Source organism: Phalangium opilio, unplaced genomic scaffold (assembly GCF_054372755.1).
Source record: "Phalangium opilio isolate 3A_F unplaced genomic scaffold, DU_Popi_V2 ptg000329l_1, whole genome shotgun sequence".
NCBI classification, from domain to species: Eukaryota; Metazoa; Arthropoda; class Arachnida; order Opiliones; family Phalangiidae; genus Phalangium; species Phalangium opilio.
The window spans coordinates 9,360,180-9,482,075 of NW_028324226.1; the positions used below are offsets into that span (position 1 = coordinate 9,360,180).

Genomic DNA, 121,896 nt, shown 5'->3' on the forward strand with positions numbered 1-121,896 from the left:
TTAAAAATAAAGATTCGGACAGCAAGGAGGCTAAGCCTTTGAAGAAAATGACATTGTAATGCATAGCTTAATCATGACTACTGTTTTGAGTAATGAAATTAGACCTTAGATTTTTCGCCTCATTGAAGTATTGTACAGTTAATTCTGCCATTGGACGATACGTTCTAATTTTAGCTTTGGTTTCATAACATTTTGGTATGGGTTGACTAGGCATATCCTCATCAGGATTAGGCATATTAAAGGGACTGCTAAGAAGGCATCAGCGGGTGGGTAAAATTTATTTGAAATACGTCACAGACATCACGTGATACCAAGATACAAAGGCTCCTCATGGAGTGAAAATGGACATCTAGTCCTTGTTTTTCTTGAGATAGCAGCGCCAATTCCATGAAGTGGTAGTTTTCGAAATAAAACGAACTAAGCTCCTTTGAACCACGACTCTCCTTGGTCACGTGTCTCTGACATATTTCAAATAATTTTTACCCACCCGCCGATGCCTTCTTTACAGTCCCTTTAACTTCAGAATTGTCATCCAAAGTGGCAAACTGTCGTTCAACAGGTCTTTTTGGGTCTTCCTTTTTTTAGGCGTTTGAGGCTTACATTGGATTTTAAGCTTGTTGTGCAAAGCGACCAAATTTTCCACATACCCTTTTGCAGTATCAGAATCTATATTTTAGGTACAAGTCAAGTCTCGAAAGCACGAAAGGCCGCTTAACATTCGCAACGTATGCTAAAATATCTTTCGGCAAATTTCCTTCCATTTAAAAATGAATACAGTTCATCTACAGCCACAGACTAAATCGAAAACTGCCTAAAGAGCTAAGCCTAGGAATAGCAGACGCCAAATTTTTGTAATTCCGATCTCGAAAGGTCGTTCTCAGATAGTATCCCATCAATCATTGCACGACCTTTCTCAGTAGAAAATGGGGAACAAATGCGTCAATGTTTCAACGCCCCTCGACGGGACCAATTATCCATTCTTTGATAACTTTGGTTCATTTACTACTGCCAGAACTGATATCTAATTACGGAAGTGAGTTGTCTATCTTCTTTGCTCAAATCGCATACCTAAGAGAAAAGTTTAGGTATAACATAACATTACACCTTAAAAGAACGGCCTTTTCCTAAATATAAAAGAAAAATATTATTACTAAAATAAATAGCATTTTATTAGTCTTATAAAGAGGACTACTGTGCTGACATTGGTTAAGTGGCGTCTGCTAAATCGAACCCCTTACTCCTACGGGATTGGATGAATTGTCACAGGCTGAGACAGGTAAGGGTAAGGTAGGGGTAAGAGGTTTAGTTCAGCAGACGCCACTAAATCAATCACGGCGCAGTTGTCCTCGTTTGTAAAACTATAATAAAAAGCAAATTATATTGTAATAAGAGATGATTTATTTAAAAAAAAAATTCCTTTTATATTTACAAAAAGGCCGTTCTTTTAAGTTATAATGTTATGTTACCTGAACTTTTAATTTAAAGAAAAATTTGTTTCGTATGCCGGAAGCTATTATTTACCTTTCCCTTTAAGTGTGGCGTGAAACGCGTCTAAATACACTAAAGCTTAATAACTAAGACGTGGAAGACGTTATGAATTATATTCATTGTAGTTGGCTTGATATGAAACTAATTCACGCATCCTTTTTCCACCTTTCAAAACCCACGAAACAGCGAGAGCATTGAACTAAAACGAAGACAGCCTTGCACCGCCTCAATTGGATTTCCTAGTGAATCATGCAAAATGGAAATTCCGGTGACGAAAAAATCAGTTCCCTCCTGCTTAAAATTTTGGTATTAAACTCTCACTCTAGTCTTGCTACGTGAATAATGATCACTTCAGTCACGTGTATAGTTATGAAATGAATTTAGCTAAAATAATATATTAAAATTAATTAAATATTGTTTCGAATAAAAAGCTAAATCGATTAAAAAAATTAATAATTTCGCGTACGAATTAATTTTTTTTTCAATAATTTTCTCGTAAAATATTGATACCTTTAGCACACGAAAGGATTGAGTGCCAAGATAAAACTGGTTGCAGAAGCTCTACAAAGAAAACTTGGAAATTAGATTTGTCGAAAGTGGAAAACTTTGCCAGCACCATCAAAATTTAAAATGGTATCAAGTAAAACCAAGAAAAAATGCTTTTCGTAGAATCTATAGCGTGACAAAATTTCTACCAAATTTGACGTAAATTCTTGTAAAGGAATATCGTGAAAAAAACCGCCTTTTGAGACCCATCATCAATTACCACCAACCTCCATTGTATAACTATAAACACTCTCTTAACACACTATGTTGATTACACGGAAGAAATTTCTTTCGGACACACAACAAAAGCATACCATACATGTACGGTTTGATACACTCACCCTAAAAACAAACCTTTGTTATGTAGTATAATTATGTCAACCATAGCGCGACGCCAGTATATTGTATTGAGTTTATCAACAAACCTTCATTTGAAACGAAAGAAAAAATTCTTCCTGATAACGTTATTAAACCTTTAAGAAAGTAACCGAAAAACTTGTAACACTGGACGTTTCATGCTCGTTTTTGCGTAAATTCTATTGATAAAATTATTTGCTTTACAGTGGCACCGATGGAAACTACTTAGTAGAGCTAAACACTCAGATTTCTAGTGCACATTTTACGCCTTAGGTATAATAAGCTTACAGTTTCTTGAAGAAAAAAAACATACTTCGAATATTTATTTCTGCTTTTTCGACTCCGACATTGTACTACAAATAATGGTACTATTTTTTTCAAACACCTTGACCATAAGTGTTAAAAAGGTTTTATTTCATAAATTTGTGCGTGAATGAAACTGAATTGATCCTACTTTCTTCTTCAGGATGGAAATAAGGAAGCTGGATTATAAATACTTTCACTATCGACCACTCCCGCTTCCATTATTTCTACACAAACAAGTAATTTCAATCTTTATTTTAGTTTGCAAATTTATACAATTTTTTTTTGCAAAAAAAAACAAGTACACCGACGTAACATTGACGTTTTCATAATGAAAATAGGCACAAATAAGAAATACCCAGGAAGAGAAACGTCAATGTTTCGAAATGTAAAATCCCACTGGAAAATACAACGTTAAAACCTTCTCTTAAGCCGGATCTTTTTTTTTAATTTTATCCCTTAACGGTTTTTTTTACGAAATTCCATAAAATTTTTGGGTCGACTCACAAATACACATAGAGAATAAAAAATCAAAACAAAAAATATGAATATGATATAGTTTAGCTTGAAGTTCATATATAATGAAACAAATAACACCCAACATATATACGTTAATTTTACATTTTATGCTAAATTTTGTTTATGAGTAGAGAACTAAAAATAAGGCGACGGGATTCTCAACATCATTTTATCAAAGCTGTTGTGTCTAGTTGTGGATGATCTTCTAAGAAGGTGAAATGCACTGTACATGGTGCTTCAAAATGGGTGGTTGGACCGAAACACAGTGGGTTCTCTGGGCAATTTTACGTCGAAACTCAAAGACAACGCTTATTTAATTTTAATTGTCAAAATAAAAAATAAATATAAAATCCGACTAAAAATCTAACATTTTTCAACCCATAATTTTGCCTCCAAACTGGAAATATATTGAGGAACATAAATGCACTTTCTCTAAACATGGTTTTAGAGAAAAGTTTACTTTTGGTGAATTTGAAGATATTCTTGAAAATGGTTTCGCTCTTAGAGTCCTACTAGTGTCTCTGAATTTTTTCATGGAAACATTTTATCTCCTAAAGTCTATGAGTTAGGCCCTATGTGTATAACGTAGAAACGGCAGCGATCGTCATCATTTATAAAATCGAGGCAGAGTAGCGAGAACAGAAACGCTAGCGTCGTGTAGTGAGGAAAATCCGCGTAAAACTCATGTTTCGGGGTAGGGAGAGAAGATTTGGTTTTCTTTGATGATTATTAGTTGAATTTCTTTTCTTAGGAAATTAATGAAACTGTCTTTCGGGAAAAATCATAAAAATATAGGGGTTAATATGGATTTCCTGAATTAAAATTTTTAGTTTAAAAGGCATAATTATAAAACACTATCTGTTAAACGCGTCTTCGCTTGAATTTACATATGGTATATTTATCTATTGATGACTAATATTTTTGAAGTATATTATTTTCACATATATTCAGCCATTTTGTGTGCTCACGTCCATAAAGCAGTTTTTAACGTATAACCAACCATTCGGTGAGCACTCATCCATAAAGCAGTTTTTTATTATAAACAAGACGACCCAAGGGCTGAGCTCGTAATAGTAGCCACAACGTACCGTACTTAACAGGCGTGCATAAAATTTAACTGTGCTTAAATGATTACCCGTAATCCTTACTTCAATTAATTAATTATTATTATTATTATTATAATTGTAATAGTGCGACACAAAGAGAAATTTTGAGTGAGTAGCCCCTCGATACGCTACCCTTAAAATGATTACTCGTAAGACCATTCTAAAAACAAGGTGTTAGCTTTAACAATGCTAAAATGATTACACACAATTAACCCTTAATAGATGAACAGAAAGTTTTAGTGATTACCCCCTCGGTGATCGAGTTTCCTTTAACAGTGTTAAAATGATTTCGTACTTAACGCTCAATTAATACATGTACAGAAAGTTTTCAATTACAACATAGACTTATGCCGACGCATACTCATCGCATTATATAAATATCTAACATGAACTTATGGCCAGAAACGTTTTAAAGATAAATAATTCGGTAGAACACCCAACAGTTGTAATATCCCGGTGTCTTAAGACCATTCTAAAAATAACATCAGTATATACATGTTTTGGCTTATAAATTCCCCTCGATTTCTTTGAATAATAGGGGTGCAGTGTTGAAAGCGTGAAATCTTATTGTCAACGGGTGAGAGGAATTTTCAAGGGAGTGTATATAGATTAAGCTTAGTATCATAATTCCCTTACTTTTAAGTAGACGAACGAAAAATACCACTTTCACAACAATTCTCTCCCTTTCTCTATTCCTTCAGTGACGAACGAAAACTTTTATACAGCCAAAGGCGCTACTGTGTCACCAATACTACTACAACAACAGGCAGGTCAAACTAAGAGAATCATCGTAGATGTACATCATACGATGTGGCTAAAAACATTTGGGTAGAGCGCGTCCATAAAGTGTGTCTCACGTGTATCCAACCATTTGGTTAGTGTTGGAACTCTTAAGCACTGCAACTTGATTATTTTATGTTTATATGCTTTTGCATAGAATTTACTTTATACAGACCAACATATTCCTTTGTCGACAGCCACTGATACTGCCAACGGATGACTATACTAAGTTATAGGTTTCAAATACAGAATGTAAATAAATACGTTTTGAACTTCTGCTTTTATGGTATGCAAATGAGAAGGTACAAAAGGAATATTCGGCAATATCCCTGGATGAAACAAAATGTTTCATAGAACAGTCCTGCGATTAATCTTAGAACTTAGACCTCGAATTACAACCTCTATCTGTTTGGTAAACACCTCAACGAAAATGTTCGATGTGTCTAACATCGTGGTGGAGGCACTCTTCAAGACCACTGTCCATGTCTAGCAACACATTTGCAAGCACTAAACTGATGACGAAAGTTCAAGTAAATGCCTCCAGCGAGGTTTTTATCGCAGAAGAAGGGACCGATAATTCGGTTTCCAAGAATGACCGCCCAAACATTTACCTTCCATCTCCTTTTGCTATGTTCACACTTGCACGGGTGTCGGCTGACAACTCGTTTGCCCAATTAGTTGTGAAACATTATTTATTGCTAGTTCGAAGCGATTTCAAGAGCCTCGGTTCACACCTTAAGACGCTCATGTTAGTGCTGTCTGCTTACCTTTTCGTTGGTGTTGTCTGCTAAGGCCGGTGAAAATACACTTATTACTAGTCTCATCCCAGGTGAACTATCCCTGAACACTAGAAACTACCTTCCAAAGCCGCTTTAAGTTGGTTCGCGAAGCAACTTCAAGAAATCGCGTTTGTAATTAGCTTCTCGAGTATCAGTTTTGTTCACACTAAACTTTGGAAGCGTTTTGAATCGCTTCGAACCGGTTTCCCGTGTAAGTGTGAACGTGGCTTTAGTGTCTTAACAGCTGGAATAGGCTGGCATTTCTATGAGACACGAGATGAACTACTGTAATACGAACTTAGGCACTAAACTGCAGATTTTACATCTCTGAAGGGGCCGGCAATACCTCAACTTAGAGTGTAAACAGATTGCCGGTTTGAGTAGGTCATAATGCTTATTGTGGTGAAGGCCGCTTTAACATTCGACAAGCGACAGTTTTTTATGCCGAACGCTTTCCACATCGACAAAGACCGGTGCGAAGTACCTTTGCCGACATTAGCGACAACCTTCGTGATTTCGGTAGTTTCGTCGTGCAAGACCATGAGAGTGCAGCGTAGAAGGGACCGTATAGTTGATAATGATGACGGAGAAGTGGACAACCTAGCACGTTTTGAAGCCAAACCCCTTAATAGTAGTAGAGCGGTTGGACGAGAGGTTTGACCACAAAGGCATCACTACCGGTTGTGTCATATCCGCCTCCATCAAGACTTAACGGAAGAGGATTACCTAAGACGGCAATATCTTTGTCTTACCATGCGTAAACAAATTCAAGCCGATCCATTATTATTGAGAAAGGTACTACTTTCTGACGAGGCTATTTCACATGGATGGTACGGCACAACGTACATTACTGGACCCAAAAAAAATCCTTACTGGTTACGACACAATTACCATCAAATACGATGGAAGGTAAATTTTTGGAAAAACGAATTAACGTGCCCTTTTTTTCGATGAGAACATCTCTTTAGACACTTATTTGGACTTTCTGCGTCATGAGTTCAGGAAAAGCGATGGACGAATTGCAGTTAACAGTGATTCGAGACCTGTGGTTCCAGCAGGATGGAGCCCCACCACATTGGACGGTCAAAGTTCGTCAATGATGAACGACCACTTTCCAAACCATAGAGGTGGACCAATTCCGTGGGCAGTAAGAACTCCTGACCTTACCCTACTTGATTTCTTCCTAAAGTGTTATGTTAAGGGCCAAGTTTATAAAACACAGCCAATGACTAGAGAAGACTTGAAGAACTGAATTCGAGCCGCAATAAAGAGAATTACTCCTCAAATGCTTGCAAAATGTATTGCAAGACCTGGAAAGTTGTCTTGAAGAGTTCCGCCACCACGATGGTAGACACATCGAACATTATCGTTGAGGTGTTTACTAAACAGAGTGGAGGTTGTAATTTGAGGCCGAAGTTTTAAGGCTAATCGTAAAACCGTGCTTTAAAAATTATGTTCCATTCAGGCATGTTCCTCAACATTCCTTTTTGTACATACCCGTTACAATCTTAGACAATAATGCCATTTTGCCGGAACGATGTTGGCAAAAATCTCAATTCCAAAATATACAGTTAATAGGATTGTCAAACCTGTCAATAATTTTTCTTGAAATACAATTTAAAGCAGTTTTTGATACTCGAAGTCAACTGTGAGATAAAAATTCATCTTTAAATATGTAGAACATACTTATTTTTTCTGAAAGACTAGAAATTTACACTGTGATTAACAAGTTTCAAAAGAACTATGGGAAAAAAGTCAAGCAAAATAAAAGTTTGAAACCAACTTAAAACATACGAAGTTATAGCAGTTATAACGTAAAATTTCGACATGGCTAGCAAACGTTTTCAGAATTTCTAAATTTTTCTTATGTTGTTGTAAAATTTCCATTAAACCCAATAACTTTGAAAGTTAAAATGTATACAACGCTTTAAAAGACAACCTACAGAGTCTGACTTTATTAAATGAGAGCAAGACAAAATTTAATGCTGAAAGAAAGTCGAACGACACTTTTAGTTTCTAAAAATGGATCTTTACAAAAATAGAAAGTAAGATCATGCCGAGTTGTCTTTATGAATCATTCATGGAATTTATTCCATCACATTATGGTGGGTTATTTTCGCAATGGGGTACTTTCTAGAATTAATAATCATTGATCGTCTAAGTGTTTGCTTTTCACTCGTTTGCATACTTTATCCGACACCAAATCTGCCTTTTAACTTGAATATTCCAAAGGAATATATTGAGGGAAATTTTAAAGATTTTCAATGAACTTAATTTTGATTAAATTAATATTTTTGTAATGCAGAGGACAATCAACTTTTAACCAACTTCGTTTAGCGAAAACACAACACTAATCAAAGGCATCGCTTTGTAAGAATCTATGACGTTTCATCAACGACTACTACGTCACTTCATGACTACCTCACAGTAACCAGTGACTAACTTATGGCACATATTTTATGAACTTATGTTGTCATTAAATTAAATGTTTTTGACTACAAATTGACTTCAAAATTATCAAGTTAAACGAGAAATACAGAGGTCTACAAAGTTGCAGTTTTCGTTGTGATGACAGATATGATTTCATAGTCTTTTAGTTTGCATAAATTTCGCCAGCATTGAATCTCAAGATTGATGCAAAGTAGGGGATTTTCATCGCAAAACTAATCACAAATAAAAACATCCATTCCTAAAGAAGGTGCTATAACATAATTTCAGAGCTGCCAAGATATTAAAAGGAATAATATAGGTTATATTATGATAACCATATTTTGAACTCTTTGGCTTGAAAATGAACATTTAATCCGCCCTCTATTAAAGGCATTTCCTAATTATTTGACTTGAACCTTGAAGATTCGCCGAAATAAAACGTTAGAGGCCGTAATTAACTGATTTTCTTAACTGTTTAATGAAAGTGTCAGTAATAACGAAATAGTTCCTAAATTAATTAGTACGAAGAATTGCTATTGTCGTTACCATTGCGTTCGAAATTTAAATTTCACAATAATTGTAAGGTGTATTTAATGAAAATCACAGTTTGAAGTACACTTTTACATTCCTTTAAATGAAATCAAAAGTTTAATAACCTGAGTAAATAAGGGTAATTCCCAAAACAACATAAATTTTCATTTCATTCTTTAATGTAGGGCGACGTTAAATTTAAAATGTTATTCATAAATTAACCAGGATATGAGTTCATACGCGTTGATGGTAAATAATTCCAACTTCTTAACTTTATACATAAAAAAATTTGAAGGCGGAGTAATTATCAAACATGCCAACATTTTAGTTAGCTATACTACTTGATATCTTTAACAAATTTGGTTTGAGGTAGATGTAGCTGAAGTTCATAAAACTATGTAAAAAAGTCAGTTATTCTAACATAGTTTTCATTGTCAATTCTTGGTCAGACGACTGAAAACGACTTGATTACCTAGATTTGGTTTGTTAAACGGTTTTCTCTACCAATCGTCATGCTTGAAAATGACTACTGTCAGAAGTTTTTCCCTTCGTGAGACTGCCTTCATTTCCGAAAGATTTCGATTAGCACATAAGACGCTTAACGAATATTTGAAATTACTAGCCTAATATATTTTTATACGTTTCGGGTAAAATGTTCCCAGATGTTAAACATTTATTAAACCTTGGCACAAAATGATTTTAGTTTTTATTCATTTCAATGCTTGAATTTTATTGCCTACCAAACATTGTTTTACGTTCACGTCCATAAACGGTTTTAGACATAATTATAGAAAATAGGAGATAATTTGTAATTTAATATTTATTAAATGTACCGCGATAAATATCTTTAACTCTGTCTCATTTTTTGCCTAGTTTCTTGGTTTGGTAGTTACGGAACGTTTTAAACCAATATATTGGTTTGAAATTAGGTATAAATTCCTGGTTGTTTTCATCTCATGGGCCATTATCATTTGTACAATAGCAACGAATTTTGTAGGAGAAACGAGTAGAGAAATAGGACCATTAATATTCTTCTAATATAATATAAATATTTTCTTTTATTATATAATACCCCATATATTCAAACTAAAGAATTTGTATTAGTACTGCTTCAGAAAAACTTTACGTACAATAAACAATCGCTATACGGTACAATGAGAAACAAATTTAAAACAAAGAAATTATTTAAGCATTGCCAAGTGAAAAGAAGTGATGCCTTTATACCAGAAATGAATTTCCACGCTATCCTAGCTACAAATAGATGGACTGTATCCAGTGAGAGGAGTGAAGTCACGGGATATATTTATATTTAGGGTAACAGGTACTCTACCATATTCACCGACATGAATTAAAAAAGAGGGTAACCTACTGCCGGTTTTTTTTCCTGAAGATTTAGTTACAGACTTCCTTCAAAACCAGTTACAAAGGTTGTGATTTTTAGAATGAAAAATGACTAACAGACTCTAGACTATAAAACCCAAAGAAAACCTAGTTTTATTAAATGAATAATATTTAAGCTTACCACACTTTTATTAATAACGTATTGTCTTCATTGATGACAAAAATAGCTATCTAGAATTACTACAAATTTTTAAATGTTTCAGCATCTTACTATAAAAGCAACCACGCATGGATTGTGCCAAACGATTGGGTGACTTTATATCGGTAACCTTTTCAACACGAAACAAAAAACTTATCGATAACAAGAATTTTCCATAAATATGCAATTGCACAATCGGTTCTTTATTATACTGGAGTTATTAAGAGCAATTCTTAGTATTAGATTAGGTGATTTAAGGGTATTTTAGGCTAGGGTTGGTTATGATAGGTTAGGATAGGATGCGTGAGATTTGGTTTGGTTAGGTTACGTTAGGATAGGTATTTATTGTAACAGTTACTTAGAATCTCTCAATTCAGTGAAGATTTTCGATTTATGGTGCAATATTTTGAATGTGTGCTTTCTAGTTTTCATAATAAAGTGTAAAGTTATTTAGGCCTACTTATATTTTTTATGAGAAAGCTTTTCCACTTCAACTTTCAGGCTTGGAAAAACACTTTGAACGAAAGTATAATTCGATTAGAATAATTTCAATGTTCAATCGATCAAATTAGATTCGATCAGTTAGCACTGCGTTCCTTCACAGAAAATTTGATCAATTCAAAACAAAGGGATTAAAGGATATTCTTATTTTTAGTCAAAAAGTAGCGGTGATATAAAAATCATCATTTGCTTCATTTGATTGTAAACTAATCCATGAACTTTGAAGGTGTACATAATAATACCGAAAACGTCGAAATTTTACAAATTATATACATTTTTCGTTTTAGAATTGAAAATGGAAGGCACAAGTAACACAGTATATCCAAATTATTGTTTAATAATAAATGATTTATGGCAGGATAGAAAGATTTTACTTAAACCTACTCTTTTCTATACTAGGTGATAACATAGATAAGATATGTTCCATAAGTATGACACTATCTATACTTCGTAAAGCTAGATTTACTGAGAGCTAGTTCGAGAACGACGCGAGAATTGACTACACTCGGTTAGTTTTGCAGGACTTCCATCTTCCAGTTTATTTTTTACTAAACCTTTGACAGTGCTCACCAGGCGTCGTTTTACGAGAATCTATGACGTTTCATCTACGTCATTTCATGAAAAGCTCTCAGTAACCAGTGACAAACTTATGGAACATATCATATGACCTTATGGTGATAAAAACAGAAATAACTGAGCCAAGATTGCAGTTGTTTCAGTCTTCATTGAAGGAATGTTAGACCTATTTGCCTTACTAGAAAATATCAAATAGTTAGAAAAATAATCCAGAAACCGTATTTTTCATTCAAACTAAGAAGGTTAATGAAATTTTCGATTTCGAAACACTCCCGTGTACAACGAACGTCCCACAACCTAGGGGGAAATAATTTGGCTTATTTTAAAAGCGAGAAGAACAGGTTCCTAGTCCGCCGCCGCGGTCGCTTACCTCTAACCTTGATCCAAAATATAGGCTTCGCATATATATATATATATATAAAAGATTTTCACGAAGAAACAATACCACGGATTCAAGACTTATGCTGATGCTTTTAATAACCATTTATTTGCATTAAGATTGTCTCTAGGTCAGATTTTGTTAGAGTCTAACCTAGGAAAAAGTTCAGTCACAAAAGCAAATGTAAAAAGAACACGACTTTAATACTATATATTCAATATAAGATTAATTACGTATGAAATTCACAAGGGGCTAGTCATTCGCCATAATTTTGTACACCTGATTACTGATTTCTGAATTTTTAAGTGAATTCCGATGATTACTGGACGAGTTCCTTGATTTACGTGATTACGATTGTTTTCGGTGATTTCCATAATCTTTACACTGATTTCCCGTTATAGCCGCAGATTACTTGTGATTCCTGTTTGAATTCCAATGAATTCCGGTGATTTTTTGATGAATACCGTGATTACCACTGAATTCTTCGTGAATTGCGATGAATGCAGTGATTATTTCTATTTCAACTGATTATGATTTTTATTTTGGATTTTCAAATTCTTCGATTGATTACGTGTAATTATTTCACGAAAGGCGTGATTGCCGAGGTGATTACAAAAGATTACTAGTAAATTATGATTATGTCTGATTTTCTCAAGATTTCACATGATTTCCAGTGATTATCGGCGGTTTCTGATTACATTTGATTATCCACAAGAATGATTTTGATTACTGATGATTTTCAAAGAATTCTAGAAATCAAGTAATCGATTTCTGCGGTTTTGTGTACACACCTGATTATTCAATTGACTAACCCCTCGGATATTCACCACAAAACAATAATACCAGAAGTCTATAATAATCTCCCTTCGGGAGGAAGTTCCCATCAAGCTATAGAAATCATGATAAAGTCGTAAAACATCTTGTATTCGGCATGAAGTAAATAGAAAACTCGACGGCCGATGGATTAACAATGCTAATGACTGTTATATAGTCTTTGTGAAGAAAACTACTATTATTTTGTGAACAGTTTTTTGGGTACATGAGAAAGTGCTCCTTTCTAGGTGCAGGAGCTAAGACCACCTTTATCGCGGTACACAGTTTTCACAAAAATGATAATGAAATTATTTTTCAAGCCTTGGCATTAATCTCTTTCTGTTATGGAGACTTACAAGGACTAAAGCTTATAATTATAATTCCACGAAGCTTTGTCTGTGCAATGTGCGGTTTTATTTGAATAATGCTAAATGTAGGACTCGAGTTGTATTAAGGGCAGTGAAAATATTTTGCCGAAAACTAGGTAAAAACCGAAAAAAAAATGTTACGATGTATATAATTTAACATCAATTCTAGTTCCCCTACACGTTTTATCGCAGTTTAGGTTCCACTATTAAAACGGACTTGTTACCCTCCCGGATAGACGGTTTACCCTACAGAGTACAAATTTTATTAATTTCATTTTCTTACGTACAAAACGTAAAACCCCGAGTCTTCACTTCAAACAGAACTCAAAATGACCCATTTGGAACTCTAATGCATTCTTAAGATGAAATAAACCAAACCAAAACCAGCTTTCTATCCCCTTCATCCCTCCAGCATGCTTAACACCGTGGCTGATTACGTCGGCGACGTTATGCTGGGTTTTCACCATTAAATTTTACGCGCTTTTCTCCGCGGAAAAAATATGGCCAAAGAAAATCCCTTGAAATATTATCACCGGTAAAATTAATACAATGAAATTGATTTTGATGAAACTTAAATAAACTGCTGATTTAATAATGATAAAATTTTTGTAATGGCAGAAAAAGGACCCAACGTTGCCCGTCAGAACATTTTTATTACTTTTGGAGGCAATTTTAACCCCAAATGCCAAAACTCTGTCTATAGGACACAGCGTATCAGTATACTAAATTTTTAAGAAATCGGTTGAAACACTCGTTACTTTTTCCATAAAGGTTTCTTACATTTCTGGCCACACTTTTTCAAAATGGCCGTGCATTGAAAAATATTTAATTGTCACGTTTCTGGTAATTTCGGCTTTCTAGGTAGAGAGGTTTGGGCTGGATGATTATTACATAGATATAGATTACGTTAAATTCATGTATTCATATTTATATAAGATGAAGGGAGAATTTTTAAATTATGTGCTGGCTCAATATAACGTGTCTATAAGATTAGATAAACTTAAAATAGCTACCTGAATGGGGGAAACCTTGCGCCAAAAAAGGTTGTGTTGCCAAAATGGAAATGCATTGAAAGCCACAAAAAACCATTAAGCATTTTTCGCACCGTGAAAACCGAGAATTAAGCATAACGTTGAGGTTTGGGTATTAACATCAGTCTATGAAAGAATCAAAGCCAAAAAACCTCCTTACGAAAGATCCGCAACGAGGCCAAAGACGAGGATTCCCCCGTCCTTCGCTTTTCGAGGCCAACCTATTTAAAGAGGGTAACACCATTTCTTATAATGTCATTTGCGAGTTTGTAAGCAAACGTGTAGTGCCGGTCACTACGTTTTCATTTTAACGGGATATTTCTAATAGTAGCAGACGTTGAACGTTGCACGAAAATTCAGTGATCAACTTGGAATTAAAAGCAATTGTGTTAATTATCGAAAAGCGAAAAAAAAACTGAACTAAATATCGAGAACTTTTCTAATTACCCTGTGGAATTGTTTGCATCTAATTTGAATCACGTTAAAAGGTTGGTGTTTGTTTCCGTTATAGTTTATTCAAATTCAAACTAAATTCCGAACTTTAGTCGATATATGCGGTATTCAATATTATATGAAATGCATGTTACTTTAGCTTAAAATTTTTATCAGAGGTGAAATACTCAATTATCTTTATTAACCAAAATACATACATTTTGTTTACTTTCAAGTGTATGTATAATTTTGGAACGTTAAAGTTTGCGGTATTGAAATGTGTTTAACAATAATCAACACGAAACTAAAATTATCGCGTGTAGTCAAGTTCACGAGTAGAACAAATAATGAGATGGAACGCTATGGTATCCCCTTTTTGTATATCCTGCCTCAAGCAAAATGCCGATAATTTAAAGCAAAAACGATATAAGTGGTTGTTTTAACTTTAATAAAACCAAAATTTGGATACCCCTATAGAAATTCGCAGTAACTTAAGAACTAGTCTTAACGCAGTTTTCGTATTCAGTTTGGGCCCTTTACAAACTGATTTGGTCATAATCCTCAGTGTGCTAGGTTATTACCAACTTTAAGATATGTGCAATTAAGGGGAGTGGGCGCTGCTGTTAATAAAAGTGCTGTTTATTAGGCAAAGACAATGTTTTATGCTAATGAAGAGAAATATTCTATGGTTTTAATAAGAGCGAGCTAGAATTTGGGATTAAAATTTGCATGTAAGATTAGCCACCCATGACAATTTTCAGAGGGAGGGAGATTGCTAAGATAATTTTCCCCTGGAATTTTAACAAGGCATGCAATCTAGGACTCGTGCCAAACATTAGATGTAAAGAATGATATTTTCCAGCTTATTTTCCTTTAGTAGATAAAAAATGTTCAAAACCTCATAAGAAAACGCGGAAAATATCAATTTTCAAATAAATGTGTAGATGAGTTAATATAAGAATAACGTGCATATACTTAAAAAAAGCTGTATCATTTCATTTATCATCTAGCAGTGAACTGATTAAACAAGCATTTTACCTAAGACCCTTAAAAACAGATGGACTGGAATGGTAAGCTAAAGCCCCCGTTCTTCTAAAGGTATCGCCTGTCGTCGCTCCTAGCGAGAGAATCCCGAAACTTTTCGACTCATGGTTTGAGTCGGAAAATTTTCAATATTGGTCGCGGCATGACGCTAGAGAGTTGCTGCCTTAAAAGAACCACGTTCCGTATCTTAATTCCTGTTCATCTGTGTTTAATGGTCTTAGATTCTACTAGAGTTGGTATTTCTTCTAATACTAAGATAGCTCTTTATCACCAAAGCAATGTTTCCCAAATTGTTTGATGTTGCGACACATCTTTTGAACACTTAAATGTATATATGACACGTCTTTCCAAGTGATTTTTTTTGATATTTAAGAGAACTTTGAACAATTTCAAATTTGGTTTCGCCCTGTACGAGAAAAATGTTTGTTAAAGATAGTCAAGTGTCGTGACAATGCGTTTCGGAAACACTACTTAGAGTTTCAAAAAACGGCACAACGTGTCCACTCCTGCTGTGCATAAAATTTATAAAAATCTTATTTAGAAATAATTTGTAGCTGTGTTAAGAAGTACAAAGATTGAAAGTTGTAGAAAAATAATGCAAATAATCGTAATTTTCCAATGATGAGAAAGATATTTTAACGTGAAAATTAATGAAGTAATGTGTAAGCGATATGGCGTGAATGGACATACGAGGTCTGATTTTTGTTACAGCTTACTGCACTACAAATGCCTTTTGGTATAGTAATAAATCCATAAGTAGTCGTTACTTTAATTAATTTCTTCGCTTAACATAATTTATCTAAATGAGAGAAAGTTTATACTATTATAAAGAAAAAAGTCATGACACTACCCATTGTAATCAGAAACAGATTAATGTAAGATGAACGTTGAATATGGAATTTTCAATTTCTCGACTACTTTGTAGGTTTTGAAGTAATTGGCCACGAACACTTGATCTCTAAAGGGACCGGAAAACGACCACCTTGCACTGTACGAACCGAGTCCTCTCTAGCATAGCATTAGGGGAAGGTAAGGGGGCTGTGAATTTGGGAACAGTCAAGACCATTCGATCTTTAGTGATTCTCCATACACCTATTGAAAAAAAAAGGATTAAACACCCCGTTTATTTTTCCTTTTTTCCTTATAAAGCAAACGTGCTTAGTTTTCTGGTCCGTTTAGAGATGCAGCGTTCATGGATTGGCTCATAATTTCAAAACTCGCGCTCGAAATCTGTCGTACTTATCCCCTTACAATTAGAGCTTTAACGATCGATACTACTGAAAGAAACATCACTAACTTAAATTACAGCCAGTTAAATTTATTTAAAAAAAAATGATTCTAGAATTGACAGTTTAAAAATAATTCCATATTTCCAATGAGTCATTTTAACCAGGAAGATAGAGATAAGAGTGGGTGAAGTCAAAACATAAACAGAGGAAGTTTCTCTATAAAGTATGTTAGGATGGTAAGCCTAGAAGAGGCAAAAGCTATGCTCCGACGTTCTTATTACATTAATCCGTTTTTCTGTAATATAGAGACTATCACTTCGAAACACCGTTCACGACCATAGAAAATATCGATCGATTATGATATTTTTTTAAAACGTAAAAAATTTTGTTATACGCAAATATTTCTTTCGTTATAATCAAGATTGAATTGTTGCTGAGTTTACTAAATCGCGGTACTCCACAAATTTGACTCTGGACTGTATGTACTTACTGCTGTCCAAAGTTGAGCAAAACGTTTGAGTAATAATAAAGTAAAATGATGAAGGCGCTACAAAGTCTCGCTGAGCGTATTATTACTAACATAAGAAAATCTTAAGGCATGATAACTATTTTTTAATTTTCTCATCTTAAACGGGAAGATAATTTGATTATTTTTAAGTATAGTGCATTTCTTCAATTTAATGGCCTAACGTACATATCCTAACTTTTACATTTTTTTCTTTCGAAAGGTTAAAAAGACCAAAGAAAAATGTTAAAAATTTGGACGGCCTTGACTTTGGCCATCACTTTCCTGGTTCAGAGTGTAACGTCGGATAACTATGGACACGGATTCGGAGGAGGTTACGGACATGGAGGATGGCATCACAAACCTCCACCAGTCAAATTCATCATTAAGCATGTGCCCAAGCATTTCCACATCCCGAAACCCGTCCCATTCCCGGCTCCCTTCCCAGTCCCCAAGTACATTCCGTTTCTCAAACCATTAGCAATTGCCAAGCCTTATCCCGTTCCACACATTATCCCAGTCATCAAACACTACAAAAAGCAAGTGCCCTACTTGAAGGCCGTTCCAGTGCACCATCCGGTGCCAGTTCCCAAGTTGGTGGGCATTCCGATATCCATTAAGGTGCCCCATCCCGTCATAGTTAAAGTACCCAAGCCGTACACCGTTCATAAGCACTTTCCAGTACACGTGCCATACAACGTACCTAAGCCATACATCGTGCCCATCTACAAAGCGGTACCGTATCCAGTAATTCACAAAATACCGAAGTTCCACAAGGTGGTCAAGACGGTCCCCTACTATATTAAGAAGCCTGTGCCAGTTTTGTAAGTATATTGCCAAGATTAACCATTTCTTATAAACATTGGAACCAATTCGCATTCCACAATTCAAAAAGAGAGGATGTAGAGAAAATAGAGTGATTTAAGCGATTTAAATAAGTAACATCTCTCAAAAATTTTAAAATCGAAATAGATTTACATTTCATCGATTAATTAAAAGTTATACCGAAAACCAATAGCGTAACGCGAGGCATTTTGCAAAACAAAAATCCCAACAAAATTTACACGCAGATGTGATGAACATTGCGCGCGTTATGTTAATCGTGGCTCGGGAAATAGAGCGTGCCAAAGATATTTTAATACTTGGATGAATGGATTTCTCAATTAAATCTAAATCTATTTTGGGTTTTAAAATCACTGAAAGATATTTCCTGTTTGATTTAAAATCAGCAGAAGAAAAAAAATCAATTGGTTTTATTTAAAATCGGAATAGACCCTTTCAAAAGTGGACCACTTGATCATGAGTTGAGACGGAACTTTCGGTATGTGGATCGCAAAACGTTAGACAGTCTTAAAAGCTAATAGTTAACCAGTCTTTTTGTTTGAAGTCATATCTAACGTCATTGAATCCACATACCGTATGACAACGATGTGGTCAAAATCTAGGCACTTACTACTTATCTCCGACTTCTGAAAAGAGTTTATTATTATTCGAAGCTAGGATAAATATCAGCCCGGTAGAATAGAAGGATAGCACATCCTTCTAATCTGTTCTTAGTTTGGTCACAGCATCAAAAATGTTGCTCAAATCTATAGAAAATGATGTCTCGCGAAAGTATCACTAAAAATGAAATTTAGAAAATAATCCTATGGAAGCCACTAATATTGATTAAAGTTCTGAGAAAGGTGGATTGTTAGGTGACTAAAAACTATTTATGTAGGATCGTTTCCATTTAAGTGACATTGTCACTTTCACACTGTTAACCTAGGAAGTTCTAATTTTTCCTCGCATATGAAAATGTAGAGAAGGTCAATTTTTCTTTTTTTGTCAACGAGTTCTCTAGTTTGTTATAAGAGTAGCTTATCTAGGGCCTCCGTTAACTCTATAGTTTTTGGGAGATATTCATTGATAAGAACTTATCCGCGCTGGAAAGGCACGATTCGTTTCTTGGTCGAGAAGTTAACGAAATTTTACCTTGTGCTTATCTCGAATTATCATTTTCTGCTTAAAGTTTCTCACCAAGTCCACTAATTTTGTATCAACTGTTAAATTTAATAAGTTTGGACAAAATTTAATATAATTATTGAATTTTTCTCTATTATTCTCAATAGCCTCGACGGCGGAAAGTCATGGAAGTCTGGAAAATCCGGATACAATGGATAGTAAAACCAACATAATTTAGTTTATAAATTGGTAAGATACTTAAATTTATCATCATTCGATTTAAATTTTAAAATATTTAAAAACTAAATTGCATGTCACGTTCACAGCCTCGTCTAGCGGTTGCAAAATATTTTTGTGTTACGTTAAAACAGTTCTATACGTCCACGTATATATTTGTTTTATATTTGTTCGTTAAGTTATGCACGTTTGTTAAATTTATGTTATGTTTCCTCGTTCGTCCCGTTTTTGTTTGTTCTAATTTAAATATGTTTTTATATTTTGGATTGTTGCGGTTGAATCGCGATGTTAAAAACTAACGTGTAAACAATTTCCCCTATAGAACTTAAACTAAATCATCACCTTATTTTAAATGTACTTTGCACTAGAAAAATAATTTCTGCAAAAAAACACTTTAAACTCTGCATCTCGCTATTTTACGTAACTGTTTTATTTTAAACGTCAGGCAAATTTGCAGATTTAATTTGGAAAAACATATTTAGTTGAAATATTAACTTTCGAAAGTAACCTTTATGTCACGTTTGTCTTTATGTGAGCGTCTCTAAATTTTCAGATGAAAATTCAGTTTGCGTAAAAAAACTTCGTATTTTGACTTCGTATTTTTTAAATGTTTTAATGTCTTACGTTTGTGTCCGTTTTGTTGTACTTTCTCTTTACAAATAACAATGCTTTCTATGTATAATAACCATTATATTACAAAACCAAGCGTGAAAACTTAAAAATATGAGAGGGTTCGTCTCAGGTAAATTTATTTATCTGTTATTTTGCATGTCCTAGATGTTACGTTGAGCGTCTTTTTTGTGTTGTTTTCCCCAGTTCCAATTTGTTACGTTTGTCAGTCTAAAATGTCAGGTTTTAAAGCCATTAAGCATTGCAAAACAAAACTGAAATTTAGTCCATGTATGTTTTCTTTTGTGTATTAATATTATGTCTCGTTCCGGCATTACCGTACCTCGTATTTTGTGTTTAAACTCATATCTTTGTTTGTAGTCCTCATATTAATTATATAATATCAATGAAGGCTGGACCCTCATAATTGCATGATTTATAAACGATAAGTCTGTTACTAATGTGAAAGACTGTCTAATGATTATAAAGAAAAGAAAACATTACGCTCTGTTTTGATTTCGGACCAAATTCTTGACAATATTTTAAAAATATAAATTATTTACTAGAAAACAAATACGAAAAACAAATTATCAATGTTTGTATTTAGTTGTCTCACGCTGGCGATAAAATTGAAAAATAAAAAAAAAAGTATGATTATTTTTGCTCATAGTGTCTTGTCATAATTGTTCTTGATGTATGTTTCTAGAAAAATATATTCAAAGGTTAATAATAAAGAAATCATCGTATTTATGTGAAAAATATTGTTACCACATTTTTTATAGAAAAAATAAATTAAGTCATATGCGCATGTAATAGACACAAAAACTGAAACTCTCACTACAATTATCTACTTTTACGCGAAAGGTAGCTTAGTTTAATGTTACCAGAATGCCCAAAACGGACTTAAGGTGGAATTCATAAACGTCGGACGCAACGCAATTTAGTACAGGCAAAGGCAGGGCGTCGTGCGCAAAAGACAGGACTTTGCGCACGACGCCCTGCCTTTGCCTGTACGCAATTGCATTGCGTCCGACGTTTATGAATTCCACCTTTAATTCTCATTTTAAATAATTTTAGTATTGAAGCAATATTATTAGACAAATTCACTTGCATTGTAAATAAAATTATGTTAATTAGAAACCCTTCACGATAACTTTCCACGTTTTGTGAGCCATTTTTATCAACAGTTTTACCAATGCTAATTTAAGTGTAATTACATATTTAACGTTTGTGAATGCTTCAAGACTTTTTCGATGCTAGAAACACATAAAGTCAGCGAACCTTGTAAAAAGATTGTATACAGAAAAATATGATCTATTTTTAGAGGTAATAAGTTTCGTTGATTCAGTGGCTTCTTCACTTAATTTAAGCAGGATATCCTGCCAATGGTTTTTTTAGAGGAACGGTGGCGTTAGCAGCATTGCTCATCGAGTTTAACCATCAATCAGGAATAGGGAAGTTCCAGATATTCGCTGACCTTCATCGACGGCGATATTTTCGGGTTTGGGGGGAAAAGAATGGAATTTTTTTTAAGTACGTTTAATTCTTTAAATGTAACGAATTCTTCAAAACTAGGTTTGCTTTGCAGCTCTATAAAACTGAATTTATATTTAACTGGGTCAAAGCCGTGAACTAGAAATTAAGAACTTATGGATATATTTATATATAGAAACATAAGCGTATAATAAAACACATGGAAAGTGATAATTATAATTTCGTTATAAAATAATTCTTAGAAATTACTTTTTCTAAATAATGGTTTGTAAATACTCTGAACTAGTTTATTAGTTAAACATCAAACTTAGGAAAGTGGTCAACGAAAAACAGTCTACTAACAGAAACGTCAGTAGGAGCAGTTGGTAAAAGCGAAAATTACAAAATTGAACTTTTTTCGCATTAGCGGAAATAAACCTAATATTATTATTCTCTGAAAGACAATTTGATTAGTTTTGCCCCTTTTCCAAAATATTGTTGCTTACAGTTGGTTATTACTCCCTCAATAATTTCGCTTGTTACACATAGTGGACGGGTTTTTTCATTAAAGGCATGTCCTGGATTGTTCACTATTTCGTTCATGGTTCAAGTTTGAATACCCATTGAACGCTTTTTAGCCACATCGCATATACAATAGGCTATTAGTTTGACCTAGTGCGTAGAAGATGTTTCGTTCGTTATTTTTAAATAGTACTTCGTAAAACCACTTCTAGGTGGCGCTGGCTCCATAATATTTTTGTCAACGAAAGTATATAGGAGCGATCCGAACTGTGGTTAGAGACTCGTGAGCTCCAAGAGAGAGAGGAATGGGAGGGATATAGAACCGGTCCGAGCGGGCGAGGATTCTATAGAAGCGCGCTTTGGCAATATTTTGGTTTCTTCTTAGCTACAAGGTATCGATGGAACTAATAGTTTTACCTGAGTAGTAGTAGTGGTAGTAGAAGTAGTATTAGTAATTAAATTAGGAACGGGCATTGGCGACATGTGATGCACGTTGCCAGGCAGCCAATGAAAAATTATTCCCCCCCCCCGGTATATTAGGGGATATTTCACTTGAAATATATTTATTGTAGTAGCGATAGCGAGAGTTCGTAAACGATGTGGCTTAATTATAGGTTAGACCATATTGTTTTTTAGAGTGTATAAATGCGGTCCTTCGGTAGTTTAATAGAATACGTGCAAGGTGTATCTACAAACTCTCAGACTGGAATTGATCTAGGCATTTACGATTTGAATTTCGTTTGTGATATATCCATCAAGTTTCTTCAGTCCTGTTTTGATTAATAAAAACTGTCCTTGTAGACAAAGACGGAAAAAGTAAGAGATAAGTGTAGAGAGATAAGTAACAGATAATCAATTTTCACTTTTGAACACATGATTATAAAACATCAATTATTTGAAAAAATTCTTATCTTAGTTTATTAACATCAAAATTACTTAAAAGAAAAATAAATAAAATATTTTAACATGACACATACATCATTTTAAAAATCATACGCGTTTTCCATTTATTTTCTCTCAAATATTTACAATTTGGTTGAGCCCTATAAGGGGAATAAAATGAACAGAAAAATGTTAATAGCTGATAAATAAAAAACCGTATCAAAACAAAAAGTGTTCGTTAATTTGAAAGTTTTCAAAGTTTCAAAAATTGACGTAATGTATAGATCTCAAAAGATCACGATCAATCCACAGACCTTTTCGACACTAATATCAACATCACAATCAAACTGCCTATGTTACTTTCCGCTTTGCAATATTTCCCATTTAAAAATATAAAAATTAAGGTCATTAATCTCATTTTTTGTTTCAGATATGCAAGTATTTGAACCTTCTTAAAGACCATGTCAGTCGAAAGTAAACGTAGTATCAAGCTAGTATCCCTTAAAAAATTCTTGAAGAAGCCATTTTCTAGAGCTAATACATAGATCAAAATACTAGGGTAAATAATGTTGAAAAATATTTTTCGCAAATGAAATTTTGGTGAAAAAAACTAAGATAAGAATTTTTTCAAATAATTGATGTTTTATAATCATGTGTTCAAAACTGAAAATTGAATATCTGTACTTCCGGCAATTAATTTTCTACACTTATCTCTTACTTTTTCCGTATTTGTCTACAAGGACAGTTTTTATTAATATCTGTTACTTCAGTCTTAATATTAATTAAAATAGTTTAGAAACCTTAGGAGAGAAAAGCTTTTAGGGCGTTGCACTTTTATTAGTTAAAGCGGAGCCTCCGAGATATCTCGGAGGATCCGGTTAAAGCTTTTCAACTAACCAACCATCTATTACATAACTTCAATTCAGCTTAATTACGTGCTATCGGTAACCTAGCTTAATTACGTGCTATCGGTAATCTAGCTTAATTACGTGCTATGGGTAATCTAACTTAATTACGTGCTATGGGTAATCTAGCTTAATTACCTGTAATCATTTATCTAGCTCAATTACCTGAAATCGTTTACCTAGCTCAATTACCTGCCATCGGTAATCTACCTTAATTACTGCCATCGGTAATCTAGCTTAATTACCTGCCATAGGTAGTCTAGCTTAATTACCTGCAATCGTTTATCTAGCTTAATTACCTGAAATCGTTTATCTAGCTTAATACCTGCAATCGTTTATCTAGCTTAATTACCTGAAATCGTTTATCTAGCTTAATTACCTGCAATCGTTAATCTAGCTTAATTACCTGTAGATGTTACTATCCCTTCGTATTGAGGACGGCATGAGTTTCGAAATTATCAGCTAAATCGATTAATTATCACAAAAGTTATTTGTTAATTCTAATTCCTTCCTTAAAATTGTTTTAGGCCCCTATATATCAATATCATTCAGTTTTTGCAACGAAAGAGAGTAAAATCAGATAAACGTCCGCGGTAAAACAGCGTAAGTGCAAGAGTGGCTTTCTCCTCGGCTTTATCCACGGTAAAACGCCGTAAGTCGAACAGTATGACATATAGGGTGCAACAACGTAAGTCAAAGCATGATTAAAAAACATGAAATTTAGCACTTAAACTTAATTTTTCTCAAAAACCTTAAATACGTTCCTAGAAAAAGGTTTATATATTGATATAAAACCGTTCCCAAACGTAACAAACGAATATTTCATTTCAAAAGGGTGGCGACAAAATGGCTAAATTTGAGAAAAACTCCATGTTATTTCTATGGGAAAATTTAACTTTTTCGCCAAAAAACACTGATTAATTTTATGGAAATGAAAACCACCCTTAGCAACTTTATTTTTTATAATATAAACTAATTGGTAGATCCTTTTGAAATTTTAACCACATATTGTGGGCCCGAATTGTAGTTCTGTGGAATTTTTTCAAAACAATTAATACAATACAAAAAAAAACTACATCCAAACAAAAACCCTCCTTATACATTAAGAGCAGTCTTATCTAAGAGAGCAACCGCTCTCCTAGAATAATAATTCTGACACTCCTTTCAGCTTTTCCGTTTGATTGGAGTGGTATGGAGCCAGGGCCGGATTAAGCAATTTTGCACCCGGGGGCCGAGATAATGCGGGCCCCCTTAAGTTAAAAAAAAAAAGGAACAGCAAATGTTGCTAAGGGGGAATAGCTTAACTCAATGTGCCCCCACAAGCGTTGCGCCCGTGGGCCAGTACCCCTTCGCCCCCTCTAAAACATACTCATAGGGCATCTCTTATCTCTAGTAGAATCAGAGTTATGAATCTCCAAAGTTGGGAGTAATGCTATTCCTATCGAGGGGGGTATGTTTATAAATGCTTTCCTCAATTACTCGGCCCCTGTTTTACCGATCACCAAGTTTTTAGTATGGTTGGATGCGGGGGGGGGGGGGGTAAATAGGATTATAACATACTCAAGGAGCATCTTCCTATCTCTAGTAGAACGAGAGTTAGAGCCTCCAAAGTTGGGTGTAATGCTATTCCTATGGAGGAGGGTATGTTTGTGAACGTTTTGCTTAATTACTCGTCCACTGTTTGTCTTAATCGCAAATCCTAAGTATGGTTGGATGGGGGGGCAAATAGGACTATAACATACTCAAAGGGCATTTTCCCTTAGAACCAGAATTATGAGCCTCCAAAGTTGGGTGTAATGCTACTCCTATAGAGGGTCTGTTTATGAACATTTTGCTTCATTACTCGGCCCCTTTTTACTCGATCCCCAAGTTTTTACTATGGTTGGATGGGGGGAAAATGGGACTATGAAATGCTCAAAGGGAATCTCCCAATATCTAGTAGAACCAGAGTTATGAGCCTCCAAAGTTGGGTGTAATGCTATTCTTATGGAGGATCTGTTTATGAACATTTTTCTCAAATACTTGGCCCCTTTTTACTCGATCCCCAAGTTTTTACTATGGTTGGATGTGGGGCAAATAGGACTATAACGTACTCAAAGGACACCCCCGTATCTCTAGTAGAACCACAGTTATGAGCCTCCAAAGTTGGGTGAAATGCTACTCCTATGAAGGGTCTGTTTATAAACATTTTGCTTAATTACTCGGCCCCGTTTTACTCGATCCCCAAGTTTTTAATATGGTTGGATAGGGGCAAATAGGACTATAACATACTCAAAGGAAATCTCCCAATCTCTAGTAGAACCAGAGTTATGAGCCTCCAAAGTTGGGTGTAATGTTCCTATGGATGGTCTGTTTATGAACATTTTTCTTAATTACTTGGCCCCTTTTTACCCTATCTCCAGTTTTTACTATGGTTGGATGGGAACTCAATGCGCCCCCAACAAGCCTTGCGCCCGAGGGCCAGTGCCTCCTCAGCCCCATTTAATCCGGCCCTGCAGAGGTTAGATGAGCAATTCTGTGTGACAAAAAACTGTAATTTACGCGGTATTGGGTAAATTACCGATAATTTACGGACGGTTTTCTATCAAATTACCGTAATACTCCACATAGTACGACTGGAGTACCACCAGCCGACCTTTTGTTCGGTCGTCGGCTGAAGTACCGTTCCTTCACCACCAGTGAACGCGGTCAAAGAAACTGATCGTAGGGTCAAAGCGAAAATGAAGATTCGTCACGATAACCAGAAACATGTGCGAACCCATTCATTCAAAGTAGATGATCTAGTTTTGTTAAAATCTAGTCGCACCCACAAAATGGCACCTTACTTTGATCCCGTACCGTATGCAATAACCGCCCAGAATGGATCAATGATCACGGCCGAAAGAAATGGCCTGTCAGTTACAAGGCACGCATCTTTCTATAATCACCTACCGCTTCACGGACTTATTCTGGCCGACGATGATCCTGAGATCACCCAACAATCACACACTCCAATCGTCGACAACATACCCCCTACACCACGATACAACCTTCGCCAACATCACACCGCGCCGAAACGCCTTATCGACGAAATGTAACTAACTCTAGAAATAAGTTTCGAACCTTTTCCAAAGATAAGGGAGATGTTGTGTTTACCTATATGTCATTTTCTTTCATTCAACTTTCCCGCCAAAAACCATATCATTTTGTAACGCCACCTATTAAAACTACCAAGCAGAATAATACAGGCTAGAACTGGTAGTGACCAACTGCAAATCACCCCATTCCCTCAATTGCACATTAAAGTTATTGTTTTGTTAATTAATCACCATGTGTTTTAACTTAGTATAGTTAGAAACATAACAAACTGGACGAGAACTCAAAGAGGTTAGCCGTGATAAACACCCAAGTTTATTTCAAGTCAACCGAATTCCTATTGGTACCGCATCGTCTCCCGCAATATTCCAACGCAAGCACTAATTTAAAGCATATTTGGAGCTACTAATTTCGAAGGTGATCTTACTATCACTGGAGTCACATATCGTCTTCATCTTAGCTCCGTGGATGAAGTTCTTAGACGAATGCTTGACTCTGGATTGAAACAACGGCTGAAAAATGTCATTTCTTTGAAAAGTCCGTGGAACTATTGGGACATCGTATAGACAAGGAGGCAATAAGGCAGGCTCCAGCCCCAACAAATGCAGAGCAATTTACCTTGTTCATCGGTCTCTTCTCGTACCTCAACAATCAAACTTACTAGCTTGGATTATATGCTTTACTACACAAAGATATTCCATGGCAATGAACCAAAGACTTCGATGTCGCGAAAGAAACCATGCGCGACTCAAACATTCTCGTTCATTTCGACCAAACCCAATAGTTAAACTTGGCTTTCGACGCTTTCACACATGGGTGCCGTTCTCTTTCATCTGGACCCGACCGATCGTTCTGGCCCTGAACGACCAATCGCGTTTACGTCAAGAACGCTAACTGCCGCTGAGAAGAATTACTCACGGCTTTACCAAGTAGAGAGACTAGTTGTCGGAAGGAAGTTCACTTTACTCACTGAAGCCTCTGGTTTCCCTCTTGACGGAAAAGAAATAAATACCACGTAGAGCGGAAACACAGCATTCATCAAGGCATGACTAGGACGGAAGGTCTAGAGCGTAGCAAAATTTGGTGGCCAATGATTGATAAAGATTTTAGAAAATCTCCTACGAGCTTGTTATAAAGCGTCCATGCCTCCAGCCAATATCTATGAAAACTGCCAAGAAGCTACTGCACCCTAGGAAAGAATACGCATGGACTATGCAGGACCCATTAATGACAAGATGGCCTTAATCGTCGTAGATGCTTAGAGTAATTGGATAGAGACACAAGTCGTCCAGGCAGCAACCGCTTTGGCTACGAAAGCGCAGTTTAGACACCTCCTTGCATGCTTTGCTCTTTCGGTAACGGTCGTGTCCGACAACAGTACACCTCTCACCCTAAAACGAAATCGTACAGTTCCTTAAGATTAGTGGTGAAATTAAAGTCTTCAGTCCACCTTATCAGCCAGTTTCCAATGGTCTGGCTGAAAGAGGAGTCAGGACCAAAAAACGATTACCAGTAACGGAAACTGGATTATCGCCAGCAGACATAATGTTAAGTTACGCCATGAAGACGCGATTGGATGTGATATCCCAACGTCACCACATCAATCATCACAAGGAGCCACTAAAGAAATCGAGGGTTCAAGGTGGAGACTTGGTTTACGCGAAGAATTATCTCGACGGTTTGTAAGCGAAATAGCTGGCTTTTCGAAATTGAACAAACCGCGGTACAATCAGGCGTCATATAAGCCAACTGCGACCACGCGTCAGAGAACCGTGCGTGTCGCCAGAAACCGCAATGCCAGGATTTACAAAACACGCTGTCACTCCGCATGACATATCAGCGCCTGCGCGTGAAGTGGTAAACGACATTATCACCGGTATAGCAGTTACCTTGTCACCTGTTAGGTCAGAACCTGCACAACAGCACCAGGAACTCCTCACCTTGGAATTTCCACTAGGTCGTTATGGACCTATAACTTAATTGGCCATATGTCTAATCAGCGCCACTAGCGGATGGTCTGAAAACTACTCCCATAGAGTCTAGGTATATTTAAGCGGGTTTGCCGAATTTCCGTCAGATGGCGCGGCGTTCGAACCACCTGGCGGAAATTCTGCAAACCCGCTTAAATATACCTAGACTCTATGGGAGTAGTTTTCAGACCATCCGCTAGTGGCGCTGATTAGACATATGGCCAATTGTATAAGTGTTCTTTTGAAGGTAAAGGTGTTGTAATAGAACTACGTATAGATGGCGCGAGCTTATTGTCTTCACTATAAACATATCTCGGGAAAAAAGTTTCTCCTTTTTATTAGTAAATAGTACGTAATCACTGGTGATGAGACTGTCCGCTAAGTTTTAAGTAATTTACACTTTTAAATGCTGTTTTCCAGGTCAATTCGGTTTAAATTAAATAGCATCATGTAGTACGCGATGTACTACAACTCAGCAGCGTTATGTTATTAAAATTTATGCATCTTTTGGTAAATATAACTTTTTAGATAATTTTAAAATATTTTTAAATGAGGTTTGACTAATTAATAGCGGATCTAGTGCATAAACCTAGCGTTCACCTTTTATTCTTAGACTTTTGTCACAATATTTATTTAATCTCTTTTGTACATTTAAGTTTGTAATATTTCCTCTAGTATGTAACAGTCTGTTTGTTGTTGCTAGTAAGTAATAACAGACGGACAGACAAACACGTCCAATGTAGTGACCTCTCCGTGAATAATATTCATTCGGAAGAGTTAAAAGTTATTTTAAATTAAATTATTTAAGATTAATCGCAATAACAAACCGATAATTCGAAGTCCCTTTCTTAAGATTAAGTTTCTACTCCTCTTGCTGTTTTCTCTATGATGAACACCAAAGGGGCACGTGCTCAGTAGGAAAACTACTGAATATTTGGTCTTGGTATGGTAGGGCAGAAGGGTCTAGAGCTCTAGGCCTGGAAAAGCCACCATAAATACCCCGTTTGCAGCCGGATTGGGCAGACCATTATTGGTAACTCCAGTAGCAGTTCACGGTAGGCAGGCTCTCGCTCTAGCGGCTCTAGTATCAACGAGGAGCGGTCGCGATTCTCTCTCTCCAGTCTCCTCTCGGTCTCTCGGATTCTTGTAGTAACGCGTTCGTTGGGTATAGAGCGGCAGTCTTGATTTTTCCCGCTGAAATTAATATCGGGAACAAAGAAAATATACTCGGCGTCCGCGCATTTTTGAGGATTTCATCAGCCAGTGTTGTTGGAAATTGGACATAATATCCCAAGATTCTAAAACATCATATCTTTAGACGATAATTTTTCAACGACTAGAAACGGACACCTGGAACAAAGTGGTAGGGTTCACCAAAGTTTACTTTTAGTTTTAGTTTTATCGAAGCTATTTTCAACGCTGGAGTCGCGTGAATTTATAATTCTTATTTCGTTTTTCGTTGGTTTGTGTGGTGCTTCTCCTTATAGACTGATTAGTTCCGGAACTAGTTTTTAACGTAATATAGATAATGAGTAGCCTTAGTTTTTGTGTGAAATGGCCAGACAAACACTTTTTAATCCAATCAGACTAGTAAATCAAATCAAAATCAGTAGATACACTTAACCTTAAACTATCAGTTAGTTTAAATTTTCAAGGTTTCGAAAGTGGACTGGAAGTGATTTGGTTTTTTTCTTTTTGCATAGTAACAATTCGTTACCAATTTGCCCGATTTATATCATTAACACTAGTTGAATGTTTTAAAAGTGGTTTGGTTCATTCACTCGAAGCGAACATCAAGCCATAATGCAGTTAAGATTAACGTCCAAATCTAGAAGTTTATATCGTTTCCAAGAGTAGAATCAACATTATTTAGCCTAGGTCCATTTACGTTTTTACTTTGTTTTATTAGCGACATGTGCCACATCTCTTTCGTTTAATGTGGTACCGCTAAATATTTTAGCCTTAACCCCCTTCCTTAAAAATGGTGTGGTCTAAGTTAAATCCTTGCTTGTTTTTAGTATAAATGCAGCTCATTTCTTTGTTCAAGAAGAAGTAGCGTTATAAGCAAACTTATGGACCACAATTAAAAAGTTCAAAGTGTACATTAGTGACACCAAACGCATTAGAGAGCGTCAGTGTCGACTTCGATTGTTTGTGGGAGATATGGGAAACTTGGGAAATTACTTTCTCATAGTCGTGAACAACGGGATAAAACTGAGATTGTGGAAAGGGAAATTTTTGAAGGGAAATGTTAAATTGTGGAATAAATTTGTGTGATGTGTTTCAATTAGTATTCATGAGTACCTTATATCTTGTCAAGATTTTCTTAGGTTTCTTAGACTTCAGGTTTTGTTTCGATTAGGCTTACAGGTTTGTTTAGGCTCATTGTCAGCTTACTAATTAAAAACAATAGATTAGTTTCTTCCTCAATAATTTGGCGCCTTTTTGAAAAGCATTTTCTCGCATATTGTTACTTCACAAAACATTTAGTCCCTTTTCCAAAATAATATTGCTTAAATTTAGTTACTTCCCCTAAAGTTTGATGCCTTTTCAAAATATTGTTGCTTGCATTCGTTATCTCCTCAAAATTTGATCGTCTTTTTCAACAGGGTTCATACAAACCTGGAAAACGGAAAAACTGGAAAAATCAGGGAGTTAAATAGTTGACAAAAACCTCATGGAAAACTCAGGGAAATTTAGAATTTTTAGTAAGATTCAGGGAAATTTGCGTCAGAGGCCGAATAATTAAGCAGAATGTTAGTGAACATTTCCTCCATAGGATTAACATTTCGCTATACTTTGGAAGCTCATAACTCTGGTTCTACTAGAGATACGGGGATGTACTTTTAGTATGTTATTGTCCTATTTGCTTCCTATCAAACTTTACTTAAAACTTGGGATTTCGTCAAACAGGGGCCAAGTAATTGAGGAAAATGTTCACTAACATACCCGCCTCCATAGGAATAGAAGTCATTAACTTCTGCTTACAATTAGTTACTTCCTCAATTATTTGACGCCTTTTTCAAAATATTTTTATATGCATATTGTTACTTTCCAAAGCACTGAGGTGTAATCGGTGTACACGCGGCTGCACTTCTAAAGTGGTTACAATTAATCTTTAAAAGCCTTGCCCTTGACAATGCTAAAATGATTTCAGTTAATCCGTAATCGGTGCACAGGGAGTCTGACAGTTATTAGCCTCTCGCGTTTTGCGAGAACGAATAACGCTACTCAGGAATACATAGATTTCCCCTACTTGGAATCTTTAAGGTTTGGTTATACCAAGCTAGAATAATCTGGATTAGGTTTGGCTAGTCTAGGCTAGAGTAACCTTAGTTAGGTTTGGTTATGTCAAGCTAGAATAATCTGGTTTAGGTTTGGCTAGTCTAGGATAGAAAAACCTAAGTTAGGTTTGGTTATGCCAAGCTAGAATAATCTGGATTAGGTTTGGCTTGTCTAGGATAGAATCAAGGTCTGTAAATGCGCAAAAAATTGCACTATTTCGGGTAATCAAGAATTGCTTGCTGGGTATGTGGGCGGGAACCCGAATATTTTTCAGGTATCCAGCAAATTAAGTTTACCTGAAAATGGTTGTCAGGTTTTAAAAGTTACAAGAATAACTATCGGGTAAAATGATTACAATTGGCGTAAATCAAGCAGAGAAAATTATGTGAAAAATCCTTGTTTAAACCTAGAATTTTGGTTTTATAATGAAATAAGGGCGCACACGCTGCCCGGTAAAACTTTGAAATTCCAATATTTATCTGGATGATACTGCCACCCAGCGCTTAGTTTAGGTGAAATAAATTTAACCTCTACACATGGTTTCACACACTGAATAAAAAATTTTATGTTGTCCTTATGGAATTTTAACTGGGGGAAGGAGGATGTCCCACTTCGTTTTTCCTCCCTCCTTTCTTGTTTACAACCTGCGAATAACAAGAAAACCAGTTTGATACGGGTAGTAGGACCAAACATTTTCTCTACCTGAAAAGCTTCGGGTAGTTTAAAAAGTCTACTTCGCGTGCCCTACCCGCTCACCGAAAGGATATTTGACGGGTTTCAACTACCCGCACACCCCTAAGGTCGAACCCGACGGTCTGAACCTGAAAATTCTTTTTAAATTAATATTTGTGGGTCAAAAAGCTTGCCAGTATAATTTCAACCCATTTTTTGCAGACCACGTCGTAAAAATAAAGATGTCACTTAAAGTAAATAGTCGTTTGGCTTTCGGACGGGATGCAAAAATTGGACAACTATTCAATGCGAGATCCGAAAGTCTTCTTGAAACCTGTATCTACGACGAAGAAAGTTGGCCTGGTGTCACTGTCACCGATTTTGAAAGTTCCAAGAAATGCCACTTGCTCTACTCTCGTGATCATCCACAGTTTAACATCTACGAATTTGTCAACTTGAAAGCGGATCAGCAAGCAAGTATCATGGCTGGTTTGCAAGTTGCAACAGGATCTGGAGCTGTACTTCGTGATGATGCGAAACCCAACACGTTCAACGCTTACGTGAAATACAGCGTCCGTACTCAGGGTCACCACTTGAAGTTATCAGACACCAAAATGAAAGGTAGGCTTCGAACTACTTAAAGAAGCAGTTGCCAATTTGCGTTACTTCCCTTTAAAGACCATAAAGGACACTAATTTTTGCCCTGTAGTAAAAAAACTGCAGGGTGAGATATATTATATAACGACGGCGGTTGGTAACCTGGGGAATCTTGCTAGTTTCTTATCAGACGTTTTTCACAAACGTGCCAAATATGAAGTTTGCTCTTTGCTTCCCTTCTCACTGAAAGCGCACAAACAGATAACATAATAACCCAAAAAGGCCTTCAAAGCCATACCTGCTGTGGCGTATGCCCTTTTGAGCAATTTTTAAGTGTAATAGAGACAAAGTACTCGATTACCGTACCTTAGACTTGGCATGCACTTTTAAAAACAGGATCTGTGTTAGAAAATATTTCACGCAAAGGCTCACAGTTTTACACCCTCTAATCTTTTTGCCCTTTGTGTACGAAATTCTGGATTTAGCTGCAGACAGTTCAAACTAGGGTTGTAAATTTTCCGGAAAAATAAAACGCGGAAAATTTTTCGCTAATCGGAACAATATAAAACTAGCAATTATGTGAGCTTTGAGTCAATTTATCTAACTTTTAAAGATTTAAAACATTCTCCAGTTATTTTGCCATCTTTAGTACCGCCAAATATTAGTGGTTGATTTTACCATAATTTGTGACTTCAAACAGGGTTAACAAACTTAATAACATTAACAACATAACACCTCGTTTCCCTTACAATGACGCAGACGATCACTATCCTTTATGCCTGATAATTTTAGTTTCACTTGGGTCTCTTAACGGTTAGGTCTCGACCCTCTAACGCCTTATACCGTCATAAGAGCAAACAGTAACCCTATGCATGCAAGCGATAGCCAATAAGTGAGCTTTTCCTATAGAGAATAGGGGTCACTAGACTCCGTGCCCTTGGACAAAATAATGAATGTTTTGAAAAGAAAGGCAATTGAAAAATTTTAAAGTTTTAACTTTTTAATTGAGAAACCAGTAGCGGAAAAATACGGAAAATTTTCCGGAAAAATATAGCTCGGTCATTTTCCGGAAAATTTTCCGACTTACAATCCTAGTTCAAACTATGTTCTGTTCTGATTATTGAAAACCTCCTTAAGTGGTGCGACTCTCTTTTAGAAGCATTTATAGAGTGTGACACCTGGAATACTTATCAAGGGGAAAATGTTAAATTTTTTTACAGATAAAATCCATGACAATTCCGCCACCATTTTGGCAAGCGGTGCCACCCATATGATCTGCGGTATTATCTATGGAGCTGATGTTGTGGCCTCTTACAATGGCGTTTGGTCTTTGCGAAATTATGATAGCCACGCGCTAATACTTGAAAACGTCATTGACCAATTCAAAGAAGCAGTTGAAAAGGACGATGCCGCCAATTTTATTGATAACGACTTGACTGATATCGAACACTTAAAAGCCACAATATACAGCGACGTAAAACTGGAAAAAGAAATTTCAAACATCACTTTAAAAGAATCCCTGTTGTATTTTCAAGAAACCTTCGATTACGTAAAGCTTGGAAATGGGCGGGGTAGACCGATTATCTTATTGCTTTTACCACTTCAAAAATTACTTGGCATCGAAGGAGCGCAATTGCATTTTCACCCAGTTACCAAGATGGCCTTGTTTAAACTTTTCGGATTCCTTAACAATTTGCGGATTTTCGATGATTTCTACAACCTTGTCAGCAAGCACGGATCGCTTGTCATGTCCGACAGTGTTCTCAGGGAGATAACTACTTTCAAGAAAGGTCTTACAATTGATATGCGCCACAAGCTAGATCACTTCAAGAAGTGGTTGTTGGAGTACCGTGAAAAGGAATCTAAAATGGAGTTTTCATTTGTTGATTCCAAGTTTGATGTTAGTAGAATTATAGAATTACTACATCGATTCGCTGCCAAAGCGAATGATCTTAAATGGCATAATGAGTTATCTATCCATGGAATTGCCTACGTGAAGAAAGAGCATAAACTTTGGGAAAATATCCAAGACTTTGACGAAGTCTACGTTTTCAAATTTGACAGCATGTTCAGAAAGGAGCGTAAACGAGAATTTGACGTAAAGTACTGGTATTTTTTGACCCTAATGAAGGAAGTGAAAGAAAGGATGCAGGCGCCTTTGTTGAAAATTAGGGATGATGATTTTCCCTCGTTCGTTGCCTTGTCTAATGAAGTTACCGTTTACTTCATCGTCTTTGAGAAAATAGAGGAACAAGCCAACAATTTGAAATCCATATTTGAAATTGATGATGATGTTGATGATAAAGCAAGTTCATCAAACACTGGCGTCATTGAAAGATATCAAAACGGCGAGTTGGTTTCATTTTATAAGCCGTATCAATCAACGGTTAATGATGAATTCGGAAGCTTAGCCACGACCGTTCCGTACGATGACGTTGATAGTTCTTCAAGCTCATCAAGTTCTTCTTCGGAATCGGAACATGCACCACCATCGTCATGTCGATGGGTCATTGAGTTTGACAACGATTATAAAAACATCAAGCCAACAACAAATGCTGTGGCTAAAATAATCTGCCCTGGTGCCCTACAAGGTAAATGCAAGACGACAGAAGTTCAGATCTGGACTTGCGAAAATTGCGTCAAAGTTCTGGAATTTGATTTCGACGAAAGCTTTTATTGCGGATGCGGCGTGGGTCCAGTCACCAGTTGCACATTTAAATGCGACAGCAAATCTCACGAAGGAGATTACTACACATTCAACCGCAAAGAATGCCTTAAACGCCTGAATCAACTTAAACCAAGGGAGGAATTGAACATCTTAGTACTAGGTGAAACTGGAGTTGGCAAATCAACATTCATCAACGCTATGGCGAATTATCTCACCTTCGAAACTATGGCCGACGCCGAGGCCTCTGATTTGATCAGTTTAATTGCCTCGTCTTTTACGGTGACTGATAAATACTGTGAAGAAAAGACCATTCAAGTGGGACATGATGACAACGAGGCCGAAGAAACTGGAGCTAGTAAGACGCAATCTTGCAAATGCTACAGCTTTCAGTCGATAAACCGAGTCGTCAGAATTGTCGATACACCCGGAATCGGAGATACCAGGGGTATCAAGCAAGATGCCAAGAACTTCGAAAACATTTTGCAATTCATCTCCCATTACTCCAGTATTCACGGAGTCCTTATGTTGCTGAAGCCTACTACTACTACTAAGTCTTTCAATCTTCTTTCGGTTCTGCATTCAAGAACTTACCTCTCATTTGCACAAAAGCGCGAGCGAAAATATAGTCTTCGTTTTCACCAACGCTAGAAGTACTTTCTACCGTCCAGGAAACTCAATACCTCCGCTGAAGCAGCTGTTACAAGAAATCAAAGACAAAGAACCTTTCGTAGAAATTCCTTTGAGCCACGAGAGAATTTACTGTCTCGATAACGAAGCTTATCAATTCTTGGTAGCCATGAAAAATGATGTCGAATTTGACGATGATTATAGAGAGAATTTTTCATTAAGCTGGGAAAGGTCTGTATCTGAATGCGAAAGATTGATGAAACACATCGTCGGACTGGAACCACACTCTGTTCGAGATACAATATCCCTTAATGAAGCTAGAAGATTAATTAAGGCTTTGTCTAAACCACTGGGGGATATAACTCAAAATATTCAGTTAAACATTTCAATGGTACAAGATCAGAAGGACAAAATCCAGAGGGCTGGTGACGACATCGTACAGTTAAAGAAGCAACTTTACGTACCGGTCGTGGATTTAGAGCCAGTGGCATTTAATTACCCGAGAACCGTATGCGCTGCCCCAGAGTGCTACGAACTTCACACAATTGACGGTATTCAGAAAATTAACTACAAGCAAGTTTGCCACGCTCATTGCTACCTTACGAATGTCACATCCGAACTGGTAAACAACCCTGCACTAAGAAGCTGTAAAGCCATTATTGATGACTACTGTCACCATTGTGGCTGCCATTTTGAGAAACACATGCACATCTACTATGAGAACAAGCAGGTCTACACTGAAATATTAGACTCGACTGTTCAAGAGGAAATTGACAACAAGGAGGATCGTCAAGAAAGTGTTCAAAAGGTTATCGATGATTTGGAAAATAGAAGCTTGAAATTAGAAGAAGAGCAGAAGATAATCATGAGAATCAGTGCCAAGTTTTCCAGTTTCCTGAAAAATAATGCTATAACACCTTATAATGATGCTCTCAAAGATTACCTGGAGTATTTGATAACCGTCGAAGGGCAAAAGAGCATCCAAGATACTGAAAGAAAGGTAATATCGATGTGTTGAGCTTTTATTGGTATTCATAACTGTTGAGTGTGTTATTCATAATTTTCATTAAATCGGTTTTCCTTGTTTAAATGTTTCACTGGCTAGAAAAATGATGTTCAACAATTATTATAGAGTGACACTAGATTTTCTATATATTCATGGTACTAGAAGCATATTAGACTTAAGATGATGTACAATCCGTTATGTAAGGGCGTTGCTTATATAAGGCTTTCCTTCATCAAACAGAGCGCTACTGGGCATGCGTGAATTTCGTAGCATTATGAATGCGTTGGAATTCCCCTTGAATCTATCCGCCAAGGCTTTCCACGCTTACAGTCTCTTGACATTTCCAAATCACTACTCCAAGAAATAGAAGTACCACTACTTCAAAATATATTTATTGACACGCCCCTAAATAGTGGAATTTACATCGCTTTAAGAGAATGATTGGCTTATGATGGTACTCGTCACACGTCGTCACCCCATGAAATCTAAATCTAGCAAATGAGAAAACGGGATATTTTTATAACCCTGGATTCGCTGACTACACTAGTGTCCTTTAAATATAAAAGGGAAAATATAGAAAAAATAAGTTGTACCTTATTTCAAAATAATTAGCATTTAATTAGTCTTTAAAACACGAAGCATTGTGCCGCCATTACTTTAGTTTCGTCTGCTAAACCGAATCTCTTACATTACTTCTCTTACCCCGTGAGAATTCAACAAATCCCTTAGGAGTAAGAGTTACTATTTAGCAGACACCACCCATTAAACCAATAGCGGCGCAGTAGTCCTCATTTTTAACACTAAATAAATGCTATGTATTTTCCATATTTAAGGCGTTGGTCGATGAACTGACGAAAATGAAGCAATCCTACGAAGCCGAAATTACAGTTCTAGAGGACAGTATCAAATTAGCGTCCACCGATGGCACCATCGAACAACTTCACTCTGTTACCAAATATGATATCGATCAAAGCGTTAAGGAGCTATACACTTTAGAAATCAATGGAGCTGCTATCAAGAAAATGGTTGATGTGTTTGAGCAAGTCCGTGCCATAGAACACACCAATTATTCTGAGAGTGTCTATCAACCGCCTCTTTATTTTGAGACTGGTTCCAGGAGACAAAGTGGGGAAGCGTCATTTATTGGAAAGGCCTTCAACGCTCTTCAGAAGTTGTGGTTTTAGGCTCTGTTAAATAATCCCAAATTCATTTTTCGCCTTACATTCGAATATTTTTTTTTTTTTCAAGTATTTAGATTTGACAAATCAATTTTGATATTTTTTACAATCTTTGTAAAATTGCGTGTTTCTTTGTAGAACAATATTAAAGCAAAATATGTTCTAATTTCTATTGCAAGCTTTTTATCTATAAGTATCACAAGTGACTATGTACGATTTTTCCGCTTTGATTCCTAGTTCTTTGGCTATACCAAATAGGCCACGACAGCTTGATTGTTTCAGAAGTCCATTAAACTAGCCTAGGAAGTAAGCAAAAGCGGGGTTTGGGACTCCCTTATCTTGTGTAGCAATACTGAAGAAGGGCGACACATTCGCCACCTCGCGAGATCTCCGGTTAATGTGCGACTCGTACGCCAAAATTTGTCCTGTTGTTAGAGAAACAGCTATTGGCTGAAAATGAACACTGTATCTATAAAGGGACCGGAAAACGCCCCCTTCGACTGCAAAACTGAGCCCTCTTTAGCAAAGAATCACAAGAAGGGATGGGGTTGTGAATTTTGGAACAGTCAAGGTCATTCAGTTTTTTATGACTCTTCATAAACCTATTGAAAAAAAGCTATTTAACGACCGTGGCCGTTCCTTTTTAATTTTTTTTAAAACAAACAATCTACCCTTTGGAGATCCAGCGTTCATGGGCTGAAGAAGTCATGCCCCCCTCACGTCAAGAAAGACTTCCTAGAGAGGAGCTCGAGATTTCTAACAGTAACCCCCTATCCATGGAGTCAAAAACGGATTTATGTACTAAGAACGTCGGATCGTATTCTTAGCCTCTGGTACCATCCTCGCATACTTTATTGAGAAACATCGTCTGCTTATATTTTGACTCCACCCACAAATTCTGTATATAGTGACTTCTAGAGATCAATGATGTCATTCTTATCTCTTTTTCGTGGAAAGGGGGAAAAATTTAACCATGGAGTTAGAAGGAGTTCTTACCCCAGCAGAGACGTACGCTATATCAGCTATTGTAATTGTTTACTTCCTAGGCTAATTTAATGGACTTCTGATAGTATATAAAAAAGGGCTTGACCTAGAACATTTGAACGTAACGTTGAAAATTGGTACATAGGTTGTTTTTGACCGAACAAAATATACTTAAAGTCCCCTATTGTACAATGCGAGCTTTCGCCGCCATCTTGGAAAATTACCGTCGGGAATAGAGCTCGGCATTATCTATCCATTATCCACGTCATTTTATCTTTATCCATAGTTCCATACTCGCAAATTATCCACAGAACTTGCTTATTAAATCGTATTATATCCTCAACTTTGTTTATAAATAATAAGTTATCCACTAATTTGAGGATAATTTATTCCGAGCTCAAGCCGGGAATGCCAGCTACAATGTATTCTACACTCTTCTTCAAAAATTATGAAAATTGGTGAAAAATATGATTGGAACCACATGAACATCACAATAAAATTTTAGGGCTCTGTGTTCGATAGCTTGGTCGCCATATTGGAAAATGGCCGCTGTGTATGCTAGGTACAGTATATTTCACCATGTCGTTGGAAAATTATGAAAATTGGTAGATGTTATAATGGGAGAAAATTGGTAGATGTTATAATGGGAGAAAATTGGTAGATGTTATAATGGGAGAAAATTGATAGATGTTATAATGGGAGCTGTGTGGACAGTGAACCTCATAGTAAAATTTTGAAGCCTCTCATCAGATATTTTGGAAAATGGCAGCCGGGAATGTCATTTAGCTACAGTATATTCTTCATAAATTATGAAAATTGGTAAATATTATGATTAAGACCAAATGAACATCATACTAAATATTGAAGACGTGGTACTTATAGTTTGGGTGCCATCTTGGAAAGTGATTGCGGGAAATGCCGAATATATTACCGATATATAAATCTTTTCAATATATCTTTATTGAGTAGATGATTGTCATGAACGCATTAAACACCATAAAAATAACTATTTCCAAGTCTAAATTATCGACCGCATCTTTTAAAATGGTCACTGAAAAATTACCATCCTAAAATCAGAAAGAAAGAAAGTTATTCAAAGATATATTAATCAACATGTTGTTTATATTGGATTTATAAATTCTAGTGTCGTAAAGGATTGGATTTAATAGAAATTTGATTCATATTTATCGTAATCCGGAAGATCTTTTATTACAGCTAATACAGTGAAAATGTCCGGTCATTACTGAGAAAACTAATCCCGATCGTCTACATTCACAGTTATTTACACAAGATGTTCTGCAGGAACATTTATTGAAAGTTAAAAGTTGATCTGATGCAGGAAGGAGAGTGAAGTGAATGGGTCATCGACTTTCGCGATCGCGAACCCATCCCCATTGTTCGCGGATTTAATCGTTTCCGAGCCATAGTTGGACTTGAAGATACTCTCGGAAAGAATGTAGTTATGCGGCGTTGGTTGTTTTAGGAAACGAAGACTTGATAGTGTGGCAACGGTTCTAATACGCGTGTAATATCTACATAGTTCAAGAGTGATGCATGAATTACACCCTAAAAAGCGACAAGAAATCTCTCTCTCTCCGGTAGCAGCAATGGCTTCTTTAGATGCAATATGGTCATTAAGATGTTGATTATCTTTTAATGGTTTAAACCCCGCCTTATCATAACCACATCCTGCAGTTACGCATGAGCATATAGATGAAAGAAGTGTTCTCTTAACCTTTTTTTCTCAAATGTCTCGATTTGAGATTATCTGCTTTGGTTTCAGGTTTAAGAATGAAGACGTTCCTATTTGGATGTGATGAGTCTCAAACCCATCCCCATATTTCTGGGCTTTAATCGTTTCAATGCCATTGTAGTCGCGGAATATCTTGGTTCTTTTGCTAAACAATCACATCCAAATAGGAACGTCTTCATTCTTAAACCTGAAACCAAAACGACACCAAGCAGATAATCTCAAATCGAGACATTTGAGAAAAAAGGGTTAAGAGAACACTTCTTTCATCATCTCAAACTTTGAGATGGCGAAAGTCTAAGACCCATTCACACCACTCTCTCTCCTGCACCAGACCAACTTTTATACTCATTACCTGTAACTGCGGAACCACTTATGTAAAGAACTGTGAATGTAGACGATTCGAATTAGTTTGGTCAACAATGCGTGGACATTGTCGGCTGTACTAGCAAAGAGGAGAGAAAGACGGAGAGAGAATCAGTATAGTCACTAAACGTACCGAAAATTGTTTATACTACCCCGTATTTCCCATTTTTCGGCGGATTTTATAACGCGCGTTTCTATCTCCCTCTCTCTCTCCTCTTTGGTACTAGCTGCAATTATTGTAAAAGTATCTTCAGGCTGACCACGGAGCTTCTAATTAGAATAGAAGCTCCGTGGGCTGACGATGAATATGATCGAAATGTTAGAGATTTGTCTTAAATCTAATCTTTAACAACACTGGAATGTATAAACCCTATAATTGCATGTTGATAATTACCGGTTTTAATAACTTCTTTCAGAATTTAGGGTAATCAATTTCGAGTGGACATTTTAAAGATGGCGTTGATAATTTAAACTTGGAAATAGGTATTTTTTGTTGTTTATTGCTTTAATGAAAAAAATATACTCAATATAGGAATATTGTGGAAATATATTTGGCATTTCCGCAGTGATGCATTTTCCGAGATGGCACCCAAACTATCAGTGGTACGTCTTCAATGTATCAGTATGAAATTAAGACAGTCTTAAACATCATATTTACCAATTTTCATAATTTATGAAGAATATATTCTCTTCTGACTGCATCTTAATGAAATCCCAGCGACCATTTTCCAACATGACGGCCAAACTATCTGATGAATGGCTTCAATATTTTACTGTGAGGTTAACACAGCTCTCATTGTAATGTCTGTCAATTTTAATAATTTTACAACAACATGATGAAATATACTGTACCTAGCATATACAGCAGCCATGTTCGAATATGGCAACTAAACTATCGAACACAGAGCTGTAAAATTTTACTATGATGTTCATGTGGTTCCAATCATAATGTCCACCAATTTTCTTAATTTTTGAAGAAGAGTGAGGCATTCATTGTAGCTGGAATTCCCGGCGGCCATTTTCCAAGATGGCGGCGAAAGCTCGCGCTGTACAGCACGGGACTTTTAGTATATTTCTGTTGGGTAAAAACAACGCTTGTACCAATTTTCGTTTTTATATTCAAATGTTGTAGTTCAAACCCTAGAAGGTTTTGGGCTAAAACCAAGGGCGAATCAGGCGGCAAAAAGGTGCATCACGCATCCACACTGTCAAATTGACGAGTCGAATCATGGACGGTGAATCTAGAGGACCAGCAAACCCCCTCGTTTTCCAACCCCGTATACCCATCAAACTAGAGGGAGTCCTTCAAGGCCATTTAAGAAAATCAAAATGGCGCGTGTGTTTAGGTCGCTTAGGTTTGAGGGCGATAAATAAAGACCAAGAAACGTTCCACATGAGGATCACCTATATTCTAAAAGGTAATTAATATTAATGGCTTGCAATTTTACAAAGTGCTAGACTAAATACATTAGTTTTAAATAACATAATAGCCTAGATCTGTTAGTTATCATCTACATTTCATTAAGCCTTGGTTCATATTTTATACAAGAACTCCAAACTCAGGCAGACATTCAGATTGTTTTTAATCTTGTTTCATTGAAACTTAAAATTTAAGCATATAATTATATTTAAAGGCCAGAAAACAAGCTAGAGGAGCTGGAAATAAATGAAAATATAGATTTAGTTTTAAATCTTCCTCAACCTGACGAACATTCTGCAGTATTGTGGACTAATAACGAACTTAGCTTGAAATTCAAAAAACAATATGTTCTTGTCCGGAAAACATAGCAGTGCAAAAATCTCCTCCCAAGAAAAGAGTAAAGGGAACCCCTAAGTCAAGTAATGCTTTATTAAACATTTTGTTCCAAACTTTAGGTATATAATTGACAATGTTATAATACCTAGGAATTTCACAAAAAGAGTTCCAAGACCATTTGGTGACGAGCGTGGGGAAGTTGTCTCTATTAGGAAAATATAATGAACCACGAACGGTGATTGAACTAAGATTAGTACTAGAAGATTTTAGTTGTGCGGTTAGAGACAAGAAAATCTCTCCTTGGAATAGAGGTTTTGAAGCTTTAAGTGATTTAACGTTACGAGAAGCTAAAGGATTTTGGACAGATGCTCAACTACTACAGTCAAATGAGAAGATACTAGAGGATGCAATGTCATATTTATCTTCATTTGCCCCTCCTGTGAGGTGTTTAAGCTAATTGTTCTTATTCAAAAATTAATATTATTTCCTATAAATAACTGCAGATTTTTGCTTGCGTTGACTATCACTTAAGAAAATACTGTGCTGCAGAGCTACTTAGACACCTTTTAAATTTGTTAGAAATACATGTAGAAAGAGTAGGAGTGGAATTTCAAAAGGAATCCGACAGTCTTAAAAGCATAAATGTTCCTGTCAAGTTTGACACTAAAGAAGTTCTCAGAAAGCTTCAGATATTGAACTTTGTTGCTGGCTCGACAGTTAATTCTATTTGCAAAAGCAAAGCGATAGCGCGGGATTTTAATCTTAGAGATAGCCTTGCTATTAAAGGTGCAGGAAATGACATTAAACAGTATCTATCCGAGGAATTACCTAACTTGGAAATAACTAGCTGGGTTATGTTGAATGATAGAGGGGGCCTGCTCTATGTCAAAAAGGGCACGTTTATTTTTTTCCAAACAATTGACAAAATAATAAACCAATTTTACAATGGAAAGACCCTCGCCGATAATAATCCAAGACGAAGGGAGGAGGCAAGAGATGCTGTTATTAAAAATGACACTGTGAAGGATAGTTGGAAGACTTTTTTACAGTGTTCTGAAGTTCCTAATGGGAAAGAAGATTTCGTTCTAAGGAAACTGACTGAAAGTTATCTAAAATTGAGGGGCAATGGATTGCAACTATATTTACGAGCCAAATATTTTGGGAAGAAGAATGAAAATTTAAGATCGCAGGCAAGTTTGCGGAAAGGGTTGAAACAGTTCAAGGAAAACAAGAAAGCTTCAGGAAACGCCAAAGATAAAAATCTAACTGTGATTAGGAAAGATTTTACGCTACCCCTTAAAGTAAAGGGTATAGTCCAGGACCGTAATGGTTGTGATATTTTTTTAGTTTAGAAAAACAATTTTGTGATATAGCGCATTAATGCGTTAGTAAATTTTGAAACAAATTTCAAGAAAAATAATTTTGTAAAAATTTTATTTTTCAACTGCTTGTGATAAAGCACATTAATGAGTTAATAAATTTAAAAAAAAAAATGCTTAAAAAATTAAGCCTTTCCATTAATTTTCGATAAAAGTGTTTCCAGTTTGAGGAGCTTTAATAATTTCATCCAAATCTTTGAATCGGTCAATGTTTTGCGCATAATGTAAAATATCAGGATTGTTATTGCCTCCACATGAACCTCTCTGTTTGCCAAATTCTTGTTCTAAACAATCTTGATTGAAACGGTTTGTTAGCACAAACCTATCGTTTTTTCTTAGTAGAAATCGAATTATAGCAGGAATTGATTTGGCTGAAAATTTCACGTGAAGATTTATTATTATTATTAATATAGTTTTACCCATAAACATAATTATATTACCTGTCATCTGTAAACCCAGAACAGTTTCTCTACTTAGAGACATCTTGTTCCTTTCAGCTGCTTTAACGGTTTTAGGCAATCTGTCAACTTCCATTTGCCATTCTTCAAAATACTGTAAGAAGGGCCCTTCCAGCCACTAAATAAGATTCTGTTTTTGCCTATCTAACTTGTGTGAAAAAAACCATTAACCTACCTTTAATCTTTCATCATTTTCATTAGAAAAGGGGGCCAAGTTGGGATTACGCTTCAAAATTCCTTCTTTGAAATTTCTTGAATTCATACAGTCAAAAAATTTGTTCATTAATCTAATTAGTTTCACAGTTTCACGGCACACATCTCCAAACTCAAATTCTAGCGCATTTGCCACTGCTTCGCTGAAAACTTGGGCTGCAAGGCCAACTCTCATTCTGGAGTGTGAATCCAAAAATACATGGTCCCTTGTTAGTTTCGGCACAGGTTTAACAGTTCTTTGGTAATCTAAATCGTATAAATTTAAAAGATGCGTCCACAAAATTGGTTGCCCGTTCTTGATTAGATGTTTTGTTTTGGTATGAAAGTTGCTATTGCTAAATCCATTTCTAGCTGTCTTCAAAAGATGAGGGGGATTACATATAAAATATATATACCGATCTTCATCGCAGGCATATATATTTTTCCACCGAAAACCATCCTGAACGAAGTTTTGAAACATTTTACGGTTTGTGCTTGCTCCATCACCAATAACGCTTAACACTTTGATGCCATTAAATTCTAATTTTGATATTGCTTCTGAAATGATTCGATGAAGGCTATCCGAGTTCATGTCCTTGCAAGGGAAATATGCAAGCGGATACTTAAAATTACCAGTAATGCTTCTAACCGAAAACCATCCTGAACGAAGTTTTGAAAGATTTTACGGTTTGTGCTTGCTCCATGACAAATAACGCTTAAGACTTTGATGCCATTAAATTCTAATTTTGATATTGCTTCTGAAATGATTCGATGAAGGCTATCCGAGTTCATGTCCTTGCAAGGGAAATATGCAAGCGGATACCTAAAATTACCAGTAATGCTTCTAATCATTACTTGTAAGACGTGCGTTGCTACTTCTGGTAAATCATCACCTTGATTTCTTATTTTTAAAATTTCATTCCCAGTGTCGTCCAAATTACTAAAGCCAACTAGCTCGCCTGTACTAGCTCGATAAATGATGTCGTCCTTGATCTTCATTTCATCTAAAATAACTGAAACGAATTTTCAAGCTTTGTTAAACATTTCCGTTGCCTGAATTAAACTTTCTTCTCTGAATCCCGAGTTAAGTCCAACATGTGAACTGTGATTGTATAAGGTTCGTTTGGATGGCAATTCAAAAATTCCACTCGTAAGCATAGCATTGCAAGCGGAGGAGGATTTTTTGTGCAGATGAATAGCCCACTTGATGATTATAAAAAAACGTCTTGGTTTGGACCAAGGCCAAAAAAACAAACGATATGTGTGAGGTTTATCATTTGACTGAAGTTTCAGATATTGCAATTGTTTTAGTTATTTTTATCCATTTAATCATTAATCAATATTAAATTCAATCAACTGATTTTACTGTTAATCGATCCATTCCCTCTAAATTAATTGAAAAAATTACATATCTACGCTTTTTCAAGAACAATTACATTTTCCGAAAACATTTTACCATGAAATTAATTATTTTGAAGAGAGTACGTGTTGAGGTACCAACATAGAATATTTGAAATATTCTATTGACTTTCTAAAAAGAACAAGCCAACTTTGACATAATTCGAAAGGAAAATGTAAATATTTAATCGAAATGCTACATTTCTATTGTCGCCTCTATGAAGAAAAGATTGCACTGCAATTTCCCTCTCCGTGCTTTAGAATTTCTTGGTCATAACTCAGTCTTCATTTGAAACGTCACCACCCCTTTCTACATTGTTGGCGCTACTTGTACACCGGTTACGTATTACGCGTAATCATTTTAGCACGCATAAAGACCATTTCGGAAAACACACAGGGGCGAGGCCACCATTGGGGTATTCTCCCTCGTATCAAGGGTCACCGCCAGACGGTGCCAAAGTTCACTAGAAGCAGGAGGCTAGTCAACTCGCTCTGCCTATAGCGGTGCTTCTATGCGAGAGAATGAAGACCCCAATGACGTCATCACCCTTGTGATTTAGTTTCTCTGTATGTAATTTCTAAAATGGTCTACTCACTTACAAATGTACACAAATTACACTGAGTGATCGGTCCTTCAGGCGCTAGCGAGTGACAAGCTACAACCATAATCATTCATGTAAATGAATGTTTTATAGTTTTAGGTTATTAAGGTTGGCGGGCAATTCCGGAGAGTCACTAATGTGAAAAGGTTTCGAACTATATGGTATTATTGGCTGAGTGTGTTGCGACGGCTCAGATGACCCATCCATACACTTGAACCACTGGGGCTTTTAAAATTTTTTATATTGGGAATATAGAGGAAGGGGGGTCGGAGTAAAGTGTGACCTTCTTCGCATAACTTGTAATGAATAATGTGTATACCCATATTATTTCCGCATGAAATGAATATAACAAGTCATTGGTACTGAGAAGTATTTCTTTTTATGTAATCTTTACCCTTACCTTTGGTTATATCAGAAGTAAGATAAGGGACTAGAAGTAACGAGGTAACCAAACTCTTCACTTGGCGATGGAAGCGGCATAAAATCGTCAAATTTGTTCACTAGTGCTAGGCTCTATTACCAATGCTAGGGCACTTTAATTCTAGTCCCTTATCTTACTGCTGGTTATATTTATACCGATATCATATTTTTCCTGTGCTACAGAGAGCCACCTACTTAATGAAACCACACAGGATAAACATTGTTGCTGTTAGGCTTAAACTTAGGCATATAGATGACATCCCGTGTTTATTATAATTTACTTTTTTCAGTCAATATCTGATCTGTCGTCAAATACAGTCGTCGTCCTCGCGTGTTCCACTCTACCAAGAGTGTCGTCCCCAACTCCTTATTTATACAGTCTCTTACCTCGGCTTATCTTTTTACATGTTTGTTTGTCTATTATTGACCTATTATTGCTTTGCCTATTCTACGTCTATTTACAACCCTACATTACTTTCCCCCTTTTTTTTGTTACAATCCTAATCTGTCTGGTGGTTGGCGTTGTCTGTTGCTCCTGCGCGGGAATTGATGATGACGTGCGGTTGCTGGTAGATCTGGACGTTCTTCGGATGTACTGCTTGCATGCGGCTCCGTTGGTGAAATAGGTATTCGAGGCAAAGTGACCGTGGGTGGACTCTGTTTGTGTGGGTGACAACTTGTTGGCGTGTCTTCTTGCCACCTACCAAAGGTGAAAATTGGGTAGTTTTCCTGGTCTAGATCCTTGCCAGGCACTGATTCGGGATTTTTTTTCCTTGGAACGCTTGATCGGTTTTCCGGTGACGACGCCAAGTCTGCTGCTGCGTTCCTCTTTGTTCAAACGCTTCGAGTCTGGTTGCGATGTCTTCGTATGACTCCATCGGAAGTCTCGATTTCCATCATCATTTTGCCCATACGTCTCACAACGGTTCCTTCGATCCACTTTGGACCCCGCCCGAAATTCCTTGCTAAGATACGTTGCCTATTTTCGCCCGGTTCGCGTATTAATGTTCCTGACGTTGTCGCGTTGCTAGGATGACATAAGTCTAAAGCCGTTACTATTGTTCTGTTGAACATCACTTCTGCCGGTGATTTCCCCCATTTACCGGTGTTCTACGATAGTTGAGTAGAAAGCGCGATAGTTTCAATTTGAGGGAACCTTCGTTGCAGTTGGCCAGAGCGTTGGCAATCAGTTCTGTTTCATCGGACGTTCCTCCCGTAATTTTTCTCAGTGCCGTTTATACTGTCCTAACTAGGGTTCGAAAATTACCGTAATTTTGGAAAATGGTAAATTACGCCGTAATTTACCGCGTAAATTACCGTTCATGGTAATTTACGAAAATTAAAAAATTAAATTATATTGATCGTTTTTAAGCTAAATAATGAAAATATCACTTGAACACAGCTATTCTTTTTATAGCATAGTGTTTTACAATATTTAAACACCGAGTTTTGATGTTTGCAGCTCAAAATACTTTTGAACAGCAACATCCACTTTCTTCTTCTTACCAATTTTGCGAATTTTTGCTATTTCACGTTTTAAAAACAAAATTCTAGAGAAGGGCCGATAACAGTTTAGTCAAATTTCGGTGCCGATATATCGGTTTAGTCAAATTTCGGTGCCGATATTGGTATCGGTATGGGCCCATCTCTAGAAAATTCTAACAACTACAGCTTTCCAGCTAAAGCAAACGAACTCGACAACAAGAATAGACGAGAAAATCAAATTTCATTTCCTTAATCAAATTTTTCCCACGCTTGCCGTTCAACCTTTTATGACTTACTCATATATCATGGGAAGAAATAAGTGTGTATGCACGGGTAGAGCAAAATATGGAGCTTTTAGACCATTTTCCAAGTGTTAGAAATGAAAATTCGGTGGTAATTTACCAGCGTAAATTACCACGGTAATTACCAGGGTAATTACCGTTTTCGTAATTTACCCGAGAAAATCGTAAATTACAGTTACCCTGGTAAATTACCATGGTAATTTACCGATTTAGAACCCTAGTCCTAACTGATCTCTCCGCTTGACCATTTGACGCTGGATGGTATGGTGCCGTTGTGGTGTGATTAATCCCCATCTCCTCCATGAACTGTTTGAACTATCCGCTTGTAAAGCACGGGCCGTTGTAGCTAACCAACTGAATCATGATTCCGAAGCGCGCTATGTGCCCTCTGAGGCAATCTATTACCGTCGCTGACGTAGTATTTTTTGTGATGTCTACTTCCAACCATTTGGAAAACGAGTCCACGGTAATCAGCAAATAATGTCCTTCTATAGGACCTGCGAAGTCTATGTGTACTCTGTGCCAAGGTTTATCTGCTGTCGGCCACGGCGAATACTTTTGCTTGGGCAATGGTGCAAGCAATCGGCAGGTTTTACATGAATTCGACACGTTTTCTATATCCTGATCCAAGCCTGGCCACCATACTTTCGAGCGTGCCAGCTCTTTCATTGACCGGACACCTTGGTGGCTACTGTGTAATTCCGCCAGTATCTTCGATCTCTCGTCCCTCGGTATGATTACTCTATTTCCCATCAATAGTACGTCGTCGGCTATTGATATTTCGTAGCGTCTATGATGGTATCTCTGGAAAGGCTTTGCAATCCCTGGATGTGTTGAGTGGCCAGCCCTCTCTGGTATACTTCATAATCTGTGATAGGATGGGGTCCTTTTGCGTCGCTCGGCGTACCCCCACGACATCCAGCAAGCCATTTGTTCTCGTGCGTAGTAATAAGACCAATTCAGAGGGTAGAGGTGGTTCTCCTTCCGGTTGTTCTGACGGAAGTCGGCTAAGTGCGTCGGCGTTGTTATGAGTAGAACCCTTCTTGTACTCAATCTTGTATTCGTATGCAGACAACAACAACGCCCATCTCTGAATTCTGGCGGCCGCCATCGCTGGAATCTGTCTGTTTTCGTTGAAGATTGAGACCAAGGGTTTATGGTCGGTCACCAAGATAAATTTTCGTCCCAGTAGATAGTCCCGAAAGCGCGTCACTCCAAATACCAACGCCTGCGGATACTTGCGTTCTGCTTATTGAAGGGACCTTGAGGCAAAGGCAATTGGTCGTTCGTCATTTCCAATCCTGTGTGATATAACCGCACCCACTCCTACTGGTGAAGCGTCGCATGCCCGTATGATTTCCTGAGTGGGGTCAAAGTGAATGAGCAAGTCCGATGCTTGAATGGCTTCTTTGGCCTTGTCGAAGGTCTCCTGGTGCTTTTTGTCTCACTCCCATTTGGTAGACTTGCTGAGTAGCGTGTACAATGGTTCCAACATTGTGGCTAAATTTGGCAAGAATCCCGAATAATAGTTTATTAGCCCTAAGAACGACCTGAGCTCTTCTACGGACTGCGGTTGTGGTGCGTTTTTTATTGCGTCTAACTTGCCTTCCTGCGGGTGAAGTCCCTGGGCGTCCAGACGGTATCCGAGGAAATCTATGGACGACTGTAGAAACCGACATTTGTCTCTGTTGAGCTTGAGACCGGCATCTTCAAGCGTTGTCAGAATGTCGTCCAACTTCCGGTTGTGATCTTCTACATCTTTTCCTCCGACTATGTTGTCATCTTGGAACGGGAGGCAGGAGGGGTGTATGTGTAGTAACGATTCCATATGCCTTTGGAATATGGCCGACGCTGATGATATTCCAAATGGTAACTAGTTGTATTGAAATAATCCTTTCGTTGTGTTTATCACTACGTATTTTCGTGATTCTTCGGCCAATTCGAGTTGATTATAAGCGTTGCGCATATCGAGTCGCGAAAATACCGTACATCCCGCCAATTTTGCAAATATGTCTTCCACTCGGGGCAACGGGTATTTCTCTGTGTCGATCATTTTGTTAGTTGTGATCTTGAAGTCCCCGCAGATTTGCACGTCCTTGATGGCCTTAAGTAAGTTTACGATCGGTGCAGCTGACTCGGCATGCGGTATTGATGTTATGATACCTTCCTCGCGTAATCGAGATAACTCCTTTTCCACCTTTTCCTTGAAATGGTATGGTAATGAACGTGCCTTGAAGAAGCGTGGCACCGCATTTTGTTTGATATGTAATTTAACTTTCACTCCTTTAAGGCAGCCTGTACCCGGAGAAAACAAGTTTTCTTAAGCAAGGTCTGGGCCGCGGTTGAATTGTAGTTGTCCTTGATGAGCGTGGGTATGAACTGGTCGCTGAATACCCTTGTCTGCGCTCCCGTGGCCAAGTCGTGCTCTCAATGCTAGGGATCACCTGGCGTCGTTGAATACTGTGAATGTTGTCTGAGTCGTGACGGCTGTGGGTGTTTATTGATTTAGATTCTCGTTCTATCGTCTCTATTGATAAGGCTTTGTTCACCGCGGTGTCGAAAGTTACGTTAGGAATGTTGAGTAGCTCGCGTAGCACTGGGTCGTTATTGATACCGGCAATGAATTTATCACGTAACATGTCATTTAGGGTTGTACCGAAGTTACAGAATTCAGTCATTTTACGTATAGCTGCTACGAAGGATGATACCGACTCACCATCCGCCCGATCGCGTCTATAAAACTTCACGCGTTCCACTATCTCCAGCGGCGCAGGGTTGTAGTGCTTGGTTAGTATTGAAACCAATTGTTCATACGTCTTATCGGCTAATTTGTCCGGCGCTATTAAATTTCTCAAGAGCGTGTACGTGGTTGTCCCGACCACCGTGAGTAAAGTTGCCCGTTTCAATTCATGGACCTCGGTGTTATCAGCCCCCACCGCAGTGGACTCCTTTATCTTGTTGGCTAAAAAGTACTGGTCTAAGCGTTCAGCATATATATTCCATTGATCGGTCGTAGAATCGAAGGGAGGGAATTGTCCCGCACCTGGGGCCATTCTTTGAGCGGTCACGTTGCGCGTTGACTAAGGTTAACAGATTGTTCGATACTTCGCGATGTTGATCCTCCCGTACTTTAACTATACTATTGCGCGTAAATCCCGGTATTTAATCTTGATTCGCGTAAACGTCCGTAGCGGTCGCGTTAGCCTCCGTCGCCATTGTCAGGCTTAAACTTAGGCATATAGAAGACATCCCGTGTTTATTATAATTTACTTTATTCAGTCAATATCTGATCTGTCGTCAAATACAGTCGTCGTCGTCCTCGCGTGTTCCACTCTACCAAGAGTGTCATCCCCAACTCCTTATTTATTAATAAAAACTGTCTTTGTAGACAAAGACGGAAAAAGTAAGAGATAAGTGTAGAAAATTAATTGCCTGAAGTAACAGATATTCAATTTTCACTTTTGAACACATGATTATAAAACATCAATTATTTGAAAAAATTCTTATCTTAGTTTTTTTCACCAAAATACTTTAGTAAAAATATTTTAATATGACACTTATATATCATTTTAAAAATAATACGCGTTTTCCATTTTTTCTCTCAAATATTTACAATTAGGTTGAGCCCTACAAGGGGAATAAAATGGACAGAAAAACGTTAATAGCTGATAAAGTATAAACCGTATCAAAACAAGAAGTGTTCGTTAATTCGAAGTTTCAAAAATTGACCTAATGTATAGCCCTCTAAAGATCACGATCAATCTATAGATCTTTTCGACACTAATGTATAGCTCTCTAAAGATCACGATCAATCTACAGATCTTTTCAACACTAATATCAACATCAAAATCAAACTGCCTATGTTACTTTTCGCTTCGCAATATTTCTCATTTAAAAATATAAAAAGTAAACTCATAAATCTCAATTTTTTCAGATATGCAAGTATTTGAACCTTCTTTTAAGACCATGTCAGTCGAAAGTAAAACCAGGGAGGAGAGACTTCAGTCTCAAGTCTCTCCTCCCTGGTAAAACGTAGTGTCAAGCTAGTATCCCTTAAAAAATTCTTGAAGAAGCCTTTTTCTAGAGCTAATATTGTAAGCAAATACAAGGGGAAATAATGTTGAAAAATATTTTTCCCATATGAAATTTTGGTGAAAAAAACTAAGATAAGAATTTTTTCAAATAATTGATGTTTTATAATCATGTGTTCAAAAGTGAAAATTGAATATCTGTTACTTCAGGCAATTAATTTTCTACACTTATCTCTTACTTTTTTCCGTCTTTGTCTACAAAGACAGTTTTTATTAATATCTGTTACTTCAGTCTTAATATTAATTAAATTAGTTTAGAAACCTTAGGAGAGAAAACGTTTTAGGGCGTTGCACTTTTATTAGTTAAAGCTTTTGATCTGACCAAGCATCTATTACATAACTTCAATCCTCACTGCTTGACTTGACAATCAACATCCAGTCAAACTCAAATTGCTTTCCCGTCATTTTCACAAGCAAATTACAGAGCAAGCGGTTGTTATACCACAAAAAGATTAAGTAGGCCTGAGCATAAAAAGATTCCATAGATCTGAGCACCAACAGATGTCATAGAATTGTGCACCAACACAAGGCATAGAAATGTGGACCAAGTCGTATGCTTATCGGCAATCTAGCTTAGTTACTTGCCATCGGTAATGTAGCTTAATTACCTGCCACCGGTAATGTAGCTTAATTACCTGCCACCGGTAATCTAACTTAATTACCTGCCACCGGTAATCTAGTTTAAATACCTGCCACCGGTAATGTAGCTTAATTACCTGCCACCGGTAATCTAACTTAATTACCTGCCACCGGTAATCTAGCTTAATTACCTGACACCGTAATCTAGCTTAATTACCCGCCAACGGTAATCTAGCTTAATTACCCGCCATCGGTAATCTAGCCTAATTACCAGACATCGGTAATCTAGCCTAATTACCAGACATCGGTAATCTCGCTTAATTACCCGCCATCGGTAATCTAGCTTAATTACCCGCCATCGGTAATCTAGCTTAATTACCCGCCATCGGTAATCTAGCTTAATTACCCGCCATCGGTAATCTAGCTTAATTACCCGCCATCGGTAATCTAGCTTAATTACCCGCCATCGGTAATCTAGCTTAATTACCGGACTCCGGTAATCTAGCTTAATTACCGGACATCGGTAATATAGCTTTATTACCCGCCATCGGTAATATAGCTTAATTACCCGCCATCGTAAATATAGCTTAATTACCCGCCATCGTAAATATAGCTTAATTACCCGCCATCGTTAATATAGCTTAATTACCCGCCATCGTTAATATAGCTTAATTACCCGCCATCGTTAATATAGCTTAATTAGCTGTAATCTAGCTTAATTAGCTGTAATCTAGCTTAATTAGCTGTAATCGCTAATCTAGCTTAATCTAGCTTAATTAGCTGTAATCGCTAATCTAGCTTAATTAACTGTAATCGCTAATCTAGCTTAATTAACTGTAATCGCTAATCTAGCTTAATTAGCTGTAATCGCTAATCTAGCTTAATTAGCTGTAATCGCTAATCTAGCTTAATTAGCTGTAATCGCTAATCTAGCTTAATTAGCTGTAATCGCTAATCTAGCTTAATTAGCTGTAATCGCTAATCTAGCTTAACTAGCTGTAATCGCTTATCTAGCTTAATTAGCTGTAATCGCTAATCTAGCTTAATTAGCTGTAATCGCTAATCTAGCTTAATTAGCTGTAATCGCTAATCTAGCTTAACGAGCTGTAATCGCTAATCTAGCTTAACTAGCTGTAATCGCTAATCTAGCTTAATTAGCTGTAATCGCTAATCTAGCTTAATTAGCTGTAATCGCTAATCTAGCTTAATTAGCTGTAATCGCTAATCTAGCTTAATTAGCTGTAATCGCTAATCTAGCTTAACTAGCTGTAATCGCTAATCTAGCTTAACTAGCTGTAATCGCTAATCTAGCTTCATTAGCTGTAATCGCTAATCTAGCTTAATTAGCTGTAACCGCTAATCTAGCTTAATTAGCTGTAATCGCTAATCTAGCTTAATTAGCTGTAATCGCTAATCTAGCTTAATTAGCTGTAATCGCTAATCTAGCTTAATTAGCTGTAATCGCTAATCTAGCTTAATTAGCTGTAATCGCTAATCTAGCTTAATTAGCTGTAATCGCTAATCTAGCTTAATTAGTTGTAATCGCTAATCTAGCTTAATTAGCTGTAATCGCTAATCTAGCTTAATTAGCTGTAATCGCTAATCTAGCTTAATTAGCTGTAATCGCTAATCTAGCTTAATTAGCTGTAATCGCTAATCTAGCTTAATTAGCTGTAATCGCTAATCTAGCTTAATTAGCTGTAATCGCTAATCTAGCTTAATTAGCTGTAATCGCTAATCTAGCTTAACTAGCTGTAATCGCTAATCTAGCTTCATTAGCTGTAATCGCTAATCTAGCTTCATTAGCTGTAATCGCTAATCTAGCTTAATTAGCTGTAATCGCTAATCTAGCTTAATTAGCTGTAATCGCTAATCTAGCTTAACTAGCTGTAATCGCTAATCTAGCTTCATTAGCTGTAATCGCTAATCTAGCTTCATTAGCTGTAATCGCTAATCTAGCTTAATTAGCTGTAATCGCTAATCTAGCTTAATTAGCTGTAATCGCTAATCTAGCTTAATTAGCTGTAATCGCTAATCTAGCTTAATTAGCTGTAATCGCTAATCTAGCTTAATTAGCTGTAATCGCTAATCTAGCTTAACTAGCTGTAATCGCTAATCTAGCTTAACTAGCTGTAATCGCTAATCTAGCTTCATTAGCTGTAATCGCTAATCTAGCTTAATTAGCTGTAACCGCTAATCTAGCTTAATTAGCTGTAATCGCTAATCTAGCTTAATTAGCTGTAATCGCTAATCTAGCTTAATTAGCTGTAATCGCTAATCTAGCTTAATTAGCTGTAATCGCTAATCTAGCTTAATTAGCTGTAATCGCTAATCTAGCTTAATTAGCTGTAATCGCTAATCTAGCTTAATTAGCTGTAATCGCTAATCTAGCTTAATTAGCTGTAATCGCTAATCTAGCTTAATTAGCTGTAATCGCTAATCTAGCTTAATTAGCTGTAATCGCTAATCTAGCTTAACTAGCTGTAATCGCTAATCTAGCTTCATTAGCTGTAATCGCTAATCTAGCTTCATTAGCTGTAATCGCTAATCTAGCTTAATTAGCTGTAATCGCTAATCTAGCTTAATTAGCTGTAATCGCTAATCTAGCTTAACTAGCTGTAATCGCTAATCTAGCTTCATTAGCTGTAATCGCTAATCTAGCTTCATTAGCTGTAATCGCTAATCTAGCTTAATTAGCTGTAATCGCTAATCTAGCTTAATTAGCTGTAATCGCTAATCTAGCTTAATTAGCTGTAATCGCTAATCTAGCTTAATTAGCTGTAATCGCTAATCTAGCTTAATTAGCTGTAATCGCTAATCTAGCTTAACTAGCTGTAATCGCTAATCTAGCTTAACTAGCTGTAATCGCTAATCTAGCTTCATTAGCTGTAATCGCTAATCTAGCTTAATTAGCTGTAACCGCTAATCTAGCTTAATTAGCTGTAATCGCTAATCTAGCTTAATTAGCTGTAATCGCTAATCTAGCTTAATTAGCTGTAATCGCTAATCTAGCTTAATTAGCTGTAATCGCTAATCTAGCTTAATTAGCTGTAATCGCTAATCTAGCTTAATTAGCTGTAATCGCTAATCTAGCTTAATTAGTTGTAATCGCTAATCTAGCTTAATTAGCTGTAATCGCTAATCTAGCTTAATTAGCTGTAATCGCTAATCTAGCTTAATTAGCTGTAATCGCTAATCTAGCTTAATTAGCTGTAATCGCTAATCTAGCTTAATTAGCTGTAATCGCTAATCTAGCTTAATTAGCTGTAATCGCTAATCTAGCTTAATTAGCTGTAATCGCTAATCTAGCTTAACTAGCTGTAATCGCTAATCTAGCTTCATTAGCTGTAATCGCTAATCTAGCTTCATTAGCTGTAATCGCTAATCTAGCTTAATTAGCTGTAATCGCTAATCTAGCTTAATTAGCTGTAATCGCTAATCTAGCTTAACTAGCTGTAATCGCTAATCTAGCTTCATTAGCTGTAATCGCTAATCTAGCTTCATTAGCTGTAATCGCTAATCTAGCTTAATTAGCTGTAATCGCTAATCTAGCTTAATTAGCTGTAATCGCTAATCTAGCTTAATTAGCTGTAATCGCTAATCTAGCTTAATTAGCTGTAATCGCTAATCTAGCTTAATATAGCTTAATTAGCTGTAATCGCTAATCTAGCTTAATTAACTGTAATCGCTAATCTAGCTTAATTAACTGTAATCGCTAATCTAGCTTAATTAGCTGTAATCGCTAATCTAGCTTAATTAGCTGTAATCGCTAATCTAGCTTAATTAACTGTAATCGCTAATCTAGCTTAATTAACTGTAATCGCTAATCTAGCTTAATTAGCTGTAATCGCTAATCTAGCTTAATTAGCTGTAATCGCTAATCTAGCTTAATTAGCTGTAATCGCTAATCTAGTTTAACTAGCTGTAATCGCTAATCTAGCTTAATTAGCTGTAATCGCTAATCTAGCTTAACTAGCTGTAATCGCTAATCTAGCTTAACTAGCTGTAATCGCTAATCTAGCTTCATTAGCTGTAATCGCTAATCTAGCTTAATTAGCTGTAATCGCTAATCTAGCTTAATTAGCTGTAATCGCTAATCTAGCTTAATTAGCTGTAATCGCTAATCTAGCTTAATTAGCTGTAATCGCTAATCTAGCTTAATTAGCTGTAATCGCTAATCTAGCTTAATTAGCTGTAATCGCTAATCTAGCTTAATTAGCTGTAATCGCTAATCTAGCTTAATTAGCTGTAATCGCTAATCTAGCTTAATTAGCTGTAATCGCTAATCTAGCTTAATTAGCTGTAATCGCTAATCTAGCTTAATTAGCTGTAATCGCTAATCTAGCTTAATTAGCTGTAATCGCTAATCTAGCTTAATTAGCTGTAATCGCTAATCTAGCTAATTAGCTGTAATCGCTAATCTAGCTTAATTAGCTGTAATCGCTAATCTAGCTTAACGAGCTGTAATCGCTAATCTAGCTTAACTAGCTGTAATCGCTAATCTAGCTTAATTAGCTGTAATCGCTAATCTAGCTTAATTAGCTGTAATCGCTAATCTAGCTTAATTAGCTATAATCGCTAATCTAGCTTAATTAGCTGTAATCGTTAATCTAGCTTAATTAGCTGTAATCGCTAATCTAGCTTAATTAGCTGTAATCGCTAATCTAGCTTAATTAGCTGTAATCGCTAATCTAGCTTTATTAGCTGTAATCGCTAATCTAGCTTAACTAGCTGTAATCGCTAATCTAGCTTAACTAGCTGTAATCGCTAATCTAGCTTCATTAGCTGTAATCGCTAATCTAGCTTAATTAGCTGTAATCGCTAATCTAGCTTAATTAGCTGTAATCGCTAATCTAGCTTAATTAGCTGTAATCGCTAATCTAGCTTAATTAGCTGTAATCGCTAATCTAGCTTAATTAGCTGTAATCGCTAATCTAGCTTAATTAGCTGTAATCGCTAATCTAGCTTAATTAGCTGTAATCGCTAATCTAGCTTAATTAGCTGTAATCGCTAATCTAGCTTAATTAGCTGTAATCGCTAATCTAGCTTAACTAGCGGTAATCGCTAATCTAGCTTAACTAGCTGTAATCGCTAATCTAGCTTAATTAGCTGTAATCGCTAATCTAGCTTAATTAGCTGTAATCGCTAATCTAGCTTAATTAGCTATAATCGCTAATCTAGCTTAATTTGCTGTAATCGTTAATCTAGCTTAATTAGCTGTAATCGCTAATCTAGCCTAATTTGCTGTTATCGCTGATCTAGCTTAATTTGCTGATATCGCTGATCTAGCTTAATTAGCTGTAATCGTTGATCTAGCTTAATTATCTGTAATCGTTAATCTAGCTTAATTACCTGTAATCGTTAATCTAGCTAAATTACCTAAAATCATTCAGTTTTTGCAACGAAAGAGAGTAAAATCAAATAAAAGTCCGCGGTAAAAAAGCGTATGTGCAAGAGTGGCTTTCTCCTAGGCTTTATTCACGGTAAAACGCCGTAAGTCCAACTGTATGACATATATGGTGCAACAACTTAATTTTTCTCAAAAACCTTAAAAACGGTCCTAGAAAAAGGTTTATATTTTGATATAAAACCGTTCCCAAATGTAACAAACGAATATTTCATATCAAAAGGGTGGCCACAAAATGGCTAAATTTGAGAAAAACTCCATGTTATTTCTATGGGAAAATTTAACTTTTTCACAAAAAGGTGTGATTAATTTTATGGAAATGAAAACCACCCTTAGAAACTTTATTTTTTATAAAATTAACTAATGGGTGGATCTTTTTGAAAGTTTAACCACATATTGAGGGCCCGAATTGTAGTTCTGTGGAATATTTTCAAAATAGTTGGAACAATACAAAAAAAGTTACATCCAAACAAAAAACCCTCCTTATACATTAAGAGCAGTATGAAGTCTTATCTAAGAGAGCTATCGCTCTCCTAGAATACAGTCTCTTATCTCGGCTTATCTTTTTACATGTTTGTTTGTCTATTATTGACCTATTATTGCTTTGCCTATTCTACGTCTATTTACAACCCTACAGTTGCTTTGTCTTAAGAAGACGACATTAGTTTATAAATTAATTTGAGAAAAAAAAGTTCTTTATCATATTTTCTCTAACATCAGTCTTCTCAGAAACTTACTACAGATTTAAACTTTTTTGGTGCAAACTTGAAAATTTGTTAAGCCAGCAACAATTAAAACTATGTCCGTCAAGGTGCTTACAAGTTAGAGTGAAACGACACGAAATCCCTTCAAAATAATTAATTTCATGATGAAATGTTTTCGGAAAATGTAATTGTTCTTGAAAAAGCGTAGATATGTAAATTTTTCATTTAATTTAGAGGGAATGGATCGATTAACAGTAAAATCAGTTGATTGAATTTAATATTGATTAAAGGCCAACTTTCCTCGTTGTAGATACAGGTTTCCAGAAGACTTTCAGATCTCGCATTGAATAGTTGTTCAATTTTGGCATCCCGTCCGAAAGCCAAACGACTATTCACTTTAAGTGGCATACTTATTTTTACGACTTGGTCTACAAAAAATGGGTTGAAATTATACTTGCAAGCTTTTTGACCCACAAATATTAATTTAAAAGTAATTTTCAGGTTCAGACCGTTGGGCTCGACCTTAGGGGTGTGCGGGTACTTGAGACCCGTCAAATATCCTTTTGGTGAGCGGGTAGGGCACGCGAAGTAGACTTTTTAAACTACCCGAAGCTTTTCAGGTAGAGAAAGTGATTGGTCTTACTACCCGTGTCATGTTCAAACTGGTTTTCTTGTTATTCGCAGGTTTTAAACAAGAAAGGAGGGAGGAAAAAGTAGGTGCGACACCCTCCTTCCCCCAGTTAAAATTCCATAAGGACAACATCAATAAGGACTACCATCAGTTGCTCCTCGATGAATCGTCACACGACATTACCACCTTCAGTACTCATCTTGGACTTTATCGTTATAAACGTCTCAGTTTTGGCATCAGCTCTGCAGCAGAAATTTTCCATCACACTATCTACAACATAGTCCACAACATTGCGGGAGCTCTCAATGTCTCGGATGACATTTTAGTGTTCGGACAACGACCCCAGGACCATGATACCGCTCTTGAACAGGTTCTACAGAGGTTATCTGACCACGGAATCACCCTAAATAGGGCAAAATGCGCTTTTGGTAAGTTCGAAATTGACTTCTATGGCCATGTATTCAGCTCTTCAGGAGTCTCTGTCCATCAATCGAAAATACGGTCGTTACACATCTTGGCTACACCCAATACACCGGACGAAATACGAAGTCTTCTTGGATTAGCCACCTACTGCTCTCGTTATATCCCATATTTTTCGAACGTTACTCTTTCATTGCGACAACTCACAAAGAAAGACGTCCCATGGGTTTGGAGAGAAACACATGATCATGCCTTGGGCGTATTGCGTTGACACCTTACCGATGACCTAATCTTGTCATATTTTGACCCTTCGCACCACACCACCAGTTACGTCGATGCCAGCCCAACAGGTCTTGGAGCTATTTTGACTCAACAAGATTCAAGATCCCGAATAACCGTCATCGCTTTTGCAAGCAGAGCTCTCACGGACGTTGAAACACGATACTCCCAAACCGAACGCGAAGCACTAGCCGTCGTATGGATCAGTTGCGAGCACTTCCATCTATACATATATGGATCGTCATTCACCGTAATCACCGACCATTTGCCATTATTAACTCTCCTTGGCAATCCCAAGGCAAGAACCTCCGCACGAGTCGAGCGGTGGAATCTTCGCCTCGCACCTTATGACCTTCACCTCGCTTACCAACCTGGAAAATTCAACCCCGCTGATTATCTCTCGAGAAATCCAGTGCGAAACCATTTGCAAACAAATGCTTGTCTCTCGACAGCCACCGAAGCCCACCTGTCATACATGGTTCAACAGGCAATACCGAAAGCCGTCACCTATGACGACATTAAAACAGCTTCCCATGAGGATAAATTGGTTCAAGTTGTCAGTTAATGTCTTAGAACGAATAAAGGGCGAAACGCGCTTACAGATGTAGATCCGATTGCCTTTAAGATTATCGAAGCGAGTAAATCTGAACTGTCTATTATCGACGGTATTATAGTGAAACATCACCGCAACTACATTCCACAAGCGCTGCAAAACCGCGTCATTGCCATTGCCCACGAAGGACACTTGAGTCTGGTGAAAACAAAGAAACTACTTCGAACCAAGGTCTGGTTTCCTGTGATGGATGAACAAGTAGAACAAGTCATTCGCTCGTGCGCACCGTGTTTATCTTCCATGCCACATCACGTCAAGCAACCATTACTCCCATCAAACCTCCCAGACAAACCATGGTCCCACATCGCGCTCGATCATCTTGGTCGTTTCAAAGGAACGTACTTACTAGTCTTTATGGATGAACAGTCGCATTACCCCTTAGCCGAAATCGTAGCGCCAACATCAAGATAATGACTCAAGTCTTCTCAATCTTTTGAATACCCGATGTTATCAAAACCGATAACGGACCTCCTTCCAATTCTCATCAGTTTGCAGACTACCTGTCAACTATCGGATCCCGCCATCGTAAAATCACGCCATATTGGCCGCAAGCCAATGGTACCGCTGAACGATTTATGGCGTCGCTTAATAAAACCATTCGTGCTGCGGATGTCGCAGGAACAGATTGGCAAGACGAACTCCACCGTTTTCTATCAAATTACCGTAATACTCCACATAGTACGACTGGAGTACAACCAGCCGACCTTTTGTTCGGTCGTCGGCTGAAAACCAAACTACCGTCTCTCAGTACCGTTCCTTCACCACCAGTGAACGCGGTCAAAGAAACTGATCGTAGGGTCAAAGCGAAATTGAAGATTCGTCACGATAACCAGAAACATGTGCGAACCCATTCATTCAAAGTAGATGATCTAGTTTTGTTAAAATCTAGTCGCACCCATAAAATGGCACCTTACTTTGATCCCGTAACGTATGCAATAACCGCCCAGAATGGATCAATGATCACGGCCGAAAGAATTGGCCTGTCAGTTACAAGGCACGCATCTTTCTATAAACACCTTCCGCTTCACGGACTTATTCTGGCCGACGATGATCCTGAGATCACCCAACAACCACACACTCCAATCGTCGACAACATACCCCCTACACCTCGATACAACCTTCGCCAACATCACACCGCGCCGAAACGCCTTATCGACGAAATGTAACTAACTCTAGAAATAAGTTTCGAACCTTTTCCAAAGAAAAGGGAGACGTTGTGTTTTACCTATATGTCATTTTCTTTCATTCAACTTTCCCGCCGAAAACCATATCATTTTGTAACGCCACCTATTAAAACTACCAAGCAGAATAATACAGGCTAGAATTGGTAGTAACCAACTGCAAATCACCCCATTCCCTCAATTGTACATTAAAGTTATTGTTTTGTTAATTAATCACCATGTGTTTAACTTAGTATAGTTAGAAATATAACAAACTGGACGAGAACTCAAAGAGGTTAGCCGTGATAAACACCCAAGTTTATTTCAAGTCAACCGAATTCCTATTGGAACCGCATCGTCTCCCGCAATATTCCAACGCAAGAGCTAATTTAAAGCATATTTGGAGCTACTAATTTCGAAGGTGATCTTACTATCACTGGAGTCACATATCGTCTTCATCTTAGCTCCGTGGATGAAGTTCTTAGACGAATGCGTGACTCTGGATTGAAACAACGGCTAGAAAAATGTCATTTCTTTGAAAAGTCCGTGGAACTATTGGGACATCGTATAGACAACGAGGCAATAAGGCAGGCTCCAGCCCCAACAAATGCAGAGCAATTTACCTTGTTCATTGGTCTCTTCTCGTACCTCAACAATCAAACTTACTAGCTTGGATTATATGCTCTACTACACAAAGATATTCCATGGCAATGAACCAGACTTCGATGTCGCGAATGAAACCATGCGCGACTCAAACATTCTCGTTCATTTCGACCAAACCCAATAGTTAATCTTGGCTTCCGACGCTTTCACACATGATTTGGGTGCCGTTCTCTTTCATCTAGACCCGACCGATCGTTCTGGCCCTGAACGACCAGTCGAGTTTACGTCAAGAACGCTAACTGCCGCTGAGAAGAATTACTCACGGCTTTACCAAGAAGAGAGACTAGTTGTCGGAAGGAAGTTCACTTTACTCACTGAAGCCTCTGGTTTCCCTCTTGAAGGAAAAGAAATAAATACCACGTAGTATTTTTTACCAATGGTCTGGCTGAAAGAGGATTCAGGACCATAAAAACCGGCATTTCGAAGCGATTACCAATAACGGAAACTGGATTATCGCCAGCAGACATAATGTTATGTTACGCCATGAAGACGCGATTGGATGTGATATCCCCACGGCACGACATCAATCGTCACAAGGAGTCACTAAAGAAATCGAGGGTTGGTTTACGCGAAGAATTATCTCGACGGTTTGTAAGCGAAATAGCTGGCTTTTCGAAATTGAACAAATCGCGGTACAATCAGGCGTCATAGAAGCCAACTGCGACCACGCGTCAGAGAATCGTGCGTGTCGCCAGAAACCGCAACGCCAGGATTTACAAAACACGCTGTCACTCCGCATGACATATCAGCGCCTGCGCGAGAAGTGGTAAACGACATTATCACCGGTATACGGGTTACCGCCACCTTTTCGGAGAGTTGTTCTGCCAAGGCTACGGATCGCGTTCGACGACAGGGAATATCAGCCACTAACTAAAGGCCGCCGACAGGTTATGGCAGCGCCCACAGAAATACCTCTCGTAAATCCCGTATAGCAGTTGCCTTGTCACCTGTTAGGTCAGAACCTGCACAACAGCACCAGCAACTCCTCACCTTGGAATTACCACTATGTCGTTATGGACCTATAACTTAATTGTATAAGTGTTCTTTTGAAGGTAAAGGTGTTGTAATAGAATTACGTATAGATGGCGCGAGATTATTGTCTTCACTATATATATCTCGGGAAAAAGTTTCTCCTTTTTATTAGTACGTAATCACCGGTGATAAGACTGTCCGCTAAGTTTTAAGTAATTTACACTTTAAAATGCTGTTTTCCAGGTCAATTCGGTTTAAATTAAATAGCATCATGTAGTACGCGATGTAGCATAAGTCAGCAGCGTTATGTTATTAAAATTTATACATCTTTTGGTAAATATGTTTTAGATAATTTTTAAATGAGGTTTGACTAATTAATAGCGGATCTAGTGCATGAACCTAGCGTTTACCTTTTATTCATAGACTTTTGTCCCAATTTTTATTTAATCTCTTTTGTATATTTAAGTTTGTAATATTTCCTCTAGTTTTTAACAGTCTGTTTGTAGTTATAACAGATGGACAGACAAACACGTCCAATGTAGTGACCTCTCCGTGAATAATATTCATTCAGAGTAGTTAAAAGTTATTTTAATCAAAATTATTTAAGATTAATCGCAAAAACAACCCGATAATTCGAAGGTCCCTTCTTAAGATTAAGTTTCTACTCCTCTTTCTGTTTTCTCTATGATCAACACCAAAGGGGCACGTGCTCAGTAGGAAAACTACTGAATATTTGGTCTTGGTATGGTGGGGCAGAAGGGTCTAGAGCTCTAGGCCTGGAAAAGCCACCATAAATACCCCGTTTCCAGCCGGATTGGGCAGACCTTTATGGTAACTCGAGTATAGCAGTTGACGGTAGGCAGGCTCTCGCTCTAGTATCAACGAGGAGCGGTTGTAAGGTTGTAGCATAAGTTTATAAGATATGTTCCATAAGTATGTCATTACCCATACTTCGTAATGTTAGAGGCTTAATGAGAGCTAGTCCAAGAACGACGTGAGAATTGACTACACTCGGTTTTGCAGTCCATCCTCCTCTTTAGTCTGTACTAAGCCTTTGACAAGGCCTCACTACGCGTCGCTTTACAAGAATCTATGACGTTTCACCTACGTCACTTCATGACAAGCTCTCATTAACGAGTGACACACTTATGGAACATATCTTATAAACTTATGGTTGTAGTGTAAGTGTGATCGTGATTCTCTCTCTCCAGTCTCCTCTCGGTCTCTCCGATTCTTTTAGAAACGCGTTCGTAGGGTATAGAGTTAGAGACGAGCGGATAAATATCCGACCAGTACCAAAGTTGTGTAGCCAATAAGAAGGCCCGTAAGTGTCACGAGTCAGGTCTTTCCTTCTCGCCCAATTACTGTTTCCCTCATATTAGTCGTCTGCTTATGTCGTATTGTCCCGCACTTTTTGGAAAATTGGTTGAAAGGTACTTTCGTTATTGCGTGTGTGAACAGTCAATTCTTGGTCTTTTAACGTACGATATTGTAATTAATTAATAAAATGGATCCAGAAAAGGCAAAATTTGAAAAACCTTGTGATTGCGGCAAAATATTTGCGTCGAAAAATGCGTATTTTACCCATAGACGGAAATGCGAACATGTTAAAAAAGAATGTCAGCCTGGAAATTTAAAATGTAAAGAACAGGATTGTTCCTCAACTTTCAAGTATAGTGCAGATTTTATTTTAATGTTAATTATTGTTTGCGCTCACTATAATTGTGTGCAATGAATAGAGGAAGGCGTAAGCTTTCATTTGGTATATGATTTATTAAGTTTGGAAGAGCAGGGGCTATTCTTCAATTTTGCCCAGATTTTATCACTCACTTACAGTCATCCCACGATTTAAAGATTGAGAATGAAACCAAAGAATTTGAGATCTATACAGGTATCTTTCGTAAAACTATATAGTTAGCTTTCGAGAGGGTAGTAGTTTTTTTAATTTGCCATCAGTTTTCGATCTTTTCCAAGCTAATTTGAATCAAATACAGAAAAAAATTACATTTTGAAATTATTAAATCTAAGTTTCACGCTTTTAAATCAATACAACGTAATTTTTAAAACTATTTGAACATATTGGCAAGTTTGTTTTGTAGTCTTCCACTTGTGGTTATCAAATTTTTAAGTCGTAATTCTGAAGGCGTATAAAACTCACTCCCCTTCCCAAGCTGACTTTGTGTTTAAGACGTAAAGTCAACACGCGCGCACGTTTTGTTCTCGTGTTTACATGTATTTATAACTTTGTTAAATTTTCATTGTCTTAACTTCAAAAGGGCTTCATTGTTTGCTTCATTAAGTGTAAGTCCAGGCTTTTTGTAACCTTCCACCTCTTCTTACCTCGGCATCAGTGCGCGAGGAGAGTTCGTTGTTTCGCGCTCTACTAATTCATCTTTAACGGTGTAAATAAATCGGGATTCTTTCTATATGTATTATCATAAGTTTATAAAATTAATATGGTCCGTTAGTTTGATAGTGGTTAATGCCGAGAGTACGTCTTATCATAATAAGACTTATTATTCGCTACAACTTGTCGAGGTCATACTTAAACTTATGATATCCCGTCATGTCGTCGATTATTAAAGTTGTGAACATTGTGCCTGTATTATCAGTTAATTACCGTGCTGAAGGTTAATCCGTTTTCTGCGCATAGAGTTTGAAGATTGGAAGGATCTTTACGAAAAACGAACAACTTCATCTTTTGTTTTGGATAAAGTCAAAAAGAATTCAATTGGGACTGTGGAATACTTCTATTGTAATCGATCAGGCTGTTACGCGTCTCAATCATCGGGAAAACGTTTGCAAAAATCACAGGGCCTGTCGAAAATTGGTTCAAACTGCACCGCCAGTATTAAGGTTGAAAGGAAAGATTCTTCCGAGAAGGTTGCTGCCACTATAACGCATACTCATTACGGGCATGACCAAAAACTGGCTCATATACCCATTTCAAAAAACGATAGAAAGTCTATAGCCAGCCAATTAAACCAAGGAATTGAAAGCCATAGAGTTTTGAAAAACATTTTCTCTGGAACAGAGAGCCAGCTTGAAAGGCAACATTTGTGCACAAAGAGAGATATCTTAAATATAGCAAATGCATATGGAATTGAAAAAATAGAAAAACACGCCAAAGACCACCTGAGCGTAGACGCGTAATTCTTGGAGGATTTAAAAAAAGATAAGAGCATAATTCTCTATAAAAGACAAGAAGAAGAAACGCTGGTACATCCTGCTGAAGAAACATGCACTTTAAACTCTAATGACTTTGCCTTGGGTATTATGACCGACTTCCAAAGAAACATGTTCCTAAAGTTCGGCAAAGATATAATTTGCTTAGATGCCACTCACGGAACCAACCAGTATGACTGTAATCTCATTACGGTTTTAGTCATTGATGAGTTCAGAGAAGGGGTGCCGGTAGCTTGGCTAATTAGCAATAGGGAAACTTCGGTAGCCTTGACTCTTTTCTTCAAAGCAATAAATAACCAAATTGGTAACATCAATCCAAGAATTATTATGACCGACAAAGCGCCGCAGTATTTTAGTAGTTTTGTCGACGTATTTGATTGCGAGCCAAAAAAGTTATTATGTCACTGGCATGTGCATCACGATTGGCGTAAACAATTAATCAAAATAAGGGGAAAGGATACAGCTTCGGTGTTGTATAAAGGATTGTGTCTTCTGCTTGAAGAACCCGATACTTCAAAATTCGAAACTCTTTTGGAGAAAAGCCTGGAAAAAATGGATGACAATGAAGACACTCGAGATTTTGGGCAATATTTGAGAAAAGAATGGGTTCCCGTTAAAACTGAATGGGCCAAGTGCTATCGTGTACGATCGGGAGTGAACACTAACATGTATGTGGAATCCTTTCACAAGACATTGAAGTACGGCGAAAGCTATCTCAGAGGAAAGCAAGGCAAGAGGCTTGATAAATGTATCGTGATCTTTCAAGAATTTGTAAAAAACTGGCCATCAACAGATTGATAAAACTTGAGAAAGGAAAACATACGTGGAAGTCCTCCGAAATTGCGAAAAGACAACTGCTCTCGAGCTTCCGACGTCATTGGTGTCACAAACATCGGGTTGCACTTGGAAGGTTGCCACCCAGCGTTCGATCAACGCCGACACTACGTGTTTAGATCGCCTCTTTTATAAAGTTAAAAAACACCCGGAATGCTTCGAAAATTGTCAAATTAGGTGCCGTGAGTGCAACATTTGTCTCCATTCATATTCCTGCAACTGTCCAGACGCCCTTGTGGGTACAAACATTTGTAAACACATTCACCTTGTAGTTCGCAATAACGTGATTGAACAAACGCCTTTAACAGATGTGGTGGATAAAGCGGAAAGACAGGAGAAAAGTGGAAACAAAATATCCAAATGCAACAATATGGATGCCTTGCAAACAGCGAAAAATCATATAAATAGTGCTGACGCCATTCTGGAATTGGAAATCCTTGGCACACAGGAGAGAGATTCTTCGGAAGGCCAGTTGAAAAGTAAATCTACAACTCCTCATAATAAAAACGTCGATACCCAGAAGAGATCGTTCTTTTCAACGAAAAATAACAGGAATAAAACCAACGTCAAGTATGCCAAGCCCTCTTGGGAAGACAAAATTGACTTGGAGAATGAACTGTTGAATGACGTGATTAGAAACGAAGTTCACAATGACCACACGTATTTTTCCACAATCACATTACAAAACACCCTTGACGTGGTACACGAAAAGTTTGATAATAACACGATAGAGGCAGTTGCTCTACCATCAACTTCAAAAACATATGAGAATCTTCATATCAACTCCGCTTTATCATCAAAAGACAATGCCACTTCAACTAATACATCCAACGATGCAAATAAAAAGTACCTCAACCAATGTGCTCCTTAAAATTCACGCTTATCAAGAAAAAAGCTACAAACACAGCCTTTCCCTCCCATAATTCGTCGGTTTCTTCTGTGTTTCATATCGCTTGAAAAAGTAAATGGCTTGCTAAAAGAAAATGGTAAAGTCAAAGCAATGGAACAGGACGTTGAAACCCAGCCGGAAAATGTCCCCGATCAAGTGGTAGACCTCACTTTAACGCAAGACAGTATACAAAAAATTCGAACCTTCGTAACTGATGACGCTTGGCTATTAGTTAACCAAGTCCTGGAGATGAAGAGGAAATCGTGGTTATGTGATTTGTGCCTCAAAGTTTCATCAAAATTAAATATGGTGCAATGTGACACATGCCAGAAGTGGATACACTGGAAGTGTGCAAATCTTAACCAGGAACCAGAAAGTGAAGCGTGGCATTGCAAAAAATGCACGAGAAACAACTTAACAATTAAGCCTCTTTGAACGTGTATTTTAAGCTATTTTAAAAACTATAGAAACAAGCCAAGGTAATTCGACAATTTCTGAAATTTTAAAAATAAAACCCTTATAAAGTTATTACTAAGCCTAAATCATTTACAATTTTCTTTTCACAGTAAAGGAATAGATAACCTTCTAAATTATAAAAGAGCTTTTCCTTTTCATACCCACATCGTATGATGCACATCTACGATGAGGGTCTTTGACCTACCCTGTTGTTTTTGGCGTAGTGTAAGACTACCGGCTTTGGCAGTATAAAATATTTGGTTTGCGCATTTAAGGCGAGAGAGAGGATTTTTGCATAGGCTTAATTTAAATGGGAGCTTGCAATCCCGCTCCCCTATTTCAACATTCAAAGAAATCGAGTGGAATTTTAAAAGCAAAATAAGTATATACTGAGGTTTTTTTAGAATGGCCTTAAGGCTGTAATTATTACGATCCCAGAAAGTACGTGTATTTCTCAGATATCAAGAAGAATTTTGAAAGCAAAAGAAACTATATACTAGCCTGTGTCCCGGGATATTACAATTAAAACAAAGTTATTGAAGTAAGGATTACGGGTAATAATTTCATCGATTGGCTATTCACTCAGATTTTCTGTACTGGTAAACATTTTAGCACAGTTAAAGATAGCGCATAGTGGGGCTAATCACTCAGATTTTCTGTACGTTACGGGTAATCGTTTTAGCACAGTTAAAGTCTGCGCATCGTGGGGCTACTCACCCACGTTTTCAGTTTGTGTCGCTCTATTACAATTACAACAGAAGTTAGGATTGCGGGTAATCATATTAGCACAGTTAAAGGTAGTGGATCGAGGGGCTATTCACACAAATGTTTTGTACACCTGTTAAGTACTATACGATGTGGGTACTATTATGAGCCCAGCCCTTGGGCTATCTTGTTCTCTCATTATTTGTTGTTTCGTCATGCATCGCCGACATGGAACGACTATGAGCTTACGGAAACCTACTATTGCTATTATGAGCGGCTAAATGTGCGCCTGTTTTTTTATAATCAAGGTTCATCAACTGAATAAATTTACCCCTTTTCCAAAATATTACTGAAATGGATATGCTTTTACCTCAAAATATTGCTACTTTCCCAAATTATTGCTAATTAGCTTGTTTATTGCCACCTTTTTACGTCATTATAGCCTAAAAAGAGGCGCACTTTTAGCCACTCGTTTGCTATTCATCAATTAGCTGACATCTACATAAACTACAACTTTAGTTCGCGCATTTTAAATACAGTTTATAACATGAAATCGTTTATTTAGATTTAATTATATGCCAGGTTATTATAATCATGGCGCAGAAACTACTTGAAGTCCAACCGAACCTAACCTAGACTAATTTCCGCGAATTGATTTTAATAAATTTTCGTATAATTATCTCTATAAATTTATTTCCATCTGAAAACAGTATATATGTCAGAGCCATAGATTTGACAAGCACCCATCCATATTGTTAACGAGAACGGTAATTATACTTAATTTTTATACTCGAAAACTAATAATGATTTACTTATATACTCGACAACTAATTATAATTTAATTATATACTTGACGACTAATAATGATTTACTTCTATACTCAACAACTATATAAAATTTACTTATAACGAAAGTACCTTTCAACCAATTTTCCAAAAAGCGCGGGACAATACGACATAAGCAGACGACTAATATGAGGGAAACAGTAATTGGGCGAGAAGGAAAGACCTGACTCCTGACACTTACGGGCCTTCTTATTGGCTACACAACTTTGGTACTGGTCGGATATTTATCCGCTCGTGTATAGAGCGGCAGTCGTGATTTTTCCCGCTCAAATTAATATCAGGATTCGCGAACAAAGAAAATATACTCGGCGTCCGCGCATTTTGAGGATTTCATCAGCAAGTGTTGTTTGAAATTGGACATAATATCCCAAGATTCTAAAACATCATACCTTTAGACGATAATTTTTCAACGACTAGAAACGGACACCTGGAACAAAGCGGTAGGGTTCACCAAAGTTTACTTTTAGTTTTAGTTTTATCGAAGCTATTTTCAACGCTAGAGTCGCGTGAATTTATAATAGAGCTATCTCAGAATCCTTATTGTGACGTCACCCATGCTATTTGCCCATAGAACCAAAGCGGTACCAAACATGGCCGCCTATTGACAAAGCCAAGACTATGACGTTTTACCTAGGCACTGACGTCACAGCTGAGATAGCTCTATTCTTATTTGGTTTTTCGTTGGTTTGTGTGGTGTGTTAGTTCCGGAACTAGTTTTTAACGTAATATAGATAATGAGTAGCCTTAGTTTTTGTGTGAAATGGCCAGACAAACACTTTTTAATCCAATCAGACTAGTAAATCAAATCAAAATCAGTAGATACACTTAACCTTAACTATCAGTTAGTTTAAATTTTCAAGGTTTCGAAAGTGGACTGGAAGTGATTTGGTTTTTTTCTTTTTGCACAGTAACAATTCGTTACCAATTTGCCCGATTTATATCATTAACACTAGTTGAATGTTTTGAAAGTGGTTTGGTTCATTAACTCGAAGGGAACATCAAGCCATAATGCAGTTAAGATTAACGTCCAAATCTAGAAGTTTATATCGTTTCCAAGAGTAGAATCAACATTATTTAGCCTAGGTCCATTTACGTTTTTACTTTGTTTTATTAGCGACATGTACCACATCTCTTTCGTTTAATGTGGTACCGCTATATATTTTAGCCTTAACCCCCTTCCTTAAAAAAGGTGTGGTCTAAGTTAAATCCTTGCTTGTTTTTAGTATAAATGCAGCTCATTTCTTTGTTAAACAAGAAGTAGCGTTATAAGCAAACTTATGGACCACAATTAAAAAGTTCAAAGTGTACATTAGTGACACCAAACGCATTAGAGAGCGTCAGTGTCGACTTCGATTGTTTGTGGGAGATATGGGAAACTTGGGAAATTACTTTCTCATAGTCGTGAACAACGGGATAAAACTGAGATTGTGGAAAGGGAAATTTTTGAAGGGAAATGTTAAATTGTGGAATAAATTTGTGTGATGTGTTTCAATTAGTATTCATGAGTACCTTATATCTTGTCAAGATTTTCTTAGGTTTCTTAGACTTCAGGTTTTGTTTCGATTAGGCTTACAGGTTTGTTTAGGCTCATTGTCAGCTTACTAATTAAAAACAATAGATTAGTTACTTCCCCAATAATTTGGCGCCTTTTTGAAAAACATTTTCTCGCATATTGTTACTTCACAAAACATTTAGTCCCTTTTCCAAAATAATATTGCTTAAATTTAGTTACTTCCCCTAAAGTTTGATGCCTTTTCAAAATATTGTTGCTTGCATTCGGTATCTCCTCAAAATTTGATCGTCTTTTTCAACAGGGTTCATACAAACCTGGAAAACAGGGAAAACCTGGAAAAATCAGGGAGTTAAATAGTTGACAAAAACCTCATGGAAAACTCAGTGAAATTTAGAATTTTTAGTAAGATTCAGGGAAATTTGCGTCAGAGGCCGAATAATTAAGCAGAATGTTAGTGAACATTTCCTCCATAGGATTAACATTACACTAAACTTTGGAAGCTCATAACTCTGGTTCTATTAGAGATACGGAGATGCACTTTTAGTATGTTATAGTCCTATTTGCCCCCTATCAAACTTTACTTAAAACTTGGGATTTCGTCAAACATGGGCCAAGTAATTGAGGAAAATGTTCACTAACATACCCCCACTCCATTGGAATAGCATTACACCCAACTTTGGAGGCTCATAACTCTCTACTTGAAAAACGGGGATGTCCTTTGAGTATGTTATAATCCTCTTTGCTCCCCATCCAAAGATACTATAAATTTGGGGATCGAGTAAAATGGGACCGTGTAATTAAGCAAAATGTTCACTAACATACCCCCTCCATAGGATTAACATTTCACTATACTTTGAAGGCTCATAACTCTAGTTATGTTAGAGATACGGGGATGTTCTTTCATTATGTTATAGTCCTATTTGCCCCCCTCCATTGTTAACATTTGCTCCATAGGATATACCATATACGGGAAAAACCTGGAAAACTCAGGGAAGTATATGGGAAAAAAACCTAGAAATCTCAGGCACATTTGTTTTCCAAAAGTTGTATTTTCGCTTACATTTAGACGTAGTTCTTCAATAATTTGACGCCTTTTCCAAAATATTGTTGCTTACAACAGAAGTTAATGACTTCTTATCCTAGGATAAGAAGTCATTAACTTTTGCTTACAATTAGTTACTTCCTCAATTATTTGACGCCTTTTTCAAAATATTTTTATATGCCAAACTTGAATAACCTGGGTTAGGTTTGGCTAGTCTAGGCTAGAATAACCTTAGTTAGGTTTGGTTATGCCAAGTTAGAATAATCTGGATTAGGTTTGGTTATGCCAAGCTAGAATAATCTGGATTAGGTTTGGCTACTATAGGCTAGAGTAACCTTAGTTAGGTTTGGTTATGTCAAGCTAGAATAATCTGGATTAGGTTTGGCTTGTCTAGGATAGAATAACCTAAGTGAGGTTTGGTTATGCCAAGCTAGAATAATCTGGGTTAGGTTTGGCAAGTCTAGGCTAAAATAATCCAAGTTCGGTTATGTTTGGCTAGTATAGGGTAAAATAATCCAAGTTCGGTTATGTTTGGCTAGTATAGGGTAAAATAACCTGGGTTAGACTCTGTTGGGTAAGGTATTAGTTTAGGTTATGTAAGTCAAAGCATAAATTCATAAGATATATTCCATAAGGTTGTCACTGGTTGCTGAAAGCTCGTCATTAAGTGACGTAAGTGAAACGTCATATCTTCTTGTAAAGCGACGCCCGATGAGGCAAGGACCGACTAGATATAGAGATGGACAGCAATGCTCTCAGTAAGTCTCTAGCTTTTCGAAATATATATTACGTTATATATATATATATATATATATATATATATATATATATATATATATATATATATATATATAATACGCTTCTAAAATTACATTTATCCTTGATATTACCTAGCTGCAAATATCAAAGTTAAAAGTGGTCTTATTTTTATATTTCTAGGCGAAAAGCAGTTTGTAACTGGATTATCCGATTACCGGATTCCTACGTTGCATGAAATAACTGCAAAAAATAAGCAGCTTTCGCTGGACGCAATTGAAGAATTTAGATCTCAAGGAATTAACGTTAAAATTTCCAAATTTACGAGTAATGAAGACAAAATTTTAAGAAAAAACATGAGACAATTTCGGAAACTCCATAACATCAATAAAAAAACTCTTCAAAAATACCTTGGAGTGAATGCCGCAGCCGAGGCCAAAGAGGTCAGCCTGAAATATCGCAGGGAAGCGAAAAATTGTATGCTTCTGCAATTTTTGGGAAGGGGATTAGCCCACAGGACGATATTTTCCATTTATAGACGTTCGCGTGTTTTGGTTTTGAAAAAAAGAAATGAAATGCGACTGACCAAAAAACAGGACAAAAAACTCTTAAAATTAGTCAAACGTCATGGACGAAATTTCAGTCGGATTTCCAAAATTATGAATTTTCCCTCCACAAAGTTAAGATCCCGATTTATTCAATTATCTGAAGATAAAGGAAAAAACCGTGGACGATGGAGTCAATTCGACAACCGTCTTCTGAAAGAAGCTCTTTCAAAAGTACTAGGCTGTACATTCGACGAACTTCGTGGCTTACAGAGCAAAATTCCATGGAAAGAAGTTTCAAAGTATGTTCCAGGACGTACGGCTAACCAGTGCAGGTATATAACAATGATTTCAAAGGGGGTGAAGGCTCTAAAAACGTATAAATGCCCTTGAATCTATCGACATTGTCATTATAACTTATAAAAGGTTCAGTGTAAAGGGGCAGTAGCGTTTGATTTCGATTACAAAAGGGTTTTGATCTGAAAATCGAAATTAGTTTTTACCTCTCCGTGTGACGTAGTCCAGGAGAGGTTCTGTAACGGCCGTGTCTGTCTGTGTGTGTGTGTGTGTGTGTCTGTCTGTGTGTCTGTCTGTCCGTTGTTACACCCACGTGACCGCGTTCGCAGTTTGCGTATCGGAGCAAACGTGTTCCCAATTTCCGGACCGCATTGACAGTTCACAGAAATTTGGAAAATTGTATTTCTCTCCTTTGGCTAATCTATACTTGAGTTCTCACACCACCATGTTTGGTTTTCGTCCATCCCATATGAACACCGGTCCGGTACTTTTCTGGCTTCCACCACCACCATCTTCTATTCTTTGTCAATCCCACATTGACACCAGTCTGCAGTTACACTGGCTTCTAACACCACCATCCACAAAGTCTATTCCACATAGACACCAATCTATATCATTGGCTTCTACTCCATTATCATCGTTTGGTTTTAGGATATACGCGGCGATCAGCTAGGGTTACGAGAAACGTCTAGCCTCCCTAAGGTGGGATCTCCACCAAAGGTTTTCGCAATTGCGCTTTTTCCTTACTATTATAATGGAAACGAATCGTATATATACCCCAAATTTGAAAAAAGCGGGCAAGAGGGGTACCCTTCACTTTAAACGTCAATATTAGCAAAGTTTGAGATGATAATAGGTATAACTTTATTTTAAACGATTTAACTATTATTAATGTTAATTATTGAAGATTAAAATAATTAAAAATAATTATATTTATTTAAATATTAAAGATAAACCTCTCGTGCAAAGAGAGAGATTATCATTGCCTCCTATATCTACCAAGGCCCGTGCATGCGATATATTTCCTTCATTGCCTCCTATATCTATCAAGGCCCGTGCATTGTGATATATTTCATTCATTGCCTCCTATATCTATTAAGGCCCGTGCATTGCGATATATTTTTCAAAACAACAACAAAAATGGGAAGCTCCTCTCAGAAACATAATAATTTCTTTTCTCTGTATATGAAATGAAAATATGGATAATATTGCTCTCCTTCTTTAATGGTATGAATCCTTGCCTGTCTATTAATATTTTACGTAAGAGAAATACGTATTTAGCGAAGCCTAGAGAGGATAAACATAAGCGAGATTGTTTCGAAAAAAAAATACTGCTTCCACTAATGGGTTTATACTCCTTGTTACTGTTGTATAGAGTAATCTTGATAAAAGCTTAAAAAATTACGAGAGGACAGATCTTTTTTATCCTCTTGTTTTATTCTTAATAAGAATATAAAACATTTATTTTGTATCAAAATATATTTTTTGGTGCTGAGATTCCTTAGAAAAATCCAAACGGTTAGGCATTGGTAAAAAAGACATGTGTAAGCTATTTGCAGAGATGATAATTGTTTCACATGTTTTAAATAAAACTGAAGCTTCCATTATTGTGTTTATGCTCCTTGTTTGTTTCACTGAAAACCATCTAGGTGTAGATAACAGTTAGACCAAAAATTTCAAAAAAACCTAGTTGAAAATAGACTTTTTAAATTTGCGGGAGCCATTCTTGAGAATTTTTCTTTGCTTGTAGGTTGTCAATTTATCTACCAGTAAATATTTGTGTTTGGAAGTTGGATATAAAGTCAAATTAAGTGGTAGTAAAGAGCCAGCAGGTTTTTGCCGCTTCTTTTAGTGAGTATTCGATTTTTGTATGTAAAATGGAGGAAGATAATGTTGAGAGTAAGGATGAAATGCGGAAGCGCAAAGCGCGGGAAAGGATGAGGGCAAAAAGGTCGACGTTTTCATTGGACACTTAAGTTTATATAATCTTCTCGACACGGAGAGGTAATATTTTGGTTTTCCCGACTTGTCTTAAATAGATTTCGAAATAGAAAATGAAATAGGCACAGATCTCACACTTTAGTCTAATTTTTTAGTAATTAGGCGGAATACTCGGAGTAACAATTTAAAACGTAATTTCCTAACATCTTCTGTGGTGAGATTTGAAAAATGTGTGGCACGATTTTCAGATCAATTACTGTTCATAATTAAAATTGCAATATTACTGAGAGAAGTAATAGCCATGTTTTAAGCTTAAGTCATATCCGGCTCACAAATAATCTCACTGTCTGTAGAAGTCAAGTCTAGTAACCCCGTATTTTAAAGAACGCGATTAAATCATACTTTCACCCGAACGTTTTCGTTGTATATCGATAAGCAATTATAATGAGAGCTATTATGATAGATCAAAGATATTTAAGATATTTCAAAGCGTGGATGCCCATTTCCGAACAGTTTTAGACAATCATAGCCCAATTCCGCACAATTTTAGAGAATCATAGCCCAATTCCGCACACTTTTTACGGTCCATTTGCTCACACTTTTTATGGCCCATTTGCGTACAGATTTTACATTGAAATTTTAGTTCACTATTTTTTCCCATAGCCCATTTCCGCACAGTTTACAAATAAAACTTTTTATTTTCTTGTTGATATGTTGGGTTCGGTTATTGTTAGGTTTGATTAGGTTAGGGTTAGCATTGAAAAGTTTATGATCATGAAACCTCACAATTTGGCTATATTCGGTCCAATGGACCATTAGCAGAAGTATAAGGTTTTTAAAATGTAATTAAGCTGAAAATAAAAAAATTTTATTTGCAAACTGTGCGACAATGAGTTATGAAAAATTGTGTGAATAGGGACTATAGGTTTTTAAGGTGTGAAAAATAAAACTGTGCGGTAACGGGCGACCACCAGTTCAAAGATGTGTCGCAACTCAGAAACGATCCAAAAAAAATTTAACATTACCTTGCGTTTACTCCATAGAGTGCAACGCATGGGACACCGCAGCTTAAAGCAACTGGGCGATGTTATATATGGGTGCAGCATGAATTTTATAATTGATATTTTTCAAAACGTTTTTTTCTTCCTTTTTTTTCCGAAAATGTTTAGATCCTAAATTTAATGGTACGCTACTATCGCGAAAAGGGTTTGGGTCAACCTCGCACCTCAACATCCGATTCCAAGGGAGAACGAGATCTAAATACTCGTGTCCCATTTGACAGAATCCCATAAGCTCGAAATACCATTAGACCAAAATATAAAACAAACTTTCTCATTGAATAGAAATTAATTCCCATTGAACAGAATAATAACAAGATGGTCCAAGGTCCTTAATAGTAGCCACATCGTTATCTATTTAATTAGCACATAAATAAAAAGAAAATTCAAAGACCCCAAAAAAAAATAAAAAAGTGTCCGACCCCATAGATAAAAATTCAAAAGTATCCGACCCCACAGATTAAGAGGTATCCCACCCCACATCACCCCGACATTTTAGAGATATAACTAAACGATAAAACCTCGCGGTTTTTACCAAGTCTCTATGGCTCAGTAGTAGAATGTCTTACTACTGCGTGAGCGACCCGGGCTCAATTCCCGGGTGCGATCTGAAAATTTTTTAATTAAAATTAAATCTCTAACCGAGCCCAGTTACCCCTGTTGGTGGGTTGAGGTACTATTGAGTTCGTTTTAAGCAAAAATCTAACGATAACGAAAGCGACAACCCCGGCCACTATTACTACTACTACCACAACTATAGGAATAAAAAGATATTAGTCAAACTAGGGATAGATTTAATTTTTGAAGTAGGAATGAAGAACAGAGTAATCTGGGCGCGCGTCAAAGTCTCGTAACCCCTTCCACGGGACGGAGGATTATGAGAGAAGATGTGGTCATAGTGACAGAGGTAAAAAGGAGTTGCGTATGTTTCGCCGTCCCCGTCAGCAACGTCGTCAAAACGTAGTTTACGTGAGCCTATAATATAATTTAAACTTTTCGTTACGCGTTGAAGGGAGGGGTTCTTTACTGGGCTATGAGTCGGACTGAAGTTAATACTAACCGTTCTCCGTTCCTACTTCTAAAACTAAATCTATCCCTGGTGAGTAAAACAACATGAAACAAAAATCGACACCTAATCAATCAAACAACAAAATAAAATGACTCTAAATAACTCAATCTCTTATACAAAACACTTCTCCTGTTATCAATAAATATATAGCCATTAAAACAAAATAATTATAGTAATAATAGAAAAAAAGTAGCTAAAAAAAACTTATACATTTTCTTGAGGCAAACCACAACTTTAACTCCATAAATTAAAGTTTGAAATATTTATGAAACCCTAGGTCTACTCGTTCAGCTCACGTAAAGAGAATATGTTTAAATTAGAGTTTGGCGCTCATATGTCGCGGGAATCGCGGCGCAGCTCGCTAGCTATGTCAATATCACGTGGTTTGTAAGTTCAAATACATTATGAATGACGTCAGGGGTGACGATTTCTTCCCCCCCTCCCTTTTAATTCAAGCAGAAAGACCCAGAACATGGCGTGTTAAAGATTCCAAGCAGAAGTAATCTATGCATTCCGGTCATAACGCATAAGTAAAACCATAATGAAGTATAGAAAATCAGAATGATTCGCCCCTCGATGCTAAAATTATCTTTACTTCAATAAATTAAAATCACCTACTTTTATAATTGTAATAGTGCGACACAAACAGAAAACTTGAGAGAGTAGCCCCTCAATGCGCTACCCCTAACTGCGCTAAAATGATTACCAGTAATCCTTACACACAGGAAACTTGAGTTAGTAGCGCAGCTTTTAACAGTGCTAAAACAAAGACCAGTAAGTCATACCTAACCCTTAATTGAAGTACAGAAAATCAGAGTAACTTCTGGGACCGTAATAATCACCACTTTAAGACCATTCTAAAAATTAGTATATACTTTCTTTTGCTTTTAAAATTCCCCTCGATTTCTTTGGATGTTGAAATAGGGGAGCGGGATTGAAAGCGTTAAATACTTATTGTCGACGGTTGACAGATTATAGGCTAGGGATAAATACTTAAAGAGGATTATTCGCTTATGACTTTACCAACAAACGAGTGACTAAGAAGGGGGTTTTTCGTAATAATATCATAAAAATTTTACTATCGAACGAAAAGCGCTTATGGCACAAGCAAAAATCACTTTTTTTCAAAGCTTAATGACATCGGTTTCAACCTCGCACTCACATAGAATCGCGTGTTGACTTTAAGTTTAATCGATAATTAACGCAGTGCAGTAACTCGATAGAAAAACTTTAAATGTAATATATAAAGGGTCATTTACACTGTATAAATAACATATGAAGTTCCGATGATTTTAACATTTTTAACTGTTAACACTAGACTGCACTGGAGGAGAAATTTTAGTTGGAGAATCACCAAAAAGCACCGTCAAAGATTCACCCAGATGGACATTCTAAAGTATCTGGAGGTAATAAGAAACAGCGGTGTTTTTTTCGAAGAAGAAATTGACTGGGGCTCCGTTGCCAAGGAATTTGACAACAAGATCGCCTACTATAAAATTCGAAATTTGTGGACTAGGCTTAAAGCCTTAGTTCCCGGTGATAACCTTTACATGGACTTGGAAGATTATCTTGATTTCCTCGAGGAACATTTTGCCGAAGAGAGAGAGGAACTTCAACTTGAATAATATAAGTGCGGATGCGGCGTGGGTCCAGTCACCAGTTGCACATTTAAATGCGACAGCAAATCTCACGAAGGAGATTACTACACATTCAACCGCAAAGAAAGCCTTAAACGCCTGAATCAACTTAAACCATGGGAGGAATTGAACATCTTAGTACTAGGTGAAACTGGAGTTGGCAAATCAACATTCATCAACGCTATGGCGAATTATCTCACCTTCGAGGCCTCTGATTTGATCAGTTTAATTGCCTCGTCTTTTACGGTGACTGATAAATACCGTGAAGAAAAGACCATTCAAGTGGGACATGATGACAACGAGGCCGAAGAAACTGGAGCTAGTAAGACGCAATCTTGCAAATGCTACAGCTTTCAGTCGATAAACCGAGTCGTCAGAATTGTCGATACACCCGGAATCGGAGATACCAAGGGTATCAAGCAAGATGCCAAGAACTTCGAAAACATTTTGCAATTCATCTCCCATTACTCCAGTATTCACGGAGTCCTTATGCTGCTGAAGCCTACTAACTGCCGTCTTTCAATCTTCTTTCGGTTCTGCATTCAAGAACTTACCTCTCATTTGCACAAAAGCGCAAATATAGTCTTCGTTTTCACCAACGCTAGAAGTACTTTCTACCGTCCAGGAAACTCAATACCTCCGCTCAAGCAGCTGTTAAAAAAAATCAAAGACAAAGAACCTTTGAGCCACGAGAGAATTTACTGTCTCGATAACGAAGCTTATCAATTCTTGGTAGCCATGAAAAATGATGTCGAATTTGACGATGATTATAGAGAGAATTTTTCATTAAGCTGGGAAAGGTCTGTATCTGAATGCGAAAGATTGATGAAACACATCGTCGGACTGGAACCACACTCTGTTCGAGATACAATATCCCTTAATGAAGCTAGAAGATTAATTAAGGCTTTGTCTAAACCACTGGGGGATATAACTCAAAATATTCAGTTAAACATTTCAATGGTACAAGATCAGGACAAAATCCTGAGGGCTGGTGACGACATCGTACAATTAAAGAAGCAACTTTACGTACCGGTCGTAGATTTAGAGCCAGTGGCATTTAATTACCCGAGAACCGTATGCGCTGCCCCAGAGTGCTACGAACTGCACACAATTGACGGTATTCAGAAAATTAACTACAAGCAAGTCTACACTGAAATATTAGACTCGACTGTTCAAGAGGAAATTGACAACAAGGAGGATCGTCAAGAAAGTGTTCAAAAGGTTATCGATGATTTGGAAAATAGAAGCTTGAAATTAGAAGAAGAGCAGAAGATAATCATGAGAATCAGTGCCAAGTTTTCCAGTTTCCTGAAAAATAATGCTATAACACCTTATAATGATGCTCTCAAAGATTACCTGGAGTATTTGATAACCGTCGAAGGGCAAAAGAGCATCCAAGATACTGCAAGAAAGGTAATATCGATGTGTTGAACTTTTATTGGTATTCTTAACTGTTGAGTGTGTTATTCATAATTTTCATTAAATCGGTTTTCCTTGTTTAAATGTTTCACTGGCTAGAAAAATGATGTTCAACAATTATTATAGAGTGACACTAGATTTTCTATATATTCATGGTACTAGAAGCATATTAGACTTAAGAGGATGTACAATCCGTTATGTCAGGGCGTTGCTTATATAAGGCTTTCCTCGATCAAACAGAGCGCTACTGGGCATGCGTGAATTTCGTAGCATTATGAATGCGTTGGAATTCCCCTTGAATCTATCAGCTAAGGCTTTCCACGCTTACAGTCTCTTGACATTTCCAAATCACTACTCCAAGAAATAGAAGTACCACTACTTCAAAATATATTTGTTGACACGCCCCTAAATAGTGGATTGTACATCGCTTTAAGAGAATGATTGGCTTATGATGGTACTCGTCACACATCGTCACCCCTTGAAATCTAATATACAAATGAGAAAACGGGATATTTTTATAACCCTGGATTCGCTGACTACACTAGTGTCCTTTAAATATAAAAGGGAAAATATTGAAAAAAATAAGTTGTACCTTATTTCAAAATAATTTGCATTTAATTAGTCTTAAAAACAAGAAGCACTGTGCCGCCATTACTTTAGTGTCGTCTGCTAAACCGAATCTCTTACCTTACGTCTCTTAGCCTGTGAGTATTCAACAAATCCCTTAGGGGTAAGCGGTTCATTTAGCGGACACCACCCACTAAACCAATGGCGGCGCAGTAGTCCTCATTTTTAACACTAAGTAAGCTATGTATTTTCCATATTTAAGGCGTTGGTCGATGAACTGACGAAAATGAAGCAATCCTATGAAGCCGAAATTACAGTTCTAGAGGACAGTATCAAATTAGCGTCCACCGATGGCACCATCGAACAACTTCACTCTGTTACCAAATATGATATCGATCAAAGCGTTAAGGAGCTATACACTTTAGAAATCAACGGAGCTGCTATCAAGAAAATGGTTGATGTGTTTGAGCAAGTCCGTGCCATAGAACACACCAACTATTCTGAGAGTGTCTATCAATCGCCTCTTTATTTTGAGACTGGTTCCAGGAGACAAAGTGGGCAAGCGTCATTTATTGGAAAGGCCTTCAACGCTCTTCAGAAGTTGTGGTTTTAGGCTCTGTTAAATAATCCCAAATTCATTTTTCGCCTTACATTCGAATATTTTTTTTTTCCAAGTATTTAGATTTGACAAATCAATTTTGATATTTTTTATAATCTTTGTAAAATTGCGTGTTTCTTTTTAGAACAATATTAAAGCAAAATATGTTCTAATTTATTTCTATTGCAAGCTTTTTATCTATAAGTATCACAAGTGACTATGTACGATTTTTCCGCTTTGATTCCTAGTTCTTTGGCTATACCAAATAGGCCACGACAGCTTGATAGTTTCAGAAGTCCATTAAACTAGCCTAGGAAGTAAGCAAAAGCAGGGTTTGGGACTCCCTTATCTTGTGTAGCAATACTGAAGAAGGGCGACACATTCGCCACCTCGCGAGATCTCCGGTTAATGTGCGACTCGTACGCCAAAATTTGTCCTGTTGGGAGAGAAACAGCTATTGGCTGAAAATGAACACTGTTTCTATAAAGGGACCGGAAAACGCCCCCTTCGACTGCAAAACCGAGCCCTCTTTAGCATAGAATCAGGAGAAGGGATGGGGTGTGAATTTTTGAACAGTCAAGGTCATTCAGTTTTTTATGACTCTTCATAAACCTATTGAAAAAAAGCTATTTAACGACCATGGCCGTTCCTTTTTCATTTTTTTATAAAACAAACAACCTACCCTTTGGAGATCCAGCGTTCATGGGCTGAAGAAGTCATGCCCCCCTCACGTCAAGAAAGACTTCCTAGAGAGGAGCTCGAGATTTCTAGCAGTAACCCCCTATCCATGGAGTCAAAAACGGATTTATGTACTAAGAACGTCGGATCGTAGCTTTAGCCTCTGGTACCATCCTCGCATACTTTATTGAGAAACATCGTCTGCTTATATTTTGACTCCACCCACAAATTCTGTATATAGTGACTTCTAGAGATCAATAATGTCATTCTTATCTCTTTTTCGTAGTTAAATATTTTTTTCCGAAATTACGCCAGTGGTAAAAAAGCAAAGTGGACAACAATGCGAAATATTAATAATAATAACTTATAATTGTACTACAATAATAATTTTAGTACAAAGAAACAAAAACTAGATACTTAAAAAAAGAAACACCAATTATTTATATTCTTAACTTTAAAACTTAATTCCACTAAATCGGGAGATATATCGCATTGTTGTCCACTTTGCTTTTTTACCACTGGCGAAATTTCGGAACAAAATATTTAACCGCGAAAATAGAGATAAGAATGACATTTTCTATATACAAAATATGTGGGTGGAGTCAAAATATAAGCAGACGAAGTTTCTCAATAAAGTATGCGAGGATGGGTAATGAATTTGCTACGTTCAACGTTCTTCTTACATAAATCCGTTTTTGATGGAGTTAGAAGGAGTTCTTACCTCAGCAGAGACGTACGCTATATCAGCTGTTGTAATTGTTTACTTCCTTGGCTAATTTAATGGACTTATGATAGTATATAAAAAAGGGCTTGACCTAGAACATTTGAACGTAAAGATGAAAATTGGTAAATAGGCTGTTTTTGACCCAACAAAAATATACTTGAAGTCCCCTAATGTACAATGCGGGCTTTCGCCGCCATCTTGGAAAATTACCGTCGGGAATAGAGCTCGGCATTATCTATCCATTATCCACGTCATTTTATCTTTATCCATACTCGCAAATTATCCACAGAACTTGCTTATTAAATCGTATTATATCCGCAACTTTGTTTATAAATAATAAGTTATCCACTAATTTGAGGATAATTTATAGAATCAGAAGTAAATAGGGGGAAGTAGGTATGCGTTGCCGTTTTGCGAGGCGTCACTTAACGGAATTTTTCGCGCCTCTGAATATCGGCGGTTTTGGCGCGAAACCGCGGATGAATACATGGAACTAGTTTTTTCCAGGGTTCGTCGGCTTTAATTTTTATCAGAGTAGAACTGTCGGATTTGCCCTTAAAATTTGTCAGACTTTTTTTATCACTTGTTTCACGATAAATTAAATTGCACTCAACAAAGCTATCCACCTTAAAATTTAAATAAATCTAGGATTATATTTATACGAACATGAAAATACAACTTCAGCGCGGGCGGTGGCCAGAAGGATTTTATTGTTTGTTTATGTTCGTAGTTCGTTATATCACGGTATGGTGGCGCACAGTCAAATATTTCTCTAGGTTCTCTGCCTCTCGCTTATTGGCTCATTTGAATATGTTGTGACGCGAAGTGGGTTTTTAGGAGAGAGGGACGACTTGCACTAGCTAAAGGTACGCATACCTACTTCCCCCTATTTACTTCTGATAGAATATTCCGAGCTCTAGCCGGGAATGCCAGCTACAATGTATTCCACACTCTTCTTCAAAAATTATGAAAATTGGTAAAAAATATGATTGGAACCACATGAACATCACAATAAAATTTTAGGGCTCTGTGTTCGATAGCTTGGTCGCCATATTGGAAAATGGCCGCTGTGTATGCTAGGTACAGTATATTTCACCATGTCGTTGGAAAATTATGAAAATTGATAGATGTTATAATGGGAGCTGTGTGGACAGTGAACCTCATAGTAAAATTTTGAAGCCTCTCATCAGATATTTTGACCGCCATGATGGAAAATGGCAGCCGGGAATGTCATTTAGCTACAGTATATTCTTCATAAATTACGAAAATTGGTAAATATTATGATTAAGACCAAATGAACATCATACTAAATATTGAAGACGTGGTACTTAAAGTTTGGGTGCCATCTTGGAAAGTGATTGCGGGAAATGCCGAATATATTACCGACAGGGTTGTTTTAAATCACTGATTTAAATCAAGCGATTTTTTTTAAATAGATCATTTGATTAAAATCAAGAATATATTTTTAATTTTAAAAAAGGTTTTCTAAGATTCCATGAAGTAGTTTAAGAAACTCGAGAAGAAACTTAACTAGAAAAGACCTAAAATTAAAAATAATCATGGTTTTGGTATATTTTAGTTTAAGTTTTACCCAGAACTCCAGTTTGTCTTGCTGGATAGGCTAGGAAATGATATAGCGGTCAAGCTAGTCTTTTTATGCAAGCATTTGAATAGTAACAATATCCAATAGCTGCTAAAATGTCATGATTATTTTGCTTTTGATTAATTTTGACTCAAAAGTTTTCATGTTGGTAATTTACTATCTAGTAGTTCAATAAAAATCAAAAAAATCAAATAAATCAATTAAAATCCAAAAAATCCGATTTAAATCAAAACAATCGATTTTTTTGATTTTTTTGAAAATATCAAAAAAATCAACAACCCTGGTTACCGATATATAAATATTTTCAATATATCTTTATTGAGTAGATGATTGTCATGAACGCATTAAACCAGATTAAACACCATAAAAATAACTATTTCCAAGTCTAAATTATCGACCGCATCTTTTAAAATGGTCACTTGAAAATTACCATCCTAAAATCAGAAAGAAAGAAAGTTATTCAAAGATATATTAATCAACATGTTGTTTATATTGGATTTATAAATTCTAGTGTCGTAATGGTTAGCACTTGGAATAATTCTTCCAGCCTGTAATTTAATTAATATGAAATACTCTGATTTAAGTCGAATACTAATTTTGAACCCAAGTTCGAGACAAGGCTATAAATATTCACAAATTCAGTTAGTTAATTTAATTGCAACAATTCATCCACTTCATAGCTGTTACCGTAACGGTGTACTATAAGTTTTCGCTATGATTAAAATTTAAGCTGTACTGGAAGCAGTGTAGTACCGATTTTTAACACTAGATGGCAAGCCCTTCAAGGGATTCTATGTTTTGTGAAACGACATCTTTGCTATTTATAGACAAATTGAGTGCCAAGACAAGAAATATAACACAAATCGTGCACGTTGAGAAAGCTTTTTGGAACATCTCGCTATCAATACAAAATTTATCATTTCGATTAAACTTAATTTCAAATTGCAGCGTTTAAGTAGAGTTTTGAACAATTCTTAACCCTACCGTTTACCTTACCTATTAACAAGAGAAAATGGAAGAGAGTATAATCTAACTTTAGCCCTGCTTTCTACCTCGTTTGAATGTCGTCCCGTATTTTACCCCTCTAAAACTTCAAAGTTGCGTTTCTCATGAGATTCTTTAGAGGGACCAGCTCCGTGTCCGCCGCCTTAGCCCGCCTATAAGCGCATACTCCGCTAATTCCTGGGAGCTAGGAGGGTGAGGGGTCGCGACGCTAGAGCGGTAGAACTCTAACCCCCCAAACGAGTCGCAGCACGCGGCGGCAGAATACTCACTTCTATTTTCTCTTGCTATTAAGTACATATAGATCATCATACCCTACCCTAACCTGCCCTAATATTAATGGGGTTGAAATAACCAACCTCGGCTTCCCGAAATTACAATGGTAGACGCATAGACTTTGTGAAAACATTTAATAACAAGTTTGAAATATATCGCATATTTTAAATACTTTTACATCGCGTATTGTTGTGGTTTTTGACCCTCAAGTACATATTTCAGTTTACTTCAGATATAGCGTTAATAATTACACTAATTTTGGTCTAACTTTCATTTCCACTTTTTTTAAAGAATAATTATGCCCTTTAAAGGCTTTCCAGTTCACTCCATCGGCGTGACTCGTATGTTTACCTCTTAAGTAAAGGCCGTTTAAGTTCGCGTCATGGCAATTGCCATACCACCAACCTCCTTTAAATTTTTGCACGCAATCTGTGTTGGTTCTGTCATAGGTGTGAAATATCCAGCCATTGTGACGAGCCAGTGAATCACCAGCATCTCCTTCGTAGCCTCCTACTTTAAGTTTGTAATTTTCTAATTCTGATGAGATATAAAAGGTGTTATAAAGGGCATATCTTTTGGTTCCCTCAAAATCTTCCATGTCAACTCTCAAAACCATTTCTCTTTCGTTTGACAGAGCAAATATGGCGTCATTACCTGTGAGGTCGTAATTATTGTAACACTAAAACTTTCCACTCTCTTAGTGAATGCTTCCGTGTTTCAATTCAACTCACCTAACCAGAATTCAGTTTTTAGATCACCAAATCCATATTTGTAGTCATTCCAGTTTCTGTAGAAATTTTCTTGCTCGCCACCTAAATCAGTTCGTCTTTGAATAGCCTGTTATGACGTGTCAAAATCGTTAATGATTCCTTATTAATATAACAGTGTTATTCAAGCTTGCTTGAAATGTGAAGTTCTAATTCGGGAAACATTTAAATGGTACATGCTTTTAATTACACTTACTGTCCATCCTCCCGTTGACGTCTCCATGTCGCAAAATACCTCGATAGATCGGTTCAGATAACGTGGCCAAACGCGATAGAGACCACTAACACTGAAATGTAATTTTTCCTTAATTTCGTAACAGTTTGATACCATCGAAGCGCAATCTGATTTGGATTTTTCGAGATCTATTCGGCTCTTTCTTTTCACGGTGGATTCACAAGCCTGCTCTATAAATGCAATTAACATTAAATAGGATAAATAATTATAAGTTGAAAGTTTTAAACTTACGCTCTAGCTCTTCCAAATTATACTTTGCATTATGAAGAAAATCTTGCAGAAGTAATACGACGCTTTCCGTCGATAACAAACTTCCTTTCAGAGATGATACATACCCGCAAGTTTTGGCATCTTGATCAAAACGTACTACGGTATTATTGTCAAACTTCACGGTTTCATTAGCATTTTCAACATTTAAAGTTAATTCGTCTTGCCCATGCGGCTTTATCAAAGACGATAATAAAATTAGAAATATAAATGATTTTCTCATGAACGGTTTCATTCTTATTCGATGGTGGTTTCGCTTGAATTTATAAAATAAAAATTTGGACAGCACTTGAGTATTATATATACACGCGACAACGGATATGGCGGTTTCGTCAGTTCTGGGAAATGTTATAATCTTCAGAAGACCTCTTGTTTTATTTTGATTGTTAAAAGGAACTAAATTTTTTATTCATAATAAGAATACATATCACATTTCTTTAAGTTGTGAAATAGTTTATAAAATTTACCCTGTGTCTCGGATAAGCAAACTTCATTTCACTTAACGCATTTTTAGTCAAATCGTAGTGTACGATAGGCTCTTTGTTTGATCCGAGCCATAGTAGTAGTATTTGTGGGCTGTGTACGGAGTTTTCGCTTTCGTTATCGTTATTTCTTGTCTTAAAAGGAACTCGATAGTACCTCAAACCACCCATAGGCGGAACTGAGCTCGGTTAGAGATTTTATTTTAGTTAATAATTTCCCTGGAATCGTACCCTAGGCGCTCGCACATCAGTAAGACACTCTACTAATGTATCATAACGACTCGATAGACAGTGCGAGTTTTCATCGTTTAGTTTATCTCTGTCGGGGATGGGGGGTCGGTTACTTCTCAATTTGTATTCTATGAGAGCGGTAGCTCTCTTAGATAAGACTTCATACTGGCTTTAATGTATAAGGAAGAGTTTTTGATTGGATATAACTTTATTTGTATCGTATTAGCTGTTTTGAAACAATTACACAGAACTACAATTCGGGCCCTCATTAAATGGTTAAAATTTTAAAGAGATCCATTTAATAGTTTATTTTATAAAAAATAAACTTGCTAAGGGTGGTTTTCATTTCAATAAAAATAATCAGTCATTTTGACGAAAACCTTGAAATTTTTCCATAGAAATAACATGGGAAAATATTTTACAAATAACCATTTTGTGGAAGCCGTAATGCAATAACTATTTGTTTGTTTGACTTGAAAACCGTTTTAAACGAAAGCCTGCTATTTAGATGTTCCGCTTTCCAATTTTCATTGATTAGATTTAAGTTTAAATATGTTTAATTTCATATTTTCAAAACCATTCCAATCTGCGATATTTTAGCATGGATAAGAGTTAGTTTATGATGTTAGCACGGTTAAGGCTATTTGGTCCCATTTTCGTAGTGGTTAAAAAACAAGGGGACCTAAGCTTGTGTTAGTTAACAAGTTAAGTTGGAAAAGGACCCCACACATATATATTAAGTTACCAACTGCCTTAGAGAGACAGTAACAATAAAGGTGACTTAACAAGATTACTTGGTAATTAAGATAGATTACCTCCGACTGGTAATTAAGCTAGATTACCTCCGACTGGCAATTAAGCTAGATTACCTTCGACTGGTAATTAAGCTAGATCACCGACGACTGGTAATTAAGCTAGATTGCCGACGATTGGTGATTAAGCTAGAAATGTTGCAAATTGAAATTGTTGGCGTTGAGACCTTCACAGTTTTCTTAGAACAGTGTACGTATATTTTAAATAAGACCAGCCTGAGGGTTAAACAAGTAGCTTTAGCGTTCTAAGTAGAAATCAGTATCGATTTCAGATATCGATTAAACTTAATTTCAAATTACAATATCTATATTAATTTCTCGCCTTTTGTGGGTTTGAAAGAGAGTCATTGTTTCGAAAAGGATTGTGTATAAATGTAGTTTTTAAGGACTGCGAAGCAGAACTCGTTTTGTATAATTTTACAATTGTCCATAGAAAACACTGGAACTATATTATTATTTACTATAATAATTGTAACCGCGTCCGCGTGTTAAGTATAAATAATGGAAAATTTAGCAAACTGAAGGACGTTTATGGTAAAATGCTTCAGACTTCTTTGTAATTCGGCTACTGATTTAAAAAAGAGACAAAATTGACCTAAATTATTGCAATCTAATAATTCAAAAGCCTGTGCTAGACTCTGTATTTTTAAAACCTAACGAAGCGGGCTGTAGGAGCTTGCAGAACTCCAACCTAGATACTTACCATCACGTAATTAGACGCCTCCTCCTCGAAATAATCAATTTAAATTACCTTTCTTACTGTTTTTCCTGAACTAGATATGAGATTATATGGCTTAAAAAGCGCAGCTAACAACGTAGTCCAAATATTTCGGATTTAATTGCATTATTTGTTCCTGAGATTAAATATTTTAAATAAGGAAGAAATAACGAAGATCGGTGTATCTTTAACCTCAACCAATCAGCTTTGCCTCATTTAATTTTACTTTTTGAAGTCTTTCTACTCAAAGACAGTTTTTAATAATACTGGAAACATTTTAAGCCACATCGTATGATGAACATCTTCAATGTGGGTCTTAGTTTGACCTGCCCTGTTGTTGTCGGTGGAGGGGGGGGGCGTCGTCGTCGTCGTGGTGGACCAGTACCGCCTTGGCAGTATAAAACTTTTCTTTCGTCTTTGAAGGGAGAATGAATGGGAGAGAATTGTGGGGAGGTGATATTTTCCTTTCGTGAGCCAGCCCTTGGGTCGTCTTGTTCACCTTCAAGAAAGAGTTAAATATATGGTTCGTTTTACTATAAAAGTTAAAGCCAGGGGCGGACTGGCCATAGGGCCCCAACTGCCACTGGCAGTGGGGCCCCAGTCAATGGGGGCCCTCCTTTTCAGGGTTTGCATATTTCAAAATTGGTCCTTCACTAACTCAAAATAGTTACGTATCCATAAATCGGACATTGGTAAATGGCATCTCATAAGATAATGTTCATTTAATAATTTATAAAGCGGAAAGAGATCGTCTTGTAGTCTTATTGTTTTTGACTCTACTTTTATACCTTGGCCTATCCCGCGAGAAACAAAACTTAAAATCGGTTTATATTTTACTTTCACGTAGTGAGAAAAGGGGAAAATAAGGGACTAAGAGCACATTAAAGGCCGGGAAACGGCGAGAAGGGTTCTTGTCAAACTGAAAACCGTGCATCGAACTAACAATGGGCGACCGTGCTTCAAACTTTTTAGGGTTTCTTGTCAAACTGAAAGCCGTGCAAAGCGGTTCTTGTCAAACTGAAGATAAACAATTTACAGTCTCTTAAATGGGGGATGCAAAAAGTCGGGGAAACAAAATTTAAGAGACTGTCCATTGTTTATCTTCAGTTTGACAAGAACCGCTTTGCACGGCTTTCAGTTTGACAAGAACCCCTAATAAGTTTGAAGCACGGTCGCCCATTGTTCGATGCACGGTTTTCAGTTTGACAAGAACCCTTCTCGCCGTTTCCCGGCCTTTAAGAGAAGGCTCAAGTTATAAAACTACTACTCTTCATCTCTTTTTGATTTTTACTGTTTAAGCTCTAGTTGAAGAAAAATATATTTTTAAGTTTTATATTTATATTCATATTTTCACAACCATTACCCACTAGAATTAACCAAGGTCGAGACCCGGCCGGGCCCCCGAGAGGGGAAAGCCCTCACATGAGCGGTTCCCGTATGAGCGGATTCCAAACTAGCGGTTCCCTAAATAGCGGTCCTCATAACAGCGGTACCCTAAACAGCGGTCCCCATAACAGCGGTTCCCTAAATAGCAGTTTTCCCGAAATGTCAGTTTCCTCGTTACAGCAGTTACCGATACAGTTGTTCTCGTAAACGCGGCGTACCGTTACAGCAGTTCTCAAAAGAGCAGAAAAACGGGGATGCGAAAAACTATAGTTATTTATTATGGTGTAGGCTGGGTTATATGAACTCAAATAGAACTAGGTTAGATACGGATAATTCGGTTTGGTTAAAGATGATTCTTTGAACTCAGTAGTATTAGGTCGGGTCAGGTTGGGTTGGGTTGGGATTTTAAGGGTTTTTTTTGTTTGTTATATTTTGGAAATAGTGTAACAATGTTACTCCTTTTCCAAAATATTGTTGTTTATCTTCATTGACTTTCCAATTAATAATTTACCTTTTCCAAAAAAATATGTCACATTACCAAAAACGGATTTATGTGAGAAGAACGTTGAAGGTAGCAAATTCACTACCCATCCTCGCATACTTTATTGAGAAACGTCGTCTGCTTATATTTTGACTCCACCCACAAATTCTGTATATCTCTATTTTCGTGGTTAAATATATAAAGAAAGAAAAACTAGATGCTTAAAAAAGAAACATAAATTATTTATATTCTTAACTTTAAAACTTAATTCCACTAAATCGGGAGTTATATAGCATTGTTGTCCACTTTGCTTTTTTACCACTGGCGCAATTTCGGAAAAAATATTTAACCACAAAAATAGAGAAGTCTCTATACACAGAATTTGTGGGTGGAGTCAAAATATAAGCAGACGAAGTTTCTCAATAAAGTATGCGAGGATGGTACCAGAGGCTAAAGCTATGATCCCACGTTCTTAGTGCATAAATCCGTTTTTGACATTACCAATGTTACGCCTTTTCCAAAAAAATATGTCACATTACCAATGTTACGCCTTTTCCAAAATATTAGGTCACTTTACTAATGTTACGCCTTTTCCAAAAAAATATGTCACATTACCAATGTTACGCCTTTTCCAAAATATTGTGTTTATCTTCATTGACTTCCCAAATAATAATATGCCTTTTTTAAAAAATTAGGTCACATTACTGATTAAATGATCACTGAATAAACTAACATAAGAAACCAACGAACAGTATTGTTAAGAAATGCTCAAAACTAAAGACAAACACTGCTATTTCCCAAAATAGCAGCCGCTATTTCTCAAAATAGCAGCCGCTATTTCTAAAACAGCAGCTGCTATTTCTTGAAGAGCAGTTTTGATTAACGCCGCTGTTTTTTTGGAATCGCGGTTGCTATTTCGAGAACTGCTCTTCCGAGAATTGCTGATACGAGTTACACCCCCCCCCCCCAAGAGGTACGGGCCCCGGGAAAATGGACCAAATTGCCCCCCTCTCTCGACGGCACAGAAGATGTTGAAGCTTTTCCGTGGCCTTATCGCGAGAGAAACAAAACTTAAACCTCCGTTTATATTTTACTTTCATGCTTAGTGAGAAAAGGGAAAACAAGGGACTGAGAGCACATTAAGAGGAGGCTAAAGTTTCAAAAATTACTACTCTTCATCACTTTTTGAATTTTACTGTTTAGTTGAAGATAAATTAAGTTTTATATTTATATTTTTACAACCATTATCCACTAGAATTAACCAAGGTCGAGGCCCGGCCGGGCCCCGAGAGGTACGGGCCCGGGAAAAAGGACCGAACTGCCCCCCTCTTTCGACGGCCGTGTGAATTATAACGACATACTCCCCTCTCATTTTAGGGATCGGCTTGGGGGCCCTTTTCAAAACGGAGGCAGATAGCTGTGCAGCTTGCCAGTCCGTCCATGGTTAAAGCTCTAATATTACGAAGAAGTAATTATGGCTCAATCTTTAAATGAACTCTTTTACTGTCGATAAGTTTATTCCCTCTCAATCATTTGAAGGAAAAATTTCAATGTATAAATTACTAAAAAAGTTATATTTTATGGTTTTCTGCAAAATGAAGTGTAAAAGGGTAGATTTAAATTTTTTAGTAAATCGAAAAAGTGATGTAATTAATTTATTTTTCAGTGGGACGAATTTGATGGAAATTCACTAAAGACAATAAATAGATTACATACATTTATAAATTCCAAGAAGATTAAATGCACATAAATATCACCACATTGATGATAAAGTGGTAGCTTTTAAGAAAAATGGGGCTACGTCATTGAGAGTTGACTATCTTGGTCTATTATATACAGACCAACGAACAGAACAGAGCCAGTTCATTTAGGTTGGTGTTAAAAGAGACGTTTTTGTAGAAATACAGTACATGGAATGTTCTTCGGTGGAATGTGTGAGTTGGTCAGTCTGACGGTCAGACATTCATTATGAGTAGTGTTAATATAAATTTTATCTAGGCCACTAGGATATTCCGGGAAATTGGGTCTCGCTCGCAATCATTTTTCTGGTCGTTGACAGGCCCACATTGAAACTACAATACTCGGGAGGAGCGAGTTGTGTGACGTTGCCTCCTGCATGTATTAGTCGAATCTTATCACCATGGAAACGAAACAAAGCAGCAGACGATTGCTTTTTCCCTTTATAATCGCCATTCATTCGAGTGTTCGGTGACGGCATAAAATGAACCGCGGCTGCTAATGTCTTCTCCTCAAAAATTACGTCGCAACGCGTACTTTGTCCAGCGAAAATGACTGGTGATGAGAAAAAATGCAAATGTCTCTAACAAATTCAACTCCATCCAATACTGACTCTAGTAAGTATTAAAATTTAAATTTCATCTTTAAAAGCTCATCCACAAGTATATAACTAGCTCCATTTAATTAAGACACATAAACGTGATTTTTCTCATTTGCCAAAAACTGTGCGGCCATTGCAGCTTATTACTATATTCAAGTGCAATAGGCGCACCGTATAATAAACACCACTGAGTTTCTTGCTTAGAGTTAACATCGTCATACCTGTCTTCAGCTTTTACAATAATGATTAGAAACCCTGTCCACTATACAACAACTATAAATTGAAATTAGTTTGAGTCAGGGAAAATACCTTGAATACCACATAAATTAATTTCGTGAAAATAATAAGGGAAACTTTAAAATTATAAGAAATATGGAATAAGTAAGAGTAAAATATGAGTAAAATATAGAATAGATAAGAGTAAAAATATAGAATAAATAAGAGTAAAAATACAGAATAAATAAGAGTAAAATATAGAATAAATAAGAGTAAAATATAGAATGAATAAAAATAAAAATATAGAAAAAACAATAGTAAAAATACAGAATAAATAATAGTAAAGATATAGAATAAATAAGAGTAAAACAAACAATAAGTAAGAGTAAAATATAGAGTAATTAAATAATCGTAAAATTAAAGAAATATGTCTGATCAAAACTATCGAAAGAAGGGACATGGAAAATTACAGGTTCGCCAGAAAAATTACTAAAAAACGTGATTTAGTATAAAAGCTACACATTGAGAAATAATTTAATGACTGTCAGAGATAATACGCAATTATATTGCTGAAAATACTAGAGTAAACCAGAAGTCCATAACCCCCCTAAGTGTAATGGACACCGGAGTAAACCTAAATTTATAGAAATTTTGAAAAAGGTATTGAAAAATATTAAGAAATAGGAAATATTGGAAGACTGGTCACTCTGCAGTATGTTACTGTCGATAATAGCTACGAAACTAGTTGGTCATTCGATTATACGCGTTCGGCTACTTTACGCGCATTTTTGAATTAATTTCAAAGCACAATTTTAAAAAATGCATTATATGATAATGACGAGGTCTACTTGCTGGATATGAGACGACTACTTTTCTTGTTGTTCTAAGAAATGACAGGCTACAATTACCCTTTATAAGCGTCAATTGTAGTATTTAGTTAGGATATACGGGCCTAGAGGTAGAAAAAAAAACAAATTACTGAAATTTTAGTTCCGGTTTTCAGGTATAAAATAGTCATACGGGTTCAGAATAATAAATATATTTTCATTATGACAACAGTTATCAAAATGGCAGTTTTTGCTACTCATAGTTGTGGTAAAAATTAATGGAGACATCAATAAGAACCAGTAAAGCTAATTTAATTATATTCTTCGAGACACTATAAGGAACAAGCCTTAGTTAGGTAGGTGTTTGATATAATAACCTTCACTAATCAGGTATAAAGATGGTCTAGATTATCAAGCATCTTGTCAAATATTTGCGACGTCCAAAACGCTTTAATGTCATGTCATATCTAGTCTCAATTTTGCCAAGATTTATAAAAGCTATAAAGTGAGTATCAATTAATATCAATTGGACTACTAAATTTTAGCATTGTATGCCCCAAGGTTCCTGAGCTAAAGTAATTAGTGTAGACAAGGGTGTAGACAGAAGTACAGTGAGTTCTGTGGGTAATTTGAGTCGAAATTTTTCTATGACATTTGTAATGATTATATGATTATAGTGTTTTATTGGTGACCCCTTAATTAAATTGGCATTGTCTTTTGGTGATATAATTAAAGTGGTCGTCCACGAAACACTTTATTTATAACTCAAAGTTAACTGTGACCCGAACAGCAAAATGTCATGGAACACTTTGACTCAAAATCCCCCATAGAATCCACTGTACTTCGGTTCTACCACCCTTTTTCGAAAATCCCGTAGATTCGTTTCTCTTTCAATTCGGAGACAATTTTTTTTTTATTAAATTTACAAGTAAGTTTACGGCGGATTGAACATGATTATTTCGACTTTACATTCCCCGCGAGTCTAATACTCGACAGGGATAGATGTAATTTTAGAAGCAGGAATGGAGAACGGTTAGTATGTATTTCAGTCCGACACTTAGCCCAATTTAGAGCCCCTCCCTCCAACACGTAACGAAAAGTTTAAATTATCTTATTTTTGATGACTTTGATGACGCGAACAGCCAAAAATACGTAATGCGTTTTTACCTCTGTCGCTATGACCCGCCTATTCTTTCATACCCCTCCCGTCCCGTGGAAGGGGATCCGGACTTTGACGCGCGCCGAGATTGCTCTGTTCTCCATTCGTGCTTGTAAAATTACATCTATCCCTGACTCGGCTCTTCTTAATTATCATTTATTTTCAATTTTATGTCCCCGTACTTACCTCTGATTTTACGCTTTATACTACTTACCCGTCAGCCGGTCGGAACATTTTTGTTACTTCTCGGGGTGCCATTTTAAAATATGGCGTCAAGTTGAACCCTCAAAAATCAAAGAGCATGTATATAGGATATAGCGATAAGAAAGTTATTTCATATTTTGACCGCCTGTTTTCAGAATGGCCACGGTTTCCAAAAATCTTTATTGGAACATACCCACAATGTAGGAATAACGTCACTGCAAAATTCCAGTTTCACGTGTAAACCGTTTTGGGCTGGGCGTTCAATTTCTCATAGAAATAATGAGATAAAAATACAATTATAGTTACCCAGTAAGCGATCTGTTTACGGTCCAACAGATCCACGGTTCAAATCCTGTCCACTTGAATGATAACTGTGCTAATTAGTATTAACAATTACTAGTCTTAATTATGTTTCGCAAGCTAAATGATATGAGCAAGGTTTTTCTTAAAAATATTGCGCCTGTTGAATGGGGTAAATTTTAAAGGATATCATCAGAAGTGATATTTTTAAAATATTTCTTGTTCAGCTCTTGGTTACTAATCCTAAGTTGGCTAATTTCATGAAGTCTTTGGTAACACTTTCATAAATGCAATTATGGATTTTGTTACCTTTATATTCATAAAAATAAAGCAAGTTCGATTACCCGTACTCTTTTTCTTCTACAGTTAGAAGTGCATTGGTACCCAATATTAAATAACTTGAATTTCATTAGAAATTAACAACCGTCTGCATCTAGTGGCTTGCCCAATGCACCTGCATTAATATGATCATTTTCGCTTTTATTTGAGTGCAAAATAGTGTATTGTACAGTCCTATGTAGTTTAAACTGTTTAAGAGAATGCGATATTTAAAGTGTTGCGTATGTCTGCGTGTGCCTACGCCCTACGCATAACGTACCGGATTAACAAAGTTAATAACCCTTTCAGTCTACATGAAGACCTATTTATATTTTTGTTTTATATTGGGCGTGGTGGACCCAACATGCACCAGACGAAACAATATATTAAAACCATTTTTTAGTCCGAGCGAAAATACTAAACCATCTAAACCGTAAAAGACCTAAAAAAGACAATAATAGCAAGTAACGGAACTTGTCTTGACGCATCTCTTAAAATGATTGAAGGGACAATCTATCGCAGACTTTGCACTTAATGAATTTATCGTTCATTAAATGGACTGGTGGTGGATAAATTGTTTACATAACATTTAATGGAAACATCTTTTCGGAATCTCTCCTATTAGGGTGAACAATTTTAAATGTGAACAAATGTTCCTTAAAATTTTGTAACTTATTTTTGGCGTCTCCAATTCCTTTAAAAAGGTTCAGTTTGTAGACTAAATATCAAGGGTTACGATAAAAGTTGTCTGAATATTGTGGATGAAAGATACGGATCCACACACCAACTCGGACTAATCAACTTAAGTTAATGCAACAAAACTTTAACCATTAGATAGATCAACTTTTTCGCTTTAAAATTGATATTAAAATCAATTGTTCGATTCGAAATTTGATTTAAAAATAGGGTTGGAAAAAACCAAGTCAAAAGCACAAAAGTGAACGTGTCGTTTCACGGTTAATTAGGCCCCTATATTTCCACTTCTCAAATCTGAGTAAACTTTCATCTAATTTAGGCCCCAAGTATTGGTTACTTTTTTCCTAGGACCTAAGCCTAGGCCTACCTAGGTAGTTAAACCATCCATTTTTTTATTTCTCCCCTTTGATTATCATCGATGCTCACATTTGTGTCCAGTGTTCAATATTTAGGGTCAGGGTGTTCACATTTGTGTCCAGTGTTCAATATTTAGGGTCAGGGTGTTCACATTTACCAGTAATTATTCATATTTGGGCTCCTCTAAGGGCTTTGGGATATAGGATATCGTGCAAAATTTAATAGAGTTAAAAAGCTGAAAACATAGTTATTTGTGTCTAAAGAATTATATTTCATATCCTGAAAGTTTCAGGTGCCTAACGTTAGCGGCACGGAAGTTATTCAAAGACTTGTAACAAGTGTTCAGAGTTACCAGTAAATGTGAAAATTTGTGAGTTTGGATGTTTGTTACTCAATCCCGCTTTAACGTCTGAACGGATTTGGAGGAAAGGCATGCAGGTAGATAACCTGGATCGGTACTTTTTTATAGTGGTAGTTTGTTTCATAACTTTCGCCCTACATTACGTCGAAAATATCTATTCCTGTACAAAAAAATTTGTTTATAATAAATCACATCATGCAAATATTTGATAGGGGTGGTACCAAAGACTATTCACTGTTAAGTGTCACCATAGACGGGGAAACTCACTTAAAACTCCCGTACAACGCTGGCTATGAAAGCTAATAAAATATTAATAAAAACTGTCATTGTAGACAAAGACTGGAAAGTGTAAAAGATAAGGTTTGAAAATGAATTGCCTGAAGTAACAGATATTAAAATTTTCACTTTTGAAGACATCATTATAAAACATCAATTATTTTAAAAAATTCTTATCTTACTTTTTTTCACAAATTTCATTTTCCCAAAATATTTTTCAGCAATATTTACCAACTATTTTGTCCTCAATAGTAGTGGTCACCTTGAAGGGTTTAAGGGATACTAGCTTGGTACTGGTTTTACTTACAACTAACATTTGATTCTAGGAGATTCAAATGCTTGGATATCTGAAAAGATTTCTCTTGAAGAGTTTAAATTTTTATATTTTGAAATTGAAAATATTGCGAAGCGGAAAATAATATAGGCCTTTTCTTTGTGATTTAGTTATTAGTGTCGAAAAGATCTGTAGATTGATCGTGATCTTTGAGAGCAACACAGCACGTTAATATTTAATACTTTGAAAGCTTTACAATTTAAGAATACGTTTTGTAAAGTTTTAATACGGTTTATATTTTGTAAGCTCTCAACGATTTTCTCACGTTATAGGGTCAATTTTCTACCTAATTTTAAATTTTTGATAAAAAATAAAATGTAAAGCCGTAGTATTTTTAAAATAACGCGCATGTTCCTTTTTAAAATACTTTCCCGAAGTAATTTTGGTGAAAAAAAGTAAGATAAGAATTTTTTAAAATAATTGATGTTTTATAATGATGTCTTCAAAAGTGAAAATTTTAATATCTGTTACTTCAGGCAATTCATTTTCAAACCTTATCTTTTACACTTTCCAGTCTTTGTCTACAATGACAGTTTTTATTAATATCTGTCACTTCAGTCTTCATATTAATTAAAATTGTTTAGAAAATATGGAAGAAAAAGTCTTAGGGCGTTGCGCGTCCATCGGTAATTACCGGTCGTAGGTAATCTAGCTTAATTACCGGTCGTCGGTAATCTAGCTTAATTACCGGTCGTCGGTAATCTAGCTTAATTACCGGTCTTCGGTAATCTAGCTTAATTTCCGGTCGTCGTTAATCTAGCTTAATTACCGGTCGTCGGTAATCTAGCTTAATTACCGGTCGTCGTTAATCTAGCTTAATTACCGGTCGTCGGTAATCTAGCTTAATTACCGGTCGTCGGTAATCTAGCTTAATTACCGGTCGTCGGTAATCTAGCTTAATTACCGGTCGTCGGTAATCTAGCTTAATTACCGGTCGTCGGTAATCTAGCTTAATTACCGGTCGTCGGTAATCTAGCTTAATTACCGGTCATCGTTAATCTAGCTTAATTACCGGTCGTCGGTAATCTAGCTTAATTACCGGTCGTCGGTAATCTAGCTTAATTACCGGTCGTCGGTAATCTAGCTTAATTACCGGTCGTCGGTAATCTAGCTTAATTACCGGTCGTCGGTAATCTAGCTTAATTACCGGTCGTCGTTAATCTAGCTTAATTACCGGTCGTCGGTAATCTAGCTTAATTACCGGTCGTCGGTAATCTAGCTTAATTACCGGTCGTCGGTAATCTAGCTTAATTACCGGTCATCGTTAATCTAGCTTAATTACCGGTCGTCGGTAATCTAGCTTAATTACCGGTCGTCGGTAATCTAGCTTAATTACCGGTCGTCGGTAATCTAGCTTAATTACCGGTCGTCGGTAATCTAGCTTAATTACCGGTCGTCGGTAATCTAGCTTAATTACCGGTCGTCGGTAATCTAGCTTAATTACCGGTCGTCGTTAATCTAGCTTAATTACCGGTCGTCGGTAATCTAGCTTAATTACCGGTCGTCGGTAATCTAGCTTAATTACCGGTCGTCGGTAATCTAGCTTAATTACCGGTCGTCGGTAATCTAGCTTAATTACCGGTCGTCGGTAATCTAGCTTAATTACCGGTCGTCGGTAATCTAGCTTAATTACCGGTCGTCGGTAATCTAGCTTAATTACCGGTCGTCGGTAATCTAGCTTAATTACCGGTCGTCGGTAATCTAGCTTAATTACCGGTCGTCGGTAATCTAGCTTAATTACCGGTCGTCGGTAATCTAGCTTAATTATTGGTCATCGTTAATCTAGCTTAATTACCGGTCGTCGGTAATCTAGCTTAATTACCGGTCGTCGGTAATCTAGCTTAATTACCGGTCGTCGCTAATCTAGCTTAATTACCGGTCGTCGGTAATCTAGCTTAATTACCGGTCGTCGGTAATCTAGCTTAATTACCGGTCGTCGGTAATCTAGCTTAATTACCGGTCGTCGGTAATTTAGCTTAATTACCGGTCGTCGGTAATCTAGCTTAATTACCGGTCGTCGGTAATCTAGCTTAATTACCGGTCGTCGGTAATCTAGTTTAATTACCCTTAATTGGTAATCTAGATTAATTACCCTTAATTGGTAATCTAGATTAATTACCCTTAATTGGTAATCTAGATTAGTTGCCCTTAATTGGTAATCTAGATTAATTACCCTTAATTGGTAATTTAATTAGTAACCCTTAATTGGTAATTTAATTAGTAACCCTTAATTGGTAATTTAATTAGTAACCCTTAATTGGTAATTTAATTAGTAACCCTTAATTGGTAATTTAATTAGTAACCCTTAATTGGTAATTTAATTAGTAACCCTTAATTGGTAATTTAATTAGTAACCCTTAATTGGTAATTTAATTAGTAACCCTTAATTGGTAATTTAATTAGTAACCCTTAATTGGTAATTTAATTAGTAACCCTTAATTGGTAATCTAGTTTAATAACCTCTAATTGGTAGTCTAGTTTAATTAACTCTAATTGATAATTTATTTTAAGAACGTTTAATTGGTAAAGTACTTTAATTATTTAAATTCGTAATCTAGTTTATTTATCTTTAATTGGGAGTCTAGTTTATTTATCTTTAATTGGGAGTCTAGTTTAATTATCTTTTATTGGTAATCCAGAATAATTAGTAGGGAAAAGTTAAAATGTCCATTAAGCTAGTTTGAATTTGACTATATCCGCGACAATTTAGACCCGTGTGTTTTGATGGCGTCGCTGTAGCGGCCGCGTCAACGTCACTGCAACAATATTAAAGCCGTCTTATCTCACTATCGATAGGCCATTCCAACCAAAAGGCATTAAGAAGAAACAATCGGATTATTATGAGGCAACTATACGTTAAAAAAGGCCAACATTGGTCTCGCTGATATTTCCTAATAAAACAGTGTATAAATGCTAAAATATCGCAGATTGGGGTATTTTTAAAATTTAAAATTAAACATACTTAAAATTAATTTTTCTCAAAAACCTTAAAAATGGTCCTAGAAAAAGGTTTAAATTTTGATATAAAACCGTTCCCAAACGTAACAAACGAATATTTCATGTCAAAAAGGTGGCCACAAAATGGCTAAATTTGAAAAAAACTCCATGTTATTTCTATGGGAAAATTTAACTTTTTCACCAAAAGGGCTGATTAATTTTATGCAAATGAAAACCACCCTTAGCAACTTTATTTTTTATAAAATAAACTAATGAGTGGATCTTTTTGAAATTTTAACCACATATTGAGGGCCCGAATTGTAGTTCTGTGGAATTTTTTCAAAGCAGTTAATACGATACAAAAAAAGTTATAACCAATCAAAAAACCATCCTTATACATTGAAGTCGGTATGAGGTCTTATCTAAGAGAGCTATCGCTCTCATAGAATAAATAGGATAGATTTTTATATACAGTATAGAGTCAAAACCTTCTCCTAAAGCGTTGCTGTTATTCAGGGCGACGTTTTACGTGATGTATAGGCTCTAGTAGAGAAATTAAAAAAGTAAATGCAATACCTTTAAATGAAGAGACCAAATGAATCAAAGCCATGGATCAGACGACTTACTAAGCATGTTTTCGTAACCACTGTTTAACGAGCTTATGAAATTTTATAGTAGCGATATTTGACTGAATATTGATGTGATGCCTTATTAATTAGAGTTACTACCTCTCTTCATTCCTCTACTAGCTCTTGTAAATCCCTGAGACATTATCGCTGCGTACCATTTACGCGTTGGGAGAAGTATATAGACTGTTTACGCGGCAAAGATTTGCCTATATACATGTTTTATGTTGTAAAAAATGAGTAGTAAAATAAATAAATAATATTTTCTGACATCGTAGTGTCGTCGCGTCTTGCTATGGTCAGGGCGTCCCTCGCGGCGCATACTGTGGAAAAAGGCAAACCCGAGGTACAAAGTTTTTCCTCAAGAAGGCATGCAATACCGTTATGCAGTTGTCACTTAATCAAACGAGCTCTGTTCCTATATTCAAATAACAAAACTAACTCATTAGGCTCACTACGTAAATTTTGGAAATTTGAAACGATCTAATTCTACTATCCCTTTTTGATATCAAACTACAATGATGGAATTTATAAGTTTCGATTCAAACTTCCTTTGATCGTCATTTATTAATTCATAAAATGTTTTTGTAAAATTTGGTAACATCTTTGCAAAAATCGATTTCCAATTTTCGATATGATATTATATTTCAAAACATGTAGTCAAAAGGATTTATCAAATTTTTACAATTTTTGTTTGACCACTTTTTGCCCACAACGAGAGGAACGCTCGCCCACTCGAGAAAAATTGTTATAGGTGCGTCATTTTTTTACTGCCGAAATTATATGTATAAGCCATACGATTGTTTAGTTTCCTACTTTCCCAGAATGCAACGCCGTATTTTCTAGCATATACTGTATAGCAAAAAAAAAAAATTAATTGCAGGTATTATAGGATAGTTACAAGCATATGTTCTATAAGTTTGCCACTGATTACTGAGAGCTTGTCATGAATTGACGTAGGTGAAACGTCGTAGATTCTCGTAAAACGAAGCCTATTGAGGAGCTGTCAAAAGCTTAATACAGACTAAATAGGAACATGGACTGCAAAACCGAGTATAGTCGATTTTCGCGTCGTTCTCGAACTAGCTCTCAGTAAGTCTCTACCTTTACGAAGTATAGGTAGTGTCATACTTATGGAACTTATGTAATAAGTCTCCCAAAATGCAATGGTGTATTTTTAATTACGACTGTTTTAACTTATGAAACACGAATATATATTTTATTTCAGAATGTAAAAGGCGGAGTAAAATTGCCAGCCTTGATGCGCTTTTAACTTGCAGTCGTGTAAGTCCACCTTTAAAATAAAATAGTGTTTTATAACGTGTACATCGAGCGTTCAGGCGACTACCTTTACTACAAATAGCATTTTCGGACCACGCCTTTGTGCAGAATTGAGCCAAAAGCGAGATATTGCTTGAACAAAACCACAACAACCAGCCTTATTTTCTATTCAGCTTTCCAGTGTCAATAAGCAACCTAAGTGGGTTAGAATAAACGCTGGCAATACTGCTCGAATTTCGTTTGGTCGATATACCTACGCGTGGCTAGTTAAATTTGACCTCATTTCTCTGGGAAAATTTCACTTGCACTTTAGTAGCTAGTGTGCAGGATAATTAAATCGTACTTGTATTCAGAAATCTATGGTTATAAGAGTGAAAGGGAGAGGGTTGATATGTACGCAGCGTCATTTTATACTTCTACGGTGGCATTAAATTCAAGATTATTTGGAGCATTTAAAACCCGCTCGCCCATTTGACCTAAGAGCTATTTCAAAATAAGAGCAAAATGTACAGTGTTATTATAATTAAAGCTATTAGAAACAATCATAAAGGTTTACTTAGGACGTCCTTACAAGTTGTGGAAAAAAGCATGGGAAAACTATTGGAAACCGATTGAGGTTTGGGAAAAATTCCACTAATAGAAATTGAACTTGGTTCCAATAAGTACCGAAACTTAAGAGGCTTCCAATACGCTGTAACTACAACGCAATTTAATAGGCAATAAATTACTCGGTTGCAATTTGTGCATAACATATTGAGGAAAATTAAATTTTATTCTGTGGAGATGGTAGGATCAGTTCCAGTATTCAAGGTGTACATGTACAAAGGCGCATTTTAGAGCATCTTTTGCTTTAAGTAACGATGTTTTCCAATTTTAGCAATGGAAGAACCATAAATGAAATTGAAAACTTATCGTACGAACATGCCAACGGAAGAACTTTCCTCGCGTCCTTCTTCTCCCGGGGTGAATCAGTTAATGGTGGCATGCCAACAGGCAAACGAAAATGAAGTCAGGAGGATTCTATCAAAAAAAGTAAAACGGGTCGATCAATATCGAATAATGGAGCTTGAACTTACCCGTTCACTTTCAGCCGGAATTAATCAACCATAAATGAAATTGAAAACTTATCGTACGAACATGCCAACGGAAGAACTTTCCTCGCGTCCTTCTTCTCCCGGGGTGAATCAGTTAATGGTGGCATGCCAACAGGCAAACGAAAATGAAGTCAGGAGGATTCTATCAAAAAAAGTAAAACGGGTCGATCAATATCGAATAATGGAGCTTGAACTTACCCGTTCACTTTCAGCCGGAATTAATCAACCAGAATGACCGTACTGGTAAATGCGCTCTCCACTATTGTTCCGAAAATATCAGTACGGCTTGCGCCAGCGTCCTTCTAGAAGCGGACGCTCAACTCTTGCAATGTCAAGATGAAGAGGGTTATTCCACCTTGCACTTGTCCGTTATTAGTGGCAACAAAAAAATGGTCAAATTTCTTTTGCTTCACGGAGCCGATCCCAACTGCAAGGACAGCGAGCATCATTCCTGCATTCATTGGGCAACAGGTGAGCCTCGATTGTGAACAAACTCGAGAGATCATAACGATTAATTGACGGTTACGGAACTGTAGTTTGTGGCGAAATCGACTGTTTGGAGATGCTACTGAACGGTGGAGCTGATCCTTCGACACCAGATATTCACGGAGCTTACCCGATACACTACGCGGCCCAGATGTGCGGACCAAATAGCGAAATGGGTAATGACGTTCGAGTTGGTCTCTTTGTTCTGCGGAAACTTTTAGAAAGCGGTGTGGACGTCAACTGTCGCGATCAGGATGGCAGGCAACCCTTACTTTGGGCGGCCAGTACAGGTAAGAACGTTCTTTAATCGTGGTCTTTTTACAGCGCACAATAAAACCTGATGACGTCAAGGCCTTAACTTAATATAAAAAAGCGTTTCTATCGAGTCTTAAAAAAATTAGGCTGACGCGCACTTTATGTTCATGAGGCTTATTGATGAGCTTATTCATTTGTGTATTATTTGACTCTGTCTACTTGAAGAGACGAGAGCTAGTAAAACGTACTGTACTTCAGGGAGCGGGGACGCTATCTTGGCTCTGGTCAATGCGGGAGCCAGCGTCTGCTCTGTCGATAAGGACGGTTTAACAGGTAAACTTAGATTATTTTCTGTACCATTAACACGATGGGTTAGAGTCTCAATCTCGTGGATTTAACGTGTGACCCAATGATGCTTTAGGTTTACTTGACAATAAGGTGCTTAAGCCAGAACTAAAAATCGTATATGTAGTCACTTCAAAACTTTGATAAATAAAACAAAATGTCCTAAGTCCCAAGATTTAGAACATTTAGAATGTTAGAAGTTCACGTTCCTTCACGGCGTACGACAGAAACAGACCAAACCTCATAGGGGAAAATCCAAGAGATCATTCATAAACTACGCCATGCAATATTGTTTAATTCCTAGGCCCATAGTTACATTGTGGTCACAAATTCACCATATCCTCTACTATAGTTTATGTCACATGGTCTGTGAAAACTCCCTTTAATACGTCTAAATATCTCAGTCACTTCTGAAACCCAAATTTATTTACAATGTAAAAGGTAAAAGCAATATGTGACGTCAGAGAAACATACCTCTCCCTCTCTTCGCTATACTATATCGTATGGCGACCATCTCTCCGTGTTAAATTGTGTGACATAATTTATGAAATGTCCTCAATATTGACTCTAACCCTTTAAGAAAATAAGGTCAAGGCTAATATCAGTGATGTTTCAGCATTGCACTGCGCTGCTAGTCGTGGACATGTGGAATGCCTAGATACTCTAATCACTCTTTGCGGAGCCGAAGTGGACTTTATGGACAATAATGGCTGTACAGCCCTTTTTTATTCGGTTACTTTGGGTCACGCGGACTGTACCACCCTTCTACTTAAGTACGGCGCTAACCCGAATCGACAGGATAGGAAAGGAAGAACGTAAGAATGCCTTGCATATCTTTCTATGTGATAAGAACCAGTGAATAGAAACAATATCTTTGCAGACATTTTGCGTACAAATAGCTCCGAAACATTTAGGATTATACAAACGAATACTCGGCCATAACTTGCCGCTTTTGCGCGCATTTCCCTAGTCTAGAGATACATTGTACCCTGCATAATCCCTTACCTACGCGACTTCTCTTAAAGTTTAGACTAAATGTTCTAATGCATTTGTTTGAAACTTCTCGCATCTCGGCATTATGGACGCAGCTCCATATCGATTTCCTTAAACTAACTTATGCACGCGACATCTTTATATATTATATAGTTCAAGGCTGTGTGAAGTTTCAATTATACATACCTGAACGCACAGCCATTTCCATGGCAGCATTTTCAGACAAGTTTCAATTGAAATTCGCCCAATTCTTGTTACCTATGGAATTCAGAAAGTGTTTAAACATTGAAATACGATAAACTGTGGTTTATTAAAATAATTTCGTCCCGGTTTAGTAGTTTATAAGAATCCTTTGAATACATATAGTAAGGGGACAGTGTATCTCAGTACTTGACCAACTTGACTTACACTGCCCCTTTAGTGGAGACAATTGGTTGGTATTAGTTATATGTCCAATCCTAAAGTTTAACTTCGATGAAAATTCAAGACTAAATTGATATTTTGGTCATAATTTGTGTAGAAGATGGTAAAAATTAAATTTTTATAAGATTCAACAAAAAATCGTAAATAACAATTGCTTAGTTAATTTTTCATCGTTAGTTTTATAAATTAACTGAGCACCTTGGTACGCTGAACGTCTGTACAAATCTTTTGAGACTAGCACCTTAAAGCAGTGTTCATTTCCCTATGCTCTTAAGACATTAATTAATAATTTAAAAATGTGTTAGGCCTGCTCATTGCGGCGCTGCCAAGGGACAATTAGAAACGATAAAGATTCTTTCACAATACGGCGCCAATATTTGGATGAGAAATATTCGAGGAGATCTACCGCTACACGAGGCCGTTCAGTCAGGAAGAAGAGGTAGGAAAAAAACCCGAAAGGAAATTACGTTGTAGAGGGTTGGTTTAAACAAAAAACAGGTCACTTCTACATAAAATCAATAACTTCCCCGTAAACACGCTTATTTTACCCCTTTGCGTGTTTGCCTGAGTCAAAGGAAATCGTTTTAATGATTGCCATTTCGCTTAAACCTTAAAGGGATGGCAACAGAGTAGTCAGTGGGCCAAGCCACCAAATGATTTTTCTTGTAAACATTTTCACCCCACCATAATTCATGCGGTTAAATTATTTTGTTTACAAATAAATGTAATGTTCCTAAACGGTGGCACATTTTCCAGCAAAAGGCAATTATAAACATTGAGCTATACAGGGTGTTTCTGATGAGTCTGCCATAATTGTGTTCTTTGGGTCAAACACTGTTTTAAGTGTGAAAAAACATGTTTTCTATAACGTTTAGTTTCAGAGATATGGGCTACCAAACATTGGACCCTAAAACAAAGAAATATTAACACATGTGGAGTATTTAGCTTTACTTTCCAGCGTACACACATAGAAGCCCATTAAATATTACACTTCTCTACTAGATAAAGGTTCAATAAGGTTCTTAGATTGAAGACTATTATGTTACTACACATGAATGACCATTTATTATTTTAGGCTAAAATGTTTGAGAGCCCATGCCTCTAACAACCCTTGTTCTTTGACACTTTCCACCCAGTTTGACACTAAGAACGCACCCTTTAATTTTTGGACAGTAATCAGACACACCCTGTATAAAAATGTGAATGCCTCTTGAGACTCGGATATCTAGGATACGTTGACTTTAGGTTATAACGCAAGCACCTTTCTTTTGCAAAATGACGCTTGTCACCTGTTAAGTTAAATTATTCAAGCACAAGCGTCTTGTGACGTGAAAACGATTATTAGTCGTGTCATTAATTAGTTTCAAGTAATACGATACTATCATTCAAGTGTTAGTTTTTAGATTCAAAGTAATATTTTTTAAATTTACTGGTTTTCATAAAATCCAAATCAAACTTGACTAGCATTTTCAAATGCAATAAAAAATTGCAGAAAAAACTAAAACATACCAGTTATTACAATCAGGGATTGATATAATTTGAGAAGCAGGAATGGGGAACGATTAGTATTTACTTCAGTCCAACTCATAGCCCAATATAGAGCCCTCCCTCCAACAAATAACGAAAATTTTAAATTATCTTATTGGCTCACTTAAACTACGTTTTTGGTGACGTTGTTGACGGGGACGGCGAAAAATACGCAATTCCTTTTAGCTCTGTCGCTATGACCAAAGAGGAGAGAGAAACGGAGAGAGAATCAATATAGGCAGCCGTGATCCATGCGTGGTGAAAACGGGGGTAAATCTACGGCCTGAGCGCAGCTTTCCCCCTCCCCTCATGCGCAAAGGATGTGCTTCCTAAAACTAAACGTACCGAAAATTGTTTTTACTACCCGCTATTTTCCCATTTTTCGGCAGATTTTATAAAGCGCGTTTCTATCTCCCTCTCTCTCTCCTCTTTGCTATGACCCGCCTCTTCTTTCCAGCAGGGGGTCCGGGACTTTGACGCGCGCCCAGATTACTCTGTTCTCCATTCCTGCTTCTAAAATTACGTTACAATAGATTTTTCAACCGTTATGCATGGTAATAAAAGAATGTTGTTTGTTCATTAACATATTGCGTTCATGTAAAATACGTCATCACTAGTGTCAATTGATAAAAATAGAAACTAGACTTGATTTCACGTGATCCCTTACATGTAAAAATTATTTATTCGCTTTAACTCGTGAAATGCAAATTTAATTGGAATATTCCAAAAATATTTACAGTGAACCATAAGATCTTCAGAAATGCTACTGTTAGTTTGTGCACTCTCCAAATTTGTGTTCCCTAGGCTTTTTGCTCGTAGAACCTTATATCCTACAATATCAATATTTGCCTGTACAGAAAGAAGTAATTTTAATGAGAAAATTTATATTTAAAGACTTAGTCAGGTGGTTGCTGGAACAACTGCCTGTGGCGGTTAATGCTGGAAATAGTAACGGACGAACGGCTTTGCACATTGCGGCGGTCAACAACAATATCGAAATGTGCAAAATTTTGATGGATTTATCCGCTAATGTCAACCCTTTGATGCGAAATAGCAAGGTAATTTGTCAACAACTGTTATTGGCGAATATAAATTCCCTTATAAAATCTTTATCAATTTGCAGAGCCAATTGATGTCACCCTTGGATGCGGCGCTTCAGAGAGGGAATCAAGGTTGCGCCAAGTACCTTCAGCTTCATGGCGCTCTTCCTGCCACTAAATTACTAGAGAAACACGGAGTCAACAGGTAAAAGCTTTAACCGCTATTTGTCGTGGCGTTAAACGTAATGCGAAGTCAATCAATTGAATCGATAAACTGAGCTTCTATTAACCGAAATCAATCGTAGAAGAGTTGATCATTATATAGGAAAATAAATGGTTTCCGCGTTCAATGAGCCACCAATCAAAACATATCTTATAACAATAAATGAGACGCGGCGCCGTCTATATGAAAATAACTGGTTGGCACGTCCAAACAGTTATGTCTATTGCGAACAAATTAAACTTGGACAAGTGTATTGAATACTTGTCGGTTTTTCTCCAAGAAAAATCTGTAAACAAATCAATTGGCCTTCTCGGGTTTAGTGCCCATTAATGGGCATAATTTGTTTTTCCCTATTGTGTTGGGTCCCCAATAGAATCCACGTATTCTTATTATAACTTTCCTAAAACACAATCGCTTGTAAACCGGATAATGTAAATCGATAATGTTCAACCAGTTTCCAATTGAATTTGTTTCTTACCTATTGACCAGAAGGGTGTGGCTTTAAATGACGGCACACCCTAAGTTTAGTAGAGAGGTTTTCACCCCTTTGACTAATTCCTATTACCAAATATTTATTTAGGCAATCGATTTCCCTTCCATTGGTTAAATGCGCTCAATACCAATAGACTTTCAATTAACCAAGCGGTAGGACTATTCAAAATAAAACTCCCATTGGTTTTTGTAGGGTGTTCTCTGCTTATAGTGCAATATCGATTTAGCGTTTTTCATTTTAGCGTAAGAACTAGCACAAATGACATATCCGCAAAAAATAAATAAATGAATAAATAATTACTTTCCTGTGACGTTTTCATGAAATAGAGCTTTCTTGGCCAGCATCGAGACAAGAAACAGAGTTCCTGTTCCAGAAATGAAAATTAGGTCTCCCTCTGATCATGAACTTACACAGTATGTTCCACGAAATACCAGAACGGAAAGTTCAGCCCAAACAGATATCCACAGATACTCCGGGACCGATCGGGAAAGTCAGGCCAATCAGTCGGATTTTATCCACCAAAAACACGTCTCTGTCGAAGTGCATCGTAGTTTAGATAGTGGCGAGATAACGGAAGCTCGAATCGAAAGAACAACTTACCGCAATCAATCGCCTTTGGAAGACAACGATGATCACCAAAAGACGGAAATGACGACTGAAGGTGAACCAGAGTCTTTACGCGATCGAGAAACCAGCGCGGAACTAGGCTTCGCCTTGGACGATAAAGAATCCGAGCTCTTTTCCTTGCAAAATATTGGAGAAGAAGCCAGAATTATGGCCATCAAAGATGAAACGCGTCGACTACAGAAAAGAAATGGGTCTAATAAGTTCGGAAGAAATGGGGCTAAACACAAAGTAGAATTCGAAAGCATTAAAGGTGATGGGAACGAAAGCGATGGAGATATGCCAAATGATTCGATGACCGAAGTGGAAGGATCCTACGCTGCTCCGTTGCGGGCTAGAAGAGCCAAGAGTGAAAATGCTCTCCGAAAAAGAATAAATCGAGACTCGAGACAAATGGGTCGTGAAAATAAACAACGATCGTCTAGCGAGCCCAGGTCTAAAGTCAATTACGTACGAGTTGTTAACGGAAAACTAGAACCCTATTACTTGAAAGACGACCGCGTTCTGACCATCGAGATAAACGAGAATCAAATGCCCCCTATCATTCCAAATGTCGCGAGACAAAGAAGCCACAACCAGAATCAATTAATGAAACTGAAATCCAATCAGTTTGGGACGGGTACCACTTCTGGAGCGGAGAATTCCGTCATCTCTCCCAACTCTAGCGTCAAGAGCACGGAATCCAATGCCACGACCGTCAAAGATTCCGGTTTTAGCGACTACATCGAAATGATACAGTCAAACAGGTGTGAAATTTCTTCCGAAGGATCAACAGAAACACTAGCGCCTCAGAATACCGATCGTTTCTGGACGAGCGATAGCGCTGCAGATATCGTGGACTTCTCTAGGAGGAGGCGGGTCAAAAGAAGACCATTTAAAGTTGATGATCTCCGAGAAACGAGGAACTATGGAGACGAAAAAGGTTCGGACATTGTTACGGAGTATAAAAACGCGGGACCAAGAGTTGCCGAGAGATTGCAGAAGGATAAGATTGGTAGCGTCAATTTGAATCAAGTGAAATCGAAAATAGATACGGGCTTCTATGGCAGGCGAGCCACGACCATTCCTTCCAGGGAACGTGCCAGAGTAGTCAAAGTGATACGGCCAGCTTCCGAAAGCCAGAAATACGCAAACCCAGAGACGATCGCGCAAGAAGTGCAACAATCTCTCAGAAAGTAAGCTCTAAAAGATATGATGGAACAAGATAGTTTACAATTCACAAAAATTTTACATGTTTTTCATTGAAAGGTTTGAGCTGGAAAGGAAACTCTTTCAGGAGTTACAAGACTTGAAACGACAACAAATAAGAAGCGGGAGAGCTAACGAGGCCTTCATGGTGAAGCGCTTAGTCGACAAATTCCGGAAGGAAATCTTTTGTCCAGGAATAAAAGATTTTGAGCCGCCATATAGCTACAGGAACTTTGAACGATATCTCTACGGTAATTTCTTTTTGAAGAGAAAATAAAGCCTGATAACAACCAATTCTGGTTAGATAATGAATTAACGTTAAATTAAGCATCGTATTTTGCACTTTTGGATGTGATATAGTGGTTACAATTATTCCAATGAGAAATCTTAATTTTAAACAAATCGTTCGTGATAAAACTGTTAGAACTTAAAAATTATTTGAAGAAAAATACGTGGGTAGAGCTTTTTCGTTGTTGTTCGAAAAATCATAGAAAATAATGTATATTTACAATCGGAACCATTTATCCATATACAATATTAAAGGAGATACGAGTAATTACGTTTTCTTGCTGCATCCTACGAGCTGGACTTCTCTGTGAAGATTACGAAAGAGGGCTATGAAATTCGATTGGACGACTAGTAGTAGCACCTTGATGGTCTAGTGACTCTAGTCCATTTGACTTCTCTAGCTTTCTTTCGTCATCTTCGCATAGAGACCTCACTCGTAGGGTCCAGCATGGAAATTCAATTACTCGTATCTATTTTAATATTGTAAATGGATACATGCTTCAATTTGACATATACATTATTTTATATGAATTTTTGGAATGTAAAGAAGAAATTACTCCCTGGGATTTTCTTTTCTTTTAACGATTTTGAAGTAGATTCTACTAATAAATTAGACCCATAAGGAGCCGACAAAAATCTTATTCTCAGGCTTCACTTTCTCCTTAAGGAACTTTAAGATGAATAGTGCGTAACCGTCATTTTGAGTATTAAATTTTAAATTATAGACGTATTGCGACAACTGTCAAGTTCCAACCACGGAAAAGTGCCCAAGTTAAAGGTACGTAATTAGTAATTTCTTTATAACTGAAGCTTATTCCTTATTAGCCCGTTTAGAAGCGTGGCGTCTTGACGAGTAGTTTTCTCGCGTCCTTTGCCATCGTCATCAATCTTAACGGGGAAACGCTCGCTCAGAGCTACGCTTCGAAACGGGACAAAATATTGGTGGTAAGCTTTAGAATGGAAGGCGCGTAACGTCGGTTATTTTATTGTGGTTTATTTAAAAAAGAAATTATTTCCAAATTTAATTAAAACTCTGCCCAAATTAAATGATATTAGAGTTTAAAAGAATAAAATTCTTTTTGGAAAGATTTGGATAAGAGACGTTGAATATGAGCGTAAACTTCCTGAAGTGACATGGCAATCAAACGTTTTACCGGTACATGTAGTTACAGGTTAGTTAAAGCTAAAAACTTCTATGACATGTTAAAAGGTACCAACGGAGATTTACATTCTTAAAACGCTTAAAAACGGGACAGAGTTTTCGCGCACTGAATGAAAAGACAAATAGATTGGCTGACGAAGTAACGTATCCACCTTTTAATCTTTCATTGTCTAGCCAGTACAAGAAGTCAGTCTGAAGAGCGCCCTGATCCAAGAGAACGACCTAACAAGTCCATCACAATGCGTCATTCGCACCTACAAATGCACCCATGCTTCTGAGGCTTACAGCGGATATCCTGGTAGGCCTTTCTGACAAAAATCGTCTAACACTGTCTCTCTGATGTCTTTGGTAGGAATAGTTTCCTAGTAGATGGCATGTATTTGCACTGTGACGCCCTTTGAACCGCATGCTTTGGCCACAAACTTAAAATTCAAGAGCTTTTTTCTCGATAAATGGGCATTAAGGGATAAGTTTCGTGACAATCAGTTTTCTTGTCAATAATCTTGAATATAAAAATTTGTGTGTAAATGCCGCTAGCTTGTGGCATCATTCACCACGCATTTCTTTATCTATCTCGGAATAAATATAATTAAATTTTTTCACTTTGAAATTCGCAGCAGCTTCAGCCGAATCAGTCTTCCATAATAAAAATTATACCAAATTACCAGCAATAAACAATGCCAACAAACAGTTGGAAAACGTAGGATCTAACAGTCAAGAAGACGGGGCTTTACCATCAAAACCCACCGAAGGAACTGGTAGCGCCGCTTTGAGCAAAGCTACGCCGAACCATCGCTATTCAATGTCAAAACTTCACGAGAAGCGAACGATATCGTCACTCCAAAAAACGACGAAGAACGAAACCAAACGAGAAAAATTACCCCTAAAAAGACCACCGCAACCGCTTAAGATGACTTCCAAAGGCGTCAATGCCCAAAAAAGTAAATCGATGAAAAGTAACATGACCAACCCACCTAATGGATGGATATCGAGCACGAAGGTATCCCCAAAGTTTGGCAAGCCAAATCAGAAACTGACGAATAATACCAACGCGAACGCGACTCCTAATGATGATGATAAGAAAGAGAAGAAAGTTAAGATAACCAGAGATCGACGTGATTCTTTGGATGAATATTCGAAAGAGATGATTCTAAAGGACACGACGGTTGTTTTGGACGAAATACTTTCCAAAGTAGTGAATGACGTGGGAGCTGGAAATCCTTCAGATCAAGTAGTTAACAACAAGGACAACCCGTACTACAACAGCGATTCAGGATCCCTTCCGATTGAAGGGAACAACGCTGTAGAGAGCAAGCATCCGGTTTTGTCATCGCTTACAACTATGTTCACTTCTCCCATTCGATTTATTAAAGGTTTCGAGAATAAGACACAAAACAACAAAGACAACAAATTAATTGAAAAATCGGACACAAGATTGGACTTAAAAACGGTGAGATAAACATTACTTTCTCTAAATTTTACACAAAAAACTCTTTGAAAATTGAAGAAATTTACGCTACTTGATTTAGGCAGATACAGAAGGAACTTGTTCGATATACAGAATGTTTCTGAAATATTATAGGGTGTGTTCTTTGAGTCGAAACTGATTGGAAAGTTTCAAAGAACAGGGAGTCTACAACATTTATAGTTACGGAGATATGGGCTCCCAATAATTTTTCCTCTAAAACAAGGATATAGCCACACATTTTTAATAAGACCTATCACCCTTCTATAGCTTCAATCTAAGAATGAAATTCAACCTTCATCCAGCAGGAGTGTGCGTACGCTGAAAAGTAAAACTAATTACTCCACCTGTTTGAATATTTCATTGTTTAAGGAGTCCGTATCTCGATCCGTAACTAAATGTCGTAAACCCCATATTGTTTGATACTATCAAGAAGTTATATCAGTATCTCAGAGAGAAGGTATAAGATGCCTTTGTATTCGCGCGCCATAGTCCCAGTCCCCCTTTCAAAATACAAGGGGGGACGTAAAAGGAGGCGCCGGGCTATTTCGCCTCTCCTCAGTCGGAAAATATGACTGTAATTTTCGTCACTCGCGTCGTCGCGCTGACGTGAGTTTTCAAGAACCAATGAGATGCTGGTTGTAATTTAGAGACGGGGATTGACTCCGGACCTACGTTTGGACTGGAGATAAAGCTGGAAATCTGGCGAGTTTATACCTTCTCTCTGAGATACTAGATATAACTTCTTGATACTATCCACTCGGTTTGACCCAACGAACACACCCTTTGAATTTATGGCAAACTTATCAGAAACACCCTATATTCTAAACTCAAAGACGCATCTCTTTTCAGCAAAACTCTTCCAAGAACGACGCAACGGTCTCCAATTCGAGTTCAAATCGAGAAGGTAGCGCCGTTCCATCAGTGGTGTTGGAAGCCGTTTGTGAAAATTTGAACAGTGATGCGAAACCAGATGATTTGGTGACAGTACAAGTTTCGACGGAAGGTGACGAATATAGCAAATTGAGTCAAACTCTAACGGTGCAAGAGCTAATCAAAGCTACCCAGAGTAAAATTTTACGCGAGAAAGAGTGGGAATACCCGGAAAAAGGTTGTCCCAAAGTAAAATCCGCCACGGAACCATTCACTTTTGAAATCAAACACGGCAAGGAAAAGAACATCTACAAATTGCCATCTGATAAATTTCAAGAGAGCAAGAAATATCAGATTACGTTTGTCATTGGAAGACAAAATGGAAACTCCAGCGGCGGCACTCTTAAAACTGAAAACACTAAAGTCATATGAACGATACTCTATCTCAGATACAAGCCTTGCTAGATTGATAGCATCCACTGGTTATTTTCGTACAGAAGTTGGCTATTCATTTAAACATTTTGAGGAAAACTGTATATTATTTTAATAGGAATAGGTCTATTATCTCTTTTTCGATGAAGACCTGGTACAATACGACCAAATTCAAAGACAGGTCTACGCATAGTTTGGAATGTTTTTTTTTAATTATTTAGATTAATAATTTCATATAAATTACAAATTGTTTTTAAAAAGCACCGGAAAAATATAGTAAATCGAAAAGCATAAGTGAACTTTTTACAGACAAAATTGTTTCATATATTACTGTTGAATGGAAAATTTTGTAGTCACAAGTGTCGATGCAAACGTATTTCAAATCCTTTCCGCTATGCAAGCTAGATATTATAATATTAAAGATGGAAATAATAAATTGCGGCCATCCTCAAAGTTAAGAGAGATTATAAACGATTTAAACCATGGCCCCACGTCTGATTTTCAATTGATTCCTTATCATTATAATAGATCCTATAAGAAGGTAAAAAGCTTTAACGTTAGCGACTGTTTGTTTACAATCTCTGATCTTGAACCAACCAATCAAATGAGAATTCATATTAATATTGTTGAAAAAGCCGAATAGTAAGTCTTGATACTATATGAAGCGGAGAGCCTATAAAAGACTTATGGTTCGCTTCACAATGGTACATTGACCAAGTGGGGGCTGAGTTTTAAGAAGGAAATCCGTTTGATGGCGCCACTTATTTTTTTCAAGATGAAATTGGTTTCTTAAAATATTTAATTTGTAGAATTTTTTTGATAAGTATATTTTAAGCTGCTTCAGTTAAAAAAATTCTGAGCCTTCATGAATGCGTTTCTCCGTATGAAATGCTTAACGTATGCTGGCGTAATTATTTTGGTAGTTATCATTGCCTCTAAATTTTATTTTCTGGAATTAAAAATTCAAATATTTCTGGTATTTAAAATTCAAATATTTCTAGTATTTAAAATTCAAACAATATTTAAAATCCAAATATTTCCAGTATTTAAAATGGAAAATTCAAATATTCTTTTGAAGCATTTAAAATTCAAAATATCAAATATTAATTTCTAGTGTTAAAAATTTAAATATTATTTTCTAGCATTTAAAATTTAAATATTATTTTCTAGCATTTAAAATTCAAATATTTTTTGGTCGTCTGTGGTTTAGGTGCAAGCTTAATCTTCAGACTGGTCAGCTTAGCTTAGCAAAGACTAGTTTTGGCTCATTCCTCGTGGACGAATTCCGATTGATTCCTGCCTTTGGCAAGGTAAAAATTGGTGTTTACTCACTGTTTAGCCAGCATGTTAGAGACACTACGGGAGCTCAAACGTTTACTAGTATTTAAAATTCAAATTTGGTTTTCGAGTATTTAAAAATTATAATTATTCCTTGATATTTCTATAAAGACGGCTCTGTAGCCTAAAATATTGGTATCAACTGATTTGATCTGTAACTTAACGGTATAGGCCGGGCCATTTTTATTTTTAGTGGTTTTGTAAATACAAAATTGGTTATAAAATTTCAGTTCTGAATAAGACCTAGTGACAAGGAATAAAAGAAAATCAGCTGGTAACGCTACAGTCGGACGCATACAAATGAAATGGTTGGTTCAAAAGCCAGCACTCCCCCAATAACAAGCAAATCTGCTATTTAGTCCTTGTCAATTCTGCAAGCGCTGAGCCTCTGAAGCAGCGGTTGGTGCTCAACAAAACACAAATTAGCCTTTCCCTTGTTATTTATTATATAAAAATATTATTATACATGTAGAGTAATAGATGGCGCCACCTCCACAGTTTGTAACTCTATAAGTAACCTAGAGATAGTAGGGAGAGTGGAGAGAAAATGTTAATAGATCATTCAGGAGTTGGGGCCTGAGGTAGAAGGTCGAATCTTTAAGAGTAACCCAAAATCTTTGTAACCGTAATTATTAACCCTTTTTACATTAAAAACTAAACTGTTTATTTGACCTCCTTATTTCACAATAACGTACAAATACAACAAATGGCGACGGAGCTTTAACGTCCCTGCGGGTTTCCCGACCGTAGTCTCTCGAAAACGTGTTCTTTCTTCTCAGGAAGGACTAAGCCTTGCCTAAGCCTTGGCTATCGACGGTGTGGCCGGTGTAGCACAAAGACAAGACAAAGGGTGATATTCTCTCGCGCTGAATATGGCACT

General features: G+C 36.8%; 10 protein-coding genes across 19 annotated transcripts; 9 read left to right on the plus strand and 1 right to left on the minus strand.

The window, feature by feature from the left end:
- The first annotated feature begins 14,216 nt into the window (after window positions 1-14,216).
- On the plus strand, window positions 14,217-20,769 carry LOC149610721 (uncharacterized). Of its 6 annotated transcripts, XM_089859059.1 has the most exons (5): window positions 14,217-14,281; window positions 14,376-14,535; window positions 17,481-18,081; window positions 19,369-19,450; window positions 19,528-20,769. In XM_089859059.1, the coding sequence occupies exons 3-4, from the start codon at window positions 17,501-17,503 to the stop codon at window positions 19,418-19,420; spliced, it is 633 nt and encodes a 210-aa protein (XP_089715185.1). In that variant the 5' UTR covers window positions 14,217-14,281; window positions 14,376-14,535; window positions 17,481-17,500; the 3' UTR covers window positions 19,421-19,450; window positions 19,528-20,769. The 6 variants fall into 6 exon arrangements, with proteins under 6 accessions (XP_089715185.1, XP_089715184.1, XP_089715183.1 ...); XM_089859058.1 differs by lacking the exon at window positions 14,217-14,281 and having other exon boundaries at window positions 14,294-14,535; XM_089859057.1 differs by lacking the exons at window positions 14,217-14,281; window positions 14,376-14,535 and adding an exon at window positions 15,960-16,259.
- A 9,099-nt stretch (window positions 20,770-29,868) lies between these two features.
- Window positions 29,869-38,913, plus strand: LOC149610722 (uncharacterized). Its single transcript, XM_089859571.1, has 5 exons — window positions 29,869-30,237; window positions 33,054-33,452; window positions 34,649-36,647; window positions 36,706-37,723; window positions 38,563-38,913. The coding sequence occupies exons 2-5, from the start codon at window positions 33,074-33,076 to the stop codon at window positions 38,911-38,913; spliced, it is 3,747 nt and encodes a 1,248-aa protein (XP_089715697.1). The 5' UTR covers window positions 29,869-30,237; window positions 33,054-33,073.
- A 3,638-nt stretch (window positions 38,914-42,551) lies between these two features.
- On the plus strand, window positions 42,552-45,248 carry LOC149610723 (uncharacterized). 3 transcript variants are annotated; one of them, XM_089859237.1, is made up of 7 exons: window positions 42,552-42,610; window positions 42,687-42,805; window positions 42,864-43,089; window positions 43,152-43,425; window positions 43,642-43,846; window positions 43,913-44,202; window positions 44,267-45,248. In XM_089859237.1, the coding sequence occupies exons 6-7, from the start codon at window positions 44,173-44,175 to the stop codon at window positions 45,113-45,115; spliced, it is 879 nt and encodes a 292-aa protein (XP_089715363.1). In that variant the 5' UTR covers window positions 42,552-42,610; window positions 42,687-42,805; window positions 42,864-43,089; window positions 43,152-43,425; window positions 43,642-43,846; window positions 43,913-44,172; the 3' UTR covers window positions 45,116-45,248. The 3 variants fall into 3 exon arrangements, with proteins under 3 accessions (XP_089715363.1, XP_089715364.1, XP_089715362.1); XM_089859238.1 differs by having other exon boundaries at window positions 42,687-42,787; window positions 42,864-43,425; XM_089859236.1 differs by having other exon boundaries at window positions 42,687-42,782; window positions 42,864-43,425.
- A 14,957-nt stretch (window positions 45,249-60,205) lies between these two features.
- LOC149610724 (uncharacterized) lies at window positions 60,206-64,394 on the plus strand. The gene is made up of 2 exons (XM_089858771.1): window positions 60,206-61,400; window positions 61,465-64,394. Exon 2 carries the CDS (start codon window positions 63,299-63,301, stop codon window positions 63,887-63,889), a length of 591 nt encoding a protein of 196 aa, XP_089714897.1. The 5' UTR covers window positions 60,206-61,400; window positions 61,465-63,298; the 3' UTR covers window positions 63,890-64,394.
- Window positions 64,395-66,983: 2,589 nt separating this feature from the next.
- LOC149610725 (transcription termination factor 1-like) lies at window positions 66,984-82,491 on the plus strand. Of its 2 annotated transcripts, none has more exons than XM_089858768.1 (5): window positions 66,984-67,189; window positions 72,299-72,873; window positions 75,624-75,746; window positions 75,928-76,624; window positions 81,973-82,491. In XM_089858768.1, exons 3-5 carry the CDS (start codon window positions 75,728-75,730, stop codon window positions 82,277-82,279), a joined length of 1,023 nt encoding a protein of 340 aa, XP_089714894.1. In that variant the 5' UTR covers window positions 66,984-67,189; window positions 72,299-72,873; window positions 75,624-75,727; the 3' UTR covers window positions 82,280-82,491. The 2 variants fall into 2 exon arrangements, with proteins under 2 accessions (XP_089714894.1, XP_089714895.1); XM_089858769.1 differs by having other exon boundaries at window positions 72,529-72,873.
- On the plus strand, window positions 68,085-68,671 carry LOC149610726 (uncharacterized). The gene is made up of 2 exons (XM_089859572.1): window positions 68,085-68,089; window positions 68,149-68,671. The coding sequence occupies exons 1-2, from the start codon at window positions 68,085-68,087 to the stop codon at window positions 68,669-68,671; spliced, it is 528 nt and encodes a 175-aa protein (XP_089715698.1).
- On the plus strand, window positions 68,795-69,551 carry LOC149610727 (uncharacterized). The gene has a single exon (XM_089858770.1). The coding sequence runs from the start codon at window positions 68,795-68,797 to the stop codon at window positions 69,500-69,502; it is 708 nt and encodes a 235-aa protein (XP_089714896.1). The 3' UTR covers window positions 69,503-69,551.
- Window positions 82,291-85,052, plus strand: LOC149610728 (uncharacterized). Its single transcript, XM_089859573.1, has 3 exons — window positions 82,291-82,297; window positions 82,350-83,704; window positions 84,540-85,052. Exons 1-3 carry the CDS (start codon window positions 82,291-82,293, stop codon window positions 84,888-84,890), a joined length of 1,713 nt encoding a protein of 570 aa, XP_089715699.1. The 3' UTR covers window positions 84,891-85,052.
- Window positions 85,053-89,276: 4,224 nt separating this feature from the next.
- On the minus strand, window positions 89,277-92,404 carry LOC149610729 (techylectin-5B-like). The gene is made up of 5 exons (XM_089859064.1): window positions 90,895-92,404; window positions 90,392-90,823; window positions 90,122-90,330; window positions 89,890-89,995; window positions 89,277-89,812 (listed from the first exon to the last, which is right to left on the minus strand). Exons 2-5 carry the CDS (start codon window positions 90,660-90,662, stop codon window positions 89,406-89,408), a joined length of 993 nt encoding a protein of 330 aa, XP_089715190.1. The 5' UTR covers window positions 90,663-90,823; window positions 90,895-92,404; the 3' UTR covers window positions 89,277-89,405.
- Window positions 92,405-107,875: 15,471 nt separating this feature from the next.
- Window positions 107,876-121,478, plus strand: LOC149610730 (uncharacterized). Of its 2 annotated transcripts, none has more exons than XM_089858764.1 (14): window positions 107,876-108,015; window positions 108,074-108,332; window positions 108,398-108,637; window positions 108,828-108,935; window positions 109,564-109,762; window positions 110,669-110,802; window positions 112,785-112,948; window positions 113,014-113,135; window positions 113,973-115,445; window positions 115,519-115,709; window positions 116,472-116,524; window positions 117,083-117,206; window positions 117,526-118,358; window positions 119,226-121,478. In XM_089858764.1, exons 1-14 carry the CDS (start codon window positions 107,878-107,880, stop codon window positions 119,676-119,678), a joined length of 4,491 nt encoding a protein of 1,496 aa, XP_089714890.1. In that variant the 5' UTR covers window positions 107,876-107,877; the 3' UTR covers window positions 119,679-121,478. The 2 variants fall into 2 exon arrangements, with proteins under 2 accessions (XP_089714890.1, XP_089714891.1); XM_089858765.1 differs by having other exon boundaries at window positions 108,861-108,935.
- The last annotated feature ends 418 nt before the right edge of the window (window positions 121,479-121,896 follow it).

What these genes read in the sequence shown, in the direction of transcription:
- LOC149610721 (XM_089859059.1), top strand. Translation starts at nt 17,501, where the DNA reads ATGTTAAAAATTTGGACGGCCTTGACTTTGGCCATCACTTTCCTGGTT. An exon ending in AAGAAGCCTGTGCCAGTTTT is followed by an intron (nt 18,082 to 19,368) that starts GTAAGTATATTG and finishes TATTCTCAATAG; the next exon opens with CCTCGACGGCGGAAAGTCAT.
- LOC149610722 (XM_089859571.1), top strand. Translation starts at nt 33,074, where the DNA reads ATGTCACTTAAAGTAAATAGTCGTTTGGCTTTCGGACGGGATGCAAAA. An exon ending in ATCAGACACCAAAATGAAAG is followed by an intron (nt 33,453 to 34,648) that starts GTAGGCTTCGAA and finishes ATTTTTTTACAG; the next exon opens with ATAAAATCCATGACAATTCC. An exon ending in TCCAAGATACTGAAAGAAAG is followed by an intron (nt 37,724 to 38,562) that starts GTAATATCGATG and finishes TCCATATTTAAG; the next exon opens with GCGTTGGTCGATGAACTGAC.
- LOC149610723 (XM_089859237.1), top strand. Translation starts at nt 44,173, where the DNA reads ATGTCATATTTATCTTCATTTGCCCCTCCT. An exon ending in TATCTTCATTTGCCCCTCCT is followed by an intron (nt 44,203 to 44,266) that starts GTGAGGTGTTTA and finishes AAATAACTGCAG; the next exon opens with ATTTTTGCTTGCGTTGACTA.
- LOC149610724 (XM_089858771.1), top strand. Translation starts at nt 63,299, where the DNA reads ATGGCGTCGCTTAATAAAACCATTCGTGCTGCGGATGTCGCAGGAACA.
- LOC149610727 (XM_089858770.1), top strand. Translation starts at nt 68,795, where the DNA reads ATGACCGACTTCCAAAGAAACATGTTCCTAAAGTTCGGCAAAGATATA.
- LOC149610725 (XM_089858768.1), top strand. An exon ending in CGTACGGCTAACCAGTGCAG is followed by an intron (nt 76,625 to 81,972) that starts GTATATAACAAT and finishes TGTTAACACTAG; the next exon opens with ACTGCACTGGAGGAGAAATT.
- LOC149610728 (XM_089859573.1), top strand. An exon ending in TCCAAGATACTGCAAGAAAG is followed by an intron (nt 83,705 to 84,539) that starts GTAATATCGATG and finishes TCCATATTTAAG; the next exon opens with GCGTTGGTCGATGAACTGAC.
- LOC149610729 (XM_089859064.1), bottom strand. Translation starts at nt 90,662, where the DNA reads ATGAAACCGTTCATGAGAAAATCATTTATATTTCTAATTTTATTATCG. An exon ending in TAATTTGGAAGAGCTAGAGC is followed by an intron (nt 90,331 to 90,391) that starts GTAAGTTTAAAA and finishes TTGCATTTATAG; the next exon opens with AGCAGGCTTGTGAATCCACC. An exon ending in CGTCAACGGGAGGATGGACA is followed by an intron (nt 89,996 to 90,121) that starts GTAAGTGTAATT and finishes ACGTCATAACAG; the next exon opens with GCTATTCAAAGACGAACTGA.
- LOC149610730 (XM_089858764.1), top strand. Translation starts at nt 107,878, where the DNA reads ATGAAATTGAAAACTTATCGTACGAACATGCCAACGGAAGAACTTTCC. An exon ending in GAGAAACACGGAGTCAACAG is followed by an intron (nt 113,136 to 113,972) that starts GTAAAAGCTTTA and finishes TTCATGAAATAG; the next exon opens with AGCTTTCTTGGCCAGCATCG. An exon ending in GAAAAGTGCCCAAGTTAAAG is followed by an intron (nt 116,525 to 117,082) that starts GTACGTAATTAG and finishes TTCATTGTCTAG; the next exon opens with CCAGTACAAGAAGTCAGTCT.